This window comes from Thalassophryne amazonica, chromosome 6, assembly GCF_902500255.1.
Source record: "Thalassophryne amazonica chromosome 6, fThaAma1.1, whole genome shotgun sequence".
Classification (NCBI taxonomy): Eukaryota; Metazoa; Chordata; class Actinopteri; order Batrachoidiformes; family Batrachoididae; genus Thalassophryne; species Thalassophryne amazonica.
Window position 1 is genome coordinate 127,431,601 of NC_047108.1, and position 144,179 is coordinate 127,575,779.

General features: G+C 41.3%; 3 protein-coding genes across 11 annotated transcripts in view; all 3 read right to left on the reverse strand.

Moving 5' to 3' along the window:
- Positions 1 to 5,677: 5,677 nt before the first annotated feature.
- On the reverse strand, positions 5,678 to 7,173 carry irx7 (iroquois homeobox 7). The gene is made up of 2 exons (XM_034171645.1): positions 6,916 to 7,173; positions 5,678 to 6,678 (listed from the first exon to the last, which is right to left on the reverse strand). The coding sequence occupies exons 1-2, from the start codon at positions 7,126 to 7,128 to the stop codon at positions 5,932 to 5,934; spliced, it is 960 nt and encodes a 319-aa protein (XP_034027536.1). The 5' UTR covers positions 7,129 to 7,173; the 3' UTR covers positions 5,678 to 5,931.
- Positions 7,174 to 30,871: 23,698 nt separating this feature from the next.
- Positions 30,872 to 108,661, reverse strand: LOC117513085 (ankyrin repeat domain-containing protein SOWAHB). 4 transcript variants are annotated; one of them, XM_034173414.1, is made up of 13 exons: positions 108,417 to 108,661; positions 86,056 to 86,117; positions 79,145 to 79,345; positions 78,335 to 78,448; positions 69,517 to 69,573; positions 66,548 to 66,649; positions 66,435 to 66,446; positions 60,546 to 60,551; positions 57,554 to 57,640; positions 53,466 to 53,470; positions 47,035 to 47,108; positions 32,242 to 32,337; positions 30,872 to 31,438 (listed from the first exon to the last, which is right to left on the reverse strand). In XM_034173414.1, exons 1-13 carry the CDS (start codon positions 108,538 to 108,540, stop codon positions 31,266 to 31,268), a joined length of 1,113 nt encoding a protein of 370 aa, XP_034029305.1. In that variant the 5' UTR covers positions 108,541 to 108,661; the 3' UTR covers positions 30,872 to 31,265. The 4 variants fall into 4 exon arrangements, with proteins under 4 accessions (XP_034029305.1, XP_034029302.1, XP_034029303.1 ...); XM_034173411.1 differs by having other exon boundaries at positions 78,335 to 78,457; XM_034173412.1 differs by lacking the exon at positions 53,466 to 53,470 and adding an exon at positions 55,694 to 55,696 and having other exon boundaries at positions 47,035 to 47,107; positions 78,335 to 78,457.
- A 14,056-nt stretch (positions 108,662 to 122,717) lies between these two features.
- plekhg5b (pleckstrin homology domain containing, family G (with RhoGef domain) member 5b) overlaps positions 122,718 to 144,179 on the reverse strand; it is a 193,355-nt gene continuing 171,893 nt past the window's right edge. For 5 of the 6 annotated variants that reach the window (XM_034173416.1, XM_034173415.1, XM_034173419.1 and 2 more), the window contains 11 exons: positions 142,489 to 142,584; positions 142,071 to 142,271; positions 139,245 to 139,355; positions 139,012 to 139,161; positions 138,790 to 138,927; positions 138,580 to 138,699; positions 138,369 to 138,501; positions 136,224 to 136,339; positions 131,251 to 131,408; positions 124,361 to 125,404; positions 122,718 to 124,266 (listed from right to left, as the gene is read on the reverse strand). In XM_034173416.1, the coding sequence (XP_034029307.1) occupies positions 124,257 to 124,266; positions 124,361 to 125,404; positions 131,251 to 131,408; positions 136,224 to 136,339; positions 138,369 to 138,501; positions 138,580 to 138,699; positions 138,790 to 138,927; positions 139,012 to 139,161; positions 139,245 to 139,355; positions 142,071 to 142,271; positions 142,489 to 142,584 (2,277 nt within the window). In that variant the 3' untranslated portion in view covers positions 122,718 to 124,256. Of the gene's footprint in view, positions 124,267 to 124,356; positions 125,405 to 131,250; positions 131,409 to 136,223; positions 136,340 to 138,368; positions 138,502 to 138,579; positions 138,700 to 138,789; positions 138,928 to 139,011; positions 139,162 to 139,244; positions 139,356 to 142,070; positions 142,272 to 142,488; positions 142,585 to 144,179 lie in introns of those variants that run through there. The other variant, XM_034173417.1, reaches the window with a different exon arrangement.

Genomic DNA, 144,179 nt, shown 5'->3' on the forward strand with positions numbered 1-144,179 from the left:
TTACGAGAATAAAGTCTAATATTATGAGAATAAAGTCGTAATATTATGAGAATAATGTCAAATTTTATGAGAACAAAGACATAATTTTACGAGAACAAAGTCATAATATTATGAGAATAAAGTTCTAATATTATGAGAATAAATGTGTAATTTTACAAGAATAAAGTCTAATATTACGAGAATAAAGTCATAATATTATGAGAATAATGTCAAATTTTACGAGAACAAAGTCATAATATTACGAGAATAAAGTTGTAATATTATGAGAATAAATGTGTAATTTTACAAGAATAAAGTCTAATATGAGAATAAAGTCGTAATATTATGAGAATAAACGTGTAATTTTACGAGAATAAAGATGTAATTTTATGAGAAAAAAGCTCTGCGTCTCAAAATGAGATTTGCGGAGCGCTTTGTTAAGTTGTACTTCAGTACAAGTTTTACAAATAAGGAAATACTACATCTTTTGGCCCATCTGCACTACTTTATCATTAGTATTAGAACTTTGAGAAGAATATGCAAGAAAATGTGCAAAAGTTTTTTCTCATAAAATTGACATTATCGTCATAATATTATGACTTTATTCTCGTACTATTATGACTTTATTTTTGTAATATTGTGAGTTTTTTTTTCTCATAAAAGTACGACTTTATTCTGATAATATTATGGCTTTATTTTCATAATATTATCACTTTATTCTCATAATATTGTAAGTTTTTTCTTTATTCTCAAAATCTAAAACAAAAAACCAGTGTGGCCCTAATGCACCGTCGTAATGTTTTTTATTTTAGTCTTGACAGGAAACTTTTTTCTTCTTCATTTTTGCACAGTCATGTAAATTACAACATATATGTTACTGGCATTAGCCTCTCCTCCGGTGTGAGTTTTTCTGTGATGTCTAAATTGGGATAGACTCCAGAAAAAATTTGCACAACCAAAACTGCTATTTCTGGAATTGCGCGGCGCACTTCCGTTATTGTAGCAAGGCTCTAAGCCTGGTGCCTCAGCTGCCCGCCACCCTTCATTGTTAATGGAGCAATGATTCTGTTTCTGGACCACTTCCGAAAGTCTTCTGCAGCAGCAGAATCCCAACATAGTGTCCAGTTCTGAAATATTTCTGATTTGCATCCTGCACAGAACATGAGCACAGTCGCCACCCTACAGCACGTTTACATGGACAAAGTTGAACAAATCTAAGCTTTTGGATTTGACGCACCTCCTACCCACACACCGGTTCTGTGAACGTCTCATACAGCAAGTAGTAGATCACCTATGGACTTCTGTGGTATACATGATAGACGTCCAAAACCAGATGTTCTGGGTGTATGTTTTGCTTGTGGAGGAGATTCCATCTGCACATATACAGAATTCTAGCATCAAACCATCTGCATTTTTAAATGTTAAAAGATGAAAGATGATGTTGCACAGTGTGAGCCCTTTAAAAGACTCCTTTAAATTGCATGTTGACACACTTTCTACATACAGATATTAGTAGGTACTTTAACAACTAATGCAAGAAACAATTCCAATGTTTTTGTTCCCACACGTACTCCCGGACGGGTTAGAAGAAGATAGCAGGCCACACATGCACAGTTTAAAGGACAAGTTCTCCTTTTTACAACCTGAGACGTCTTAAAACCTTGTTGGCAATCAAGCCTCTGAGCACTCATCTGAGAAGAAACGCCTTTTCCTAGACGCGCCCCCAGTGTGTGAGACATCGGACACACAGACGTGACACAGATGCTTTTTACACTGTGACCATCAGGGGGCACTGCAGAAACATCGTACCTGGTGATGGAGTTTTGTTTCAACTGGAAAAATAATTTTTCTCCCTCAAAAACTCGGTTGCAGTGACGGCGTTCAAAGTGTCAGCCGGTCAGCGGGCAGCCGGCTTCACAGTCAACAAATGCCTTTGGATCCAGGCCCTTTTTTTAGTCAACAGCCTCTTTCCTCACAAAATGATACTTGGGTATCAATCTTCAGATGAGCTATTAGCATGTTCTTACATTTTTATGAACACTTGCAGCTTATATTTCTGCTGATACTATATTTCTGTCAGGGCTATTGCATAACCAAATATTAGCCAAATGTGTTTTCTCTCATTTGGCTAATATTAAACAAATGTGACCTGCACCTGCGTTTTGAGTGTACGGTGGATTTATTTCACTCCCACGGCAGCTTCCCCATTGTCTCTAACTAATATTTAAAAGAGCATTTCTAGCAAACAATGACTTTGCCATGGTTGAGTGGAACACTCAGAGGCATGATTGCTAACGGTTGTTTAAAAAGTGAACTTATCCTTTGAGGAAGTGTTATTCTTTCCCCCTTCGGTTGTAATTAAAGTACATTTTGTGTTTCTAACTATGGGCTATGTATTGCATATCCAGCATCAACTGAACAGTGAATAAACTCCGCCAATGAAGTTGGAGGAGGTTATGTTTTCACCCGTTTGTCTGTTTGCTTGTGAACAGCCTGGAGTCCTCAATTTTTCATATATCATTATGAAATTTTTACTGAAGATTCATATCCTGATAGGCAAGAACTGATTCGATTTTCAAGGTCAAACAGCAAAGTCAGGAAAAATCTTGGAAAATTGGAAAAAAAAATCCCTATAGTTAACATTGAAGGGATTTTCAACAATCCAAAAAATGGCCAAAAGATCACGTTTCTTTCATATTTGAGAGCGTTATGTAGGATGGTATCCTTTATCGACTGACAAACTTTGATCCAGATCTGATCCAGATTACAGATTTTGTGGCCATTTAAATTTAACATTGAAAACCTCATTTAATGTATATTTTACATTATATCTTAATCAAACGTGCCCCCGTCACTCTGATATGTGAAAGTGAGGTGCGGACCAAAGAGGTTATATATGACTACTAGAGTCCACACTCCCAGTGCTGCCCACTAAACACCAACGTCCCTTCATGGGCAGTGACATGACGCCTCCGAACCACGCGAATATTGACCAAGTTCCCAGATGTTAATGCATTTTCAATGGGGATTCACAACTGAACACACTCAGAAAAACACTCACAAAATATGTGTTAAAATGCCTTTCTGACCTGGATATCGAGCCAGTAAAATTATTTAACATTAAATCATGTCAGGAAAGTATTAAACTTACTCCTCCGACACACATATTCCCAAATATTAGTGTTCAAAGTTACACAGATCTGATCTGTTAAGCTGCTGAGCTGAGAAGTCCAGCTGCTGCAGCTGCTGTGTTCAGCTCAGCTCCAAAAACCATCACAATACATTTGTGTGTGTGTGTGTGTATATATAGTCAGTGGTGTGTGTGTGCACATCTCTGTGTGATGCTTTCAGAGCAGCAGCTCGTTAGTTTAAGGTGCAAAAAAAAAAAAAAAAATCCTCTGTCTTGTCGAACAATTTTAATCACTAACGACAAGTATTTTAACTAGACATCAGTCTAGCAGGGGAAAATATCAACTAGACATAAGTGAAGAGTTAATGGTCCATTTCCACGGACGACACAGACACGGGCAGGAAACATACAGCTGTTTATTCACCAAATGTCACGAACAAAGTGACAAGAAGAACCAAAACCACTAACTTATGGAAGCAAATATTGTCTCCCTTGTTCCTCCGTTTGTGGCTTTGCCAACATGCGCAGCTTTCTGGAATATTTCACCTGTTTCTTGACGAGACTAATTGAGCGTCAGTGGGCACTGCCTCCTGATTTGCCCGGATTTAAATGGCGACCACACCTCCTTGCCGGGACACGGTTCAGTGTGAGTGCGACCTCTAGTTCTCATTTATAACCTCTTTGGTGCAGACTGGCCCTCACTATCACCTGACAAAGTTTGATCCAGATCTGATCCAGATTGTTCATTTGAATTTAATATTGAAAAGCCCATTTGATGTACATTATATCTCAATTAAAAGTGCCTCAATGAACAGACTGAGTTTGATCCATATTACAGATTTAGCAGATATTTGATTTTAACATCTTCAGACGCTTCCTCAAATTAAAGGTTGCTGATTTTAACTTTGAAAAGCCCTTTTGATCTATATTTTTTAGTATATTTTAGCTTATGAAAAGCCACTTCGAACAGAACTTTGACCTTGAAAGTTTTTTATAAGGTAAAAATTTGTGGAATTGGAAACTCGTGTTGGTGGAGGTTTGTGCTGTATGAGCGCGATGCTCTAGTTTATTTTGTGCGTCACTTATTTTTCTAAATACACAAAGATGTGCAGAAACCTGCTTCCTTCTCCACACCTGAATGGTCTGAAACGTCAGCAGGAGCTCCATACTTACTGATCCACTTCTGTCAGTTTTTGTGGTTGCTGCATTTATAAGTTGTGGGGTTTAGGTGTAATGTGTAACGAATAATTTATTTGAATATTTGTCTATATGTGAAAAAGATGACAAAGTGTAAATACTGCAATTGTACATAGAAACTGTGGCAAGTCATAAAGTGTTATTAAAATGTTTGCCTTAAAAACAATACTTGACCAGTGCAGTAACTCGTACTTTCCTCAAAGGGGTGCTAGAGATTAAAGGATAAATCTTCCATCTGCTTCCTTCATGGTCACTGTGTCCCACTGTGTATGATGTCATAAAGGTGAAAATCAAAAGGACATGGGAGTCATTTTTATCAGTAATTCTAAACAATCTGCACTTTGATGATGTGCTGCAATGCTGTGATAGGAACATAAAATTTGTGTTCTACTACATCATTAAGCGCCTTGGGGCAACTGTTTGTTGTGATTTGGCGCTATATAAATAAAATTGATTTGATCTCCAGGGGATTTTGTGTTTGTTTGTTTTAATTCAACAGGACTTTTTTCCATTAACTTAAATTAGGGACTGAAAGTCCCCTTTAATCAACTTCATTGCGCCTGCAGCGTTTTGTTTCCTGTTGCCTAATTTAAAATGTTTAAATTGGGACACAGTAAATAGAGTTTAACAATAAAATCAAAGAATCACCTGAAATCAGTTGGAGGGAACCAAACAAATCTTCTTAATAAACTGATTTTTAGTTCTGTCTGACTCCATGTGAACACATGTTGGAATTAATCAAAAACCTGTTTGTGATCATTTGTGTTTACTTGCAGTAACTATGCTACAAAAAGAATCTTGTATAATTTAGCACTAGTTTGAAACACAAACTAAAAATAATACTGGTGTGAACAGAACAATTAGAAAAGTGCTGAATTTTAATATATTTATAAATTCTGAATTATTCTTGTCAAATGTTTCATAAATATGTGTGCAAAATTTCACACTGTTCATATCATTCAATTTTTTTAATTCAGGCTTCTTTATATTTTTAATTAAAGATGCTTATTCATGAAAAATGAATACACATCTCTACAACTTGAATTTAATGAATTTTTTTTTTATCCAGAAAAAATGGAGTGCAGAAGTTTACACACAATGTAATACAACTCATCATTTTTACAGCAGTTAACTTTAAATAAATGGTGGTGGTGGGGGGGGGGGGTTAGTGATACAATCAATAAATGGAAATGGAACTGTACATTTGTTTTAATGTCAGAATTCAGGAGAGCATTTTTAAATATTTTTGTATAAAGAAGCCTGTATTTTTCTAATTGGATTTAAAGTATTAAAAAAAATCATACAGCTGCACAGGGACACCCAAACCTGTGCATACACCTGAACAGAGGTCAAAGGTCTAAAAAAAAAAAGTTTAAGATGAATTACTGCATTTTTTTAAAACAGTAGAAGCTGACGTTTATTTAAGCAAAAATATTTCTTCGTGATGACACAAAGTAATGATCATTTCCATAAAGTGGAAAAATACATTTATGTACAAAAACAGAACACGTGGTTGGTCTTTGGTCTGAGATCAGATCCTCACTTCAGGAGTCAGTGAGGCATCACAGTTTAAAGTGCAAAAACATGCGCAAAGTGTCAGTAACTTGCATCTAAACGCGCGCTTATTAGAGCGCGTGGTGCGTGCGTGTTCCGCAGGCCCGGACGAACAGGGTGTTTTTTGAAGCCCAGTCGTTCCACAGAGTTCCTGCTCCGTCAGGGAGGTAAAAACTGTCCGCGGATTTCCTCGCCGGCCCTGAAGTAGCCGTCTCTGCTAAAGACCAGATTTTGGGTTTCTGACCAGACGCACCTTCTTTACTCTCCACAGCTGGTCGCGTGCACTCACGCTCAGTCTTGTCATCTTTCTTTCTGAATTCGATCTCCCCGCCTTCGTGCGCGCCGCTTTGCTGCGTCTCCAAACGCGCGTCGGCAGGTGCCGAGCCTTCCACACGCGCGCCCTCGGCCTCGGCACGAGCCCCCTCCTCCTCCGTCAAATGGCATTTCTGCGTGGAGCTCTCCTCTTCGTCACTCTCCTGCTCCTCGTCCTCCTCGTCCGATTTGCCTCTGGTCGCCCAGCTGACCCGGTTCTCCTTCTTCAGGCGCCGCCTGGCGTTAGCGAACCAGGTGGAGACCTGCGTCAGGCTCATTTTGGTGATGATGGCCAGCATGATCTTCTCGCCTTTGGTCGGGTAAGGATTCTTCAGGTGCTCGTTCAGCCAGGCTTTCAGCGCTCCGGTGCTCTCTCGGGTGGCGACTTTGGCGACCCTGCCGGGCTCCTCGGCTGCCCCCGGGCGGAAAGGCGGATAGAAGTGCCCCCCACGAGCCAGCAGCGCGTGTTGGAAGGGAGAAGCAGTCTTCAAATCGAAACCGTTATTCTGGAGAGAGAGCGAGGAACAGAGAAGAAACGTCAGACCGCGCCAAGGAATCCAGTTTGTGCGTAATTACGCACGGAGATTGCTACTCGTCACCCGAAGCGCGCTCGTTTTGGAGAAGAACCAAGACGCCTGAACACATACTGCTCAGGAATCAGACCTTTTCATGCATGTGACGTCATAAAGCCAAATTTCACACACATTCTGAAATCATTTCATTGTAAAGTTGCGTGAACTCACCATGACGTGCCTGTGGTGCGGGTAGGGGATAAAGTTGTACCCCTGTAGTCCTGAGTAAGCGATAGGAATCCCAGCTGCCATTGCGGCCAGATGCTGAGCCTGTTGCTGCTGCACACCCGGTGGGCACGCGAGCACCGGGACGTGGTATCCCACCGGAACGCCGACGGTTCTTTCCAAAAAGAAGTTTCCAAATCCAGATTGTGACGCAGGCATGTTTCCCGTGTGTCCGGACTGAGTCACAGTCTCACCTCCCGGATCTGCTTATATAAACCAGGGAGACCGTACACGCGTGGGCGGGAGATAGCATAAAGGAGGAGGTGCCAAAGGTGTTGATTGACAGATCTGTTCAAAAGCTCTGCAGCTGTCACGAGGAGGGGGGAGAGATCCCAAATCAAATCAAATCAATTTTATTTATATAGCGACAAATCACAACAAACAGTTGCCCCACCTTGTTGTTAGGCAAATCCCACCTAACAACCTGTGATTTCTGCACAGCGCAAAAAGGTTGATGTTAAAGTTTTATTCAGAAATAAATCTACATTTTTTAATCATGTGCTAAAAAAATTGTACCGTTATTTAACAACTTGTTAAAGCTGACAGTTTGTGCAATTTTGTGAGGGAAAATCAAACACTTTACGTCGTCATGTTTCGTATGTTTGAGTGGGATTTTATGGGGGTTGGAGTGGGCCGCAATTTGATGATTTTTATTTTTGTTATTTACTGATCTCTCCCCGCAGGAACTCTCACACAATTTGCCTTTTTTTAACACCTGCAGCGTCTGGAGTTAATCTGATTAGAAAAATGATCTGAATTGGCAGCATCCTGTCAGTGTGCTGTGACTCCTGACACCTTCTCACCTCTGAGGGCAACCACCTCAAACTCCTTAATAAACAAAGAAAAGATACATTTTATTTATCTCTGAGGAACCTCTTGTTAAAAGAAAAAGATCCACTCCCTTCTACGCGCCCTCAGTTGTTATTGTTATGATATATATATATATATATATATATATATATATATATATATATATATATATATATATATATATATATATCTCATAACGGGTCTGAGACTCATTTTTTTTAAATGTAACATTCTGTCGTCTTTTATTTATTTATTTATTGGGGGGGGGGGGGCTTTTTTGACTCAGCCACAAACAAGCTGGTTATCTCATTTCTTCTCATTATTATTGTTAATGGATTAATTTATTTATTAATGTATTTATTTTGACAGAACCACTGGTCCAATAACTTATTCATTAATAACTTATTTATGATTACTGGATTGCTTCCCTCCCTTTCTGCGTGGGGTTTGCCTGTTGAACCCGGGGTTTGCTTTGGCTCCTTCCGGGTGCTCCGCTTAAACAGAGGCCTTCTACACGAAGGGCCTGAGCCAGCTTTACTTCCTAAGGAGGCTCAGATCCTTTAATGTGTATAACAGAATGCCCCAGATGTTCTATCATTTTGTTGTTGCAAGCGTCATCTACTTTGCTGTGGTCTGCTGAGGTGCAGGCATCAAAGCAAAGGACACCAACAGACTGAATAATCTGGTCAAAAAGGCAGGGGTCTGTTGGTGGCTCCAAGCTTGCCACCCTGGAGAAGGTGGTTGAGGACAGAATGCTGGCAAAACTGCTCGCAATTAAGGACATTGTCTCCCACCCATTCATGAGACACTGGACAATCTTAAAAGCAGCTTCAGCAACAAACTCATAGAACCACGCTGCCTAAATGAACAGTACTGGAGGTGGTTCCTGCCTGGTGCCATCAGACTCTTTAATATATCTGCCCCTGTTAGACCTGTGGTCACTGAAATGGACTAAAAAGCTCATACCATCTGTTGGACTCCACATAACTATACCCCTGAATACATGCCTTATAACACGGCTGCTGCTTAACTGACACACACACTCTTCCACAGTGACATCAGATCCACTGCACTTTCTGTGTGTTTCTACCTCAGTTTTTCTTATTGTTTTATTTTTTGAGGTATCTGGCTGCTGTGACAACTGAAATTTCCCTTCTGGAACGAACCACCCAATTAATCAATCAATCTATCAATCAATCAATTTATCTGTCTTCCTCCTATATCCAAAGAGGTGAATTGGAAACTTTGAACTGATCGTAGGAGTGTGTGTGTGTGAGTATGAATGTGTTTGTTTGTCTGCCTGGGACAGGCTGCAATCCTGTACCTCACCTCACACCCTATGAGACAGTTTAAAGTCTGCAATCCACCTAACCTGCATGTCTTTGGTCTCTGGATGTGGGAGGAACCCGGAGTACCCGGAGGGAGCCCACGCAAACACAGGGAGAACACGCAAACGTCACACAGAAAGGCCACGGGGGGAATCAAACCTATGACCTTCTTGCTGTGAGGCAACAGCGCTAACCACTAATCCACTGTGTTGCCCCAACCTGCTCCTCTCATTTATTATTATTATTATAATTATTTATTTATTCACACTGTGACACAAACAAGCTACTCCTCATTTATTATTATTATTATTATTATTATTTATTTATTTATTCACACTGTGACACAAACAAGCTACTCCTCATTTATTATTATTATTATTATTTATTCACACTGTGACACAAACAAGCTACTCCTCATTTATTATTATTATTATTATTTATTCACACTGTGACACAAACAAGCTACTCCTCATTTATTATTATTATTATTATTATTTATTTATTTATTCACACTGTGACACAAACAAGCTACTCCTCATTTATTATTATTATTATTATTATTATTATTATTATTTATTCACACTGTGACACAAACAAGCTACTCCTCATTTATTATTATTATTATTATTATTATTATTATTATTATTTATTCACACTGTGACACAAACAAGCTACTCCTCATTTATTATTATTATTATTATTTATTCACACTGTGACACAAACAAGCTACTCCTCATTTATTATTATTATTATTATTATTATTATTATTTATTTATTTATTTATTCACACTGTGACACAAACAAGCTACTCCTCATTTATTATTATTATTATTATTATTATTATTTATTTATTTATTCACACTGTGACAAACAAGCTGCTCCTCTCATTTATTATTATTATTATTTATTTATTCACACTGTGACAAACAAGCTGCTCCTCATTTATTATTATTATTATTTATTTATTCACACTGTGACAAACAAGCTGCTCCTCTCATTTATTATTCTTATTATTTATTTATTCACACTGTGACAAACAAGCTGCTCCTCATTTATTATTATTATTATTTATTTATTCACACTGTGACAAACAAGCTGCTCCTCTCATTTATTATTATTATTATTTATTTATTCACACTGTGACAAACAAGCTGCTCCTCTCATTTATTATTATTATTATTTATTTATTCACACTGTGACAAACAAGCTGCTCCTCATTTATTATTATTATTATTTATTTATTCACACTGTGACAAACAAGCTGCTCCTCTCATTTATTATTATTATTATTTATTTACACTGTGACAAACAAGCTGCTCCTCTCATTTATTATTATTATTATTTATTTACACTGTGACAAACAAGCTGCTCCTCTCATTTATTATTATTATTATTTATTTACACTGTGACAAACAAGCTGCTCCTCTCATTTATTATTATTATTATTTATTTATTCACACTGTGACAAACAAGCTGCTCCTCATTTATTATTATTCTTTATTTATTTATTTACACTGTGACAAACAAGCTGCTCCTCTCATTTATTATTATTATTATTTATTTATTTATTTATTCACACTGTGACAAACAAGCTGCTCCTCATTTATTATTATTATTATTTATTTATTCACACTGTGACAAACAAGCTGCTCCTCATTTATTATTATTATTATTTATTTATTCACACTGTGACAAACAAGCTGCTCCTCTCATTTATTATTATTATTATTTATTTACACTGTGACAAACAAGCTGCTCCTCTCATTTATTATTATTATTATTTATTTATTCACACTGTGACAAACAAGCTGCTCCTCATTTATTATTATTCTTTATTTATTTATTTACACTGTGACAAACAAGCTGCTCCTCTCATTTATTATTATTATTATTATTTATTTATTTATTTATTCACACTGTGACAAACAAGCTGCTCCTCATTTATTATTATTATTATTTATTCACACTGTGACAAACAAGCTGCTCATTTATTATTATTATTATTTATTTATTCACACTGTGACAAACAAGCTGCTCCTCATTTATTATTATTATTATTTATTTATTCACACTGTGACAAACAAGCTGCTCCTCTCATTTATTATTATTATTATTTATTTATTCACACTGTGACAAACAAGCTGCTCCTCATTTATTATTATTCTTTATTTATTTATTCACACTGTGACAAACAAGCTGCTCCTCTCATTTATTATTATTATTTATTTATTCACACTGTGACAAACAAGCTGCTCCTCTCATTTATTATTATTATTTATTTATTCACACTGTGACAAACAAGCTGCTCCTCTCATTTATTATTATTATTATTTATTTATTCACACTGTGACAAACAAGCTGCTCCTCATTTATTATTATTCTTTATTTATTTACACTGTGACAAACAAGCTGCTCCTCATTTATTATTATTATTTATTTATTTATTTATTCACACTGACACAAACAAGCTGCTCCTCTCATTTATTATTATTTATTTATTCACACTGTGACAAACAAGCTGCTCCTCATTTATTATTATTCTTTATTTATTTATTCACACTGTGACAAACAAGCTGCTCCTCATTTATTATTATTATTATTTATTTACACTGTGACAAACAAGCTGCTCCTCATTTATTATTATTATTTATTTATTCACACTGTGACAAACAAGCTGCTCCTCATTTATTATTATTATTATTTATTCACACTGTGACAAACAAGCTGCTCCTCTCATTTATTATTATTATTTATTTATTCACACTGTGACAAACAAGCTGCTCCTCATTTATTATTATTATTTATTTATTTATTTATTCACACTGTGACAAACAAGCTGCTCCTCTCATTTATTATTATTATTATTTATTTATTCACACTGTGACAAACAAGCTGCTCCTCTCATTTATTATTATTATTATTTATTTATTCACACTGTGACAAACAAGCTGCTCCTCATTTATTATTATTCTTTATTTATTTATTCACACTGTGACAAACAAGCTGCTCCTCATTTATTATTATTATTATTTATTTACACTGTGACAAACAAGCTGCTCCTCATTTATTATTATTATTTATTTATTCACACTGTGACAAACAAGCTGCTCCTCTCATTTATTATTATTATTATTTATTTATTCACACTGTGACAAACAAGCTGCTCCTCTCATTTATTATTATTATTATTTATTTATTCACACTGTGACAAACAAGCTGCTCCTCTCATTTATTATTATTATTATTTATTTATTCACACTGTGACAAACAAGCTGCTCCTCATTTATTATTATTCTTTATTTATTTATTCACACTGTGACAAACAAGCTGCTCCTCATTTATTATTATTATTATTTATTTACACTGTGACAAACAAGCTGCTCCTCATTTATTATTATTATTTATTTATTCACACTGTGACAAACAAGCTGCTCCTCATTTATTATTATTATTATTTATTCACACTGTGACAAACAAGCTGCTCCTCTCATTTATTATTATTTATTTATTCACACTGTGACAAACAAGCTGCTCCTCATTTATTATTATTATTTATTTATTTATTTATTCACACTGTGACAAACAAGCTGCTCCTCTCATTTATTATTATTATTATTTATTTATTCACACTGTGACAAACAAGCTGCTCCTCATTTATTATTATTATTTATTTATTTATTTATTCACACTGTGACAAACAAGCTGCTCCTCTCATTTATTATTATTATTATTTATTTATTCACACTGTGACAAACAAGCTGCTCCTCATTTATTATTATTTATTTATTCACACTGTGACAAACAAGCTGCTCCTCATTTATTATTATTATTATTTATTTATTTATTTATTCACACTGTGACAAACAAGCTGCTCCTCTCACTTATTATTATTAGTATTATAATAATTATAATTATTTATTTATTCACACTGTGACAAACAAGCTCCTCTCTTTATTTATTTCTGTATTTATTTATTTATTATTCATTTTCACTAAACTACAAAGAAACTGGCCCTGTCATTTATTTTTGTATTTTTTCTGAATATTTATTTTGACAGAACCACTAACAAAGTGGGTTAGTTTTGTTTAAAGTGCCTCATTAAACCAGGTTAAGTGACTCAGCAGGTGCTGACTAATGTATATGATAATTGTCAGATAACAGATGCTAATTAATGTGTGTGTGTGTGTGTGTGTGTGTGTGTGTGTGTGTGTGTGTGTGTGTGTGTGTGTGTGTGTGTGTGTGTGTGTGTGTGTGTGTGTGTGTGTGTGTGTGTGTGTGTGTGTGTGTGAAGGGAGAAGCTCCACTCATTCAGCAACAAACACGGGCTTCAAAAGCAGCTCAGTTCATGTTCAAAGTATCACACTTTTTTATACTTTATATCATTTTTTATATATATTTTAAATATTGAGTACTTGTAGTTTTAACTGTATATATACATGGAATACACAACACATTTTAGCATCACTGTGTTTTAATGTAAATAAGTAAAGTGGGAATACATTTGTTTTCTATTAAAAATTTGATTCAAATTGTGCACCCAAGAGGAGAAATCCAACAAAATCACTTGGTAGTGATAAATAAATAACAAATGGATTTGAAACTGCCTGTAAACCGATCAACCTGATTGACTTGGGGAATAAATTCACTGATACAGATTTTAATCTATACATATTGTTTTTAAATGTGCTGTACTCTTCTTGGTCAAATACTTTTCATTATGTATGAAAACAAGAATTTTCTTACATTTGTCCATTACACAGCAGACATTTGGACGGAATCAGAATATGTGCATTATAAAAAAAAGTAGTCAATTGTCAAGACAATCTACACAGAATAAAGAAATTTATATTTTATAATAAATAAAAATATGATATGACAACAAAGAAGCACATTTTACTGTCAGCTTTGCGCTGTGTGATCACTGACAGATAATTTGAGGCCAACTGTCAGACAAAAAATGATCGAACTGCAGCTACATTATGCAGTAGTTTTTTTTAATCATTGTTTCACACTATAACTAAAACTAATGTTAACATACATATGAATAAATAATGGGACTCAAACTGGTGGAGTAAGGGCCAGATAAGGTCCAGGAGAACGTTGTTTATATCCTTCAACAGGTGTTGTGCTTGGTGCAGCCAATCAGAGAGCAGCTTCAATACAGTAAACAGAAAATACAGTGTGGAAAAAGCAAGAATAAAACAAAATGTATAAAGGAAATCAAGCTGTTTTCAACTTTGTACATCATATTCCAACTTGTCAACCACACACTGGTTTCACAGCTGACTGCGGCTTGAAAGTGCCACAGTTTAAAAACCACACAAAAGCTTCCTGTATGAATGAGCTCGATAACCAAACCTGAACTTTACGCAAGCTTTTTTTTTATATTTTCATTTGTATAACGCCAAATCACAACACAGTTGCCTCAAGGCGCGTCACACAAGTAAACACAGCTTGAAACGTCAAACCTGTACCTCATGTCCGAACACCGTTATCTAAAAAAAATAACAATAATAATAATAATTCAAGGAGGAAATCCACCTAACACATTTTGAGAGACATATTATATTATAACCTCACATCAGTCTGGGTTTTGTGTTGAAACCTGGAGTGATGTGCTACAAAATAACGTTGCAAAGTTTTTATAGATATATGGTTAATTTGAACTCATTCCCAGCATTTTTTTTTTATTATTATAGCCCCCGTATTTGTGAAATAAATACTCTAGACTTGCAACATGGCAAATTAACAAGCGAGAGTCACTGAATTTGGTGGCCCTGCACACCAGTGGCAGCACAGGGTGATGTCATTGTACACGCATCTGTTTGTGTACAAAAACTTCAAAGGAGCAAATCAAAGGTATAATGTTAATCAAAAATATAGTCAAAAAAGTCACATTTTCCAGGTGTCTCCACAAGCAGCAGGGTTACAGTCAATATGTTTATCAATCAAGAATTATTCAAAATTATGTAAGTGGGTTTGATTTTAGAAACATGCATTTCTGATACATTTTTCTAAAGCTGTGGTGTATTTGATAGAAAACACTATCCTGCAGAGTTTTTTTTTTTTTTTTTTGCCAACTGTGCAAAATTTCAAATATTACATAACTGCATAAATGACTAACTTTGGATACACCTGCATAGATCAGTGGCAGTGTTGTATAAAGTACTGGAAAATCACACTGAAGTAAAAGTACAGATACCCATTAAAAAAATGACTTTGGTAGAAGTTCAAGTCACTGACTGAAATGCTACTCAAGTAAAAGTCTTAAAGTATCTAGTATTTATTGTACTTAAGTATGACAAGTAATGTACAACTAAATGTACTCAAGTATTGAAAGCAAAAGTACAAGTAAATGTTAATAATCAAAAACGGACTGATATATATATATATATATATATATATATATATATATATATATATATATATATATATATATATATATATATATATATATATATATATATATATATAAAAGTTTATCTAGTCTTGTAAATGACTGGTAGTATTAGTTAAAATACTGAAAATTGTGCACATAACACAAAAACACTTCAGAAACAAGGTTTCAAAACCTAAACCAGAGTAGGCTACTCACTAGGTGTTCACAGGAAACAGTTATTTATTTCTATATGTATTTATTTATTTTCATTGTTACATGGTTTTAGCTTTTCTGTTGTGTTTTGTTTCATTAGGTTCTTTTTGTCTCTTTCTCTAAAATTGTATTGTAACATTATTAGTCTATTATTATTGACTATTATTGTCTATTATGTAGACTATTATTGTTGTTGCTATTATTAATATATGAATTAAAAAACATTGACTCTTTTACAACAACGAATGCTGAGCCATTAATTATACAGAAAAAAAAATCAACATAAACGTGCTGATGCGAACAGCTTAATGCTAACTTTAACATTGAAAATGCCATAGACATGCTAATGCGTTAGCATCGGTCCCGTTTTTAAGTTATAAAATACATCTATCAATTGTTTCAGAAGACCATAACAGGTCGGTTTAACATAAAAAATATTAAATATTAGTCACAGACATATGCTGTTCAGGGTTTTAGCGGGAAAAAAATTAGGATAAAGTGAAATAAAATCCACAAATTGTAGATCGAAGCACTGCTTCGACCTGCGAATCACTGCTTCGATTGGTTCAAGGTTCAAAGCAAAGCCGCGCTGCAGAAAAGTTGATTACAGACTGCAGGTCTGTAATCAATGTAGAGAAATGATCTTTTTCCTGACAAACAATTGCGCAACTGCAAAAAAAGCCTACCGGACATGCCTCATGACAAATCCGCCTGACTTCGTTGCAGTCACTAGTAATCAGTGGTGTCTCTGGGTGAAAACACAACTTTTTTCGTGTGTGTGTGTTTGTGTGTTTTGTTTTGGGGTTTTTTGTAACGAGTAACGGCATGGCAAATAGAAAATGTATCGCAGCAGAAGTATGTAATTAAGGTCGGAAATGTAGTGAAGTAAAAGTGAAAGTAAGCTGAATTAAAAAAACTCAAGTAAAGTACAAAGTCTCCCAAAACGTACTTAAGTACAGTAGTGAAGTATTTTTACTTTGTTACTATACAACAATGATCAGTGGGTATTGTTCATTAAAGGGTAAGGGGACCAAACCCCTTTTACTTCTATATGTGTGTGTGTGTGTGTGTGTGTGTGGGCACATGCACCGACAAGTCCTTGAGCAAATGCCAAATATGTTTCTGGTGTCCAGGTCGGCTCCAGGAATTGAACTGAGGATGAGAATCACTTTGAGCAAAAAAGCCTCTGCACAAATGGAAACGGTGCACAAGTGTAGTCGTTTTTAAAGGTGCAGTTATGTGAACATTCCTTTTGCAACAAGGTTATGTTGATTAGGAGTGAATGGCCCAAACTGGTGGGAGGGCACAAGACACATGCACAAAAAAAGGGAAGGAGGAACTTATGTGGGTGAGGTCTAAAAAGCCTAAAGCAAATTTGTACAAAAGCAACAAAGGGTTGACCGTGCAAAGAGTCTCCAAACACAAACAGCTCAGAGCCGCAGCTTTTGTCCCCCTTCGCTTCCTCTTTTGGCAGCTCTGCAGGACCAGGTGTTGGTCCTGCTCTGACAGATCGAGTTTGTCACGTTTGCTCTTAGGATGTTGCTCGTTTACAGGACAGAAAAGTGACCAAATGGAAGCTGATTGTTCTCAGTGACAGATGAGATGTGATACAAGATAGCGGAGAGGATTAGAGAAGAAAACAAAAAACAGCGCTAATCTTCTGAAACATGCCTGCTGTTATTCCCAAATGTAGTGCACGTCCCAAACAGAAAGTCTGAATCCAGTTTGGAATTAAAAGGAGAGAGGAGCAGCTTGGTGGGTTTTACCTACCTGTGAGCCGACACAGGTACAGGAACTAAACATTCCTTAAGAGCCGAACCACAACTAAATCTTGTAATGAAAAATACAGTTGTTAAACAAGTGGAAGAAGTCAAACTCCTTGGAGTCTGTACTGACAGCCAGCTGTCCTGGGACAAACAAATAAACAATGTAGTCTCTAAAATGGGACGGACTTTGGCAGTGATAAGATGTTCAAGATATTTAACTAAACCAGTGATACCATATGTCATTCAAAGTTTGGTGTTGTCTCAGTTGGATTATTGTGCAGTTGTCTGGTCAAATACTTCAGTAAATAATGTAAAAAAAATTACAGCTTGTGCAAAATTGTATGTGTGTTATTGTATGGCTTTGCCTTACAATATAAAGCGCCTTGGGGCAACTGTTTGTTGTGATTTGGTGCTATATAAATAAAATTGATTTGATTTGAAAATAAAGCTGCATGTGTGGTGTTAAAATGTGACTTTAGGACGAGTGTGGATACAATGCATAAGCGCCTCTCTTGGCTTTTGGTGAGGGACAGGTGGCTATATGCAAAAGCAAACTTTTTAAGAAATATTATTATAACTCAGATACCGTCTGTCCTTTACCAACAACTGCCTTTTAGCAAGGATACTCATTTTTATCCAACCAGGCATGCCAAAGGACTGTGTTTCATTTTGCCTAAATGTAGAACAAACCAGAGTCAATGGACAGTGATGTTTCGAGCCATGAGAGAATGGAATCATTTACCACAAAAGTTAAGGGAATTGAGCAGTGGACTGGGTTTTAAAAAGGAACTTAAAAAGTATTATCTGAGGCAAATGGCTGAAGTATTGTGATGTATTATGAATTGATTATGAATGAGTTTATTCTGAATGTATTATGAATTTTCATTATGATTTACAGGAGCAGGGGTGGTGGCCAAGTGGTTAATGTGCTTGGTTTCAGTTCAGAAGGTTCTGGGTTCAAATCCCACCCCTGCCACATTTCTCCATGTAATGTGGAGTTGCATCAGGAAGGGCATCCGGCGTAAAACTTGTGCCAATTCAACATGCAGATCCACCTTGGATTTGCTGTGGCGACCCCGAGTGCAAACAAGGGAGCAGCCGAAGGGACTTACTTACTATTATGATTTACAGGCCTTAATGGAAATCTATTATGTTATTAAATTATTATGTTGAATGGACCCCAGGAAGAGTAGCTGATGCAGTTATACTGCAGATGCTAATGGGGATCCAAATAAATAAACAAATAAACAGGTCAGTGTGAAGAAGATGACAAAAGCCTAAAAGGAATCCACAGTCCTCCACACCTATTCCTTGTTAGTTTATTGTTCCTGCACTAGAAAGGAAACTATTTTTATTCTGAGGATCATGTTTGGAAATTATTATTATTATTATAATAATAAGAGTACTAGCGGGGACTAGAAGGAGAGAGCATATCTCACCCATATTGGCCTCTCTTCATTGGCTTCCTGTTAATTCTAGAATAGAATTTTAAATTCTTCTTCTTACTTATAAGGTTTTGAATAATCAGGTCCCATCTTATCTTAGGGACCTCGTAGTACCATATCACCCCAATAGAGCGCTTCGCTCTCAGTCTGCAGGCTTACTTGTAGTTCCTAGGGTTTGTAAGAGTAGAATGGGAGGCAGAGCCTTCAGCTTTCAGGCTCCTCTCCTGTGGAACAAGCTCCCAATTCAGATCAGGGAGACAGACACCCTCTCTACTTTTAAGATTAGGCTTAAAACTTTCCTTTTTGCTAAAGCTTATAGTTAGGGCTGGATCAGGTGACCCTGAACCATCCCTTAGTTATGCTGCTATAGACTTAGACTGCTGGGGGGTTCCCATGATGCACTGAGTGTTTCTTTCTCTTTTTGCTCTGTATGCACCACTCTGCATTTAATCATTAGTGATCGATCTCTGCTCCCCTCCACAGCATGTCTTTTTCCTGGTTCTCTCCCTCAGCCCCAACCAGTCCCAGCAGAAGACTGCCCCTCCCTGAGCCTGGTTCTGCTGGAGGTTTCTTCCTGTTAAAAGGGAGTTTTTCCTTCCCACTGTTGCCAAGTGCTTGCTCACAGGGGGTCGTTTTGACCGTTGGGGTTTTTACATAATTATTGTATGGCCTTGCCTTACAATATAAAGCGCCTTGGGGCAACTGTTTGTTGTGATTTGGCGCTATATATAAAAAAAAAAATTGAACTGAATTGAATTATTTTTACAGATGGTGTAAATTTAATGATTAATTAATAATTGCAGGTTTCGTATTCGGTGACAGCATTTACTGTAAACAGAACGGCTGATCAAGATCCAAACGGGAACAGTTTACAGTGAAAAGGCCATTTTTCCTCCCTAATAGGATTTTCCTGGGGCGCTAACACAAATGGGGAAGCATGAATGTTATCAAGCTCTCCCACCTCTTCACTATCTCACCCCCTCTTCCCAGAACCCCCTCCGCTCTTTGTCCTTTGTCATTACTCTTATCAGGACCACTCTATCATTCTTTCTAAATAGTAGTGGCGCTGAAACCGCTTGCAAATGTATGTCTTTGTTGAGGGCCGGGCAGTGACCCGCCTCTCAGCACCCTCCTGGGTGCAGCGTGATTGACGGCCCTCCGCTGTGTGAGTGACAGGCGGCATTGGTTCGGGTGTGACAGCTGGTCCTGCTGCTGCTGGTGTCTTCCTGTGCGGGCCTCAGTGGGCGCTGGACCCATGGGATTCCTCAGCTGTGGTCGCAGACCGGTTTGAGCACGGGCCACGTAATACCCCCAGCGCACGTTTGGCAGCAGATCTGCTAATTTACTTGCTGCACCGTTTCTTCACCAGCTCACACATTTTCTCTGAATCCGCACTGAGACTGAGCATGTTTGTGCCGGATGCCCTTCCTGATGAGACCCCATTTGTACTTAAAGAAACACACACAGCCGGAGTCTTCCCAAGCAGTCTCCCAGCCAAATACTAACCAGGACCTGCTCTGTTTCTGACAGCTGACAGGATCAGGTGAGCAAAGAGCAGATTGGCTGCAGGCTCTCTGTACGTATGTAGCATAGAAATACCAATATTAAAACATACGACCATCAGCCACTGGAGAGCTTCCCACATGGGGCTCTGTAGACTGGAGAGTAGTAGCACTCCTGTGTCTGAAGAGACTTTAGCTACTTGCTTTAACATAAACAAGAGTAGTGTGTGCCAATCAAAAAGCTTTCCTACTGTTAGACAATAGAAAAAGCCTCAAACCATTATTAGATCACTAATTACAAAGTTGAGAGGAACTCCAACAGAAATGCCACGTATCAAGACACTGATTAAAGACCCCCTAATATGTAGCAGCACACTGACAGCTGAGCAGATAGAGGTGGGTCAAAGTCACCATCAAGTCACTCTCAAGTCATGAATAAGCAAGTCCCAAGTCAAGTCTAAAGTCATAATGACCACCAATTGTTTGCAAGCTGACTTGAGTCTTGACTTGGGACGTGCAGATTGATGACTTGAGAATGACCTGACAGTGACTTCATCACACCTCTGGCAGATAGTAAGTGTGAACCATATATCTTTAGATAGGGTGGTGTACCCAGGTTTGAGTCCTGTCCTGGGTGATATTTGTAAATCTCTCACCATCTCCTCGTTTCTCCCTCTTTCACAATTCTGTAACATGAAACCTCAGCAATAATTATCTGTATATGGTAGATAAGGACAGATATATCACAATATGACCCATTTAAAACTGTTTTTGTAAAAGATACAACATTGCACCTGGTACCCAAAGCTAAAAATACCACATTGCCTGGCAAAAAAAAAGAAGAAATGATCAATGAAGTAATCAACATCAAAAATATAAGATACATAGAATTTACTCAATTGAAACCGTGATTACATCTGTTACTTATGGCAGGCTGTGTGTGTGTGTGTGTTAATTTCGTGACCCCAACACATCGCAAAAAGCAAAAATATTGAGTTTTCTTGAGATTTCTCTCATCGCTTCTGTAGCTTATCTAGAATGACGCAATCAGTGTGTGACGTCTTTCCCAAGTTTCGTAAATGTGTCAAGTGACCCACAATAACTTTTGTTTTGCTTGCAGATTTTTAAAAAATTCACGAATTCTTTTAGTCATGCATGCAATTTGTTTTAATCAGTAGCAGACACATAAGAATGACATCGGTTTGAGAGTTTGCCATATGAAAGTGGTGCACAAGGCAGAACAGATCGGACAGTAAACAGGTGAGTTATTTATCATGAAATCAGAGTTATTGACATTTATGGAGGGCTGGGCCTTCCAATTAACTTTTCTGGAGTTCTGATTAACTTTTCAGGCGTTCTTACGAACTTGTCGGCAGAATTTTGCATGGAACACTCCAAGGCTCAAACTTGGTGGGAATATTACTTGGATAAATAACGAGAGGTGAATAGATTTTAAAGTACTTCGGTTAAAGGTTAAAAGTCAAGGAATACATAAATAGGAAAAACCCCTTTTTTGTATATCTCACCAACCAATAAGCCCAAACAGATGATTAATGGCACATATTGACCAGCAAAATATTTGTGATTAATTGGTATGAATGACTTTATAATGAAGTCAGACAGAAGTCACATGATGAAGTTACACATCATCAAAAAAAAAAAAAACCCCACCATTACAGACACACTGTATGTATATTTGTACATTTATATTGTGGTGTGTAGAGCGTGCACGGTACGCATCGGCTCTCTCATAAATAGGAATTGGCAACATTAATGAAATAGCCATCCAGGCCTAAGTTCATTACATTTTTACGTAGAAACTTACAGTTGGACAAACTGGACTTCATACATCTATTATTTTCTCTGTATGGACTCACAGAGAGAAGCTAATGAGGTTATTGGGCATCTGTGACGTGACATCTACATTTTGGCCCATTTGTGAAACAATGGTAACAAGGAAGCCGGGGCACTGGGCTCTGCGTTTCCAACTCTAAATAACAAAGCCCAGCGGCCGCCGGCGGGAGGCTGTGCTCTCATGGAAATGAGCAACCGCACCAACAATGTTGCCCCTAATCTCTTCAGAGAGAGGAATCAGTTACACAGCAGTATGCGGCCCTCAGTGCTTTTCATTAGAGGCAGCGTGCTATTGAATCAGCGCCCGCACCCGCCCCGGCTCACACGGACCTGATGTGTAGCCACAGGCTCGGCTCATACATGCAGCTGATACAAGGGGGCTCCCCTCAACAGAGGCGCTGAAGTAAGTGGGGCAGAGGGTGGGACGAGGGGGTGCGAGGCCTCAAAGCACGGGATTAGAGTTAATGTGCCCTCCCCGGGTCCTAATCTCTTCAGAGGGGGACTTTGTTTGAGGGGCTTGAGGGCAGTAAGATAAGTATCTATTACAGAATCTCCCTCTTATCCCTCAAACATCCCCGCTTAAAAAAAAAAAGAAAAAGAAAAAAAACAAAATGAAGCACAAAAACACTTGCCTCTTTTCCCTTCCGTCTTCTGATATCCAAGAAGCAAAAAGCAAGTGTCCTTTTTGGATAAGCAGGATTTAAGGTCTAAAGCCGTGTGGAGAGTTATAGCGGTGCCCATATTTACTCCATCTGCAGCCAACAGGCAGGTAGTTAAAACAGGATCAAAGCAGATTTAATATTGGTCCAAAGAAAAAAAAGAAATTGTTGCATTTTTTTTCTTCCTGTGCTTTAAATAACAAACTCTGTGCTTGTTTCTCAGCCAAACCTGTGAGGCGACAAAAACTTCAAACTGAGCCTGCAGGAAATACAGACCAAATATACAATAAAGTACTTTTTAATATCAACATATCATCATTATCATCAGGTACATACAGTGCAAATGATGGAGGTGGATGCAAAACATGTCACGCATTTAAACAAAAGAAATAAGAAGAAACCAAGTGAGAAAAGTTAATCTGTGCTCCAATCTGCAGGCACAACAGTCAGGAAAAGTGATGCGTCGACATATAAAACATGACCAAAAAGAAAAAAAAAAGCAAAATCCAACCAAGTCCATTTTCAAGTCAAAATATCTGATTACTCTGAATATAATATAAAATAATTTAAGTAAAAATTTAGTAAAATTTAAGTACGTGTTTTTCCAATAAGTATACATTAAAAATCTTGCAAAGTAAAAGCATTAAACAACTTATTTTGTTGAGTCATATCTGAGATGGAACAAACTTTTCCATTTTTTTCACCAACATATCCTAATACTCACAAAGCAAAGCTCACAATGAGTTTCAAGAAATCTTAAATGAATTTTCACCTGTTCCCCTGGAAGATATATTTTTGTAATATATCAAAATTGTTTCAACCAAAAACACTTAAGTTTTAAAAAAAAACCCTGCAAAAGGAACAATAAAACTTAAGTTTTTTCAAAGTTCTTGAAATAAGGTCTTGAAATGATTGGTTTAAATTTTTACATGTATCAAGAAGTCTTACATCTTTTCCAAATAACAGCAACTTAAAACTCTTACAGTGAGTCATAAATACTTGTTTTATGTTCGATACGACTCAAAAAAATGTTCCCAAGACTCTTTCACTTAAGATTTTTAAGATGTATTTATCTAAAAAATTCTTTTATTTTACTGAATTTTTATTTGTCAAGTGATTTTGCTTCATTTTAAGTGTAGAATAGACATTTTGATGAAAGATTTGGCAAATATATTTGGTAAAATTTTGCAATTTTTCAGTGTAAACATAATAATAACAATCAAGATAAAGAGCAATTACAACCAGAAACAAATTAAAATGTACAAAGTAACATGTAGGGCCCCATCTTACTCCTAGCGCAAAACAGCGCACAGTGACGCATCATTGCTAGTTTCGACCAACACTGTTATTTTTAATTGTGTTGTTTGGAAACTCTGTACAATATAAACCTGTTTATTTCAACTACCATATTTTCCATAGTATAAGTTGCACTTGTTAAAAAAATGCCTCTTGAAGATGAAAAATCCATACATGTTGCACCGTTGTATAAGTCGCACCTTATTTCTGTTTTATCAGCTGTTTAATTTGGGATTTTTGTGCATTATTGTAGTGCACTTATTATTGCCATTTATTCTTTTTTATTAGACTTTATTTTGTTTACTGCTTTGATTTCTGGGAAATTCCGATATAGTCATTATGTTTCTTGTTAAAGATAAAAGGTAAAGATCAATTTTATTTATCCTGAAGGAAATTATTTTGCCAGAGTACAGAAACAGTAAACAATGGTTAGTCAAATACACAATTACAGAAAGTGTTAGTATTATTCTTTTTTTTTTTTACAATAACTGCAACAAATTTATGCAAAATGACTGGAAGATATATTGCACAATGAATGTGTGATTTTTCAGTATATGTTGCACCAGAGTACAAGTTGTAAGAGCTCCCAAACTAGTAAAAAAAAAACAACAAAAAAAAAAATTTTTTTTTTTTTTTTTTGCAGGAAATATGGTTCTCAAGAAGGAAAAAGTTGTATCTTGTTAGGATCTGTCACTTACAGTGGGGCAAATAAGTATTTAGTCACTGATTGTGCAAGTTCTCCTACTTAGACAGATCAATCAATCAATCAATCAAATTTTTTATATAGCGCCAAATCACAACAAACAGTTGCCCCAAGGCGCTTTATATTGTAAGGCAAGGCCATACAATAATTATGTAAAACCCCAACGATCAAAACGACCCCCTGTGAGCAAGCACTTGGCTACAGTGGGAAGGAAAAACTCCCTTTTAACAGGAAGAAACCTCCAGCAGAACCAGGCTCAGGGAGGGGCAGTCTTCTGCTGGGACTGGTTGGGGCTGAGGGAGAGAACCAGGAAAAAGACATGCTGTGGAGGGGAGCAGAGATCGATCACTAATGATTAAATGCAGAGTGGTGCATACAGAGCAAAAAGAGAAAGAAACAGTGCATCATGGGAACCCCCCCACAGTCTACGTCTATAGCAGCATAACTAAGGGATGGTTCAGGGTCACCTGATCCAGCCCTAACTATAAGCTTTAGCAAAAAGGAAAGTTTTAAGCCTAATCTTAAAAGTAGAGAGGGTGTCTGTCTCCCTGATCTGAGTTGGGAGCTGGTTCCACAGGAGAGGAGCCTGAAAGCTGAAGGCTCTGCCTCCCATTCTACTCTTACAAACCCTAGGAACTACAAGTAAGCCTGCAGTCTGAGAGCGAAGCGCTCTATTGGGGTGATATGGTACTACGAGGTCCCTAAGATAAGATGGGACCTGATTATTCAAAACCTTATAAGTAAGAAGAAGAATTTTAAATTCTATTCTAGAATTAACAGGAAGCCAATGAAGAGAGGCCAATATGGGTGAGATATGCTCTCTCCTTCTAGTCCCCGTCAGTACTCTAGCTGCAGCATTTTGAATTAACTGAAGGCTTTTTAGGGAACTTTTAGGACAACCTGATAATAATGAATTACAATAGTCCAGCCTAGAGGAAATAAATGCATGAATTAGTTTTTCAGCATCACTCTGAGACAAGACCTTTCTGATTTTAGAGATATTGCGTAAATGCAAAAAAGCAGTCCTACATATTTGTTTAATATGCGCTTTGAATGACATATCCTGATCAAAAATGACTCCAAGATTTCTCACAGTATTACTAGAGGTCAGGGTAATGACAGTTCAACTCAATACTTTGTAACATAATCTTTGTTGGCAATGACAGAGGTCAAACATTTCCTGTAAGTCTTCATCAGGTTTGCACACACTGTAGCTGGTATTTTGGTCCATTCCTCCATGCAGATCTCCTCTAGAGCAGCGATGTTTTGGGGCTGTCGTTGGGCAACACAGACTTTCAACTCCGTCCACAAATTTTCTATGGGGTTGAGATCTGGAGACTGGCTAGGCCACTCCAGGACCTTGAATTGCTTTTTACAGAGCCACTCCTTCATTGCCCGAGTGGTGTGTTTGGGATCATTGTCATGCTGGAAGACCCAGCCATGTTGCATCTCCAATACTCTCACTGATGGAAGAAGGTTTTGTCTTAAAATCTCACGATACATGGCCACGTTCATTCTTGCCTTAACACAGATCAGTCGTCCTGTCCACTTTGCAGAAAAACAGTCCCAAAGCATGATGTTTCCATCCCCATGCTTCACAGTAGATATGGTGTTCTTGGGATGCAACTCAGCATTCTTCTTCCTCCAAACACGATGAGTTGAGTTTCTAACAAAATGTTCTATTTTGGTTTCATCTGACCACATGATCCCAATCCTCTTCTGGATCATCCATATGCTCTCTGGCAAACTTCAGACGGGCCTGGACATGTACTGGCTTAAGCAGGGGGACACGCCTGGCACTGCAGGATTTGAGTCCCTCTCTGCGTAGTGTGTAGCTTTTGTTACTTTGGTCCCAGCTCTCTGCAGGTCATTCATCAGGTCCCTCCGTGTAGTTCTGGGATTTTTGTTCACCGTTCTCATGATCATTTTGACCCCACGGGATGAGATCTTGCGTGGAGCCCCAGATCGAGGGAGATTATCAATGGTCTTGTATGTCTTCCATTTTCTTACAATTGCTCCCACAGTTGATTTATTCACACCAACCTGCTTGACTATTGTAGACTCACTCTTCCCAGCCTGGTGCACATCTACAATGTTCTTCCTGGTGTCCTTTGACAGCTCTTTGGTCTTGGCCATGGCTGAGTTTGGAGTCTGACTGTTTGAGGCTGTGGACAGGTGTCTTTTATACAGATAATGAGTTCCAACAGGTGCCAGTAATACAGGTAACAGGTGGAGGACAGAAGAGCTTCTTAAAGAAGTTACAGTTCTGTGAGAGAAATCTTGCCTGTTTGTTATTGACCAAATACTTATTTTCCACCATAATTTACAAATAAATTCTTTAAAAATCCTACAATGTGATTTCCTGGATTTTTTTTTTCTCATTTTGCCTCTCATAGTTGAAGTGTACCTATGATGAAAATTACAGACCTCTCTCATTTTTCTAAGTAGGAGAACTTGCACAATCAGGAGCTGACTAAATACTTTTTGGGCCCACTGTACTTTGCATGTTTGAAGGCAATTTTTACACGGCTTCTGAATCAGGGGTCATAGTATTTGGGTTTTTTAAGCTGTTTCCAGGCAGTTTCTGTGTCTCATTATTTTAATTATTTTGTGTTTTTATTTGTCTTCTGTCATGTCTCTGTCACTGTGTGTTGCCCAGTGTTCCCCAAGAAATTTTTTTTTGTGGGGACAATAAAGTATATTTGATTGATTGATTACAGCTGGGCCTACATGGTTTCAACAGCAAATACACTTGCACTCATCTGTGTGCCCGTGGGCGTGTCCTTCTTAAGGACATGTGCCGTATGGACCAATAAAAACCTGGTCCATTACCTGCACATTACATAGGCCAGGTCGATGCATAGACACTCTGTGTGTCCACACAGAGGTGCACATTAGTGCTCAATCTACAATTAAACTGAATAGAAAATTAAATAGGAAAATACAAAATTTTTAATAACTCTGATTTGCACTATATTTTTTTACACCAGTTTTCGTCCATGCAGTTTTGGAGGAGGGGGCGCACCAAGATGGAGCTAGCCACGGGACGGATGCTGTTTGAACCTCATGGGATATCGAACAGATGGATGGATGGAGATGGAGAAGAAGGAGGTGTTGCAAGAACAAGGCGCACAAGGGTTGTCTGCTTGACGCTTTGCAGGAAGATTTGTTTCCTCGCCAGAAAACCTCTCACATCCGAGTCTGCCATCTAAAGAGCAAAGCATTAGGCTCAGATGCAGCCACCCCGTAAAGGTTAAAGAGAATAAGGGATGACAATCAAAACACACCCATGATTCATTCAAACCCCTTTTCACCCTGTGCCTTTCTTTATGCTCAAATTATTGACCCTTTAAAAATTAAAATGCCCCAAATTCACCTGCACTATGCACTTCAGACTGTACTCTGTAGATGATCAAGATAGGGCCATTAAAGTGTATATCATGTACAATACAATATCGATTTTCTGCTTTTCAAGCTGTCAGGGGATCCTACTGTACTTCACTAGAAAAAAAAAGCAAAAATTGCTTGAAACAGAAAATCAAAAATTCTCTTTTTTGAATTTAAATTTTGTCACACGGTATATGTCAAAGTTACGTTATCTCGCAGTTACTAAATTGCAAGCAGGGGCTGTAAAAATTCAATAACTCTTCAGTTCTTCATGGATTCTTTCTGCATCATAAAATAAACGATGCATAAAATATCACATCTGGTTTGGTTATTTTTTTAAATAGCTAAAAGTAATTATTCATTAAAGTTCAGTATTCATAAAAATATACTTTAGAACAGGAGGGAGAACAGAAGTGATAAAATGTGGAGATATTTGTCTGTACGTCAGAATTTATTGTCACCCAAACAGCTCTCTGGTCTGCCAGGTCATAACAAACACCCTTCACTCACATATTTTACTAATATTGTTCAGTCCAGAAACTGGTGCCTTGACACAAAATGATCCATGTTACACACTGAAGAAAACATCTGCAACAAGCAGCAGTGAAATCGGTGGCCAACAGACCGAGACTTTAGCAAAGAAAAAAAGACGTCAACTTCAAAACCACAGGTGTGGAGAGAGAGAGAGAGAGAGAGAGAGAGAGAGAGAGAGAGAGAGAGAGAGAGAGAGAGAGAGAGAGAGAGAGAGATGAGGATGATGATGATGATGAAGAAGTGTTTGCTTCAGCTACATTCATACAGAATTCTTTCTGCAGGGTTGTGTAGATTTGTGTTATTTGATTTTTACAACTTATTGGCTGTGAAACAATCACAAAATAACCACACCTGCTCCTCATCCACCATCAGACCTACCCTCACTAACTATGAGATACTGCAAAAGCAAAACAAAGTTGGTTTGTGATTCGATTTGATTCACCAGATGTGAAATGGTTTGTCCTCATTGTAGGCACTTTTAATCTGATGATCATAGTGTTTATTAGTTTTGAGTTATGTTAAAGTGAAGTGGATGAACTCGTTTATCAGTGTATTCACAGGGTACATACAAGTCCAGGCTTTTCCTACATTTAGGAATGTCAGAAAACACTAAACAGTTTTCTAATTCATCTTTGGATTTCAAACTCAAATGCCTTCAGTGTAAGGCAAAAACAGAAGAACCCGGCCTGGTTGTTCCAGTACTTTTGGAGTGGACCGTATCTGTCTTTAAAACTACAGTGTGTAGGATATTTGGGGGGGTATTGGTAGAAATTACTCGCAGCAAGACTTGATGTGTTTTCATAAATTCAGAATGAGTCCTTCATGCCTACATGGAAGTGGGCCCCCTCATGGAGGTCACCATGTTGCACCACCATGTTGATACAGCAACCCAAAAGGGACAGACAGTACGTACTCCACCTTTCCTCTTTTGCAGTGAAGACTGAAGAAAAAAGAAGTTGCTCCACTATACACTGTTTACCGGTTGCCGGTGTCGCCGACCGAACGGTCCCCCCTAAAGATCTGACCCCCCTGCCTTCACTGTGCATGCGTCATCGGCTGCGGTTCACCGATTATCACCTCGTTTCTGTTTCAAACTGCCTCCAGTCATCATCTGTCTCAGCCACAGATATCTGAAGCTTTTCCACAACAATCATTTCCACATAAATTCAGCATTCACTGTTTCGCAGTTGTGAATCTCACGCCGTCTCGCTGTCCGTTACTCACACGAGAGGTCGGTTTCAGCAGAGTTCTGGTGTCAGGAGCTGAGCACTCACAGTGTAAACAAACCTCGTGAAGTGTGGACAACAAGACAACATCGGGCACAGCAGAAGTCCATCACAGGTGCTGCGCCTCCTCGAGATAACCCTCTCAACTTGGGAGAATGTGTCATCATCATAATTGGCAGTGAACTCGCTGAATCAACGTCATCCACATCCTCACTTTGCCATTGTTTACATGCACTGTGAGCGCAACTCTGCTGGGGCAGCAGTGCATTCTGGGAAGCGCAGGGGGGCCACCAGGGGGACTATGGGAAACGTTAAATTATTTCATAATTAAGACGGGGGAGTGATCAGAGGGTCACAATAGGATGTCCGAGTCTGACTCTCTCAGTCTGACGCGCTACACCCAAAGCTATCAAAGGGAATAATGTGATTAATAACCATCAGATGACAAAGTAAAACCTCTCAAATCATTCTAAAGTCAGTTTGAAGCAGAAATGAGGTGATAATCAGTGAATCACTGCTGACGCTCCAAAATGACGTAGGCGCAGCAGCACGTCAGACTCAGACTTGCTAACAAGTGCAGGCTAACGAGTTGGAGATCCTTTATTTAGTAACATGCAGGATCACACATGCTGCTTATGAAAACAGAAGGTGAGTTAGCATGAAGAATCCCTGTCACCAAAGAAACTTAAACAAAGGTAACAAAAATTGTGACTGGCGCTGGCAATCTGCAACCTCACCACTAGGTGACACCAAATCCTACACACTGTAGATTTATAGAAGGAAAACAAGCAACAGTTTTATGTTTTTTAAAACAACCAGCATAATCATGAACATGTAACAAACTCTGCAGCCCTTCTGCTTGTAAGCCTGAAAGGAAATATGGTCAGTCTGGACATTTTGTCCAGTTATTGGCCTGAGCTTGAACCTATAAGGCATAAATACTGCAGAATATAAATACTGCAGAAACATTCACTTCACTTAAAGTCTGTAAGAAATACTTCAATGGCAGGCATAAATACTTATCAAACCTAAGCACAAAATTAACACGCCTTTGTGTCATTGTGAGCACATATAAATACACACAATAATACTTCAACGTCACATACACAATGGTTTACTTTGAAAATAAACGTGTAAATATGTGTGGAAAAATTAGACAAAGTTTTACTGCACGTGTCCCTGTTGGGCGTCTCCTCAGCGGGAGAACTTTCTGGGTCTGAACGCAGGGAGGAGCAGCTGATTGGAGGCGGTCCTGTCCTCCTCGATAGGCGCCAGCTCCTCCGCTGAGCCCCACTTCTTCTTCGATTGGAACAACGACGCCAGCTTCCTGTTGCGGTGCCGCTCTCTGGCCTGGCTGACCTGAAACTCTGGAATTGTGCCAAAAAACAGTCAACTAATTTGTACCACAAACAATATGTTCTGCATTTTTTTCTACACTGTGGTGACAGTAGAAAGTTAAAGGGCTGATTATGAAGCTCATGCAAACAAACAGGATTGTCTTGTTTGTCACGATGGCCAGGAGGCGTAAAAACAATCCTCACACACTGGATGATGGTGACATCATGAGTGACAAATGACATAAACATCAGTTATCAACTACAAACTGAACATTTTGCACAGTTAGACTCTCGTATTTATCGCTGGCTGAATAGTCAACAGCTCAGTTGGTATCAGAGCTGCAACTATTATCCTCATTTTTGTTTAATGTGGTGAGTATTTTCTCTCTTATTTGGTGCATAAAATGTCAGAAAACTCTGAAAAATGTTGATCAAGATGACGTTCTTTTGTCCACAACCCAAAGACGTCCAGTTTATTGTCAGAGAGGAGGAAAGAAAGTAGTCATGAAATGACAGAAATATTTATGTTCAAAGAATTTTGACCTTTTCTGTAAAAAAAAAAGTCAAAACAATTAATTGATTATAAAAATAGATGGTAATTACTATAGCAGCTGATTAGTCATTAATTAATCGATTGATTAATCACTGTAGCTCCTGTTGGTCTATTGTAACTCGTCATGCTCACAGTGTGTGTGTGTGTGTGTGTGTGTGTGTGTGTGTGTGTGTGTGTGTGTGTGTGTGTGTGTGTGTGTGTGTGTGTGTGTGTGTTAACTTGCTGTCATTAATAAAATAGTGCATACTGTTATTTCTAAAATGATGTCTGAGGCACTCACGTAGCTCAGAGCTCTCGTCTGGACCCCGTGGTTCTTTGGTGGTCAGGTAGTGGCAGGCAAGATGTCCACTGTAGTCCCGTAAGTTTTCTTTAGCCCCTGTAAAAAAATAAAAAAAATATGCGACAGCTGAAAGTAGCTGTGGAAGTAAGACAACAGGTAACTGGTTTCACTAGCAAGCCTTGAATATTTAACCCATAATCCAAACGCTAATAAAAACACACACAATCACAATAGGAGTTTTAAACCTTGTGTGACCCCAAACTGGTTCGAATCAAGTATGAAATCATCATCACATTTTAAATCAAAACTTTAATTTAAATATTTATCCTCATCGAGGATGCAAATTCCCCCAAACCTGAGTCATGAGTTAACTACAACACGTCTTAAAAGATAATCAAAAATTACACAAACACACACACACATATATATATATATATATATATATATATATATATATATATATATATATATATATATATATATATATATATATATATATATATATATATATATATATATATATATACGTATATATATACACGAGGTCTGTGAGAAAAGTATCCGACCTTATTATTTTTTTCAAAAACCATATGGATTTGAATCACGTGTGATTACATCAGCCAAGCTTGAACCCTCGTGGGCATGCAAGAGTTTGTCACTTTGTGTGTTTTTAGGAATCCGCTAGCTTAGCGCAGCTACTAGCTCTTAGCCGATTTAGCATGGTGGCTTCTCCCGTCTCTCCTGCACTTTGCTGCTCTGCGTGTGAAATATTTAGTTATTCCTCGGCCTCCTTTAGCAGTAATGGTACTTGTAATAAGTGTAGCTTATTCGTAGCTTTGGAGGCCAGGCTGGGCGAATTGGAGACTCGGCTCCGCACCGTGGAAAATCCTACAGCTAGCCAGGCCCCTGTAGTCGGTGCGGACCAAGGTAGCTTAGCCGCCGTTAGTTACCTTCAAGCAGATCCCGAGCAGCCAGGAAAGCAGGCCGGCTGGGGGACTGTGAGGAGGAAGCGTAGTTCTAAACAGAAGCCCCGTGTACACCGCCAACCCGTTCACATCTCTAACCATTTTTCCCCACTCGGCGACACACCCGCCAAGGAACAAACTCTGGTTATTGACGACTCTGTTTTGAGAAATGTGAAGTTAGCGACACCAGCAACCATAGTCAATTGTCTTCCGGGGGCCAGAGCAGGCGACATTGAAGGAAATTTGAAACTGCTGGCTAAGGCTAAGTGTAAATTTGGTAAGATTGTAATTCACGTCGGCAGTAATGACACCCGGTTACGCCAATCAGAGGTCACTAAAATTAACATTGAATCGGTGTGTAACTTTGCAAAAACAATGTCGGACTCTGTAGTTTTCTCTGGGCCCCTCCCCAATCGGACCGGGAGTGACATGTTTAGCCGCATGTTCTCCTTGAATTGCTGGCTGTCTGAGTGGTGTCCAAAAAATGAGGTGGGCTTCATAGATAATTGGCAAAGCTTCTGGGGAAAACCTGGTCTTGTTAGGAGAGACGGCATCCATCCCACTTTGGATGGAGCAGCTCTCATTTCGAGAAATCTGGCCAATTTTCTTAAATCCTCCAAACCGTGACTATCCAGGGTTGGGACCAGGAAGCAGAGTTGTAGTCTTACACACCTCTCTGCAGCTTCTCTCCCCCTGCCATCCCCTCATTACCCCATCCCCGTAGAGACGGTGCCTGCTCCCAGACTACCAATAACCAGCAAAAATCTATTTAAGCATAAAAATTCAAAAAGAAAAAATAATATAGCACCTTCTACTGCACCACAGACTAAAACAGTTAAATGTGGTCTATTAAACATTAGGTCTCTCTCTTCTAAGTCCCTGTTGGTAAATGATATAATAATTGATCAACATATTGATTTATTCTGCCTTACAGAAACCTGGTTACAGCAGGATGAATATGTTAGTTTAAATGAGTCAACACCCCCGAGTCACACTAACTGTCAGAACGCTCGTAGCACGGGCCGGGGCGGAGGATTAGCAGCAATCTTCCATTCCAGCTTATTAATTAATCAAAAACCCAGACAGAGCTTTAATTCATTTGAAAGCTTGACTCTTAGTCTTGTCCATCCAAATTGGAAGTCCCAAAAACCAGTTTTATTTGTTATTATCTATCGTCCACCTGGTCGTTACTGTGAGTTTCTCTGTGAATTTTCAGACCTTTTGTCTGACTTAGTGCTTAGCTCAGATAAGATCATTATAGTGGGCGATTTTAACATCCACACAGATGCTGAGAATGACAGCCTCAACACTGCATTTAATCTATTATTAGACTCTATTGGCTTTGCTCAAAAAGTAAATGAGTCCACCCACCACTTTAATCATATCTTAGATCTTGTTCTGACTTATGGTATGGAAATAGAAGACTTAACAGTATTCCCTGAAAACTCCCTTCTGTCTGATCATTTCTTAATAACATTTACATTTACTCTGATGGACTACCCAGCAGTGGGGAATAAGTTTCATTACACTAGAAGTCTTTCAGAAAGCGCTGTAACTAGGTTTAAGGATATGATTCCTTCTTTATATTCTCTAATGCCATATACCAACACAGTGCAGAGTAGCTACCTAAACTCTGTAAGTGAGATAGAGTATCTCGTCAATAGTTTTACATCCTCATTGAAGACAACTTTGGATGCTGTAGCTCCTCTAAAAAAGAGAGCTTTAAATCAGAAGTGCCTGACTCCGTGGTATAACTCACAAACTCGTAGCTTAAAGCAGATAACCCGTAAGTTGGAGAGGAAATGACGTCTCACTAATTTAGAAGATCTTCACTTAGCCTGGAAAAAGAGTCTGTTGCTCTATAAAAAAGCCCTCCGTAAAGCTAGGACATCTTTCTACTCATCACTAATTGAAGAAAATAAGAACAACCCCAGGTTTCTTTTCAGCACTGTAGCCAGGCTGACAAAGAGTCAGAGCTCTATTGAGCTGAGTATTCCATTAACTTTAACTAGTAATGACTTCATGACTTTCTTTGCTAACAAAATTTTAACTATTAGAGAAAAAATTACTCATAACCATCCCAAAGATGTATCGTTATCTTTGGCTGCTTTCAGTGATGCCGGTATTTGGTTAGACTCTTTCTCTCCGATTGTTCTGTCTGAGTTATTTTCATTAGTTACTTCATCCAAACCATCAACATGTTTATTAGACCCCATTCCTACCAGGCTGCTCAAGGAAGCCCTACCATTATTTAATGCTTCGATCTTAAATATGATCAATCTATCTTTGTTAGTTGGCTATGTACCACAGGCTTTTAAGGTGGCAGTAATTAAACCATTACTTAAAAAGCCATCACTTGACCCAGCTATCTTAGCTAATTATAGGCCAATCTCCAACCTTCCTTTTCTCTCAAAAATTCTTGAAAGGGTAGTTGTAAAACAGCTAACTGATCATCTGCAGAGGAATGGTCTATTTGAAGAGTTTCAGTCAGGTTTTAGAATTCATCATAGTACAGAAACAGCATTAGTGAAGGTTACAAATGATCTTCTTATGGCCTCGGACAGTGGACTCATCTCTGTGCTTGTTCTGTTAGACCTCAGTGCTGCTTTTGATACTGTTGACCATAAAATGTTATTACAGAGATTAGAGCATGCCATAGGTATTAAAGGCACTGCGCTGCGGTGGTTTGAATCATATTTGTCTAATAGATTACAATTTGTTCATGTAAATGGGGAATCTTCTTCACAGACTAAAGTTAATTATGGAGTTCCACAAGGTTCTGTGCTAGGACCAATTTTATTCACTTTATACATGCTTCCCTTAGGCAGTATTATTAGACGGTATTGCTTAAATTTTCATTGTTACGCAGATGATACCCAGCTTTATCTATCCATGAAGCCAGAGGACACACACCAATTAGCTAAACTGCAGGATTGTCTTACAGACATAAAGACATGGATGATCTCTAATTTCCTGCTTTTAAACTCAGATAAAACTGAAGTTATTGTACTTGGCCCCACAAATCTTAGAAACATGGTGTCTAACCAGATCCTTACTGTGGATGGCATTACCCTGACCTCTAGTAATACTGTGAGAAATCTTGGAGTCATTTTTGATCAGGATATGTCATTCAAAGCGCATATTAATCAAATATGTAGGACTGCTTTTTTGCATTTACGCAATATCTCTAAAATCAGAAAGGTCTTGCCTCAGAGTGATGCTGAAAAACTAATTCATGCATTTATTTTCTCTAGGCTGGACTATTGTAATTCATTATTATCAGGTTGTCCTAAAAGTTCCCTACAAAGCCTTCAGTTAATTCAAAATGCTGCAGCTAGAGTACTGACGGGGACTAGAAGGAGAGAGCATATCTCACCCATATTGGCCTCTCTTCATTGGCTTCCTGTTAATTCTAGAATAGAATTTAAAATTCTTCTTCTTACTTATAAGGTTTTGAATAATCAGGTCCCATCTTATCTTAGGGACCTCGTAGTACCATATCACCCCAATAGAGCGCTTCGCTCTCAGACTGCAGGCTTACTTGTAGTTCCTAGGGTTTGTAAGAGTAGAATGGGAGGCAGAGCCTTCAGCTTTCAGGCTCCTCTCCTGTGGAACCAGCTCCCAATTCAGATCAGGGAGACAGACACCCTCTCTACTTTTAAGATTAGGCTTAAAACTTTCCTTTTTGCTAAAGCTTATAGTTAGGGCTGGATCAGGTGACCCTGAACCATCCCTTAGTTATGCTGCTATAGACGTAGACTGCTGGGGGGTTCCCATGATGCACTGAGTGTTTCTTTCTCTTTTTGCTCTGTATGCACCACTCTGCATTTAATCATTAGTGATCGATCTCTGCTCCCCTCCACAGCATGTCTTTTTCCTGGTTCTCTCCCTCAGCCCCAACCAGTCCCAGCAGAAGACTGCCCCTCCCTGAGCCTGGTTCTGCTGGAGGTTTCTTCCTGTTAAAAGGGAGTTTTTCCTTCCCACTGTAGCCAAGTGCTTGCTCACAGGGGGTCGTTTTGACCGTTGGGGTTTTACATAATTATTGTATGGCCTTGCCTTACAATATAAAGCGCCTTGGGGCAACTGTTTGTTGTGATTTGGCGCTATATAAAAAAATTGATTGATTGATTGAAAAATCTATTTAAGCATAAAAATTCAAAAAGAAAAAATAATATAGCACCTTCAACTGCACCACAGACTAAAACAGTTAAATGTGGTCTATTAAACATTAGGTCTCTCTCTTCTAAGTCCCTGTTAGTAAATGATATAATAAATGATCAACATATTGATTTATTCTGCCTTACAGAAACCTGGTTACAGCAGGATGAATATGTTAGTTTAAATGAGTCAACACCCCCGAGTCACACTAACTGTCAGAATGCTCGTAGCACGGGCCGAGGCGGAGGATTAGCAGCAATCTTCCACTTAGTCTTGTCCATCCAAACTGGAAGTCCCAAAAACCAGTTTTATTTGTTATCACTGTGGTATTGTATCACTTCCTGTTCCGGAGCACAGCGGTGTTTTTCTGTATCTGTTAGCTGTTTAATCTGCGCAGTTAGATTGATCTAGTTATCTAGATTACGATTTGTTTCCCAGTGTAATCTTTACGTGCCTTAACTAAAGCACTCATTCTGCTGAATCACCTCTAAATTATTTACACATTATTCACTTTGCGTGTTTTTAGGAATCTGCTAGGTTAGCGCAGCTACTAGCTCTTAGCCGTTTTAGCATGGCGGCTTCTCCTGTCTCTCCCGCACTTTTCTGCTCTGGGTGTGAAATGTTTAGTTATTCCTCGGCCTCCTTTAGCAGTAATGGTACTTGTAATAAGTGTAGCTTATTCGTAGCTTTGGAGGCCAGGCTGGGCGAATTGGAGACTCGGCTCCGCACCGTGGAAAATTCTACAGCTAGCCAGGCCCCTGTAGTCGGTGCGGACCAAGGTAGCTTAGCCGCCGTTAGTTCCCCCCTGGCAGATCCCGAGCAGCCGGGAAAGCAGGCTGACTGGGTGACTGTGAGGAGGAAGCGTAGCCCTAAACAGAAGCCCCGTGTACACCGCCAACCCGTTCACATCTCTAACCGTTTTTCCCCACTCGACGACACACCCGCCGAGGATCAAACTCTGGTTATTGGCGACTCTGTTTTGAGAAATGTGAAGTTAGCGACACCAGCAACCATAGTCAATTGTCTTCCGGGGGCCAGAGCAGGCGACATTGAAGGAAATTTGAAACTGCTGGTTAAGGCTAAGCGTAAATTTGGTAAGATTGTAATTCACGTCGGCAGTAATGACACCCGGTTACGCCAATCGGAGGTCACTAAAATTAACATTAAATCGGTGTGTAACTTTGCAAAAACAATGTCGGACTCTGTTGTTTTCTCTGGGCCCCTCCCCAATCGGACCGGGAGTGACATGTTTAGCCGCATGTTCTCCTTGAATTGCTGGCTGTCTGAGTGGTGTCCAAAAAATGAGGTGGGCTTCATAGATAATTGGCAAAGCTTCTGGGGAAAACCTGGTCTTGTTAGGAGAGACGGCATCCATCCCACTTTGGATGGAGCAGCTCTCATTTCTAGAAATCTGGCTAATTTTCTTAAATCCTCCAAACCGTGACTATCCAGGGTTGGGACCAGGAAGCAGAGTTGTAGTCTTACACACCTCTCTGCAGCTTCTCTCCCCCTGCCATCCCCTCATTACCCCATCCCCGTAGAGACGGTGCCTGCTCCCAGACTACCAATAACCAGCAAAAATCTATTTAAGCATAAAAATTCAAAAAGAAAAAATAATATAGCACCTTCTACTGCACCACAGACTAAAACAGTTAAATGTGGTCTATTAAACATTAGGTCTCTCTCTTCTAAGTCCCTGTTGGTAAATGATATAATAATTGATCAACATATTGATTTATTCTGCCTTACAGAAACCTGGTTACAGCAGGATGAATATGTTAGTTTAAATGAGTCAACACCCCCGAGTCACACTAACTGTCAGAACGCTCGTAGCACGGGCCGGGGCGGTGGATTAGCAGCAATCTTCCATTCCAGCTTATTAATTAATCAAAAACCCAGACAGAGCTTTAATTCATTTGAAAGCTTGTCTCTTAGTCTTGTCCATCCAAATTGGAAGTCCCAAAAACCAGTTTTATTTGTTATTATCTATCGTCCACCTGGTCGTTACTGTGAGTTTCTCTGTGAATTTTCAGACCTTTTGTCTGACTTAGTGCTTAGCTCAGATAAGATAATTATAGTGGGCGATTTTAACATCCACACAGATGCTGAGAATGACAGCCTCAACACTGCATTTAATCTATTATTAGACTCTATTGGCTTTGCTCAAAAAGTAAATGAGTCCACCCACCACTTTAATCATATCTTAGATCTTGTTCTGACTTATGGTACGGAAATAGAAGACTTAACAGTATTCCCTGAAAACTCCCTTCTGTCTGATCATTTTTTAATAACATTTACATTTACTCTGATGGACTACCCAGCAGTAGGGAATAAGTTTCATTACACTAGAAGTCTTTCAGAAAGCGCTGTAACTAGGTTTAAGGATATGATTCCTTCTTTATGTTCTCTAATGCCATATAACAACACAGTGCAGAGTAGCTACCTAAACTCTGTAAGGGAGATAGAGTATCTCGTCAATAGTTTTACATCCTCATTGAAGACAACTTTGGATGCTGTAGCTCCTCTGAAAAAGAGAGCTTTAAATCAGAAGTGTCTGACTCCATGGTATAACTCTCAAACTCGTAGCTTAAAGCAGATAACCCGTAAGTTGGAGAGGAAATGGCGTCTCACTAATTTAGAAGATCTTCACTTAGCCTGGAAAAAGAGTCTGTTGCTCTATAAAAAAGCCCTCCGTAAAGCTAGGACATCTTTCTACTCATCACTAATTGAAGAAAATAAGAACAACCCCAGGTTTCTTTTCAGCACTGTAGCCAGGCTGACAAAGAGTCAGAGCTCTATTGAGCTGAGTATTCCATTATCTTTAACTAGTAATGAGTTCATGACTTTCTTTGCTAACAAAATTTTAACTATTAGAGAAAAAATTACTCATAACCATCCCAAAGACGTATCGTTATCTTTGGCTGCTTTCAGTGATGCCGGTATTTGGTTAGACTCTTTCTCTCCGATTGTTCTGTCTGAGTTATTTTCATTAGTTACTTCATCCAAACCATCAACATGTTTATTAGACCCCATTCCTACCAGGCTGCTCAAGGAAGCCCTACCATTATTTAATGCTTCGATCTTAAATATGATCAATCTATCTTTGTTAGTTGGCTATGTACCACAGGCTTTTAAGGTGGCAGTAATTAAACCATTACTTAAAAAGCCATCACTTGACCCAGCTATCTTAGCTAATTATAGGCCAATCTCCAACCTTCCTTTTCTCTCAAAAATTCTTGAAAGGGTAGTTGTAAAACAGCTAACTGATCATCTGCAGAGGAATGGTCTATTTGAAGAGTTTCAGTCAGGTTTTAGAATTCATCATAGTACAGAAACAGCATTAGTGAAGGTTACAAATGATCTTCTTATGGCCTCGGACAGTGGACTCATCTCTGTGCTTGTTCTGTTAGACCTCAGTGCTGCTTTTGATACTGTTGACCATAAAATTTTATTACAGAGATTAGAGCATGCCATAGGTATTAAAGGCACTGCGCTGCGGTGGTTTGAATCATATTTGTCTAATAGATTACAATTTGTTCATGTAAATGGGGAATCTTCTTCACAGACTAAAGTTAATTATGGAGTTCCACAAGGTTCTGTGCTAGGACCAATTTTATTCACTTTATATATGCTTCCCTTAGGCAGTATTATTAGACGTTATTGCTTAAATTTTCATTGTTACGCAGATGATACCCAGCTTTATCTATCCATGAAGCCAGAGGATACACACCAATTAGCTAAACTGCAGGATTGTCTTACAGACATAAAGACATGGATGACCTCTAATTTCCTGCTTTTAAACTCAGATAAAACTGAAGTTATTGTTCTTGGCCCCACAAATCTTAGAAACATGGTGTCTAACCCGATCCTTACTCTGGATGGCATTACCCTGACCTCTAGTAATACTGTGAGAAATCTTGGAGTCATTTTTGATCAGGATATGTCATTCAAAGCGCATATTAAACAAATATGTAGGACTGCTTTTTTGCATTTACGCAATATCTCTAAAATCAGAAAGGTCTTGTCTCAGAGTGATGCTGAAAAACTAATTCATGCATTTATTTCCTCTAGGCTGGACTATTGTAATTCATTATTATCAGGTTGTCCTAAAAGTTCCCTAAAAAGCCTTCAGTTAATTCAAAATGCTGCAGCTAGAGTGCTGACGGGGACTAGAAGGAGAGAGCATATCTCACCCATATTGGCCTCTCTTCATTGGCTTCCTGTTAATTCTAGAATAGAATTTAAAATTCTTCTTCTTACTTATAAGGTTTTGAATAATCAGGTCCCATCTTATCTTAGGGACCTCGTAGTACCATATCACCCCAATAGAGCGCTTCGCTCTCAGACTGCAGGCTTACTTGTAGTTCCTAGGGTTTGTAAGAGTAGAATGGGAAGCAGAGCCTTCAGCTTTCAGGCTCCTCTCCTGTGGAACCAGCTCCCAATTCAGATCAGGGAGACAGACACCCTCTCTACTTTTAAGATTAGGCTTAAAACTTTCCTTTTTGCTAAAGCTTATAGTTAGGGCTGGATCAGGTGACCCTGAACCATCCCTTAGTTATGCTGCTATAGACGTAGACTGCTGGGGGGTTCCCATGATGCACTGTTTCTTTCTCTTTTTGCTCTGTATGCACCACTCTGCATTTAATCATTAGTGATCGATCTCTGCTCCCCTCCACAGCATGTCTTTTTCCTGGTTCTCTCCCTCAGCCCCAACCAGTCCCAGCAGAAGACTGCCCCTCCCTGAGCCTGGTTCTGCTGGAGGTTTCTTCCTGTTAAAAGGGAGTTTTTCCTTCCCACTGTAGCCAAGTGCTTGCTCACAGGGGGTCGTTTTGACCGTTGGGGTTTTACATCATTATTGTATGGCCTTGCCTTACAATATAAAGCGCCTTGGGGCAACTGTTTGTTGTGATTTGGCGCTATATAAAAAAAAAAAAAAAAAAAAAAAAAAAATCTATCGTCCACCTGGTCGTTACTGTGAGTTTCTCTGTGAATTTTCAGACCTTTTGTCTGACTTAGTGCTTAGCTCAGATAAGATAATTATAGTGGGCGATTTTAACATCCACACAGATGCTGAGAATGACAGCCTCAACACTGCATTTAATCTATTATTAAACTCAATTGGCTTTACTCAAAATGTAAATGAGTCCACCCACCACTTTAATCATATCTTAGATCTTGTTCTGACTTATGGTATGGAAATTGAAGACTTAACAGTATTCCCTGAAAACTCCCTTCTGTCTGATCATTTCTTAATAACATTTACATTTACTCTGATGGACTACCCAGCAGTGGGGAATAAGTTTCATTACACTAGAAGTCTTTCTGTAACTGTAACTAGGTTTAAGGATATGATTCCTTCTTTATGTTCTCTAATGCCATATACCAACACAGTGCAGAGTAGCTACCTAAACTCTGTAAGTGAGATAGAGTATCTCGTCAATAGTTTTACATCCTCATTGAAGACAACTTTGGATGCTGTAGCTCCTCTGAAAAAGAGAGCTTTAAATCAGAAGTGCCTGACTCCGTGGTATAACTCACAAACTCGCAGCTTAAAGCAGATAACCCGTAAGTTGGAGAGGAAATGGCGTCTCACTAATTTAGAAGATCTTCACTTAGCCTGGAAAAAGAGTCTGTTGCTCTATAAAAAAAGCCCTCCGTAAAGCTAGAACATCTTACTACTCATCACTAATTGAAGAAAATAAGAACAACCCCAGGTTTCTTTTCAGCACTGTAGCCAGGCTGACAAAGAGTCAGAGCTCTATTGAGCTGAGTATTCCATTAACTTTAACTAGTAATGACTTCATGACTTTCTTTGCTAACAAAATTTTGACTATTAGAGAAAAAATTACTCATAACCATCCCAAAGATGTATCGTTATCTTTGGCTGCTTTCAGTGATGCTGGTATTTGGTTAGACTCTTTCTCTCCGATTGTTCTGTCTGAGTTATTTTCATTAGTTACTTCATCCAAACCATCAACATGTCTATTAGACCCCATTCCTACCAGGCTGCTAAAGGAAGCCCTACCATTATTTAATGCTTCGATCTTAAATATGATCAATCTATCTTTATTAGTTGGCTATGTACCACAGGGTTTTAAGGTGGCAGTAATTAAACCATTACTTAAAAAGCCATCACTTGACCCAGCTATCTTAGCTAATTATAGGCCAATCTCCAACCTTCCTTTTCTCTCAAAAATTCTTGAAAGGGTAGTTGTAAAACAGCTAAGTGATCATCTGCAGAGGAATGGTCTATTTGAAGAGTTTCAGTCAGGTTTTAGAATTCATCATAGTACAGAAACAGCATTAGTGAAGGTTACAAATGATCTTCTTATGGCCTCAGACAGTGGACTCATCTCTGTGCTTGTTCTGTTAGACCTCAGTGCTGCTTTTGATACTGTTGACCATAAAATTTTATTACAGAGATTAGAGCATGCCATAGGTATTAAAGGCACTGCGCTGCGGTGGTTTGAATTATATTTATCTAATAGATTACAATTTGTTCATGTAAATGGGGAATCTTCTTCACAGACTAAGGTTAATTATGGAGTTCTGCAAGGTTCTGTGCTAGGACCAATTTTATTCACTTTATACATGCTTCCCTTAGGCAGTATTATTAGACGGTATTGCTTAAATTTTCATTGTTACGCAGATGATACCCAGCTTTATCTATCCATGAAGCCAGAGGACACACACCAATTAGCTAAACTGCAGGATTGTCTTACAGACATAAAGACATGGATGACCTCTAATTTCCTGCTTTTAAACTCAGATAAAACTGAAGTTATTGTACTTGGCCCCACAAATCTTAGAAACATGATGTCTAACCAGATCCTTACTCTGGATGGCATTACCCTGACCTCTAGTAATACTGTGAGAAATCTTGGAGTCATTTTTGATCAGGATATGTCATTCAATGCACATACAACCCCTGGCAATAATTATGGAATCAACCGGCCACAGACATGACACAAAACTAAAGTCATTTCAAATGGCAACTTTCTGGCTTTAAGAAACATTATAAGAAATCAGGAAAAAAAAATTGTGGCAGTCAGTAACGGTTACTTTTTTAGACCAAGCAGAGGGAAAAAAATATGGACTCACTCAATTCTGAGGAATAAATTACGGAATCACCCTGTAAATTTTCATCCCCAAAACTAACACCTCCATCAAATCAGATCTGCTCGTTAGTCTGCATCTAAAAAGGAGTGATCACACCTTGGAGAGCTGTTGCACCAAGTGGACTGACATGAATCATGGCTCCAACACGAGAGATGTCAATTGAAACAAAGGAGAGGATTATCAAACTCTTAAAAGAGGGTAAATCATCACGCAATGTTGCAAAAGATGTTGGTTGTTCACAGTCAGCTGTGTCTAAACTCTGGACCAAATACAAACAACTGGGGAGATGGCTGTCATTACATCATCAATAAATGCACAAGTTTACGTTGATATTTTGGACATTTTTCTTATCCCATCAATTGAAAGGATGTTTGGGGATGATGAACTCATTTTTCAAGATGATAATGCATCTTGCCATAGAGCAAAAACTGTGAAAACATTCCTTGCAAAAAGACACATAGAGTCAATGTCATGGCCTGCAAATAGTCCGGATCTTAATCCAATTGAAAATCTTTGGTGGAAGTTGAAGAAAATGGTCCATGACAAGGCTCAAACCTGCAAAGCTGATCTGGCAACAGCAATCAGAGAAAGTTGGAGCCAGATTGATGAAGAGTACTGTTTGTCACTCATTAAGTCCATGCCTCAGAGACTGCAAGCTGTTAGAAAAGCCAGAGGTGGTGCAACAAAATACTAGTGATGTGTTGGAGCATTCTTTTGTTTTTCATGATTCCATCATTTTTTCCTCAGAATTGAATGAGTCCATATTTTTTTCCCTCTGCTTGGTCTAAGTAACCGTTACTGACTGCCACAATTATTTTTTCCTGATTTCTTATAGTGTTTCTTAAAGCCAGAAAGTTGCCATTTGAAATGACTTTAGTTTTGTGTCATGTCTGTGATCTGCTTTTTTTCTACAAAATTAAGTGCTATGTGAGTAAAAAGATTAATCCAGGTTTTGAGTATATTTCTTATTGTTACATGGGAAACAAGGTACCAGTAGATTCAGTAGATTCTCACAAATCCAACAAGACCAAGCATTCATGATATACACACTCTTAAGGCTATGAAATTGGGCTATTAGTAAAAAAAAAAGTAGAAAAAGGGGGTGTTCACAATAATAGTAGCATCTGCTGTTGATGCTACAAACTCAAAACTATTATGTTCAAACTGCTTTTTTTTTAACAATCCTGTGAATCACTAAACTAGTATTTAGTTGTATAACCACAGTTTTTCATGATTTCTTCACATCTGCGAGGCATTAATTTTGTTGGTTTGGAACCAAGATTTTGCTTGTTTACTAGTGTGCTTGGGGTCATTGTCTTGTTGAAACACCCATTTCAAGGGCATGTCCTCTTCAACATAAGGCAACATGACCTCTTCAAGTATTTTGACATATCCAAACTGATCCATGATACCTGGTATGTGATATATAGGCCCAACACCATAGTAGGAGAAACATGCCCATATCATGACGCTTGCACTACCATGCTTCACTGTCTTCACTGTGAACTGTGGCTTGAATTCAGAGTTTGGGGGCATCTCACAAACTGTCTGCGGCCCTTGGACCCAAAAAGAACAGTTTACTCTCATCAGTCCACAAAATATTCCTCCATTTCTCTTTAGGCCAGTTGATGTGTTCTTTGGCAAATTGTAACCTCTTCTGCACATGTCTTTTATTTAACAGAGGGACTTTGCAGGGATTCTTGCAAATAAATTAGCTTCACACAGGCGTCTTCTAACTGTCACAGCACTTACAGGTAACTCCAGACTGTCTTTGATCATCCTGGAGCTGATCAATGGGTGAGCCTTTGCCATTCTGGTTATTCTTCTATCCATTTTGATGGTCGTTTTCCAATTCTTCCATGCGTCTCTGGTTTTGTTGTCCATTTTAAAGCATTGGAGATCATTGTAGATGAACAGCCTATAATTTTTTGCACCTGTGTATAAGTTTTCCCCTCTCCAATCAACTTTTTAATCAAACTACGCTGTTCTTCTGAACAATGTCTTGAATGTCCCATTTTCCTCAGGCTTTCAAAGAGAAAAGCACGTTCAACAGGTGCTGGCTTCATCCTTAAGTCGGGGACACCTGATTCACACCTGTTTGTTTCACAAAACTGACAAACTCACTGACTGAATGCCACACTACTATTATTGTGAACACCCCCTTTTCTACTTTTTTTTTTTACTAATAGCCCAATTTCATAGCCTTAAGAGTGTGCATATCATGAATGCTTGGTCTTGTTGGATTTGTGAGAATCTACTGAATCTACTGGTACCTTGTTTCCCATGTAACAATAAGAAATATACTCAAAACCTGGATTAATCTGTTTAGTCACATAGCACTACTATTATTCTGAACACTATTGTATACACACACACACACACACACACACACACACACACACACACACACACACACACACACACACACACACACACACACACACACACACACAATTTATTTATTTATTTTTAAGTAAGACAGTTACAGACAGCCTGCTGCAAAACTATAATGTGTATTTATCATCACTTTTTGTGCGGTTCCATTTTTTACCGTATGTTCCTGTGAGGAGGTCAAGAATGTGCAGGTGACCGTGTAGAGCAGCGATATGTAAAGGTGTGTATCCCTGCGGAACAAAAACAGCATTAAAAAAATAAAAGTTTTATATGAAGGCAATTCACATATTTGTGTGTGTGAGATATTCAAAAACACTTAAGTGTTCTTTTTTACTTCCTTTTGTTGACACATTTGCAATTAAAACCATTTTCAGTGGATTTGTTGTAATTTTATATCAGTTTGTGTCCAATTACATTCTAATATTTATTTTTGTTAATGTACTATATATTTTAGCTTTTTTGTATTTACTTTTAAAAGTAAAGCATTCACATATAAACTGTGCTATACAAATTAATTTTATGTTATCAAGTGAGACCTGTTGAACTTCACAAACTGATGAATAAGACCTGCTCATTAGTATTTAACAGCTTGTTTTTAATTTTAATAACTGAACTGATATCTAAGCAGCTGTATTCATTTAGATGGTTTTACATTTTCTAATTTAATATTGTGCACCAGCTAATCTGTATGTTACAGTACCCCAATGTTCAAAAAAAAGTTGCGTTCTGTTTACTTTTCATAGATTTCAGTGATTAATTTTAACAGATCTGAACTGTGTAAATTAAAGAAACTTTAAAAAAAACAAGCTCATTCACTTATTTCAATCATTTAACTTTAACCACACCTGCTCCTAATTTCCATCATGCATGTGAAAATAAGACTATTTACCTCAACAAGCCCAGACATGTCCAGACAGCAGACAGACATATGGTATACTAAATAAAAAAGCTTTGGTGCATCAAAGTTTACAAAATTTTAATTAGTTTATCCACATTATCTGCTTCTTTCAGTTTGAAATTTATCATATTAAAATCTTGAAGGGATGGACTTATATACAGTGGTTTGCAAAAGTATTCAACCCCTTGGTATTTCACGCATTTTAATTTGTTTATGGCATTTCAAATACAAAAAATAAATCAGGCTTCTCAATATGAACATTTTTAAAATGATCTTCCTTAGATTCAAACTGAAAGTAAATCTCTTCAAAATCAAATCAAATCAATTTTATTTATATAGCGCCAAATCACAACAAACAGTTGCCCCAAGGCGCTTTATATTGTAAGGCAAAAGCCATACAATAATTACGGAAAAACCCCAACGGTCAAAACGACCCCCTATGAGCAAGCACTTGGCAACAGTGGGAAGGAAAAACTCCCTTTTAACAGGAAGAAACCTCCAGCAGAACCAGGCTCAGGGAGGGGCAGTCTTCTGCTGGGACTGGTTGGGGCTGAGGGAGAGAACCAGGAAAAAGACATGCTGTGGAGGGGAGCAGAGATCAATCACTAATGATTAAATGCAGAGTGGTGCATACAGAGCAAAAAGAGAAAGAAACACTCAGTGCATCATGGGAACCCCCCAGCAGTCTAAGTCTATAGCAGCATAACTAAGGGATGGTTCAGGGTCACCTGATCCAGCCCTAACTATAAGCTTTAGCAAAAAGGAAAGTTTTAAGCCTAATCTTAAAAGTAGAGAGGGTGTCTGTCTCCCTGATCCGAATTGGGAGCTGGTTCCACAGGAGAGGAGCCTGAAAGCTGAAGGCTCTGCCTCCCATTCTACTCTTACAAACCCTAGGAACTACAAGTAAGCCTGCAGTCTGAGAGCGAAGCGCTCTATTGGGGTGATATGGTACTATGAGGTCCCTAAGATAAGATGGGACCTGATTATTCAAAACCTTATAAGTAAGAAGAAGAATTTTAAATTCTATTCTAGAATTAACAGGAAGCCAATGAAGAGAGGCCAATATGGGTGAGATATGCTCTCTCCTTCTAGTCCCCGTCAGTACTCTAGCTGCAGCATTTTGAATTAACTGAAGGCTTTCAGGGAACCTTTAGGACAACCTGATAATAATGAATTACAATAGTCCAGCCTAGAGGAAATAAATGCATGAATTAGTTTTTCAGCATCACTCTGAGACAAGACCTTTCTAATTTTAGAGATATTGCGTAAATGCAAAAAAGCAGTCCTACATATTTGTTTAATATGCGCATTGAATGACATATCCTGATCAAAAATGACTCCAAGATTTCTCACAGTATTACTAGAGGTCAGGGTAATGCCATCCAGAGTAAGGATCTGGTTAGACACCATGTTTCTAAGATTTGTGGGGCCAAGTATTATTAGACGGTATTGCTTAAATTTTCATTGTTACGCAGATGATACCCAGCTTTATCTATCCATGAAGCCAGAGGATACGCACCAATTAGCTAAACTGCAGGATTGTCTTACAGACATAAAGACATGGATGACCTCTAATTTCCTGCTTTTAAACTCAGATAAAACTGAAGTTATTGTACTTGGCCCCACAAATCTTAGAAGCATGGTGTCTAACCAGATCGTTACTCTGGATGGCATTTCCCTGATCTCTAGTAATACTGTGAGAAATCTTGGGAGTTATTTTTGATCAGGATATGTCATTCAAAGCGCATATTAAACAAATATGTAGGACTGCTTTTTGCATTTACGCAATATCTCTAAAATCAGAAAGGTCTTGTCTCAGAGTGATGCTGAAAAACTAATTCATGCATTTATTTCCTCTAGGCTGGACTATTGTAATTCATTATTATCAGGTTGTCCTAAAAGTTCCCTAAAAAGCCTTCAGTTGGTTCAGAATGCTGCAGCTAGAGTACTGACGGGGACTAGCAGGAGAGAGCATATCTCACCCGTGTTGGCCTCCCTTCATTGGCTTCCTGTTAATGCTAGAATAGAATTTAAAATTCTTCTTCTTACTTATTAGGTTTTGAATAATCAGGTCCCATCTTATCTTAGGGACCTCGTAGTACCATATTACCCCATTAGAGCGCTTCGCTCTCAGACTGCGGGCTTACTTGTAGTTCCTAGGGTTTGTAAGAGTAGAATGGGAGGCAGAGCCTTCAGCTTTCAGGCTCCTCTCCTGTGGAACCAGCTCCCAATTCAGATCAGGGAGACAGATACCCTCTCTACTTTTAAGATTAGGCTTAAAACTTTCCTTTTCGCTAAGGCTTATAGTTAGGGCTGGATCGGGTGACCCTGGACCATCCCTTGGTTATGTTGCTTTAGACGTAGACTGTGTTTCATAATTATTGTATGGCCTTGCCTTGCAATGTGGAGCGCCTTGGGGCAACTGTTTGTTGTGATTTGGCGCTATACAAGAAAAAAAAGTTGAAAGTTGAAGTTGAAGTACAATAACTTCAGTTTTATCTGAGTTTAAAAGCAGGAAATTAGAGGTCATCCATGTCTTTATGTCTGTAAGACAATCCTGCAGTTTAGCTAATTGGTGTGTGTCCTCTGGCATCATGGATAGATAAAGCTGGGTATCATCTGCGTAACAATGAAAATTTAAGCAATGCTGTCTAATAATACTGCCTAAGGGAAGCATGTATAAAGTGAATAAAATTGTCCTAACACAGAACCTTGTGGAACTCCATAATTAACCTTAGTCTGTGAAGAAGATTCCCCATTTACATGAACAAATTGTAATCTATTAGATAAATATGATTCAAACCACCGCAGTGCAGTGCCTTTAATACCTATGGCATGCTCTAATCTCTGTAATAAAATTTTATGGTCAACAGTATCAAAAGCAGCACTGAGGTCTAACAGAACAAGCACAGAGATGAGTCCACTGTCTGAGGCCATAAGAAGATCATTTGTAACCTTCACTAATGCTGTTTCTGTACTATGATGAATTCTAAAACCTGACTGAAACTCTTCAAATAGACCATTCCTCTGCAGATGATCAGTTAGCTGTTTTACAACTACCCTTTCAATTATTTTTGAGAGAAAAGGAAGGTTGGAGATTGGCCTATAATTAGCTAAGATAGCTGGGTCAAGTGATGGCTTTTTAAGTAATGGTTTAATTACTGCCACCTTAAAAGCCTGTGGTACATAGCCAACTAATAAAGATAGATTGATCATATTTAAGATCGAAGCATTAAATAATGGTAGGGCTTCCGTGAGCAGCCTGGTAGGAATGGAGTCTAATAGACATGTTGATGGTTTGGAGGAAGTAACTAATGAAAATAACTCAGACAGAACAATCGGAGAGAAAAAGTCTAACCAAATACCGGCATCACTGAAAGCAGCCAAAGAGAACGATACATCTTTGGGATGGTTATGAGTAATTTTTCTCTAATAGTTAAAATTTTATTAGCAAAGAAAGTCATGAAGTCATTACTAGTTAAAGTTAAAGGAATACTCGGCTCAATAGAGCTCTGACTCAGTGCTGAAAAGAAACCTGGGGCTGTTCTTATTTTCTTCAATTAGTGATGAGTAGTAAGATGTCCTAGCTTTATGGAGGGCTTTTTTATAGAGCAACAGACTCTTTTTCCAGGCTAAGTGAAGATCTTCTAAATTAGTGAGACGCCATTTCCTCTCCAACGTACGGGTTATCTGCTTTAAGCTGCGAGTTTGTGAGTTATACCACGGAGTCAGGCACTTCTGATTTAAGGCTCTCTTTTTCAGAGGAGCTACAGCATCCAAAGTTGTCCTCAATGAGGATATAAAACTATTGACGAGATACTCTATCTCACTTACACAGTTTAGGTAGCTACTCTGCACTGTGTTGGTATATGGCATTAGAGAACATAAAGAAAGAATCATATCCTTAAACCTAGTTACAGCGCTTTCTGAAAGACTTCTAGTGTAATGAAACTTATTCCCCACTGCTGGGTAGTCCATCAGAGTAAATGTAAATGTTATTAAGAAATGATCAACAGAAGGGAGTTTTCAGGGAATACTGTTAAGTCTTCAATTTCCATACCATAAGTCAGAACAAGATCTAAGATATGATTAAAGTGGTGGGTGGACTCATTTACATTTTGAGCAAAGCCAATTGAGTCTAATAATAGATTAAATGCAGTGTTGAGGCTGTCATTCTCAGCATCTGTGTGGATGTTAAAATCGCCCACTATAATTATCTTATCTGAGCTAAGCACTAAGTCAGACAAAAGGTCTGAAAATTCACAGAGAAACTCACAGTAATGACCAGCTGGACGATAGATAACAACAAATAAAACTGGTTTTTGGGACTTCCAATTTGGATGGACAAGACTAAGAGTCAAGCTTTCAAATGAATTAAAGCTCTGTCTGGGTTTTTGATTAATTAATAAGCTGGAGTGAAGATTGCTGCTAATCCTCCGCCTCGGCCCGTGCTACGAGCATTCTGACAGTTAGTGTGACTCGGGGGTGTTGACTCATTTAAACTAACATATTCATCCTGCTGTAACCAGGTTTCTGTAAGGCAGAATAAATCAATATGTTGATCAATTATTATATCATTTACTAACAGGGACTTTTTAACTTTTAACATTTAACTGTTTTAGTCTGTGGTGCAGTTGAAGATGCTATATTATTTTTTCTTTTTGAATTTTTATGCTTAAATAGATTTTTACTGGTTATTGGTGGTCTGGGAGCAGGCACCGTCTCTACGGGGATGGGGTAATGAGGGGATGGCAGGGGGAGAGAAGCTGCAGAGAGGTGTGTAAGACTACAACTCTGCTTCCTGGTCCCAACCCTGGATAGTCACAGTTTGGAGGATTTAAGAAAATTGGCCAGATTTCTAGAAATGAGAGCTGCTCCATCCAAAGTGGGATGGATGCCGTCTCTCCTAACAAGACCAGATTTTCCCCAGAAGCTTTGCCAATTATCTATGAAGCCCACCTCATTTTTTGGACACCACTCAGACAGCCAGCAATTCAAGGAGAACATGCGGCTAAACATGTCACTCCCGGTCCGATTGGGGAGGGGCCCAGAGAAAACTAGAGAGTCCGACATTGTTTTTGCAAAGTTACACACCGATTCAATGTTAATTTTAGTGATCTCCAATTGGTGTAACCGGGTGCCATTACTGCCGACGTGAATTACAATCTTACCAAATTTACGCTTAGCCTTAGCCAGCAGTTTCAAATTTCCTTCAATGTCGCCTGCTCTGGCCCCCGGAAGACAATTGACAATGGTTGCTGGTGTCGCTAACGTCACATTTCTCAAAACAGAGTCGCTAATAACCAGAGTTTGATCCTCGGCGGGTGTGTCGCTGAGTGGGGAAAAATGGTTAGAAATGTGAACGTGTTGGTGGTGTACAGGGGGCTTCTGTTTAGGACTACGCTTCCTCCTCACAGTCACCCAGTCGGCCTGCTTTCCCGGCTGCTTGGGATCTGCTGGAAGGGAACTAACGGCAGCTAAGCTACCTTGGTCTGCACCAACTACAGGGGCCTGGCTAGCTGTAGGATTTTCTAAGGTGCGGAGCCGAGTCTCCAATTCGCCCAGCCTGGCCTCCAAAGCTACGAATAAGCTACAGTTATTACAAGTACCATTACTGCTAAAGGAGGCCGAGGAATAACTAAACATTTCACACCCAGAGCAGAAAAGTGCGGGAGAGACAGGAGAAGCCACCATGCTAAACCGGCTAAGAGCTAGTAGCTGCGCTAAGCTAGCGGATTCCTAAAAACACGCAAAGTGAATAATGTGTAAATAATTTCGAGGTGATTCAGCAGAGGGAGTGCTTTAGTTAAGGCACGTGAAGATTACACTATGAAACAAATCATTATCTAGGTAACTAGATCAATCTAACTGCGCAGATTAAACAGCTAACAGATACAGAAAAACACCGCTGTGCTCCGGAACAGGAAGTGATACAATACCGCAGTGAGAGCCAACCACCAGTAGAGGCAAGCAAGAGCCTTGTTATAAATTAATTAAAAATATAAAAGCCAAGATGATGGGCTGCATAAGTAATGGGTCCCTTTGGTATAATACCTGTAAATAATCAGTTTTATTGCAAGTTTTCTTCAGACAAGTCAGGGGATGGATACATGAACATTTCCAAGTCACTGAATATGTCTTGAACTTAATTTGCATCAGGTATAATGGTATAGAGGATGGTTTTATTAAAAAGTAGACCTAAAAGTTCAGCTACAATTTGCCAGAAGGTACATCTGAGATGCAAGCCTAGATTTAATGTTTTGGTGAAAGAAAACCCTCCTCTGTGCCACTTCATCATGAAGCTGTATAACTGAGGATGTAAAATGTAAAACATGCACTGTGCACAATCTCTCTAATCACAGCCACAGAAGCCTCTAACTTCTTCTGGGTTGTCTGGGTGTCTTGGTGGCTTTCCTCACTCTTCTCCTTCTTGCACAGTCACTTAGTTTTTGAGAACTGTCTGCTCCACACAGATTTACCACAGAGTGATATACTGTTTGTATTTCTTCATAACTGATGTTCAAGACATATTCAGTGACTTGGAAATGTTCATGTATCCATCCCTTGACTTGTCTGAAGAAAACTGGCAATTAAATTGATTATTTACAGGTATTATACCAAAGGGGCTGATTATTTATGCAACCCATCATCTTGGCTTTTATATTTTTAATTAATTATATCAAGTTGTAGACATTTACTTTCATGTTGAGTCTAAGGAAGATAATTTTAGAAATTTTCATATTGAGAAGCCTGATTTACTTTTTGTATTTGAAATGCCATAAACAAATTAAAATGTGTGAAATACCAAGGGGTTGAATACTTTTTCAAACCACTGTATCTATGCACTCACGACATTTTAGAAAATATACCTAAACTTTTGGCAAATCCAAGAAACATGAAGAGTCCTAACACTTCTGCCTTTTTTTTAAATGTGCGCAGGGTTCAAGGGACTAATGAAGTGGACATGTTTAGTACCTACCCCCTAGAATTTCTCAGGCACAAACACAGCCAATGACAACAACATGGAGGAAAAAAACAGACACACAAATTAGCAAAGGTTATGGAAACACAAGATAATGGTAAAAACATAATTGGGTGGTAATTCTCTGAAAATTGCACAGTTGTAGAATTGTGCACGCCGGCACACAGACATACTGTTTTGGGAAACAATTATCGTGACATAACATGATTTATTAGCAGAGCACTGGTGCAGCTCTGCAACACGTGCTGCTGTAATACATTTGCACATCTGGATGTTCACAGAGATTATTTAGAAATGTTATGTCACTGAGGGGCACAACACAAGAACCAGCCTCGGATCAGCAGCCAAGAGGCCGTTCCCATTACACTCAATCAATCAATCAATCAATCAATCAATCAATTTTTATATAGCGCCAAATCACAACAAACAGTTGCCCCAAGGCGCTTTATATTGTAAGGCAAAAGCCATACAATAATTATGTAAAACCCCAACGGTCAAAACGACCCCCTGTGAGCAAGCACTTGGCTACAGTGGGAAGGAAAAACTCCCTTTTAACAGGAAGAAACCTCCAGCAGAACCAGGCTCAGGGAGGGGCAGTCTTCTGCTGGGACTGGTTGGGGCTGAGGGAGAGAACCAGAAAAAGACATGCTGTGGAGGGGAGCAGAGATCGATCACTAATGATTAAATGCAGAGTGGTGCATACAGAGCAAAAAGAGAAAGAAACAGTGCATCATGGGAACCCCCCAGCAGTCTACGTCTATAGCAGCATAACTAAGGGATGGTTCAGGGTCACCTGATCCAGCCCTAACTATAAGCTTTAGCAAAAAGGAAAGTTTTAAGCCTAATCTTAAAAGTAGAGAACTACTCACAGAAAATATATGACTTACTTTCCAATCACTTGCTGATTGAATGTTTGATAATGCACCGCTTACTCACATGCTGCAAGAAAATACACAAATCACACAAATCATACTGCAACAATTAATAGACACCAGATTAAACTTGTCTTCAGCTGTAATCAGACAATTCTACCATACTTAGAATTTATCTGTTCACTACCCTGTTATTCAGTCTGTTTTGTGTTTGTTTTTAAAATTGTATTTCTGTTAAAAAAAAAAAATCCTTAAAGGATTTGCTGTTAAGATTTTAGATTTTGTGTTGTTCAGATGTTTTCTTTCACTTTTTTTCAAAGCAGCAACAGTCTTCATCATTTACGTACAATAAGAGCTTCACATTTTTTGGGGGGGGGGGGGGGGGGGGGGGGGGGGGGGGTTTGTATTGTGAATGCTGAAGGGTCTTGTAAAATCACCTTTTATGTTCTTGTAAAATGACTTTTTATGTGGTGTAACAGACAGTTCAACATCACATTTATGATCAGTGTTCTGTCTGACTGATGAGACTTTGTCGATGAAAAACTGAAGAAACTGCTCACAGGTGGTGGTTGTAGTGTCCATCGAAACAGAAGTACATGGGTTTACAACTGAGTTTATAGCCTGAAAAAACACTCTGGGACGTTGACAACTGCTGGAAATAATACGAGACAGATATTGAGCTTTTGCCTCTGTCATAGCCTTCTGGTAGTCAGACTGTCCCTCAGAATACCCAGAGACACCTGTAGTTTGTCCTTTTTTCACCTTCATTCTGCCTTCCTGCAGTGTTGCCTGAGGGCACGGGGTCAAGACATTTAACCAGGGGTCAGATCTTGATTTAATGGATTTGCAGCGAAAAAGGGGAAACAGAGTCTAGAATTGCTGAGCATGTGGAGTGGATGTTCTCTGGGAGTAATGGAGACACCAGTCCATACATGCCACAAAACTGAGAGTCCATGAAGGCAGCAACAAATTCCCTCACCGCCAAGGAGGTGAACAAGCGGCGGTGAGAGACGTGGACAAATGGCTTACAAGCAGATGGAGGAGCAGTAAATTCGAAGATAACAAGGAATCGATGTGAAGCAGTGATGTCTGATGAGCCCATGAGAAATAACCAGGTCCAAAGTGTGTCCAAGATTACGTGTTGGTCCATCCACTGATTGCGTTAGTCCAAAAGAGTTCAACAGGCTTTTAAAATCATCAGCCAGCTGATTAGATGGACAACAAAGGAACAACAGCAAACATGGAGGAGTCCACAACCTTTAGTAGCCACCTGTTAGCTGCTTCTGCTAGCAGGTGGCTGGTGTTTAAAATATCTTAAACTGATGACTTATTAAACAACAACAAAAATACACCCCATTATAGTTGTCAGGAAATGGGAGACCTAAATCATTTTTGCACCAGCCTGTAAATATTTATTTCTGTTGTAAAGTTGACATTTTAACATGGGCTTCAATGGAGAGTGAATCATTTTTGGAACCAGACTCAAGTGGCCAATCAAGGAACTGCAATTGACAGTGGCTTAATTTTTCAGCGCTGGAGTTTGTGGCTTCGTCAGAAGATAATACAAAAGACAAAACTACTTTGTCTATTTTAGATCAATTAAAAATAAAGTGCCTCCACATGGTAGGTAGTGTTCAACAGAGAACAACAGGAACAAGGTCAGGAATAAAACCAGCTACTGTACAATGTGGTCCAGGAAAACACCCTCACAGAAATAATATTATTTCTATTCCAGTCTTTTTGCTTGTCTTTGCTCTTCCACTTTATGCAGATCAGTACAAAACTCGAAAGGTTTCTATTCCGAGACAGACTGTTTGATGAAAATCATTACTGTTGCATTGTGACCTGCTAATTATTCAAAGGTGAACTTGTACTGTCCTTGACAAAGGTACTAATAATCACCTAAAATGGCAAATACACTCACTGATTTGATGTTGACGTCGGTACCAGCATTCGCCACCAGAGTGGCCATGTCCACGTTGCCGTGTTTGGCTGCCCAGTGCAGAGCCGTCTGTGTGCATAAAAACATATCTTCATCAGAACGTACGCTTCTTCGCTGCTGTTTACATTTTGCACCACTGTCAGCCATGTAATTGCTGTTGCATCATTACAACTTGTTTAATCTGAGCAGGGCAGGTTCTTATTGGCTGTCGGAGAGCAGAGGAACAGCTGCACAAAGAGGGGAGCAGAGAGATGGAGTGATGGTTTCCTGCCATCTAAGGGAGCCTAATTACAGAACAACACAGCACTGTGCCCACAGCGGGGGGGCGGGCTGCCTGTCACTGGGGGGTGGGGGGGGAAGATTGATGATGTTAGCGTGACCCCCACCCAGACATAACCCCGCACTACTGTCAGTACAAGTCACGGCTGCAACACAACGCTTATGGAAAAACACTTCATTGTGTGCAAAAGGCGTGAACATAGACAATCGACACCTGAAGATAGCCACGCCCACAGCACACCAGCCACGCCCACTTGTCTATTTAGAAGCACTCCTGTGATCTTCTGTTCCAGGGTGTTTCCACAGACTTTAAGCTGAGTAATTATGGGCTATCAACAGGTCAATTCAATCAATTTTTTTTTTTTATATAGCGCCAAATCACAACAAACAGTTGCCCCAAGGCGCTTTATATTGTAAGGCAAGGCCATACAATAATGATGTAAAACCCCAACGGTCAAAACGACCCCCTGTGAGCAAGCACTTGGCTACAGTGGGAAGGAAAAACTCCCTTTTAACAGGAAGAAACCTCCAGCAGAACCAGGCTCAGGGAGGGGCAGTCTTCTGTTGGGACTGGTTGGGGCTGAGGGAGAGAACCAGGAAAAAGACATGCTGTGGAGGGGAGCAGAGATCGATCACTAATGATTAAATGCAGAGTGGTGCATACAGAGCAAAAAGAGAAAGAAACACTCAGTGCATCATGGAAACCCCCAGCAGTCTACGTCTATAGCAGCATAACTAAGGGATGGTTCAGGGTCACCTGATCCAGCCCTAACTATAAGCTTTAGCAAAAAGGAAAGTTTTAAGCCTAATCTTAAAAGTAGAGAGGGTGTCTGTCTCCCTGATCTGAATTGTGAGCTGGTTCCACAGGAGAGGAGCCTGAAAGCTGAAGGCTCTGCCTCCCATTCTACTCTTACAAACCCTAGGAACTACAAGTAAGCCTGCAGTCTGAGAGCGAAGCGCTCTATTGGGGTGATATGGTACTACGAGGTCCCTAAGATAAGATGGGACCTGATTATTCAAAACCTTATAAGTAAGAAGAAGAATTTTAAATTCTATTCTAGAATTAACAGGAAGCCAATGAAGAGAGGCCAATATGGGTGAGATATGCTCTCTCCTTCTAGTCCCCGTCAGCACTCTAGCTGCAGGTGACAGCAAAGTCGACGTAATCACATTCATTCCTTCTGAGTGTCGCCTTTAACACAACAAATCAAACAGGAACCATTTTACAATTACTGACTGGAAGAAAACCTCATCAACTCAGTTTTGTACTTTTGTTTTAATTCTACTGCTGCTTGAAAAAAGTTCTTCTTTTCTTCAGTTTAATGTCTTTTCTGAGCCACTAAATAAGAGAATAAAAGAAATGAGTACTTGTATTCGATCTTGACAAGTTGCAAAAGCAGAACGTTTCATCTGCCACTGTATTTTCCATAGTATAATTCACATTTATATTTAAAAGTGACGTATAGGTATACAAATATACTGCATTATCATCTATGGCCACAAGATGACACAGCAGTCAGGTGTGACAACTGAACGCTGCTCTTGTACACTGAGCAGGATGTCTAGGCTAAGGTAAGGCTTAAGTTTATTTCCATTTTTAGATGAAAGGTTGCACATGCTTAGCTCCACCCTGAAACTATCCATGCATCTGGGTGCCTCTAATTTTCATCTGTTCAGTGCCGACAAGAAGCAGTTTCCAATGCATTCTTTTTTGCCTTGTACAATAATAATAATTAGCCTGTTAGCTTCTGCTTGCTAATGTAACAATGCTATAAATAAAAAATGTGTTGTTAAATTACTTTTGCTTCTTGAAGCATGAAGCGGTGGCACCACATTTCTATTATCTGCTGTGCAGCACTTTGTTAAACACTGCTGTTTTTTTAAAAAGTGCTCAGTGATTAACGCGGGATTGGACATTTCAAAAATAAATTTATAAACAAATGTGGTATACAGATGTGTTTTTCCTCTTCATGATTTTACTGACAAATACGACAAATACTCTGATGTGGCTGGTACTGTATAAGGGTGATTCTTTAACTACGGGCACTATTGGCCTTGTAAATGTAATTTCCACCACACCATTGCCTTACAATATAAAGCGCCTTGGGGCAACTGTTTGTTGTGATTTGGTGCTATATACATGTGCTCTGATGTCACTGTTTATCTCCATAGAAACTACCCAAACAATCTTTCATACAAACTGTTTAAAGGGACATTAGTGTTGTGGTGGAAATTACGGCAATAGTGTGGGACAACTACATTTTGTTTAAAAAAATCACAACAGTTGTATGACATTGAATACCCCAATTATGTTTTGATTATTTTACTGATATTTTATTCAGAGATATTTTAAAACATTAGAAAAAACATTTCTTTACCATTCATTTTTATCATTGAAGATCAAAAGTCTGTGTGTGGGACAAGCACAAAACGGCAATATTTGCATATAATGATGATGAAAAAAGGTGAAAAAGTCATCATAGACTACTAGAACAAATTTCTTAACACACTTTCATTGTAAAGATAACTATAAAAGTGTGAAATTTCCCCTTTTTTTCTGTTTTTCATACAATATGATCCAAGGACATAATAAGTGCCCGTAGTCTAAGAATCACACATAATCTGGAAAATAGAGTACTGGTGCTGGTTAAAAAAAATGTCAATTTTCCAAAACCTTATACCAGTGACCTCAAACAAACCCTTTGTCTGTCACATCCCTAAAAGTGATTGGACAAGTTCTTGATTTGATATGAATTTTCACTGATGAATTCTGAAAGTTTCTGTCATTCTATAGAGTATACACATCCTGATTAAAAAAGGCAAAATCACCTTTATGTTCGACGTCAGGCCTTGATGTTTGACCTCAATAAAATGGACTACATTTATATGTATATAACGCTTTTCCATTTGCATCAGACGCTCAAAGCGCTTAATAAACTCACTGCAACCCTGCTCATAAACAGGAATGTTTCTCCTTGCATGCACTGAACTGAATGAGGCAGATGTAGGCAGTGTTGCCACAGTTACTTTGAAAAAGTAATCCAATTACTGATTACTCCTTGAAAAAGTAACTTAGTTACTTTACTCAATTGTAAAAGTAACTAAGTTAGATTACTAGTTATTTTTTTAGTTACTTTCCCCAGCTGCCGACAACAACACTCTGCCACCTCAACATGACAATCATACCTGTTTTGCCAAAACTCACTTTATAGTCACCCTTTCTTGACTTCAGTGGAAATAAATACTTGTTTTATAAAAAGTAAAATAAAAACCTCTTTCTTGACCTCATATTTAACTGATGACAGCACTGTAACAGTAAAACTTGCAATTTCTAATCTACATTGTTTCTAAATGTAACTATTAAATTCTAACATTTAAATTCTCTCTAAACATTTTACTTGTCGAAATTATTATAAGTAGTATTAGTAGTTGTAGTAAAAAAAAGGCTTCAAAACTGGACCTTTAATCTAGGGGTGTTGTGGGGGGGGGGGGGGGGGGGGGGTGGGGGGGGGGGGGGGGTGCACATCCTTGCCCCAAGCCTCCATTCCATCTGGATTCGCCCCTGCTTTGGTGTTTGAGCACAAAGAATGGATAACATTTATTTATGCAGAAAACATGACCAGATTTACAGGTAAGAAAGTTTTATTGTGTTTTCACATCATGTGGTCCTCAGAAAGAGAGTTTAGGTGCATTTGAGTGGAAAATAGTCTTAGTTGTTGACGCGTCACAGAGGATCAGCTGTTTTAATGAGCAGATACGGAGCGGCTCAGCTCAGAATTCTAAATAAAGGAGAAAAAAGCATAAAAATGTCTTTGTAAAGCTCAGTGCAGGTGTGCTGTTGTCACCGCGCTTTAAGAGGTGAGGACGAGTCGTAACTGCCGCAGAAAACCGCAGATGAAAAGCTCACAGCTCGCTTAATGTGGCCAGTTCAGTCGAACCCCGACCCCCTGCCCACGGACCAAGTTTAATGCTGCAATCGACCCACAATGCAAAAATAATAGTAACACACAGTGACATGGAGAAGTAACTTTAATCTGATTACTCATTTGGAAAGATTAACGCATTAGATTACTTGTTACTAAAAAAGTGGTTCGATTAGAGTAACATGTTACCGGCATCACTGGATGTAGGTACTAGTCTGGTTGTGATAGATGGTGTCTGTCTGTAGTATCAGTAGACAGACTGGGGAAAAGACTGTCTGACAGGCAGCATGGTGGGCTTCCCAGTGGGCAAAAGTGATGGATGAGGCTGAACAGGATGCAGCGTCTTCCCTTTCTGCACCTCTTGTTTAGTTCCTGTCCACTGGGGTGATGTCCCACCCTGCCAAAACCCATCCACCCCACACTCCATCCAAACTGATTAATCAGGGACAGCTCTGGCCCTGTCACATGCTCCTCAACGAGGGAAATGCCAGAAAAAAGAGCCAAGATGCAGCTCAACAGGAGGGACACTGCAGAGGTCCGTATGTCTGACACATTCCTGGATTTCAAAGAGTGATGGGCTGAAAATGTACTTACAAACTGTATGGCAGAGGACGTCCATCACAGCAGCAACAGAGGTGCACAACAGACGTGCATGAAAAAAAGAGAGGATAAGACGTTAGATGGGAGTTTCCACAAACACTGTGAAGAAACATAAGCAGGATGTATGATTAGACCAGACCAACAATGGCATCGATTCAGCCAAAGCGTTCTCATCCGAGGGCGTCTGTATGTGACATTCATACACAGGAGGTACTGCACACATCAATATGAGAATAAGACATCTGCAGGCATAAGCCTATCTTTTTCTTTTTGTTACTTCAGGATTATGGTTATGGACATCTTTAGTGACCAATCATGACACTTTAACCTTTAAATTAACAGAAGACGCATGTGACCATTGCAAGATCAAGAAGGCATCCAGAGGACAGCAGCAGCACCTTCACAGGAAATTTTGCTGAGTAAAAATTTACTCTGCTGGGATAACATTTGACCCCAGTCTAAATCGAGTTAAATATACTCTGCCACGGGGCTAAATCAACTCAACAAGTGTAAAATCAACTCTTATTGGAGTAAAACCACCTGCCTTGAGCAGACGGTGTCGCTGACCAAACAGTCCGCCCTAAAACTCGGTCCACCCTGCCTTCACTGTGAATGCGTCAATCAGCCGCGGTTCACTGATTATCACCTCGTTTCTGCTTCAAACTGCCTCCAGTCATCATCTGTCTCAGCGACAGATATCTGAAGCTTTTCTACAACAATCACTTCCACATAAATTCAGCATTATTTCATCAGAAAAGACAGATGAAGCGATCACAGTGCCACAGGTACACGGCTGCTAGCTGTTGCATTCACTGACCGTCCGTCATTTCAAAGTGTCACGGAATATCGCCTTGTTTCTGCTTAAAACTGACTTTAGAATGATTTAAGAGGTATCACTTCGTCATCTGATGTTTAATAATACCATTAATCCATTTGATCACTTTGGGTGAAGAGAGTCTGTCCACAGAGCGGCTGTGCTCCGAACTCACGCATGCGCAGTGTTGGGGGGGTTAGAGGGACTGTTCAGTCAGTGACACCGGTAGAGCTGATTTCACTCTACAATTGAGTGTTTTTTTTACTCTGTTTAGACTGGGATCAAATGTTATCCCAGCCGAGTAAATTTTATTCAGCAAAATTTACTGTGTTCCCACCATTAGTGAGCAGCTGTGTCAATTTAGCATGATAATAAATAAGAAAAGTGTTGTATACTAACATTATTAGTTTAATATTAACATAATGAGCAAATCCAAGACTGCTGGAGCAACCAAAGGCCAGTGAGATGGCAGTGAAACAGATGAGGGCAGGGAAACCTTTAGACTGAAGGGTCGGGACTCAGGACAGACGTCCAGCAAAAAGTCATCATGATATGGCTAAAGTTTACTACCCCGAGTCAATGGAAAGACTCTGGGTGCTAAAAAATATCTTCACTTTTAAGCAAGTTCAACTTTAAAGCAACAAACCAATCATCTACCAGTATTTATTCAACAGAGAAGACATTAATAATACAGAATCAATACTTTAATTTTGACAAATGTTATGTTGAAGATGGTACTTGGTGCAAATATATCTTTTGAGTAAACTCAAATGTGACAGCGCTTGATTTCATGATTCTCCTGAGTGACTTTTGGGGATTGTAGCAAAGGTATCTGTGTACAATCCCTCTTGAAAAGCATCTGCATCGGCTGAAGAGGGGAAAGGCTGAGAGATGTAAGAAACATCAAAGATGCCTTAGTGGGACTTAGCACCTTCCCAGGAACCCAACCATCATTGTTCTACAATTAATCCCAGGCTGCTCTATTACTTTCAGATTATCTTTAAGTGGGTAAAGTCTTTGTGCAGTATTAAGACTCTCCTTAATCCCCCCCATCTCCCTACACTTCAATGACGACCGTGCTATCTTGTCCGGGTGGGGACGGCAAAGGCTTAGGGCTCCTCTTAGAAGGTGGTCCAACATGGCCACAGGACAGTGTGAGAACTGTGACATAGGGGAGGGACAACAAACATGAGCACAAATCTCTTAAGCGCACAGGGAGACAAATAAAAGGATTTGGGTTGTCAAGGGGGCACAGGAGCTAAAAGGCTATCTTTCATAATCCTTTTGATAGTGGACCTTTGAAATGCGTGATCTGGATGTTTTAACACAGGGTTCTCAGAATACTATTAAGGGGAAAATCTCAGCAGAATGAGCTTGTGAAAGTTATACAAGCAAACTGCAGGTCAAAGCGTGAGGAGATTTGCATCATATTCTGCAATACACAGTCACGGTGCTGCACAACGGTACGGTCTCTTTCTGTGCAGGGACATTACAGTAACTGTCACATGCAAGACAAAAAGAAAGTCACACCCTTTCAATGTTTGAGCTAATTGTTACTAGGGGCGGAAGGGCATACTAACTCCACAATACTATTTATATCACAGTACACTTTTCACGATACATATCACGATACATAATTACGTTGCTGCTCACGTTAATTATGTAGAATGTAATCAGGGGTGAATGTTGAAAGAAACAAAATGTATCAACTGTAATGCTTCATGTTAATTGTTTCCCGTTCTGCATTTTATGAATCATTTATGATTTTTCCGCAAGAGGTCATGATTTTTTCCATGCAGCTGTTGATTTGTCATGATGTCACGGTACTCATTTCAAGAAATGATACAATATGATACGATTATCAAAATATGCGATGTATCAAGATACACTTATTTAGGTAGATAAATCTGTCTGTGTGAGTTTCTCCAGGCTGCACTGGAGTTCTGTCAGGAAGGGCATCCGGCATGAAACTTGTGCCAAATACCAATGCGGATCTGGCTGTATCCGCTGTGGCGACCCCAAACAAAAAAATGGGAGCAGCCAAATGGGCAACAGCAACATGGTCTGAATTTTGAGCAACTTTTTCAAAATATTTCAAGTAAAGGTTGAGCATGACCTTTAGTAGAAAATGTTGAATTTTGGGGTGGATCTGGAAATGCTAACTCAGCCAGTAAACAAATAAAGAATTTTAGTGTAGGTTAGAGGAAAAGGCATTTTAATAGTTGCCACATTTTTATTTAACTAATTATCAACTGTTACTAAATGGTAAATGATTCCATTTATATAGTACTTGATATGAAAGCAGTGTGCGCCTCACTACAAGCCCACCTCTCTGTCCTTGGTTAATATTAGAGAAAGTAGTAAGCAACCTGATCCCAAACAAGATGAAGTAAAATTTCATCTAGGTTGTTTTTTACTTTATGTCAAAATGTCTGAAAAAAAATCTCAACCTTGAATGTTATTTTCTTTCTTATGAGGTTTACTGAGGCAGACCCAGATGGCATCTATGCCAGAATGAAATGCCAAAAATGAAAAGAAAATAGATCGGCATTCAGATAAAAAAAAACAAAAAAACAAGTCCACTGCTTTAACGATGGCGCAGATGATTGAACATGATGTTCTGATACTAAAAGTGCTCACGCATGTCAAAGTGTCCTTATGAAAAACAAACCCTTTGGCTCAATCCCAATACTCTCCCTTTGCCCTTTCCCTTCATTTTGCACATTCATCTTCAAAGTACTGAGGTCCTGATCCCAATAAGGAACACTGACCTCCCTGTTGGAGCTTCAGGTTTCATTTTCACCAAAACATAAATTCTCAAATGAATAAACAGTCGAGACATTGCCGCATATTTTATCAGCTTTTCTCGACATCTAGTGGGCAATGTGACCATTTCAGGGCTTCTGGTCCACTTCCTACTTGAAACCCCAAATTTCCACATGACCCTGACTAATCCGTGTTTATTTCTGCATGCTATAATTTAGGACTGAGCACCCTTGGTTTGAAGCTGGAAACGCTTTTCATGTATGAAGTGACGTGACTATATGTTGTGCTAATAAACTTACCCCCTGACAATGACGACCGCAGTCATAGTGCAAAGACACAGCGTGGGGGGGTGGGGGAGAGTCAGACAAGGACACATGAAATACACCACACTGATCAGAAAATTAAAAAAATAAAGCATCTTGCATAAAGAGTTACATTACAGTGAAAGAAAAATGAATTAAACACTATATAAAATACTCACTGATGTGAAGTCCTGGTGGGATCACAAATGAAGAAAAACCATAAATCAAAATATCAGTATCAAGGTCAACTCTTACCTTCAAAATATGTCAGTTATGTGACATTTAGAAGTACCTTCTTGTTTGCCAGCGTGGGGTCCTGTCTGAGCAGCTGAGAGAGGTCATGGACACGGGCACCTGCAGCCGAGTAGATCCACTCCTTCTCTATGGGGTCCAACTACCACAGGTAGAAGAAGAAGGTCATACAACACACACACACACAAATCTTGTTTTCTGTTTGCCACTGACATGAGGGGGCGCTATGGAGCTACTCAACAGTATGTCACTGCCTGGATTTTATGACATGGAACGAGATCTGAGAGGGTCTCTGCTGTGGGACAATGTAGATTTACAGTTTGTGCTTATCATCTATCTTGACACAAACAACATATCTGAGTCTAATAGAAACCATGATATTGGAGTTTCCATTTTGGCTTCTTTTTTTTTTTTTTGACTGTTGCCACCTGCTTGTGTTGAAGAATATTGCAATGTACATGCACCTAAGCCTGTCATTTCAGGGCCCTATCTTGACACTCTAAAGTGAACAATCTAACCCGCACAGTGCAACTGTATTTGGGGCGTGTCTAACTCCACTTTGCGATTTACATGGTTCCTAATTTGAGTGCAAACTAAGGCACAGGATGCAAACGTTTAGTCTCCTTTTAAGCAGTGTGTGCTGGAAACGGGTCCATTGCTAGTTAGATGGCGTACTCAAGTGAGAGGTTTTCTGCTGAGGAAACAAATCTGTGTGCAAAGCATCAACGCTTGTCAGTGGATCATTTATGATAAGCCATAAAAACTTCCTGAAGTGAAGCAATTGCATGCCTTATTCCTGCAACACCTTCTCCATCCACAACTCCATTCACCCAATCACATCCACATCCCTTAAGGGGCAGAGAAGACGGGTCAGACCACTGACTGGTCCCAGCTTTGTGCTCTCTGCCAGTGAACACAGACAGGGAGAAAAAAAAACCATAACAATATGGGACAAACCAGGTTTATTCAAGTTTTTGTGTATTTCAATTTTTACTTTTATTCTGAACTTAATTTTTGTTGTCAATTTAGTTTTGTTGTAGCTTGATGTGATAATGAGCATCGCAGTGCTTACAAACAGAGTGCACGCATGCTATAAACCTGCCTGTGTAAAGTGCATCTGAATATTGCACCACATAAAATAGCAGAATTTTCATTCTGCTGCATCACAATATGAAACAAGGTACCAAAGTATGAACACAACCCATTTAAAGACCAACATACCAATGGGAGAAAAGATGAGCACAAGCAAATTTGCCATTTAAAAAATGTGGGCACAGGGCATGGAAATGACAGTAGGCGGGTTTCCATTACCCTCCAATCTCTCCTATTCAACAGAAGCAAACTGAAAATACACTGAATGGAAACACGTGTAGTTAAAAAAAAAGAAAAAAAAACAACAAATTTTCAAGTATCACAAATAAATAAATAAATAAAAGGATTATGCACCCTACCTTAAAAAAAATTCTTTACTTTGCCTTGTTGTGTGACTTTACAGTTTTTCTTTCATTCTGACAAACTGCATTAACACAATGAACCTAAATTCACACAAAAACATAAAACCCGAATAGAAAGGTTTGTTTTTTAACTGTGAAAACCATAAACATGTTTAACAAACCATTTTTATAACTTAGAATACAAATATAAATTGTAGATTTCAAAAACATATATACAAATGTAGCAAACAACAAAGTTATATACAACTATTTACATTAAAATACGTAAGTGGCGTTTTTTGTACAACTATTTTACAAAACAATAAGATGCCATATAACTTATTTGGGCCACTCAGAAAAACAATTCCTGTCCAAAACAAGACAGAGGGACACAACATACCAAGATATGAGACTTTAGTCTGCCTTTGATGGCGTTTTGACCAGAATGTCATCAGCAACCACCAGCCCACGTGGGGTTAGTGGTTTTCATTGGGTTAGGTTGTGTATTTTTCCACCAATGATAAAAGGGAAGTCATGTTTTTTTCTCTGCCTTTCCTGCAGGGAGATGGAGCTGGCTCAACCAGGAAATGAGGGTCCAGTTTGGTGCATGTTTCAGCAAATACGCCATAATATTCAGGAAAAAGCAGCATGTATATTATTATTCATGATTCAAGTTATACTGGGCCTATCAACAGAATTTAAAAACTGCACTTTCAACACACATTCAAACAGAGAGTCAGACTGCTGTAGACTGGATGTTACATCCCTTTAATTCAGTCATGTGACTTTGACATGGAGACACGTCAGATACCGTCACTCTGACTATTGGAATTATAGTTCCTGTCATAGCCTTGCTGGAATGAGTTATCGTGAGAGGACAAAACTCAGCAATCCATTTCCCTACAGTGTCATGCCAACATTCTAAAAATATTGCTTAACTTTTGTGAAAATCTGTAATGAAAACCCAGCTTATGTTTGGTAGAAAACTAGCCGAAACACTTGTGCTGTGCGCTGCTTTATGCTGGGTATAAGATAGGGCCCTTTATGTTGACGTTTCAGTGCCACCTAGTGGAGCTCCAAGTAATAATATCATATAACTTTACCTTAACTACAATATGCCAAACCCTTATTGCCCAAACCACAAGCTCAGATTAAATCTAACCATTAAAGAGTAATGTGGTGGGGACCAGCTTCGTGTCCCTGAATGGGAGGTGCGTCCCTACATCTTGACTGTGCAAACAGACTTTTGTCTCCACTGTGTGATACAAATACACACACATATATACACACACACACATCCTACTGTCCACATCCTGTTGATAACACTGAAGCTGCAGACCGTTAAACGATTTCTGACTGACTCACAACCAACTGACACATTTTGGGAGACACCCATGATCACACAGCAGTGAGTCCAACCATTTTCTTTTTTTTATTATATTGACGTCTGTTACTGATCATCCTGACAGCACCTGCAGAGGTTTATAACAATCATCAGACAAAAGAAACCTTAAAAAGTTTCCTCTCACACCTGGTCTTTTAAGATTCTTGACATGACATGAAAACAAAGACTTACAGCCACAGCGGTGGATCCCATACTGCCCGAACCCTCCTCGTCTTGTTCTGACTCAGACTGAAAGACACACAGTTTAAAAGGACAAAAGAGTGACAGGAGTGAACTGTGGCGTATCAGTCATAATGCTTACACAGCACATCACAGGAAACACAAAGCAGACTCACACACAAGGCATCACACCACCCTGATGTTTTCCAGCTGATGGCCAAAGGGTGTCAGACACGGCGAGCCAGAGGCGACACTTTCACACGTGAAAGGTAACGAATGACAATCCAATTAACAATCAATCAAAAAATAAAGAAATTTTTGTTAGTCTGCTAAAACTATGGAGTCCTGTAGAAGCCAATGCCACATATCTCTAATTAACTCGTGGTAATAAACTAATCAACTATCAAAAATCTAGCCCCGGAAACATCTGGTAATTTCACACTCTCCTCCCTCAGTCGTTTAGTTGACATTAGTTTCACTTATGGTGCATCCGGAAAGTATTCACAGCACTTCAGTTTTTCCACATGTTGTTATAGCCTTATTTCAAAATGTAGCAGGGTGGTGGCCAAGTTGTTAGTTTCACTGCAGAAGTTTCCCGGTTCAAACCCCACCCCTGCCAGTTTCTCCATGTAATGTGGAGTAACGTCAGGAAGGGCACCTGGCGTAAAACGTGGACCAATTCAACATGCAAATCTACATCAGATCTGCTGAGGTGACCTCGAGTGAAAACAAGGGAGCCGAAGGGTCTTACAGCCTTACAGCCTTATAAACGGATGAAATTAATTTTTCCCTCAAAATTCTACACACAATACCCCATAATGACAATGCAAAATCTTTTTCTTTTTTTTTTTGCAAATTTATTAAAAATAAAAAACTAAGAAATCACATGTACATAAGTATTCACAATCTTTGGCATGAAGTTCAAAATTGAGCTCAGGTGCCTCCTGTTTCCACTAATCATCCTTGAGATGTTTCTACAGCTTAGTTGGAGTCCACCTGGGTTTCATTCAGTTGATTGGACATGATTTGTAAAGACACACACCTGTCTACATATAAGGTCCCACAGTTGACAGTCAGAGCACAAACCAAGCATGAAGTCAAAGGAATTGTCTGTAGACCTCTCAGACAGGATTGACACAAATCTGGGGAAGGGTACAGAAACATTTCTGCTGCTTTGAAGGTTCCAATGAGCACAGTGGGTTCCATCATCTGTAAATGGAAAAAGTTCACATCCACCAGGACTCTTCCTAGAGCTCTTAGAGCTCCTAGAGCTAGGTCACCCATCTAAACTGAGCAATCAGAGGAGAAGGACCTTAGTCAGGGAGGTGACCAAGAACACAATGGTCACTCTGTCAGAGAACCTGCTCCAGAGCGCTCCTGACCTCAGACTGGGGCGACGGTTCATCTTTCAGCAGGACAATGACCCTAAACACACAGCCAAGATATCAAAGGAGTGGCTTCAGGACAACTCTGTGAATGTCCTTGAGTGGTCCAGCCAGAGCCCAGACCTGAATCAGACTGAACATCTCTGGAGAGATCTGAAAATGTCTGTGCACCGACGCTCCCCATCCAACCTGATGGAGCTTGAGAGGTGCTGCAAAGAGGAATGGACCAAACTGCCCAAAGATAGGTGCACCAAGCTTGTGGCATCATATTCAAGAAGACTATCAACATAGTATTGAGCAAAGGGTGTGAATACTTATGAACACATGATTGCATAGATTTTATTTTTAATAAAATTTAATAAAAAAATCATACTGTCATTATGGGGTGTTGTGAGTAGAATTTTGAGGGAAAAATTAATTTACTCCATTTTGGAATAAGGCTGTAACATAACAAAATGTAGAAAAAGTCTATGCCTGACCTAACGTTCTGGCGTGTTTACAAAAACACCGGCAGCATGGTGTCACAGCAGTTTTCCATGACGCTGGATTTTTTTTTCAAGACTGCAGCCAAAAGATGTCACTGTGTATCTTTACTCTGGCTGTCCCCATGTGCTTTACAGCATCCCTCGTGCAAGTTGGGGAAGTTTCCACGTGATTTACGATGGATGGGTCGCTTTATTGTGGCCAGCTGAAGGCACACCTGTGCAATAATCATACTGTCTAATCAGCATCTTGATGTGCCTGTGAGGCAGGATGGATTATCTCGGCAAAAGGAGAAGTGCTCACTCACACAGATTTAGACAGATTTGTGAACAATATTATAGTAAAATAGGTCTTTTGTGTGTGTAGAAAATCTTTGAGTTCAGCTCATACAAAATGGGAGCAGAAATAAAAGTGCTGTGTTCATATTTTTGTTCAGTGTACATTTATTAAGATGGAAATCCAATCAAAGGAGTAAATTTTTGAGTGTATGATGAATCCCCTATTTAAAGTCTAATAAATAAAATGACAGTGGTGCCAAGAAAAATTATTTTTCTGACTTCAATCTTATAAATTTGAACAGCCGTATCCAGCTTTAAGTGGTTTTAACCACTTGGGGCAACATAAGGCTGTTCAGTTCAGTTTAATGCTTCTATTAAGGTTTCTACTGTATTTAAACAACATGATATTTTATTTAGCTCTTTTATTTCGTAAATTCCATGTGGTTTTTACATCAAGTTACATTCATACAGAAATAATAATAAAAAAAAACTACACGGGCACCCGTGAAACCATTTAGTTTGAAAAACCTAAGGTAAGCGGAGAAGAAGGTTTGGACTGTGTGGAAAAGGTTCAAACAAAATATCACAACACAGACGCTGGAAAAGATGAAGAAAAAGGAACAACCCAGTGTTTCATCTCACTGTTTGCACCCGTGCAGCCATGTACAAAAATGTCACTTTGGTTGATTTATGTGCAAGGGACGACTATTATTCTTTCTTGCCTCTTTTGAAGAGAACTTGAGTGCAAATTGATCTCAGATTATACAGACATGTTTAAGACCCTTCACACTTTGATGTCTCCGTCACAAAGTGCCACACGTCAGCGTGCTGAACATGAAAAGTGGACGGATTGTATTTATCCAGCCAATTCCACTCTGACACGGGCCCATTTTTGGCACTCTTGTGAACGCCATAATAACAGACAGACAAAAACTGTGTTGTGCCTGAAGTAGAGAAAAATGTTGGTTTACAACAACTGCAACAAAAAAAAATACCATCACAGCACTTTAAATTTTAAATGCTGCAATGCCGACTGCAGGGCGTCACTGACCTTTAGTAATCATCTGTTAAAGATGTTCATGCTAGTTATCAACCAGCCTCCATCCACGAGCCAAGCATGCTTATTAATCATTTATTAATAGTGTTGAGGGTCTTTATAAATGAATGAATGAATGAATGGAAATCATGATCTTAGTTAACGTAAGCATCAAGAAATGATTACTAAACATGTTTAATTCCTAATTCACTGTTAATGGATAACTAACATGGACACATTAATAAACAATTACAAAACACATTAGTTAACTCTTAATTAATGGACAATGCATAAATTCTTACCTTAATTAACATGAGCGCTCTTAAGGAATGATTAGTAAACAATCTCTTAATTCATTATTAGTCATCGCTGTTCTAGTTCCATCTGCTGTGAATAACAACCGACTGAACTCTATACCAGTGTTGTTCTCTGCTCAGGGATCTTTAGTTTAACCAGATCAGTCTCAATACTAATGTACCTTTATTGGCAAGAGTTGCCATGAAGTTAAACTTGTTCAAATCTGGTGACATTTGATGCACTAAACCAATCCAAAAAACAACTTTTTGTTTTGGTCACTTAATATCCCACAATATACCCCAATATATTATAATATAATATACCCCAAATATTGGGGTGGCACAGTGGATTAGTGGTCAGCACTGTTCACAGCAAGAAGGTTAGGGGATCACTTCCCACCTGGTTCTTGCTGTGTGGAGTTTGGAAGTTCTCCCCGTGTTCACATGGGTTTCCTCAAGGTGCTTCGGCTTCCTCCCACTTCCAAAGACATGCGGATTAGATTAACTGGATGATTTAAAGTGGCCATAGATGTGTGTGAGGGTGTGGCTGGGTTTGTTTGTCTATATGTGGCCCTGTGACAGACTGGCATCCTGTCCCAGGTGTACCCCACCTCACACCCTATGTCTGCTGGGATAGGCTCCAGCCTCCTGGGGACCCTTAATTGGAGTAAGCGGATAAAGAAAATGGATGGATGGATGGATGGATGGACAGACAGATATATATTGGGGGTAATAGCAACCTTACATGTGTCACTGAGCCAAAACTCTTAACGAGGTATTGACTATGTCCAAATTCAGGGGATTCACCCTTCTAAAGCTGCATTTGTTGACCACCTATGTAATAAGTTCAGATGTGGTGGGAAAAAGGGTGTTTCGTTTCAAAGTCTTTCCCCAGACTACTAAGGATCAGAGGTGGAAAACTCTGGCTTCAGAAAGTAAAAGCCCTGCTATGTGTTTCTTCTACCTGTGCACCTCAAACAGGTGATCTCAATAATGAGCTCATCCACCTGCCTGAAGAGCTGAACTAATTACAATCAGCTGCTTTATTAGGAAGATGGAACAAATACCTGGTTGGACTTTTACTTTCTGAAGCAGGAGTTTTATACCTCTGATAAGGATACAATCACTGTGCAATTTTTTTCCAAGATAAAATGAAACAAAAGGAACAATTTCAGGCTCCATATGTACTGTTTATAAGTAAAGTATAAGTAAGTAAGTGGAGAAAAATGAAAGAAAGAAAAGAAAAACAATCCATCCCATTGTCAAGTGTGTGAAAGGCAGCAAAAGAAAAAAATTCTATGCTCCATATGAGGATTCTTTCTTTGACTGAAACACCAGACATAGTTTTGTATCAAACAGTAATAGTTTGTAGTGTAATATAATGGAGGCAGTTTGTCATTTATGAAGGACTTTAAGTCACTGACTCAGCCAGATTAATACCTGATGGCCAAATATGGCCATCAGGTATTGCGAACACTTTGCATCCATCTGCCTGCCCGTCTGCCTGCCCGTCTGTCTGCCCGCCTGTCTGTCCGTCTGCCTGCCTGTCCACCCACACACCCGCCCGCCTGTCTGTTTTTCTGTCCGTCCGTCCCCCTGCCTGTCCGTCCGTCTGCCCGTCCATCCGTCTGTCCGTCCGTCTGTCTGTGCTCAGCATAAGTCCAGTCCTGTTACTGCCAGAGTCTTCAAATTCACAGGGACCATTCTTCAGACACAGTTCAAAAATGGCTAACCTTGACTTATTTAGTGGTCAAAAGGTCACATTCTCTTTTGTATGCTCTTATGGCTGAGGGTATTTTAGCATTGTGTTATATTTTTATTTATTTAGCCCTATGACTTTGAGTAGCAGTGATGGGCTCTTTGTCCTTTAGTACAAATGCAAGTGAACTGATCCAATCACAAGTCAGTCCTAATTTAGCAACATCATAATATAAGACACAACCTTTTTCGAGAATAACAGCAGAAAGACTGTAAAATGTAATACAACTCTACACTGAAGCAACATTTTCTAAAATGTAACATAACCCTGGGTGTTCTGAATATAATTTGTTAAACATATTTACATTAATTGTGGCTGTTTCTTTTTTTTTTAAAGGCAACATATTTCATCTACCTGTGCAGGTCTCCCTTTTTAATTTTAATCTCTTGAATGTAGACAAATGATTATTGCCTTTCACATGAGTTCAATCATGTTGCTTCTTAATACAAATGCAGATTCTCCCTCCTCTGCTCCTACCTGACCCCCTCCCTCACAAATTCAACATACTGCAGGGTATAAATCCAGTTAATTTGCTTAGCACCCCCTGGTGGTGTAAGGAGGAATGACTGCAAACGTCAACCCAAATGTATTGACAGTGACAACTCACCCACCCACAATGATTAATAATTAAGTGTTAATGTATCATGGAGTTCTGTTATGCTCTCTCCTTCTAGTCCCTGTCAGTACTCTAGCTGCAGCATTTTGAATTAACTGAAGGCTTTTTAGGGAACTTTTAGGACAACCTGATAATAATGAATTACAATAGTCCAGCCTAGAGGAAATAAATGCATGAATTAGTTTTTCAGCATCACTCTGAGACAAGACCTTTCTAATTTTAGAGATATTGCGTAAATGCAAAAAAGCAGTCCTACATATTTGTTTAATATGCGCTTTGAATGACATATCCTGATCAAAAATGACTCCAAGATTTCTCACAGTATTACTAGAGGTCAGGGTAATGCCATCCAGAGTAAGGATCTGGTTAGACACCATGTTTCTAAGATTTGTGGGGCCAAGTACAATAACTTCAGTTTTATCTGAGTTTAAAAGCAGGAAATTAGAGGTCATCCATGTCTTTATGTCTGTAAGACAATCCTGCAGTTTAGCTAATGGTGTGGTCCTCTGGCTTCATGGATAGATAAAGCTGGGTATCATCTGCGTAACAATGAAAATTTACGCAATGCTTTCTAATAATACTGCCTAAGGGAAGCATGTATAAAGTGAATAAAATTGGTCCTAGCACAGAACCTTGTGGAACTCCATAATTAACCTTAGTCTGTGAAGAAGATTCCCCATTTACATGAACAAATTGTAATCTATTAGATAAATATGATTCAAACCACCGCAGCGCAGTGCCTTTAATACCTATGGCATGCTCTAATCTCTGTAATAAAATTTTATGGTCAACAGTATCAAAAGCAGCACTGAGGTCCAACAAAACAAGCACAGAGATAAATCCACTGTCCGAAGCCATAAGAAGATCATTTGTAACCTTCACTAATGCTGTTTCTGTACTATGATGAATTCTAAAACCTGACTGAAACTCTTCAAATAGACCATTCCTCTGCAGATGATCAGTTAGCTGTTTTACAACTACCCTTTCAAGAATTTTTGAGAGAAAAGGAAGGTTGGAGATTGGCCTATAATTAGCTAAGATAGCTGGGTCAAGTGATGGCTTTTTAAGTAATGGTTTAATTACTGCCACCTTAAAAGCCTGTGGTACATAGCCAACTAACAAAGATAGATTGATCATATTTAAGATCGAAGCATTAAATAATGGTAGGGCTTCCTTGAGCAGCCTGGTAGGAATGGGGTCTAATAAACATGTTGATGGTTTGGATGAAGTAACTAATGAAAATAACTCAAATAACTAACTCCACTTGGTGCAACAGCTCTCCAAGGTGTGATCACTCCTTTTTAGATGCAGACTAACGAGCAGATCTGATATGATGCAGGTGTTAGTTTTGGGGATGAAAATTTACAGGGTGATTCCATAATTTTTTTCCTCAGAATTGAGTGATTCCATATTTTTTTTCCTCTGCTTGGTCTAAAAAGTAACCGTTACTGACTGCCACAATCTTTTTTCCTTGATTCTTATAGTGTTTCTTAAAGCCAGAAATTGCCATTTGAAATGACTTTAGTTTTGTGTCATGTCTGTGATCTGCTTTTTTTCTACAAAATTAAACAACTGAATGAACATCCTCCGAGGCTTGTAGATTAAATGCAGTGTTGAGGCTGTCATTCTCAGCATCTGTGTGGATGTTAAAATCGCCCACTATAATTATCTTATCTGAGCTAAGCACTAAGTCAGACAAAAGGTCTGAAAATTCACAGAGAAACTCACAGTAACGACCAGGTGGACGATAGATATAACAAATAAAAACTGGTTTTTGGGACTTCCAATTTGGATGGACAAGACTAAGAGTCAGCTTTCAAATGAATTAAAGCTCTGTCTGGGTTTTGATTAATTAATAAGCTGGAATGGAAGATTGCTGCTAATCCTCCTCCTCGGCCCGTGCTACGAGCATTCTGACAGTTAGTGTGACTCGGGTGTGTTGACGTCATTTATACTAACATAGTCATCCTGCTGTAACCAGGTTTCTGTTAGGCAGAATAAATCAATACGTTGATCAATTATGATATCATTTACCAACAGGGACTTAGAAGAGAGAGACCTAATGTTTAATACACCACATTTAACTGTTTAGTCTGTGGTGCAGTTGAGGGTGCTAATTATTTTTTCTTTTTGAAATTTTTATGCTTAAATAGATTTTTGCTGGTTATTGGTGGTCTGGGAGCAGGCACCCGTCTCTACGGGGATGGGGTAATGAGGGGATGGCAGGGGGAGAGAAGCTGCAGAGAGGTGTGTAAGACTACAACTCTGCTTCCTGGTCCCAACCCTGGATTGTCACGTTTGGAGGATTTAAGAAAATTGGCCAGATTTCTAGAAATGAGAGCTGCTCCATCCAAAGTGGGATGGATGACCGTCTCTCCTAACAAGACACAGGTTTTCCCCCAGAAGCTTTGCCAATTATCTATGAAGCCCACCTCATTTTTGGACACCACTCAGACAGCCAGCAATTCAAGGAGAACATGCGGCTAAACATGTCACTCCCCGGTCTGATTGGGGAGATTATATACCCACTTACTGAAATTAAGGGTCAAAGGTGAATGGAATCACATCATCCTTACAAATATGTAAATAGACACCAAATAAGGGAATACTTTTAAGAGAATACCTATGGTGTAAGTATCAAGAGTGCACCATGCATGTGTTATTGTGTACTTAATTAAATAGCTTCAGCCCAATGAATATGCAAATATATGCAGGGCACAACCCTAAAATGTAGTAACAACCCCGCTCCCCCACCAAGGAATAAATATCTACAGCAGAAGTATCAAGTGCCTTTTAAGCAAGTGCATTTTAAGGAGCTATCCTGTAACAATCAAACTGCTTTATTCTCATTACCATATATGCATATGCATCCAAAAATTCTAAATCATCTTATCAAGTCCTCACTGGTATAAGTGTGAAGTGTTCTGCACTTGCCAAATATAACGAGCGCCTGCCTGTCAATCAGTGGAGTTATCACCTTTGACCCTGAGACTTTGTCCTGCTCATCTTCCTCGTTACTTTGCCCTGATGCGTCCTGGATTGGGTTCATAGGAGGCTCCAGAAGACTGGGATGGATGAAGTCGGCTCCTGTCTGCAGGGCCTACAACACACACACACACACACACACACACACCACACACACACACACACACAACACACACACACACCACACACACAACACACACACACACACACACACAGTCAACAACACGGCGTGATCTCATAGCATCTCATCGGATGCTCCGCATGCCAAATGTTCAGACGTATCAACTTTAATCTGAGGCTAATAGGCAGCATTAACACTTTGCTGACTTTGTTCCTCCTTTCACCATGTGAGTGTGGACAAACATCTGCTTCACTGCTTATTCAAGCAACTCAATGAGCAGCAACACAAACCACACAATTTCGTCAAAATATAAGATTAAATACTCGAGTTATTGAAATATGATGAAAGCGTCAGAATCCACTCTTACAGAAATACATAAACATGATGGCTTTTCTTGTCACAGCCGCACGCTTCAGTCTGTGGTTCTAAAAGAGCAGCTCCACATTGTTCCAAACCACAGATCCATTATTAAACGCTGACACGCGCTCCGACTGGAAAAGCAGAGGACACGAACAAGCAGCGGCCTTGTTTCCCAATAAAAGCATCACTGACTTAAAGACTGAACACTTTGTGCTCACAAAAGATCAAGCAAGCTGCATTTAGTCACTGGTTTTAGTCTCCTGACTGACTCACGGCAGCATGTCCAAAGGTTTATTTATAGAATATTGATCAGATGTTCACCTCCTGTGGGTGGCTGATTGATTCTGTTGCAGCACGGTCAGACACCACCTGATCAGATCCGTCCTGAAGTTCTGAGCCCTCCCACTGTAAACTGGCTGGGGGTAAAGGACTCTGACCTCCACCCGCCGTCCCATGATGCTCGGCATCTCTGTCATGCAACAACTGCCTGTATTTCTTCTTCAGGAAAAGATACTTTTCACCCTGAAACAGACAAACATCACAACAGCAGAAAAAAAATCCATGACCAACTCTGAAAAACTGTGCAAAGGACTTCGTTCCAAATCAGTCAGCTCGAGGCCAGAAAGTGATCAGATAGTAAGTGTACAGAAAGGTAGATTCCTTCATTTCAAATATACTGAAGTATAGAGCTGAAACAACTAATTGAGTTAATCGATTAAAATCGATTATTAAAATAGTTGTCAACTAATTTATTCATTGATTATTTGCTAAATAACTTTGTTTTACCGCAAATGTTTTGTTTCTTCCATATAATCAACCGAGCTTTGCTTTGAATCTTGAAGCAGTGCTTCCAGCTGCTGCTTCGTTGGTTTCATTTGTTTTATTTCGCTTTATCTTAATTTTTCTCCACTAAAACCCTAAAGAGCATATGTCTGTGAGGAATATTCACCTTTTTATGTTAAACTGACCTGTTATGGTCTTCTGAAACAGTTGATAGATGTCTTTTATGCTAACGCCGATGCTAACGCATTAGCATGTCTATGGCGTTTTCAATGTTAAATTTAGCATTAAGCTGCTGGCATTTCAGCATGTTTCTGCATTTGTTTTCTGTATAATAATTAATGGCTCAGCGTTTGTCGTCGTAAAATAGTCAAATGTATTACAAATTATACTTTTTAAATTTATTTTTATTTATATATTAACAATAATAGCAAGAATAATAATAGTAATAATAACTAATAATGCTACAATACAATTTTAGAGAAAGAGACGTGAGTCACATGTGTCATTGTCAAATGACCACATAGACCAATTGCACATATAATGAGTCAGGCTACAGTTTTTGATTTAGGTTTTATGGTTAACTGGTTATGCTAATTGCTCATTTGCAGCAACAAAAATACCTATTTTTTCACCATATATTTTACAATATTTATATGTTTCAATGTTGTTTTATCGCAACTCAGCACTTTGATAAAGCAATGCCATTTGAAATAATTATTTTTGTTCTTTATTATAAACTGTTTTATTCTTTATTATTTTATATACAGCCAAGGGACATTTGACAATTTGTTGATTTTCAAGTATTTTAAGTTTCAAATAATGTTCTGTTGTTAAATTAAAGTGATGGAAGGAGGAGAAAATTGTTTCCCTGGTACATATTTTTAAAAATTCCCTGCTAATCCAATTAATCGGACTAATTCAATCAATCAATCATCAATCAATTTTTTCTTATATAGCGCCAAATCACAACAAACAGTTGCCCCAAGGCGCTGTATATTGTAAGGCAAGGCCTACAATATTATGAAAACCCCAACGGTCAAAACGAACCCCTCTGAGCAAGCACTTGGCCACAGTGGGAAGGAAAAACTCCCTTTTAACAGGAGAAACCTCCAGCAGAACCAGGCTCAGGGAGGGGCAGTCTTCTGCTGGGAACTGGTTGGGGGCTGAGGGAAAAAAACAGGAAAAAGACATGCTGTGAAGGGGGGCAGAGATCGATCACTAATGATTAAATGCAGAGTGATGCATACGGAGCAAAAAGAGAAAGAAACAGTGCATCATGGGAACTCCCCCACAGTCTACGTCTAAAGCAGCATAACCAAGGGATGGTCCAGGGTCACCTGATCCAGCCCTAACTATAAGCCTTAGCGAAAAGGAAAGTTTTAAGCCTAATTTTAAAAGTAGAGAGGGTGTCTGTCTCCCTGATCTGAATTGGGAGCTGGTTCCACAGGAGAGGAGCCTGAAAGCTGAAGGCTCTGCCTCCCATTCTACTCTTACAAACCCTAGGAACTACAAGTAAGCCCGCAGTCTGAGAGCGAAGTGCTCTAATGGGGTAATATGGTACTATGAGGTCCCTAAGATAAGATGGGACCTGATTATTCAAAACCTTATAAGTAAGAAGAAGAATTTTAAATTCTATTCTAGAATTAACAGGAAGCCAATGAAGGGAGGCCAACACGGGTGAGATATGCTCTCTCCTGCTAGTCCCCGTCAGTACTCTAGCTGCAGCATTCTGAACCAACTGAAGGCTTTTTAGGGAACTTTTAGGACAACCTGATAATAATGAATTACAATAGTCCAGCCTAGAGGAAATAAATGCATGAATTAGTTTTTCAGCATCACTCTGAGACAAGACCTTTCTGATTTTAGAGATATTGCGTAAATGCAAAAAGGCAGTCCTACATATTTGTTTAATATGCGCTTTGAATGACATATCCTGATCAAAAATGACTCCAAGATTTCTCACAGTATTACTAGAGATCAGGGAAATGCCATCCAGAGTAATGATCTGGTTAGACACCATGCTTCTAAGATTTGTGGGGCCAAGTACAATAACTTCAGTTTTATCTGAGTTTAAAAGCAGGAAATTAGAGGTCATCCATGTCTTTATGTCTGTAAGACAATCCTGCAGTTTAGCTAATTGGTGTGTATCCTCTGGCTTCATGGATAGATAAAGCTGGGTATCATCTGCGTAACAATGAAAATTTAAGCAATACCGTCTAATAATACTGCCTAAGGGAAGCATGTATAAAGTGAATAAAATTGGTCCTAGCACAGAACCTTGTGGAACTCCATAATTAACTTTAGTCTGTGAAGAAGATTCCCCATTTACATGAACAAACTGTAATCTATTAGACAAATATGATTCAAACCACCGCAGCGCAGTGCCTTTAATACCTATGACATGCTCTAATCTCTGTAATAAAATTTTATGGTCAACAGTATCAAAAGCAGCACTGAGGTCCAACAAAACAAGCACAGAGATAAATCCACTGTCCGAAGCCATAAGAAGATCATTTGTAACCTTCACTAATGCTGTTTCTGTACTATGATGAATTCTAAAACCTGACTGAAACTCTTCAAATAGACCATTCCTCTGCAGGTGATCAGTTAGCTGTTTTACAACTACCCTCTCAAGAATCTTTGAGAGAAAAGGAAGGTTGGAGATTGGCCTATAATTAGCTAAGATAGCTGGGTCAAGTGATGGCTTTTTAAGTAATGGTTTAATTACTGCCACCTTAAAGGCCTGTGGTACATAGCCAACTAACAAAGATAGATTGATCATATTTAAGATTGAAGCATTGAATAATGGTAGGACTTCCTTGAGCAGCCTGGCAGGAATGGGGTCTAATAAACATGTTGATGGTTTGGATGAAGTAACTAATGAAAATAACTCAGACAGAACAATTGGAGAGAAAGAGTCTAACCAAATACCGGCATCACTGAAAGCAGCCAAAGATAACGATACATCTTTGGGATGGTTATGAGTAATTTTTTCTCTAATAGTCAAAATTTTGTTAGCAAAGAAAGTCATGAAGTCATTACTAGTTAAAGTTAATGGAATACTCAGCTCAATAGAGCTCTGACTCTTTGTCAGCCTGGCTACAGTGCTGAAAAGAAACCTGGGGTTGTTCTTATTTTCTTCAATTAGTGATGAGTAGAAAGATGTCCTAGCTTTACGGAGGGCTTTTTTATAGAGCAACAAACTCTTTTTCCAGGCTAAGTGAAGATCTTCTAAATTAGTGAGACGCCATTTCCTCTCCAACTTACGGGTTATCTGCTTTAAGCTACGACTTTGTGAGTTATACCACGGAGTCAGACACTTCTGATTTAAAGCTCTCTTTTTCAGAGGAGCTACAGCATCCAAGGTTGTCTTCAATGAGGATGTAAAACTATTGACGAGATACTCTATCTCACTCACAGAGTTTAGGTAGCTACTCTGCTCTGTGTTGGTATATGGCATTAGAGAACATAAAGAAGGAATCATATCCTTAAACCTAGTTACAGCGCTTTCTGAAAGACTTCTAGTGTAATGAAACTTATTCCCCACTGCAGGGTAGTCCATCAGGGTAAATGTAAATGTTATTAAAAATGATCAGACAGAAGGGAGTTTTCAGGGAATACTGTTAAGTCTTCTATTTCCATACCATAAGTCAGAACAAGATCTAAGATATGATTAAAGTGGTGGGTGTTGAGGCTGTCATTCTCAGCATCTGTGTGGATGTTAAAATCGCCCACTATAATTATCTTATCTGAGCTAAGCACTAAGTCAGACAAAAGGTCTGAAAATTCACAGAGAAACTCACAGTAACGACCAGGTGGACGATAGATAATAACAAATAAATCTGGTTTTTGAGACTTCCAATTTGGATGGACAAGACTAAGAGACAAGCTTTCAAATGAATTAAAGCTCTGTCTAGGTTTTGGATTAATTAATAAGCTGGAATGGAAGATTGCTGCTAATCCTCCGCCCCGGCCCGTGCTACGAGCATGCTGACAGTTAGTGTGACTCGGGGGTGTTGACTCATTTAAACTAACATATTCATCCTGCTGTAACCAGGTTTCTGTTAGGCAGAATAAATCAATATGTTGATCAATTATTATATCATTTACCAACAGGGACTTAGAAGAGAGAGACCTAATGTTTAATAGACCACATTTAACTGTTTTAGTCTGTGGTGCAGTTGAAGGTGCTATATTATTTTTTCTTTTTGAATTTTTATGCTTAAATAGATTTTTGCTGGTTATTGGTGGTCTGGGAGCAGGCACCGTCTCCACGGGGACGGGGCAACGAGGGGACGGCAGGGGGAGAGAAGCTGCAGAGAGGTGTATAAGACCACAGCTCTGCCTCCTGGTCCCAACGCTGGACAGTCACAGTTTGGAGGATCCAAGAAAATTGGCCAGATTTCTAGAAATGAGAGCTGCTCCCTCTAAAGTGGGATGGATGCCGTCTCTCCTAACAAGACCAGGTTTTCCCCAGAAGCTTTGCCAATTATCTATGAAGCCCACCTCATTTTTTGGACACCACTCAGACAGCCAGCAATTCAAGGAGAACATGCGGCTAAACATGTCACTCCCGGTCTGATTGGGGAGGGGCCCAGAGAAAACTACAGAGTCCGACATTGTTTTTGCAAAGTTACACACCGATTTAATGTTAATTTTAGTGACCTCCGATTGGCGTAACCGAGTGTCATTACTGCCGACGTGAATTACAATCTTACCAAATTTACGCTTAGCCTTAGCCAGCAGTTTCAAATTTCCTTCGATGTCGCCTGCTCTGGCCCCCGGAAGACAATTGACTATGGTTGCTGGTGTCGCTAACTTCACATTTCTCAAAACAGAGTCGCCAATAACCAGAGTTTGATCCTCGGCGAGTGTATCGTCGAGTGGGGAAAAACGGTTAGAGATGTGAACGGGTTGACGGTGTACACGGGGCTTCTGTTTAGGGCTACGCTTCCTCCTCACAGTCACCCAGTCAGCCTGCTTTCCCGACTGCTCGGGATCTGCCAGGGGGGAACTAACGGCGGCTAAGCTACCTTGGTCCGCACCGACTACAGGGGCCTGGCTAGCTGTAGAATTTTCCACGGTGCGGAGCCGAGTCTCCAATTCGCCCAGCCTGGCCTCCAAAGCTACGAATAAGCTGCACTTATTACAAGTACCGTTACTGCTAAAGGAGGCCGAGGAATAACTAAACATTTCACACCCAGAGCAGAAAAGTACGGGAGAGACAGGAGAAGCCGCCATGCTAAATCGGCTAAGAGCTAGTAGCTACGCAACCTAGCGGATTCCTAAAAACACACAAAGTGAATAATGTGTAAATAATTTAGAGGTGATTCAGCAGAAGGAGTGCCTTAATCAAGGCACCAAACAGGCCATGAAGCAGCACAGGTAACGCACGACAACAGCGAACGCACTACAACGGTGCTAAAATAAAATAAAAATCGACTAAACACGCTGTGGAGCAGCACAGATAACGCACGACAACAGTGCTAAAAAAAAAAAAAATAAAAAATAAAAACGAAAGCGTTAGCAAGCTAGTTAGCTTGCCAACGCTGATGAAAGTTAGCTGATAAAAGTGCTCCGTCGCGATGTTTCGACCGTTAGAGGTCTTCCTAAGTAAAAAGGTAAAAAAGTAAAAAAGTCTTGAAAAAGATTGTTAGTTCAAAGTCCAAAGCAGCAGGTAGCAGTCTCTGTGTAAACAGTCCCAACAGAGAGCCAAAATTCTGATGCAATCTCACTCCAAAGACAGGAAGTGACTATGACTATCCAATGATCAGTCAGGGTGAAGTTACTGGCATAATTATGTCGAAACCCCATCAGATTCATCGATGATCCAAATAATCGCTTGTTGCAGCCCTACTGAAGTAATCATTGAAAGGTGGACTTGTTACAGAGTTATTGCAGAACCATTTATACAAGTTTTTAATCTATGTGTGTTGCAGCTCCTATTTTAATAACTGTCATGATCCATATGAGAGAAGCCAGAAGAAATTTCCACAATTTGCAAAGCAGGTGTGAGAATAAAACTAACTCAACCACTACTGCAATAAATGTGAGGGCCCAGTCACACGGCAACAGGTGAACAAAGGAAAAAAAAAAACGTCACAAATCGTCAAGAAAAGGTGGACAAACAATCTTACACTTTCTCCATCACTGAAAAGTCTGTGAATCAGCAACGCAAAAAGGAACAAACTCTGGCTCAACTGATTTGCAATAACGTTCCTCTAAGAGTTAACAAACTGTTCAGTTCAAGTCTCTCCTGGGTGTTCGGGTACACACAGTTCTGCAGAAAACAACATAAACGGTTTGTACATCGTCATCCAGCTCAGCTGGAATGAGAACATTTCAGAGCAGTGACATAGTTCTGTGTTTGTGCCTCGGTGCAGAAATAAGAATCCACAGGAGCACAGCCTTTCCCACACAAGCTAAAAATATTTGAATAGTTTACTTACATTCTCTGACTTCACCACAGCAATACGATCGATGATGAGCTTGAATTCCTCTCTGTATTTGGCTGCAGGAAACAGAGAGAGAGAGAGAGAGAAAAAAACAGCATTTTGGCATCAAAAACTGAAACATATTCATCACATCTCTAATACTTTGAGAGAAGAAGGTGCCAATGAAAAGATGCACACAAATGGAACAGATTTTAGAATTTTTTTAAAGGGGTTTTGAAATATTTAAAGATTGCGATCATTCATTAGAATTTCAAAGATATTTGAGTTGATGAGTGCCAGTATTTCTAGTTTAAAGATGATATATTTTTTTGACATTATAATGGCAGATTCCCAGTATCCACACCCATATAGGATTTCTACCAAAAGGTGATTTGTGTTGGGAAAGTGTAGTGACACGGACCCACAACAGGGGGCGTAAATGAATGGACAATGAATGAGCCGAAAATAGAACACTTTACTGTTGTGAATGTGCACAACAAAATACAGACGATTACAGAATCTTATATGTAGTCAATCTACAAAAGTGACGTGTGGGCAGGCTCGAGGATAGAAGACGTCTGTCCAGAGAGGAGCCGGAACCCACACGATTTCCACCGCCACCGAACCCGGAGAATACTGGAGCCGCCAAGTTCCGAGTCTCCAGGTGGTCACCGTCTCCGGCTGTCGGATCTGGTACTGCTGGCAGGAAGCAGAAACAATCAAGGGTGGGTGTGAGCACACACCCAGCAAACAGTCAGCAAAACCAGCAGTTCTTCTCCAGGTGGGAAAAAACACCTCCACCTCAAACACGGTAACACAGTTGTACAGAGCCTGAGAGCTACTTATCCGTTTTGGCGTGAGGGGTGAAGAGCGTCACTCCTACACAGTCCACAAAACCCAGCACCCAGCTGAAAGCAGTCAACAGGATCTCCTGCAAAAACTCAGAGAAAAAGATCACGTGCGTACGGCACAGTCAAACGGCTGAGAGTTTACCTTCTTGGCTTGAAGATATCTCGGCAGGGAGGTGGAGTTGCTGCCCGGCTTTTATGGAGATGATGATGAGGTGGTGATGAGTGACAGCTGTCAGGTGGTGATGAGAGACAGCTGTCACTCCCGGCTGCTCACGTGAGGCGGCTGCGCCCTCTCATGCCTGAAGCCCGCACTTCAGGCAGGGCGCCCTCTGGTGGTGGGCCAGCAATACCTCCTCTTCAGCGGCCCACACAACAGGACCCCCCCTCAACGGGCGCCTCCTGGCGCCCGACCAGGCTTGTCGGGATAACGGGTGTAGAAGTTGGCCAGGAGGGCCGGATCCAGGATGAAGTTCCTCTTCACCCAGGAGCATTCCTCAGGTCCATACCCCTCCCAGTCCACCAAGTACTGGAACCCCCGGCCCATCCGACGGACATCCAGGAGGCGGCGGACCGTCCAAGCCGGCGGACCGTCCAAGCCGGCTCCCCGTCGATGATCCGGGCAGGAGGCGGCGCCAGTCCGGGAGCACAGAGGGGTGAGGTGTGGTGTGGTTTGAGTCTGGAGACATGGAATACCGGGTGGATCCGCAGTGAAGCTGGGAGCTGGAGCTTCACTGCGGCCGGACTGAGGACTTTGAGGATCCTGAAGGGGCCAATGTACCTGTCCTTCAGTTTCGGGGAGTCCACCTGAAGAGGGATGTCCTTTGTAGATAACCACACCTCCTGCCCGGGCTGGTATGCAGGGGCCTTAGCCCTCGTCCGGGCCTTCAACAGGGCAGAACGGGTGGTGCGCCACACCCGACGGCATATCCGCAGGTGGGACTGGACCGAGGGCACACCGACCTCTCCCTCCACCACGGGAAACAATGGGGGCTGGTACCCCAAACACAGCTCAAACGGGGAGAGGCCGGTGGCAGAAGACACCTGGCTGTTATGAGCGTACTCGATCCAGGCCAGATGGGTGATCCAGGCCGTCGAGTGCGCGGATGTCACACAGCGGAGGGTCTGTTCAAGTTTCTGGTTGGCCCGGTCTGCCTGTCCATTCGTCTGTGGGTGATACCCGGACGAGAGGCTCACGGTGGCCCCCAGTTCCCTGCAGAAACTCCTCCAGACCTGTGGACCACGATCCGAGACAATGTCAGTTGGTATCCCATGCAGACGGACGACGTGGTGGACCAGGAGGTCTGCGGTCTCCTGGGCCGTTGGGAGCTTCGGGAGGGCCACGAAGTGGGCCGCCTTGGAGAAGCGGTCCACTATCGTGAGGATGGTAGTCATGCCCTGGGACGGCGGGAGGCCCGTGACAAAATCCAGGCTGATGTGGGACCAGGGGCGATGAGGCACTGGAAGCGGTTGAAGGAGTCCTTGAGTCTTAGTGTAGTCCGCCTTGCCCCTGGCACAGGTGGTACAGGCCTGGATATATTCCCGGACGTCGGCTTCCATAGACGCCCACTAGAAGCGCTGCCGGACCACTGCCACGGTTCTTCGCACCCCTGGGTGGCAGGAGAGCTTAGAACCGTGACAGAAGTCCAAGACCGCAGCCCTGGCCTCTGGTGGGACGTACAAACAGTTCTTCGGACCAATTCCTGGGTCCGGGCTCCGTGCCAGTGCCTCCCGGACGGTCTTCTCCACGTCCCAGGTGAGGGTGGCCACGATAGTGGACTCAGGAATGATGGGCTCCGGTGGATCCGACAGCCCTGTTTTGACTTCGTCTTCGTGTACCCGGGACAAGGCATCCGATCTCTGGTTCTTGGTCCCGGGTAGGTGATCCGGAAGTCAAAACGTCCGAAGAACAGTGACCAGCGGGCATGAACTTACTCCAGGTTCCGATGGTCTGTGAAAACCGTGAATGGCTCTGAAGCTCCCTCCAACAGGTGTCTCCACTCCTCAAGAGCCTCTTTCACCGCAAGGAGTTCCCAATTGCCCACGTCATAGTTCCGTTCAGCCGGGGTCAACCTGCGAGAAAAGTAGGCACAAGGGTGAAGAACCTTATCAGACTCCCCGCTCTGGGACAGCACGGCTCCTATCCCTGAGTCAGAGGCATCCACTTCAACCACAAACTGGCGGCAAGGATCGGGCTGCACCAGAACTGGTGCAGTTGAAAACCGACGTTTCAACTCCCTAAATGCGGCTTCGCACCGATCCGATCAAGTGAAGGGGACTTTTGGGGAGGTCAGGGCTGTCAGGGGACTACTAACCTGACTGTAGCCCTTAATGAACCTCCTGTAGAAATCTGCAAAGCCGAGGAACTGTTGCAGTTTCCTACGGCTTGCGGGTTGGGGCCAATCTCTCACCGCCGCAACCTTGGCCGGATCAGGGGTGATGGAGTTGGAGGAGATGATGAACCCCAGGAAGGACAAAGAAGTGTGGTGGAACTCGCACTTCTCGCCCTTCACAAACAGCCGGTTCTCCAACAACCGCTGCAGGACCTGACGTACATGCTGGACATGGGTCTCAGGATCCGGGGAAAAGATGAGTATATCGTCCAGATATACGAAGACAAATCGGTGCAGGAAGTCCCGCAAAACGTCATTTACCAAAGCTTGGAACGTCGTGGGGGCGTTAGTGAGGCCGAACGGCATGACCAGGTACTCAAAGTGACCTAACGGGGTGTTAAATGCCATCTTCCACTTGTCTCCTTTCCGGATCCGAACCAGGTGATGCGCATTCCTAAGATCTAATTTGGTGAAAATTTGGGCTCCATGCAGGGGCGTGAACACTGAATCCAACAGGGGCAAAGGGTATCGGTTGCGAACCGTAATCTCGTTCAGCCATGCATGCGGCCTCTTCAGCGGCCCACACAACAATTTGTTCCAGTTACAGCTTACATTTCTGCACAACAGAATAAATTCCTAATAAATAAATCTGTTGAAAACTTTTGGAGATGCTCCACTAACAAACAACCACAGTGCCACCTGAAAAACCAAACCGAGTCACTTCAGACGAGGGCTGCAACTAACAATCATTGTAATCAATTAATCTATTATTTCTCTGATTAAGTGATAAATATGATTATTTTATTAGTATTTTGTATTTATTATTTTTTGATTAACTTACCAACAAATCATAACCATAAATTTGACCAATATCTTTCAATTTGCATTAAAATATTTTCTGATAATAATGAATTATGTCACACATTTTTGAAAAATCCAACATATGAAGGGTATAATGTGGCAAAAATTAAAAAAGGCAGTCACGGGGAAAAATATGGAAGAAAATCTAGCACATAGTTTTGCCTCTTCCGGAGACACAAAAAGACAAAAAAATTGCAATTGCAAGTAGCAATTACTGTCAACTGCTGTATTTTCCAGAGGATAAGTCGCACCTGTTAAAAAATGCCTCTTGAAGAGGAAGATTCCATATAGGTCGCACTGGATTATAAGCTGCACCATAAGTTGCAGGACCTCCCAAACCAGTTAAAAAAAAAAGACTTATACTGCAGAAAATACGATAAAATCTGGTGATTATAGTTGTTTGGTCCCTCAGATGTCAGGAAAAGGTAAAAAAAAAATGTGGATCAGTGTTTCCCAAAGCCCAAGATGATGTTCTCAAATAAATGTCTTCTCCACAACCCACCAATATTCAGTTAACTGTCAAAAAGGAGGAAAGAAACTAGTGAGTAATCTGGAAAATATTCACCTTTAAGAAGTTTAAATCAGAGAATCTGGACATTAAAAAAGACTTAAAATGACAACTTAATTATCAAAACAGTTAGCGATTCTTTTACCAATCGATTAATTGATTAATTGTTGCAGCTCAGCTTCAGTTGGGGTAAATGTTTAGTAGTGTGGCTGTCGGACAAACTCAAAGAAAACCAGCACACGTTCAGACTTTGACAGAATGTGAGAGTCAGAGCTGACGTGGTGTTTTTTCATCAAGCAGTCGGGAGGCTTCAGCAAACACACCAAGTGGAAATGAACAGCATCAGACGGAGGTATTCCATTTGTGCCGGGCTGTGCACGGGTATGCAGCTCAGGACAATTAAACGTTTCCTTTTCCGGACAAAGGCGGAACGTGAGACACCTGCATATCTCACATTCACAACAACAGGAAAGCCAAAGGAAACAACCACTTATATCTGTCTCAACAAGAGAATTCCTTGTACACCTCCTGAGTTACGTCGTACTTTACCTTATACGAGGGTAGGCTGAAAAGTTCTAAGGCTCACCAAGAAGGAGAAATGCCATTTCAATAAAACTTGGCATGCATTAAGTTCAAGTCTTCTGATGACTAACTGTGTTATTTTCTTCCAGGTTGTGAGGTAGTTTGTGGTTCATAGCCAAGTTTGAAAGTTTGTGGTAGAGGGAAATGGCAAAAATGGACAAAATCTGGCATTGCGGTGTGATTAAGTACCTGCAGAAGAAGGGGTTAAAGCCCAAGGACATTCATGTGGATATGGTTGCTACATTAGGGGATGAAGCTCCCTCCATATCTACAGTGCAGAAGTGGGCAGCTGAATTTAAGAGGGGCAGAGAGAGCCTTGAAGATGACCCAAGGTCTGGGCAGCCTGCAACAGCCACAACCCAGAAAAACATTGACCTTGTTCGTGAAATGGTGATGGATGACAGACAATCGACAATTAATCAGCTAGCAGATGCTGTGGGAATATCCTGTGAGAGAATTGAACACATTCTGCATGAAGAACTTGGAATGTCAAAGGTGTCAGCTCGGTGGGTGCCACGTCTTCTGACGCCTGATCAGAAACGCACCAGGCTAGTCATGTCGAAGGCAAACTTGGCGCAATTTGAAGAGGCTCCAGCCAATTACATGGAACGTTTTCTTACCCAGGATGAGTGTTGGGTTCACCACTTTGAACCAGAGACAAAAAAACAATCAATGCAGTGGAAACACCCAAGGTCACCACCTCCAAAGAAGGCCAAGGTTGTTTTGTCTGCGGGGAAGGTCATGATTTCAGTTTTCTGGGATGCCAAGGGCATTGTGTTCGTGGACTATCTTGAAAGGGACAAACCATAAATGGACAGTACTGTTCTAACCTACTGAGACAGTTACGCGAGGCTATCAAAAAGAAGTGACCAGGAAAGCTGACGAAAGGGGTGCTGTTCCATCAAGACAATGCCCCAGCTCACAAGTCAACAGTGGCCATGGCTACTATCCACGAGTGTGGATTCGAACTGGTAAATCACCCACCATACTCCCCTGACTTGGCACCCTCGGACTTTTATCTGTTCCCAAACCTGAAAAAAAAAACTTGACTGGGAAGCACTATCAGAGCAATGATGAGGTGATGGCTGCCGTTGAGGACTATTTTGACTCTCAAGATGAAAGCTTCTATGCCAAGGGAATCGAAGCACTCAAGCACCGTTGGAAGAAGTGTGTGGAGTTACAGGGAGACTATGTAGAAAAATAACCCTGAATTTGTTCAATTGGACAACTGCATCACAGTCAGCCTTAGAACTTTCCAGCCTACCCTCGTAGTGTACTATTGTTACTTATTAACCAGATGAGATGACAAACAAACAGTTCACACATAATCCTAAGCAGGAATGCACACGCACGTACACGTGCACTCTCCCACTTCCCACCATGACCCAGTTTTGCAATCTGATTAAAAAAAAGTATCCTATCAAAGGTGGACAGCCATTGACGCGTATGGACATAATTATGATTAAAACACGATTAAAACAATTAATGCAGCGATTAAAACACGTGTCAGATGGCAGCAGACCAAAGCAGCTCTGTAAACCTCTGTCGACATCAGTGCTGACATCTGCACGCTACTAAAGCAACACAAGGTCACTTTGGATAATCATTTGGAGAGGTTAAAACATGTTTGGATTTCTGCTGGTGCCAAAGGTAAAGGTGGTGCTGAAAGCACCAGATACATGACATGAGCTCATCTTGTTTCTATTTTTAACGAGTAAAACTAACACCAAACCACCACCATGACTGCCTTTTCTGGGCTCTGCGGCGCTTGAGAAGCTATGTGAAGAATCAGAGGGTCTGGGTTTGCAATTGTCCTGGATCAAGACTAAGATCCAGGCTTTTGATGACTTCATGGACTCGGCCATCAGACATGTATCTGTACGCACAGCAAATGACTGAACCTGCAGAGTGATGAGCTTAACTCAGCAGGGGAGACTCATATATCTGAGTCCTCAAGAGAGACACCCAGGGACATCTTCTGGAGTTATCATGTCTTTGGAGAGAGGTGTTTGGTGATCTTTGCAGGAGAACAAAAGTCCAGGGGTCCTGGTCCTTCCTGTCTTACTGTGTGGTTGCGATGGATGGATGGATGTCTTTGTAGTGGGGCAGCATAGTAACGAACAAAAAAAAATCATACATTTTGTGACCAAATTTGACAGCTGTAGCCAAAGACATTTAAAATAAAACTGGATTGAGCCATTGCGAATTTTCAATATATCACCCATGTCAATAATTTGCAACACTTTTTTGTTACCAAAATTATAACAACTTTACATTTTGACCCCAGTACAAACTGAAATGGATCTTTGACATCCTTTTAGGTGTTTTACCCCATAACTCCATAACATTCACTCAGATAGTCCAAACTATACCTTGTTGGAATATTTGTGATCAGACAAATAATGTGGTATATTTTTCAATCTCCCCGTGACCTGATCCCAGATGAGCGGTTAAACATGCATGTATATATTTTTTCCATATGATTGAAGCATTTTTTCAGTTTTTTTTAATAAAATGGCTGGCACAGGTAACAACTATAAGACAACTATGCAAATATATTTTATTTGGAATACCTTTGGCTATATGTGTACCAAAGTCTATGCTTTTATCACAAAATGCACAATTGTGGAAATTTTAGCAAAGCTGCAACACTATTGGTACTACAGTGCATCTGGAAAATATTCACGGCGCTTCATTTATTCTACATTTTGTTATGTTACAGACTTATTTCAAAATGGAGTGAAATCATTTTTCCCTGAAAATTTTACTCACAACACCCCATAATGACAACATGAAAAGTTTTTTTTTTTTTTTGCGAATTTATTAAAAATACAACCCTAGGCAAACACTATGGAATCACCGGCCTCGGAGGATGTTCATTCTGTTGTTTAATTTTGTAGAAAAAAAGCAGATCACAGACATGACACAAAACTAAAGTCATTTCAAATGGCAACTTTCTGGCTTTAAGAAACACTATAAGAAATCAGGAAAAAAATTGTGGCAGTCAGTAATGGGATTACTAAAGGAAATGGGATTTACATACAGAAAAGCTAAAGGAAAGCCATCATTAACACCTAAACAGAAAAAAACAAGGTTACAATGGGCTAAGGAAAAGCAATCGTGGACTGTGGATGACTGGATGAAAGTCATATTCAGTGATGAATCTCGAATCTGCATTGGGCAAGGTGATGATGCTGGAACTTTTGTTTGGTGCCGTTCCAATGAGATTTATAAAGATGACTGCCTGAAGAGAACATGTAAATTTCCACAGTCATTGATGATATGGGGCTGCATGTCAGGTAAAGGCACTGGGGAGATGGCTGTCATTACATCATCAATAAATGCACAAGTTTATGTTGATATTTTGGACAATTGAAAGGATGTTTGGGGATGATGAAATCATTTTTCAAGATGATAATGCATCTTGCCATAGAGCAAAAACTGTGAAAACATTCCTTGCAAAAAGACACATAGGGTCAATGTCATGGCCTGCAAATAGTCCGGATCTTAATCCAATTGAAAATCTTTGGTGGAAGTTGAAGAAAATGGTCCATGACAAGGCTCCAACCTGCAAAGCTGATCTGGCAACAGCAATCAGAGATAGTTGGAGCCAGATTGATGAAGAGTACTGTTTGTCACTCATTAAGTCCATGCCTCAGAGACTGCAAGCTGTTAGAAAAGCCAGAGGTGGTGCAACAAAATACTAGTGATGTGTTGGAGCGTTCTTTTGTTTTTCATGATTCCATCATTTTTTCCTCAGAATTGAGTGATTCCATATTTTTTTCCCTCTGTTTGGTCTAAAAAAGTAACAGTTACTGTCTGCCACTATTTTTTTTTTCCTGATTTCTTATAGTGTTTCTTAAAGCCAGAAAGTTGCCATTTGAAATGACTTTAGAGGCCGGTGATTCCATCATTTTTGCCAGGGGTTGTAAAAAACTAATAAATCACATGTACGTACATATTCACACCCTTTCCCCAATACTATGTTGATAGTCTTCTTGAATATGATGCCACAAGCTTGGTGCACCTGTCTTTGGCCAGTTTTGCATATTCCTCTTTGCAGCACCTCTCAAGCGCCATCAGGTTGGATGTGGAGCATCGGTGCACAGCCATTTTCAGATCTCAAGGACATTCACAGAGTTGTCTTGAAGCCACTCCTTGAGGGAATGTATGATGGTGTGAAATAAGGTGGGGACCTTGTGCGCCCAGTGGCCTCTACAGTAACTATGAAGGCCAAATAGATCCTTGAACACAAGAAGGCTAACGGGGCTTTGGTGGAACAAAAAGTCCCCAACAGCAGATCAGGCAGAGGAAGCGACGGCTTGTACCTAAACAGCTGTGAAGGCAGATGAAGGCTGCAGCAGATCCACAGACCTCAATCTCAGCCATTGGACCAGGCTAAGGATCTGTCAAGGACAGTGTGTTTGTCGATGTGCAACAGCATTCCCACGCTAAACAAACCCACACACAGGCATCTCTAGATCGACCATGGATGTAGATATTCTATCCTGTCTGAGAACCAATCCAGAGACAATCCTTCTCGCCACCAAGAGATTGCCACGATGGAGTATAACCCCTGCAATCTCATTACAACATACTGCAGTCCATCTGAGTGAATCAGGACGTGTCTCATTAGTGCGATTTGTTGATATGGACGGTTCACTGCATGCAGACTCAGAACCCGTGACTCGTGGATATGCTGAGCAAATCAGGCAAACTTCCGATAACTTCTGCTTGGTGCATTATTTTTGCTTGAATACTCTAGGGAGCAACAAAAATAAGTTGGAGTAAATGCTGTGTTCAGAACCCTTGAAAGTTCGGAGTGTCCAACCTCTAGCTCAGGGAAAAAATGTCTTGAACGCTACGTTGGGCTGGAATTTTTGCTCAGAAACAAACAGGGAAACGGAAAAAGCTGTCACAGTCATGACTACCCCCTTTTGCGACCGCTGAGACAACAATGTAACTCATGTTGAAAACGTGTCTTTAAATTCATTTTTAACAAGACGTTACTGTTATACGAGGTCTGTTAGAAAAGTAACGGACCTTTTTATTTTTTGCAATAACCTTATGGATTTGAATCATATGCGCTTGCATCAGCCAAGCTTGAACCTTCGTGCGCATGTGTGAGTTTTTTCACGCCTGTCAGTTGTGTCATTCGCCTGTGAGCACGCCTTGTGGGAGGAGTGGTCCAGCCCCCTCGGCAGATTTTCATTGTCAGGAAAATCAATCAATCAATTTTTTTATATAGCGCCAAATCACAACAAACAGTTGCCCCAAGGCGCTTTATATTGTAAGGCAAGGCCATACAATAATTATGTAAAACCCCAACGGTCAAAACGACCCCCTGTGAGCAAGCACTTGGCTACAGTGGGAAGGAAAAACTCCCTTTTAACAGGAAGAAACCTCCAGCAGAACCAGGCTCAGGGAGGGGCAGTCTTCTGCTGGGACTGGTTGGGTCTGAGGGAGAGAACCAGGAAAAAGACATGCTGTGGAGGGGAGCAGAGATCGATCACTAATGATTAAATGCAGAGTGGTGCATACAGAGCAAAAAGAGAAAGAAACAGTGCATCATGGGAACCCCCCAGCAGTCTACGTCTATAGCAGCATAACTAAGGGATGGTTCAGGGTCACCTGATCCAGCCCTAACTATAAGCTTTAGCAAAAAGGAAAGTTTTAAGCCTAATCTTAAAAGCAGAGAGGGTGTCTGTCTCCCTGATCCGAATTGGGAGCTGGTTCCACAGGAGAGGAGCCTGAAAGCTGAAGGCTCTGCCTCCCATTCTACTCTTACAAACCCTAGGAACTACAAGTAAGCCTGCAGTCTGAGAGCGAAGCGCTCTATTGGGGTGATATGGTACTACGAGGTCCCTAAGATAAGATGGGACCTGATTATTCAAAACCTTATAAGTAAGAAGAAGAATTTTAAATTCTATTCTAGAATTAACAGGAAGCCAATGAAGAGAGGCCAATATGGGTGAGATATGCTCTCTCCTTCTAGTCCCCGTCAGTACTCTAGCTGCAGCATTTTGAATTAACTGAAGGCTTTTTAGGGAACTTTTAGGACAACCTGATAATAATGAATTACAATAGTCCAGCCTAGAGGAAATAAATGCATGAATTAGTTTTTCAGCATCACTCTGAGACAAGACCTTTCTGATTTTAGAGATATTGCGTAAATGCAAAAAAGCAGTCCTACATATTTGATTAATATGCGCTTTGAATGACATATCCTGATCAAAAATGACTCCAAGATTTCTCACAGTATTACTAGAGGTCAGGGTAATGCCATCCAGAGTAAGGATCTGGTTAGACACCATGTTTCTAAGATTTGTGGGGCCAAGTACAATAACTTCAGTTTTATCTGAGTTTAAAAGCAGGAAATTAGAGGTCATCCATGTCTTTATGTCTGTAAGACAATCCTGCAGTTTAGCTAATTGGTGTGTGTCCTCTGGCTTCATGGATAGATAAAGCTGGGTATCATCTGCGTAACAATGAAAATGTAAGCAATACCGTCTAATAATACTGCCTAAGGGAAGCATGTATAAAGTGAATAAAATTGGTCCTAGCACAGAACCTTGTGGAACTCCATAATTAACTTTAGTCTGTGAAGAAGATTCCCCATTTACATGAACAAATTGTAATCTATTAGACAAATATGATTCAAACCACTGCAGCGCAGTGCCTTTAATACCTACGGCATGCTCTAATCTCTGTAATAAAATTTTATGGTCAACAGTATCAAAAGCAGCACTGAGGTCTAACAGAACAAGCACAGAGATGAGTCCACTGTCCGAGGCCATAAGAAGATCATTTGTAACCTTCACTAATGCTGTTTCTGTACTATGATGAATTCTAAAACCTGACTGAAACTCTTCAAATAGACCATTCCTCTGCAGATGATCAGTTAGCTGTTTTACAACTACCCTTTCAAGAATTTTTGAGAGAAAAGGAAGGTTGGAGATTGGCCTATAATTAGCTAAGATAGCTGGGTCAAGTGATGGCTTTTTAAGTAATGGTTTAATTACTGCCACCTTAAAAGCCTGTGGTACATAGCCAACTAACAAAGATAGATTGATCATATTTAAGATCGAAGCATTAAATAATGGTAGGGATTCCTTGAGCAGCCTGGTAGGAATGGGGTCTAATAGACATGTTGATGGTTTGGATGAAGTAACTAATGAAAATAACTCAGACAGAACAATCGGAGAGAAAGAGTCTAACCAAATACCGGCATCACTGAAGCAGCCAAAGATAACGATACGTCTTTGGGATGGTTATGAGTAATTTTTTCTCTAATAGGTTAAAATTTTGTTAGCAAAGAAAGTCATGAAGTCATTACTAGTTAAAGTTAATGGAATACTCAGCTCAATAGAGCTCTGACTCTTTGTCAGCCTGGCTACAGTGCTGAAAAGAAACCTGGGGTTGCTCTTATTTTCTTCAATTAGTGATGAGTAGAAAGATGTCCTAGCTTTACGGAGGGCTTTTTTATAGAGCAACAGACTCTTTTTCCAGGCTAAGTGAAGATCTTCTAAATTAGTGAGACGCCATTTCCTCTCCAACTTACGGGTTATCTGCTTTAAGCTACGAGTTTGTGAGTTATACCACGGAGTCAGACACTTCTGATTTAAAGCTCTCTTTTTCAGAGGAGCTACAGCATCCAAAGTTGTCTTCAATGAGGATGTAAAACTATTGACGAGATACTCTATCTCACTTACAGAGTTTAGGTAGCTACTCTGCACTGTGTTGGTATATGGCATTAGAGAACATAAAGAAGGAATCATATCCTTAAACCTAGTTACAGCGCTTTCTGAAAGACTTCTAGTGTAATGAAACTTATTCCCCACTGCTAGGTAGTCCATCAGAGGTAAATGTAAATGTTATTAGAAATGATCAGCCAGAAGGGAGTTTTCAGGGAATACTGTTAAGTCTTCTATTTCCATACCATAAGTCAGAACAAGATCTAAGATATGATTAAAGTGGTGGTGGACTCATTTACTTTTTGAGCAAAGCCAATAGAGTCTAATAATAGATTAAATGCAGTGTTGAGGCTGTCATTCTCAGCATCTGTGTGGATGTTAAAATCGCCCACTATAATTATCTTATCTGAGCTAAGCACTAAGTCAGACAAAAGGTCTGAAAATTCACAGAGAAACTCACAGTAACGACCAGGTGGACGATATATAATAACAATAAAACTGGTTTTTGGGACTTCCAATTTGGAGGGACAAGACTAAGAGTCAAGCTTTCAAATGAATTAAAGCTCTGTCTGGGTTTGGATTAATTAATAAGCTGGAATGGAAGATTGCTGCTAATCCTCCGCCCCGGCCCGTGCTACGAGCATTCTGACAGTTAGTGTGACTCGGGGGTGTTGACTCATTTAAACTAACATATTTCATCCTGCTGTAACCAGGTTTCTGTAAGGCAGAATAAATCAATATGTTGATCAATTATTATATCATTTACCAACAGGGACTTAGAAGAGAGAGACCTAATGTTTATAGACCACATTTAACTGTTTTAGTCTGTGGTGCAGTTGAAGGTGCTATATTATTTTTTCTTTTTGAATTTTTATGCTTAAATAGATTTTGCTGGTTATTGGTGGTCTGGGAGCAGGCACCGTCTCTACGGGGATGGGGTAATGAGGGGATGGCAGGGGGAGAGAAGCTGCAGAGAGGTGTGTAAGACTACAACTCTGCTTCCTGGTCCCACCCTGGATAGTCACGGTTTGGAGGATTTAAGAAAATTGGCCAGATTTCTAGAAATGAGAGCTGCTCCATCCAAAGTGGGATGGATGCCGTCTCTCCTAACAAGACCAGGTTTTCCCCAGAAGCTTTGCCAATTATCTATGAAGCCCACCTCATTTTTTGGACACCACTCAGACAGCCAGCAATTCAAGGAGAACATGCGGCTAAACATGTCACTCCCGGTCTGATTGGGGAGGGGCCCAGAGAAAACTACAGAGTCTGACATTGTTTTTGCAAAGTTACACACCGATTTAATGTTAATTTTAGTGACCTCCGATTGGCGTAACCGAGTGTCATTACTGCCGACGTGAATTACAATCTTACCAAATTTACGCTTAGCCTTAGCCAGCAGTTTCAAATTTCCTTCAATGTCGCCTGCTCTGGCCCCCGGAAGACAATTGACTATGGTTGCTGGTGTCGCTAACTTCACATTTCTCAAAACAGAGTCGCCAATAACCAGAGTTTGATCCTCGGCGGGTGTGTCGTCGAGTGGGGAAAAACGGTTAGAAATGTGAATGGGTTGCCGGTGTACACGGGGCTTCTGTTTAGGACTACGCTTCCTCCTCACAGTCACCCAGTCGGCCTGCTTTCCCGGCTGCTCGGGATCTGCCAGAGGGGAACTAACGGCGGCTAAGCTACCTTGGTCCGCACCGACTACAGGGGCCTGGCTAGCTGTAGAATTTTCCACGGTGCGGAGCCGAGTCTCCAATTCGCCCAGCCTGGCCTCCAAAGCTACGAATAAGCTACACTTATTACAAGTACCATTACTGCTAAAGGAGGCAGAGGAATAACTAAACATTTCACACCCAGAGCAGAAAAGTGCGGGAGAGACAGGAGAAGCCGCCATGCTAAATCGGCTAAGAGCTAGTAGCTACGCTAAGCTAGCGGATTCCTAAAAACAAGCAAAGTGAATAATGTGTAAATAATTTAGAGGTGATTCAGCAGAATGAGTGCTTTAGTTAAGGCACGTAAAGATTACACTGGGAAACAAATCGTAATCTAGATAACTAGATCAATCTAACTGCGCAGATTAAACAGCTAACAGATACAGAAAAACACCGCTGTGCTCCGGAACAGGAAGTGATACAATACCGCAGTGAGAGCCAACCACCAGTAGAGAGCGACTGCCGCTTTGCTAAATCAAAGTTTTTCAGAAACTGTGAGAGACAGCCAGGTGGAAACTTTTCGGAAAATTCAGATGGCTTTCGATGAAGATCTTATGGGCATCACACAGATTAAGGAGCATTACAACCGGATTAAAAACAGCCCACAATGGCGATGGCGCGCCGGCTCCGAGCGGCGATCGACAGGCTGCAATGACCAGATCATTTCCAAACTGAATGCTGTGTTGATCCGGGATGTCGTCTGACTACCAGAGAAATGGCAAAAGAGGTACACATAGCACTTTTCCTGCACATTCCAGTGTTAAAGGAGATTTTCTAATGAAAGACGTGTGGCGGAATTCGCGCGTCAGGACGGAGCCACTCATGGCGTGGAACAGAAGCACCTCCGTGTTGGAAGTCTCACGGGACATGCCCAGCTCTTCCACCATTTGGAATATTCAGACGGCTTTGGGTGGCTTTTCAGTCGACTGAGTATCCGAGAAATTGTCGAAGAGCTGAGCATGTCACAACATGTCCTGTGAGACCAACACGGAGGTGCTTTCGTTCCGCGCCATTAGCGGCTCTGTGGCGAATTCCTCTGCTTCTGTTTTCATGACAAAATCTCCTTTAACAGTGGAATGTGCAGGAAAAGTGTTATGTCCACCTCTCTTGCCATTTCCTTGCTAGTCAGACGACGTCCCAGATCAACACAGCATTTCACTTTGGAAATGATCTGGTCGTTTCAGCCTGTCGATGGCCGCTCGGAGCGCAGCACGCCATCTGCCATTGTGCGCCGTCTTTAATCTGGTTGTAAATGCTCCTTAATCTGTGTGATGCCCATAAAATCTTCACCGAAAGCCATCTGAATTTTCCAAATGGTGTCCACCTGGCTGTCTCTCACAGTTTCTGGAAAAATTTAATGCACCGCTGCTCCAGCTGTTCAGACATTTCCCTCACAATGAAAATCCGACGAGGGGGGAGGACCAGTGCTCACTCAAAGCCTGCTCATAGGCGAATGACTCAACCGACAGGCGTGAAAAAACTCACGAATGCGCACGAAGGTTCAAGCTTGTCTGATGCAAGCGCACATGATTCAAATCCATAAGGTTATTGCAAAAAATAAAAAGGTCCGTTACTTTTCTAACAGACCTCGTATGTAACATATTCACATTCTACATACAGTTACTTATGTTACCAGCATCACACATCAGCACAAATGGCTTTGACAATTTCATTTAGCCCAAAAGATGTTAGCCTAGCTCTACCGCCGTATAGGCACAGTAGTTGACGACTCAAATTACCGAGGTAATTTCATGAACGCACGTTTACTGGGAGTAGGGTTTTTTTTTAGGCAGCAGCTGTCCGTACGTAGCCATATTCGTACAATGAAATTCTATTCATACGTAGCATCTCTCTCATTGGTCGATATAGGTCACGTGATCACGAGGCTATATACTTATACCAGTATTTTCTGTTGCTACATAAATTCCTAAACTACATTAACCACAATCAACAATCCTAACCCTAACCATAACAATAACTTCGAACTATAACCCTAACCATTAACAAGGCTACGTACGAACAGAAATTGGAATTATTAATACGGCTACGCACAAATAGCCACTTACTTTTTTTTTTTTTAAGTCAGGTCTTTCTGAAGGGCCATACTAAAATACAAAATGTATAAAGCCTGATAATTATGAAATAGTGATAAAAAGCAACGAAATGGAGCAGACTGACCCAGTGGTTGAAGTTTCATCTTTTGAACACCAGATGGCGCACCTGCCCCGGGTATCTCACAAAAAACAAACAGCAAACAATTAAATATAAGTATTTATTTGGAGTCAGTCTGCTCCATTTCGTTTCATTTTACCCCATTTCGTAGTTATCAGTCCCCAGTTTGCTCCATTTCGTATATTTTAGTACAGCCCCTTTCTGATCGTTCAAGGGTTCTGAATGCAGCTAAAGACCACGGAACCAAAACAGAACTCTTCCAATAATTTTGCATGAATGCACTGTTCCATAGCAACATGCTGCATTATGGGTAACGACTAGAGGTGGGTGATACTGGGAATTTTGTAAATACAGGCCCAGTATCGCCGATATCGATACCAATACCAGTACTTTTTCACATTTAAGCTTCATAGATGCAAAGAATCCAAAAGACCTACGATAGAATTTCGCCAAACATTGTACGTGACAACAAAATACTTCATTATCACAATCAACATTTAAAAAAAAAAAAATCACAACTTAAAACAAAATCTCCTGAGGTAGAGACATTTGGCCTCTACTGGTGGTTGGCTCTCACTGCGGTATTGTATCACTTCCTGTTCCGGAGCACAGCGGTGTTTTTCTGTATCTGTTAGCTGTTTAATCTGCGCAGTTAGATTGATCTAGTTATCTAGATTACGATTTGTTTCCCAGTGTAATCTTTACGTGCCTTAACTAAAGCACTCCTTCTGCTGAATCACCTCTAAATTATTTACACATTATTCACTTTGCGTGTTTTTAAGAATCCGCTAGCTTAGCGTAGCTACTAGCTCTTAGCCGATTTAGCATGGCGGCTTCTCCTGTCTCTCCTGCACTTTTCTGCTCTGGGTGTGAAATGTTTAGTTATTCCTCGGCCTCCTTTAGCAGTAACGGTACTTGTAATAAGTGTAGCTTATTCGTAGCTTTGGAGGCCAGGCTGGGCGAATTGGAGACTCGGCTCCGCACCGTGGAAAATTCTACAGTTAGCCAGGCCCCTGTAGTCGGTGCGGACCAAGGTAGCTTAGCCGCCGTTAGTTCCCCCCTGGCAGATCCCGAGCAGCCGGGAAAGCAGGCTGACTGGGTGACTGTGAGGAGGAAGCGTAGCCCTAAACAGAAGCCCCGTGTACACCGCCAACGACCGTTCACATCTCTAACCGTTTTCCCCCACTCGACGACACACCCGCCGAGTGATCAAACTCTGGTTATTGGCGACTCTGTTTTGAGAAATGTGAAGTTAGTGACACCAGCAACCATAGTCAATTGTCTTCCGGGGGCCAGAGCAGGCGACATTGAAGGAAATTTGAAACTGCTGGCTAAGGCTAAGCGTAAATTTGGTAAGATTGTAATTCACGTCGGCAGTAATGACACCCGGTTACGCCAATCGGAGGTCACTAAAATTAACATTGAATCGGTGTGTAACTTTGCAAAAACAATGTCGGACTCTGTAGTTTTCTCTGGGCCCCTCCCCAATCGGACCGGGAGTGACATGTTTAGCCGCATGTTCTCCTTGAATTGCTGGCTGTCTGAGTGGTGTCCAAAAAATGAGGTGGTCTTCATAGATAATTGGCAAAGCTTCTGGGGAAAACCTGGTCTTGTTAGGAGAGACGGCATCCATCCCACTTTGGATGGAGCAGCTCTCATTTCTAGAAATCTGGCCAATTTTCTTAAATCCTCCAAACCGTGACTATCCAGGGTTGGGACCAGGAAGCAGAGCTGTGGTCTTATACACCTCTCTGCAGCTTCTCTCCCCCTGCCATCCCCTCATTACCCCATCCCCGTAGAGACGGTGCCTGCTCCCAGACCACCAATAACCAGCAAAAATCTATTTAAGCATAAAAATTCAAAAGAAAAAATAATATAGCACCTTCAACTGCACCACAGACTAAACAGTTTAAATGTGGTCTATTAAACATTAGGTCTCTCTCTTCTAAGTCCCTGTTGGTAAATGATATAATAATGGATCAACATATTGATTATTCTGCCTTACAGAAACCTGGTTACAGCAGGATGAATATGTTAGTTTAAATGAGTCAACACCCCCGAGTCACACTAACTGCCAGAATGGTCGTAGCACGGGCCGAGGCGGAGGATTAGCAGCAATCTTCCACTCCAGCTTATTAATTAATCAAAAACCCAGACAGAGCTTTAATTCATTTGAAAGCTTGACTCTTAGTCTTGTCCATCCAAATTGGAAGTCCCAAAAACCAGTTTTATTTGTTATTATCTATCATCCACCTGGTCGTTACTGTGAGTTTCTCTGTGAATTTTCAGACCTTTTGTCTGACTTAGTGCTTAGCTCAGATAAGATAATTATAGTGGGCGATTTTAACATCCAAACAGATGCTGAGAATGACAGCCTCAACACTGCATTTAATCTATTATTAGACTCTATTGGCTTTGCTCAAAAAGTAAATGAGTCCACCCACCACTTTAATCATATCTTAGATCTTGTTCTGACTTATGGTATGGAAATAGAAGACTTAAAAGTATTCCCTGAAAACTCCCTTCTGTCTGATCATTTTTAATAACATTTACATTTACCCTGATGGACTACCCAGCAGTGGGGAATAAGTTTCATTACACTAGAAGTCTTTCAGAAAGCGCTGTAACTAGGTTTAAGGATATGATTCCTTCTGACATTCAATGACATCCTCATTGAAGACAACTTTGGATGCTGTAGCTCCTCTGAAAAAGAGAGCTTTAAATCAGAAGTGTCTGACTCCGTGGTATAACTCACAAACTCGTAGCTTAAAGCAGATAACCCGTAAGTTGGAGAGGAAATGGCGTCTCACTAATTAGAAGATCTTCACTTAGCCTGGAAAAAGAGTCTGTTGCTCTATAAAAAAGCCCTCCGTAAAGCTAGGACATCTTTCTACTCATCACTAATTGAAGAAAATAAGAACAACCCCAGGTTTCTTTTCAGCACTGTAGCCAGGCTGACAAAGAGTCAGAGCTCTATTGAGCTGAGTATTCCATTAACTTTAACTAGTAATGACTTCATGACTTCTTTGCTAACAAAATTTTAACTATTAGGAAAAAATTACTCATAACCATCCCAAAGACGTATCGTTATCTTTGGCTGCTTTCAGTGATGCCGGTATTTGGTTAGACTCTTTCTCTCCGATTGTTCTGTCTGAGTTATTCTCATTAGTTACTTCATCCAAACCATCAACATGTTTATTAGACCCCATTCCTACCAGGCTGCTCAAGGAAGCCCTACCATTATTTAATGCTTCGATCTTAAATATGATCAATCTATCTTTGTTAGTTGGCTATGTACCACAGGCTTTTAAGGTGGCAGTAATTAAACCATTACTTAAAAAGCCATCACTTGACCCAGCTATCTTAGCTAATTATAGGCCAATCTCCAACCTTCCTTTTCTCTCAAAAATTCTTGAAAGGGTAGTTGTAAAACAGCTAACTGATCATCTGCAGAGGAATGGTCTATTTGAAGAGTTTCAGTCTGGTTTTAGAATTCATCATAGTACAGAAACAGCATTAGTGAAGGTTACAAATGATCTTCTTATGGCCTCGGACAGTGGACTCATCTCTGTGCTTGTTCTGTTAGACCTCAGTGCTGCTTTTGATACTGTTGACCATAAAATTTTATTACAGAGATTAGAGCATGTCATAGGTATTAAAGGCACTGCGCTGCGGTGGTTTGAATCATATTTGTCTAATAGATTACAATTTGTTCATGTAAATGGGGAATCTTCTTCACAGACTAAAGTTAATTATGGAGTTCCACAAGGTTCTGTGCTAGGACCAATTTTATTCACTTTATATATGCTTCCCTTAGGCAGTATTATTAGACAGCATTGCTTAAATTTTCATTGTTACGCAGATGATACCCAGCTTTATCTATCCATGAAGCCAGAGGACACACACCAATTAGCTAAACTGCAGGATTGTCTTACAGACATAAAGACATGGATGACCTCTAATTCCTGCTTTTTAAACTCAGATAAACTGAAGTTATTGTACTTGGCCCCACAAATCTTAGAAACATGGTGTCTAACCAGATCCTTACTCTGGATGGCATTACCCTGACCTCTAGTAATACTGTGAGAAATCTTGGAGTCATTTTTGATCAGGATATGTCATTCAAAGCGCATATTAAACAAATATGTAGGACTGCTTTTTGCATTTACGCAATATCTCTAAAATCATAAAGGTCTTGTCTCAGAGTGATGCTGAAAAACTATTCATGCATTTATTTCCTCTAGGCTGGACTATTGTAATTCATTATTATCAGGTTGTCCTAAAAGTTCCCTAAAAAGCCTTCAGTTAATTCAAAATGCTGCAGCTAGAGTACTGACAGGGACTAGAGGAGAGAGCATATCTCACCCATATTGGCCTCTCTTCATTGGCTTCCTGTTAATTCTAGAATAGAATTTAAAATTCTTCTTCTTACTTATAAGGTTTTGAATAATCAGGTCCCATCTTATCTTAGGGACCCTCATAGTACCATATCACCCCAATAGAGCGCTTTGCTCTCAGACTGCGGCTTACTTGTAGTTCCTAGGGTTTTGTAAGAGTAGAATGGGAGGCAGAGCCTTCAGCTTTCAGGCTCCTCTCCTGTGGAACCAGCTCCCAATTCGGATCAGGGAGACAGACACCCTCTCTACTTTTAAGATTAGGCTTAAACTTTCCTTTTTGCTAAAGCTTATAGTTAGGGCTGGATCAGGTGACCCTGAACCATCCCTTAGTTATGCTGCTATAGACGTAGACTGCTGGGGGGTTCCCATGAGCACTGTTTCTTTCTCTTTTGCTCTGTATGCACCACTCTGCATTTAATCATTAGTGATCGATCTCTGCTCCCCTCCACAGCATGTCTTTTTCCTGGTTCTCTCCCTCAGCCCCAACCAGTCCCAGCAGAAGACTGCCCCTCCCTGAGCCTGGTTCTGCTGGAGGTTTCTTCCTGTTAAAAGGGAGTTTTTCCTTCCCACTGTAGCCAAGTGCTTGCTCACAGGGGGTCGTTTTGACCGTTGGGGTTTTACATCATTATTGTATGGCCTTGCCTTACAATATAAAGCGCCTTGGGGCAGCTGTTTGTTGTGATTTGGCGCTATATAAAAAAAAATTGATTGAATTGATTGATTGATAGAGGGCTGACAAACCACAATACAAGGGTGCGCTGCTCTGTGTTGTGTGACACAGCGCAGCGCTGCTCTTACAGAGAGTAGACTTTGATGAATCTGCGTGCGCAACAGTCAGTGCGTGCGGGAGAGAAAAAAACCTTGAGTATCGATCTTTTTACACAAGGATTGTTCAATATCAATACCAGCGTTGGTACCGATATTATCTATATTAGGATCGATCCGCCCACCTCTAGTAACGACCATAGACCAAATGAGCGGGTTCAGTTAGGGGCCAGGAAAAGTGTCAGGATCCCTGCTGCCATATAGGGATTTTAATGGATTCCAGATGTCTGCTTTCTAACAAAGAAAAGAGGTGGAAACCATCTTCTTTGGTTGGAATGTGTTTTGTAAATCCAAAAGCGACAAAAACATGGTCCATTGATACCTGTATCAATCTCACCCGCACTCCCCGACTCGGAACCGAACGACCACCACGTCTTCTCATTTTCGAGTTCGACTGAACATTTTCGTTTAGCTTCATGCACGAGACAATTTCTCAGTACTTACCACGTAATTCCAAGTCACTGTGGCCAATAAAAGGCTTAAAAGCCTTCAACAGATCTGCGTTTTTGACTTTGCCTCCGGTGGAGTAAAAATAATCCAGCAGCGATTCTTCACTGACGTCACTCATCGCAGCCGAACGCTTAAAAAGCTTTTAAAAGCACCAAAATGATTTTTCACATCGAATTTCCGAATTATTTTTTCAGTCATAACGCGGACCTCAGAGCTAATTTGTAGAAGTTCACTCCACCCAGACACGGGAGCTGCTGCAGCCTGTTTTAACCCTTTAAAGGCTCAACATCACTGATGAGTTTAACATGTTTTAATCGGGGAGACTGGGGTCCATTATTACGATCGCAAAATTATCCTGTCCTCGCAAGATGCCAGAGGTTAGCATCACGCTACAATACATGATGTCTATTACACACCAAATAGTTGATGTCTTTTTTGTTTTGTTTTGTTTTTTTGTTTTTTTGTTTTTGTTTTTTTGTGGTTAGGGTTAAAGTTAGGCTAAGAGGTAGGTTTAAGTTCCAGGCTGGAAAGTTTGTTAAATGCGCGGGGAAGATGTTTTGACTGACTTTATGATTGCATGGACAGACTGGAGTAAGCATATGGCTAATATTTTGTGTGGATCCTCCGACCGGAGTGACGACAATTCTTACATGTGTGTGGACTAACAGATGCACATCATAGTTATAAGAATTTAGAATGACATGAACATAGTAGAGAAGCTTAAATCTTCGACTGGACTGGGTTGCTTGAAGCCAGAGCAAGAATTTTAGCTGAGGAAGCTTCTGCGATTTGAAGCGAAACGTCCTCACGTCAAGCAACCCAGTCTAGTCGAAGATTTAAGCTTCTCTACTATGGAAACCACCTGGACAACTGAGCGCCTTCACAGAAACAATGACATGAACAGTTACAGAAAACTAATATTTTTGACATCAAATGATGCTGATGCAGATTTTTTTAATTTTTTTCTAGCTCTTATTTTGCACAGATGTGGATTTTTCAGTTGCCAAGAAGCATATATTTGTGCTGATGCAAACTGTGTGGGGAAAACTGCTTGGGGAAGAACTTTCCAGCCTGGATTAAGTTTAAGGTTAAAGGGAAAGCTTAATATTATTATTACTACATTTTGGGAATTATCTTGTCACTCAAGTCAAAAATTTAATTCATCAAATTTAATTGTTCATTTAATTCAATTGTCATCAAAAGACAAAACACCCACACATCACTTCCAAAGTGCAAACATAATGAAAGTGCAATCAAAATACAATATACCAACCATAGGCCCTCCAAAATAATAACAATCAAAACAAATAAATACATAATAATAACAATAATAATAACACACTCCCCACGACAATCATTTCAATCGGGTCTACATTTGTGACATGCTCGCAGTGAGGTAAAGGCAATTACATCCACCTGCGAGTTAGTAAGGGAAACAGTGGGGACTCCAGGAACTCCAAAAACAATGATCAGCGGACAAGCCTCCAGCCTGACACAAACACCATCATGGCCTAACCGGTTTAGGCTATGCCCCAATGAGCACCTCGTCTGCAATTAAGTTGTAATTGCTCAGCGGAGAGCAGTGCCACAAGAAGACTACTAGGCTAAGGTAAGCTTCTAACTGCATAAAAGGTTGTCATAAAACATTTCTTTCCATGTAGAGAAGTAAACATGTACAAATTTACCCCCTGCAGTCATAGTCTCCATGCTGCCAGACACGTCTAATGAAATTACAGTATAGTAGTATAGTAATATACTATATGACAAGGTAAAGCTGCCTTAGTAAGTTGTTGGGCCAACATGTACCACCAGAAGAGCTTCCATGTGTCTAGGCATAGAGATGTGTTGCCTGTGAAGGTCATAGCATATGATTTACAACATTTTCATATTCATCAAACCATTCATTGATCCCTTGTGACCTATGGACAGTAGCATTTCTTCACACATTCAGGTTTGTCCTTCAGTTTGTCACCATCTCCAGTTTTCTGAATTCAATCAGTGACATTTATAGATAGAGTTGGTGCTGTTACTGGTTATTGGATATAACATGGCTAGTAGTATAAATTACTGGTGTTTGCTGGGGAAAGACATAGGGGAAGAAAAGCAACCTTTCTCTGTTGGGAAGTGTCCCTATTGGCTTTCCAGTGCTAAATGTTGCAAAAACATGATTGGCTGGCCTCCATTTCTAGATACGGACCTTTAGATGTACTTGGTTGACACTCCAGACTTGGCTGATCATGTGCAACTCCAGTTGTTATACATTTATCATACTGTTACAACTTCTTGGTTATTGTATTCAGTGATGTGGCAACAATTTAGATGAGTGATGCACATCATGGACCAAAGTGAGGTGGTAGCAGGAGCAGGACTCACAGCTGGTTTTCCAATGTGGAACTTGGATCACATCAAATGTCACATATGTGGGCTGTGCACTTATGACAGCAATATGTGTATACGTTATGTCACGTCTGGGGCATGCGCTAGCACTGTGCGTCATTGTAGCCAACACACCACGGAAATGCCTTGGGTCCTAGATGGCAACCATGAAGAGAGACAACCAGTTCAGTACCACCTCTGAAAACTAACCATCTATTTGCAGCAGGCAGGTGAAACACAGGCGTCCCCTTGGCTGGTAAGAAAAAACTCCCTCTGAGGAAGAAACCTCAAGCAGACCAGACTCAAAGGGGTGACCCTCTGCTTGGGCCATGATACAGACACAAATTACAGAAACAATTCACAAAAAACACACGAAAAAATGAGTCTCTACAAGTTCAACACTGTGGACACACACAGATCCACTTCTGATCCTCATAACTGAGTACAGGAAGTCAATGAAAACCTGGATCTGGGACAACTGCAGCCAAGTACTTGAGGTAGACCTGGGACATACGTGTGTATGTGTACGTGTTTTAGCACAAGACAAAAGACACAGAGGCAGACAAATCCTGCTCACAGCTCACTGCTTTATGATTCATCAGAGAACACATTGTGAGATTAATTCTGTGATTGCACGGTAAATAGTAAAACCGCTGGCTTCCATATTAATCCTCCTGTCCTTCCCTTGTATTACTTCCCTATGAACAGGTTTCCATTTAATTTAGAAATGACTGATTTCTATTTCGTGTATTTGCTCAGTGCCACAAGAAGACAATATCGTAATTACAGTAAGCCTCTTATCAGCTGATACAATTGTTGAGGTGAGGAGTTTAAACGATTGTGTGAAAGTGGGACCTTATGCTCAGTTGATTTTAGAAAACAACACAACTGTATGCGGATCAAGAAATTTGATCCTCAAACATATGCCATGTCTTTATGGAATAAATTTATGACAGACAGCATCTGGCAGCACAGTTAGTACATTATCAAAACGGACACTTTTGATTTTAGCAACAAATGATTCCCAACATCCTGCGATAGACTGGTATCCCATCCACGCTGTACCCCGCCTCATGCCCTATGACTGCTGGGATAGGCTCCAGCCCCTCGTGAGCCTTAATTGGAGTTGGTGTGTATAGAAGATGGATGGATGGATGATTCCAACATACTGGACCATTTTACTTCTGCATTACACCAGCATTAATTGAAATATAGGTATTCAACCATTTCAAGGTCTATCAAAGAGAGGGGATACATCAGTTGTCTGCCTGGGTGTTACTATTCAGGACTTAAGGTGATCCCACAGTTTGGTGGATGCAGCCCTGGGCATGACGGGTGTTTGCAAATGGACCCCTTTGCAGAGAACTACAACAGAAGGCAAGTAAAAACAGGTTTATTGTCCACAAAAATGAACAGTTCTAACTAGCTGGCAACAGACTTGGTCTTTGAGAGATCAAGAGATCAATCCAAAAAGGCAGGATTCTCTGGAGAATAGGAGCCACCGACTGGAAAAGGCCCAGGAGACCCCACTTTTCACCTGGCTGAGACAGACAGAGTAGGAATGGGTTGATGGTCCGCCTGAGTGGTTGTTAATTGTGATCTAACATGGTTTTGTAGTGTGGTGGATGTGGTGACTTGCAGCACCAGTGCATGCTTCCAGACCTGACCTGAGGTGATCATCTGCGCACATGAAGGGGTGGAACATAATGCACTGGGTTTTTTTTTCTTAAGGTACTCTGGTCAATGTATTAGTTGGGTCACTATGTATGATTTTAAAAAGGTGGTGCACTTTATGCCGTTTTCCTCCTGCTCTCTTAGCTTCATCAGCAGCAGCATCAAAGGCATTGGACCCCTGGTGGTATAAATTACTTTTACATATCACAGATGCGTTTCTTCACAGATGCCTGTTTAAAACTGTTCTCACACATTGCAGCAAACGGCCAGATGTTCATCTGCACAGAGTGAAGGTCACAGCCACCAGTCTGAGGGGTACAGATCGGGGCAGATGTTCTGGGGGTGATCTAGTCCATATGGCTGCTGCTCATTCACAGGCCTTTTCACAGTACAGCTCTTGTAAACACACTGTTCATTTTTTCCCCCTCCTGTGCCTGTAAAACATGTCCTAAATCATCCTGTCACCTCGTCCACCTAAAGGGGATGATGTTGATGAATGGAAATGCGTAGTGGTTGTAGTGACCCATAAGCCCCGTCTGAGATTACAGGTGGGCAAACAGCCAAGCAGCCAAATGCAGGGCAGCAAGAACCAGCCTGGGCTTAAAGAGGGATTGTTTAAACAGACAATGGTGCCTACCTGGTTTTAATCCCGGCTGGAAAAGAGTACAGCGGATTGACAGAGTTTAATAAATGAAAGTGCTGCTATAATCAGGATTTGCTAAGGTGCCCCTTTGTGTTAATAGGACATTTTTACAGCATGCTTTCTGACATCTGCCACATTAAGATGTGTTAACGCTTCATCGATTAATGATGCACATACTTTGACCAAGCAATGCATCATGGACTATACACACAAGCCTTTTAAAATGCATAAAGTCTGCACAAATCAAGAGTCTCAGCAGCATTTTTAAGGGACCAAAAAAAGTGGATCAAGTTTAACTGGCTCCAGCCAATATACAGGTACTGCGAGTCCAGGGCAAAGACTGAGCAGAGTCTCTTACTTCTTCCAAATAAAGACTGGTGTTCCTCAGGGATGTGTTACGGCTCCTATAGTATTCAATGCTTGCATAAGACTGCGTTTTGGGTAGAGCTGTGGAGATGAGCTATGCTGCAAAGAAACGTTTACTGATGATGCTGTGATTTTTGCAGAATCAAACGGACGCCCTGATTGCAGCACTTGAGAAGTTGAGTGAGGAGTTGGAATGTGTTATGTGTGGGCCGCTGAAGAGGAGGTACTGCTGGCCCACCACCACCAGAGGGCGTCGCCACCTGGTGAGAGCAGCCAAGGTGACAGCTGTCACCCATTATGGGACACAGCTGTTTCAACTCAGCACCAGGGTATATCAGGAGGACGGCGTCTCCACCTCAGTGCCGAGATATCGTCTACGACTGAGGTAGTAATCTCCGCATGCACATTTAGTGTAAACTGACTAATCATTTGTAAAGCCTTTTCAGGAGTGTTGACTACTAGGAGCTTATTGCTTGGATAAGTACTCACCTTCCTGTTGTACATTGACAAGAGGTGGAGGCGGCTTCTCCCCTCTCCATTATCGGGTGCTCGCATCCCACCTGTGTGTGTGCTCTCTCCTGCCAGCAGTACCGGATCCGACGAGCGGAGGCAGTGGCCACCTGGGAATTCGGGACTTGGCGGTTCCAGCATCTCCAGGGTTCGGTGGCAGAGGAGATCTGGGTGGTTCCGGTTCTACTGAGACGGGCGTCTCCTACCTTCGAGCCTGCCCACACGACACCAGCGGATTCGGCCCCAAATTGTGATTGTTGTAATTATTGTGCTTGTTTCACAATAGTAAAACTTGTTATTTATCTTCCTCCATTGTCCGTTCATTGCGCCCCTGTTGTGGGTCCGTGTTCCTACACTTCCACAACAGGATATCTCGGCCCGCGTCATGGACTCCGAGGGGCGTCAACCGGCTGTTGAACGGCCAATGGAAGACCAAGGCGCGGCGGAGGCTTCGGGAGGGGTACTCGGTGAGTTGCAGCGGATCCTCACCGCTTTCACCTCTCGGATCGACTTGATGACCGAGCAGCACGTACTCCTGAACCGCAGGGTGGAGGCTCTCGCCGCACAAGTGGAAGCGCGCCCTTCGGGCGCCGCTGCGGCTCTCCCTCCTGAGGACCCTGCGCGCGAAAGTAACGTTCCTCTGGTCGTTCAACGGTCCCTTCCTCCGTCCCCAGAAGCATACATAAGCCCTCCAGAACCGTACGACGGCTGTGTGGAGACGTGCGCGGACTTCCTTATGCAATGTTCGCTCGTCTTCGCGCAGCGTCCCGTGATGTACGCAGCTGATGCTAGCAGGGTAGCTTATGTGATAAATCTGCTTCGCGGGGAGGCACGCGCTTGGGCTACAGCGCTCTGGGAGCAGAACTCACGGCTCCTTCAGTCATACGACGGGTTTGTACGGGAGCTCAGAACGGTGTTCGATCATCCCAACAGAGGAGAGTCCGCTTCAACCGCATTACTGTCCATACGACAGGGACGTCGGAGCGCAGCTGCCTATGCAGTCGCCTTCCGCATCGCGGCAGCGAGATCCGGCTGGAATAGCACTGCCCTCCGCGCTGCCTTTGTAAATGGATTGTCTCTGGTCCTAAAGGAGCACCTGGTGGCTAAAGACGAACCGCGGGATTTAGATGGGCTCATTGATCTGGTCATACGGCTTGACAACCGGTTAGAAGAACGTCGCCGGGAGCGAGGCGAAGGGCGTGGCCAGGCACGGGTCGTCCCTCTCCCTTCCGGGTCCGATCGAGCTCCGCCCTCCCCACGCTCCTCTGTTCCGGCGCTCCGTGCGCTTACGGCTCCCCCTGCTGACGAAGCTATGGACACGAGCAGGGCAACATTTAGGGCACCTGGAGCACAAAGGAGGCGGGCCCACGGAGCTTGTTATGTTTGTGGCTCAAGTGAGCATATGGCAAACGACTGCCCCGAGCGGTTAAACTCCAACGCCCGCCCCTAGAGACTGGGCCAGGGGTGGGCCAAAACATGCACGTGGGACACACCCACATTGCTACACGACTCCCAGTCACGATCCTGTATGAGGATTCTACCCTGAAGGCCCCAGCACTGGTGGACACGGGCTCTGAGGGGAATCTGCTTGACAGCAGATGGGCCAGGGAGATAGGGCTCCCTCTGGTGGCTCTTACCTCGCCTGTGCAGGTTCGGGCACTAGATGGCTCCCTACTCCCACCAATCACGCACAAGACACCTCCAGTAACTCTGGTGGTGTCAGGTAACCACCGGGAGGTGATCGAGTTCTTCGTGACTCAGGCCACCTCCCGTGTGGTTTTAGGGTTTCCATGGATGCTGAAGCACAATCCCCGGATTGATTGGCCGTCCGGGGTAGTGGTACAGTGGAGCGAAACCTGCCATCGGGAGTGTCTCGGTTCCTCGGTTCCTCCTGGCTCCCAAGCTAAGGAGGAGGTCCGAGTCCCGCCCAATCTGAAGGCGGTGCCAGCGGAGTACCATGACCTCGCTGACGTGTTCAGCAAGGATCTGGCCCTCACGCTACCTCCCCACCGCCCGTATGATTGTGCCATTGATTTGGTTCCAGGCAGTGAGTTTCCGTCCAGTAGGCTGTACAACCTCTCACGGCCGGAACGCGAATCCATGGAGACCTACATCCGGGACTCATTAGCTGCCGGGTTGATCCGGAATTCCACCTCACCGATGGGCGCAGGTTTCTTTTTTGTGGGTAAAAAGGATGGCGGGCTTCGTCCATGCATTGATTATAGGGGGTTGAACGAGATCACGGTTCGCAATCGATACCCGTTGCCCTTGTTAGATTCGGTGTTCACCCCCCTGCATGGAGCCAAGATGTTCACCAAGCTGGATCTTAGGAATGCGTATCATTTGGTTCGGATTCGGAAGGGAGACGAATGGAAGACGGCATTCAACACCCCCTTAGGTCATTTTGAGTACCTGGTCATGCCGTTCGGTCTCACTAATGCTCCCGCGACCTTCCAAGCGTTGGTAAACGATGTCTTGCGGGACTTCCTGCACCGGTTTGTCTTCGTATATCTAGACGATATACTCATCTTTTCCCCGGATCCTGAGACTCATGTCCGGCATGTCCGTCAGGTCCTGCAGCGGTTGTTGGAGAACCGTCTGTTTGTGAAGGGCGAGAAGTGTGAGTTCCACCGCACTTCTTTGTCCTTCCTGGGGTTTATCATCTCCTCTAACTCCGTCGCCCCGGATCCGGCCAAGGTTGCGGCGGTGAGAGATTGGCCCCAACCCACTAGCCGTAGGAAGCTGCAACAGTTCCTTGGCTTTGCGAATTTCTACAGGAGGTTCATTAAGGGCTACAGTCAGGTAGTTAGCCCCCTGACAGCCCTGACCTCTCCAAAAGTTCCCTTCACCTGGTCGGACCGGTGCGAGGCCGCGTTCAAGGAGTTGAAACGGCGCTTCTCGTCTGCACCAGTTCTGGTGCAGCCCGATCCTAGCCGCCAGTTAGTGGTTGAAGTGGATGCCTCGGACTCAGGGATAGGAGCGGTGCTCTCCCAGAGCGGGAAGACCGATAAGGTCCTTCACCCGTGTGCCTATTTTTCCCGCAGGTTGACCCCCGCTGAACGGAACTATGACGTCGGCAATCGGGAACTCCTTGCTGTGAAAGAGGCCCTCGAAGAGTGGAGACATCTGTTGGAGGGAACAGCCGTGCCATTCACGGTTTTCACTGACCATCGGAACCTGGAGTACATCAGGACCGCTAAGCGTCTGAACCCCAGGCAAGCCCGCTGGTCATTGTTCTTTGGCCGTTTTGACTTCCGGATTACCTACCGCCCCGGGACCAAGAACCAGCGATCGGATGCATTGTCCCGGGTGCACGAAGAGGAGGTCAGAACGGAACCGTCGGATCCCCCGGATCCCATCATCCCGGAGTCCGCTATCGTGGCCGCCCTCACCTGGGACGTGGAGAAGACCGTCCGGGAGGCCCTGACCCGTGTCCCGGACCCCGGAAACGGACCAAAGAACAAACTATACGTCCCACCAGAGGCCAGGGCCGCAGTCCTAGACTTCTGTCACGGTTCTAAGCTCTCCTGTCACCCAGGGGTGCGAAGGACCGTGGCAGTCGTCCGGCAACGCTTCTGGTGGGCATCCCTGGAGACCGACGTCCGGGACTACGTCCAGGCTTGTACCACCTGCGCCAGGGGCAAGGCCAATCACCAGAAGACCTCAGGGCAGCTACAGCCACTGCCCGTGCCTCATCGCCCCTGGTCCCACATCGGCCTGGACTTCGTCACGGGTCTCCCGCCGTCCCAGGGAAACACCGTCGTCTTCACGATAGTGGACCGGTTCTCCAAGGCGGCCCACTTCGTGGCCCTCCCGAAGCTTCCGACGGCCCAGGAGACAGCGGACCTCCTGGTCCACCACGTCGTCCGTCTGCATGGTATACCATCAGACATCGTCTCCGATCGCGGTCCCCAGTTCACCTCACATGTCTGGAGGAGCTTCTGCCGGGAACTGGGGGCCACGGTCAGCCTCTCGTCTGGGTATCATCCCCAGACCAACGGGCAAGCAGAGCGGGCGAACCAGGACTTGGAGCAGACTCTACGCTGTGTGACAGCCGCGCACCCGACGGCCTGGAGTACCCACCTGGCCTGGATCGAGTACGCTCACAACAGCCAAGTGTCATCTGCCACCGGCCTCTCCCCGTTTGAGGTGTGCTTGGGGTATCAGCCCCCCTTGTTTCCGGTGGTCGAGGGAGAGGTCGGTGTGCCCTCGGTCCAGGCCCACCTACGGAAGTGCCGTCGGGTGTGGCGTACCGCCCGCTCTGCCTTGTTGAAGGCCCGGACGAGGGCGAAGACACATGCAGACCGGCGGCGGGCCCCGGCTCCCGCATATCGTCCTGGGCAGGAGGTGTGGTTATCCACCAAGGACATTCCCCTTCAAGTGGACTCCCCCAAGCTCCAGGACCGATACATCGGCCCCTTCACGATCCTCAAGATCATCAATCCCGCCGCAGTGAGGCTTCGGTTGCCGGCCTCGCTGCGGATTCACCCAGTATTCCACGTCTCCTGGATAAAGCCCCATCACACCTCACCCCTCTGCACCCCGGGTCCGGCACCACCTCCTGCCCGGATCATCGACGGGGAACCGGCATGGACCGTGCGTCGGCTCCTCGATGTCCGTCGAATGGGCCGGGGTCTTCAGTACCTGGTGGACTGGGAGGGGTACGGCCCCGAGGAACGCTCCTGGGTGAAGAGGAGCTTCATCCTGGACCCGGCCCTCCTGGCCGACTTTTACCGTCGCCATCCGGGGAAGCCCGGTCGTGCGCCAGGAGGCGCCCGTTGAGGGGGGGGTCCTGTTATGTGTGGGCCGCTGAAGAGGAGGTACTGCTGGCCCACCACCACCAGAGGGCGTCGCCACCTGGTGAGAGCAGCCAAGGTGACAGCTGTCACCCATTATGGGACACAGCTGTTTCAACTCAGCACCAGGGTATATCAGGAGGACGGCGTCTCCACCTCAGTGCCGAGATATCGTCTACGACTGAGGTAGTAATCTCCGCATGCACATTTAGTGTAAACTGACTAATCATTTGTAAAGCCTTTTCAGGAGTGTTGACTACTAGGAGCTTATTGCTTGGATAAGTACTCACCTTCCTGTTGTACATTGACAAGAGGTGGAGGCGGCTTCTCCCCTCTCCATTATCGGGTGCTCGCATCCCACCTGTGTGTGTGCTCTCTCCTGCCAGCAGTACCGGATCCGACGAGCGGAGGCAGTGGCCACCTGGGAATTCGGGACTTGGCGGTTCCAGCATCTCCAGGGTTCGGTGGCAGAGGAGATCTGGGTGGTTCCGGTTCTACTGAGACGGGCGTCTCCTACCTTCGAGCCTGCCCACACGACACCAGCGGATTCGGCCCCAAATTGTGATTGTTGTAATTATTGTGCTTGTTTCACAATAGTAAAACTTGTTATTTATCTTCCTCCATTGTCCGTTCATTGCGCCCCTGTTGTGGGTCCGTGTTCCTACACTTCCACAACAGGAATGTCAAGGTTTGCAATTGCACTGGATCAAGATTCAGGCATCCACTGACTTCCTGGACTTTTTCAGTGTTGACATTTGTGCCTCTGCATCCTTTGATGTCAAGTAATGTCTGGGAAGACTTTATGGAGTCATGAGGTTGCTGGACAAAGGTGTTTTATGATGTTGACACCTTTGCAGGAGAAGGTAGGTCCAAGTCTTTAGAGTCCTGGTGCTTCCTGTACTAATGGTTGCGAAAGTTGGACTGTAACTAGTGACATTTAGAGCTCTTTGATATAAGATGTCGTTTCAGTATGACAAAGTGGTATATGTATATTTGTGGCTCTCAGTGGGATTTGAACACCAGACTCCTCACTCACAAGGCCAGCACTCTACCATGGTCTCTTCACCATTTTTAACCTTGTCCCAAGGTCACAGATGCATTCAGCATGAAGAACATTCACCTGTGACTGTTTGGTCAACTACCTCACCCTGCCAATAGCAACTTGTAACCAAGTGGTAGATCTTTGTGGCTTCTGGCTCACAAGGCCAACACTCCACGTCAGCCAAAGGGGAATCCCCCACTAGCCAAGCTAATAGAAACATATTTAAGCCTGGATTTCACCAAGCTACATCAGGATCCTTTGGCACAGCTGGAACAACGTTGTGTCAAATGAATGTCTACTTAGGGAGACTCGCATGAAGCAGAACACTTCCACTGTGAGGGAAAGTCAGTCTGCTGCAACATTTTGGCTGCGTGGCACCGTTTCCTGGGCACGATCGAGGCGCCTCAAGTGTCAGCAGCTGGAAAAGACCAAGGGCAAGTCCACGGTTCACCTGGCTGCTTTCGAGAGGTGGGGACGGAGCAGCCGAGTGCCCGCGTGGTTGCCATCCAGAGCCGAGCGCCGCTCATCAGTCGAAGCTAATAGAACATGGATGTGTAATATAATTACTTCCAGACTAAATGCAAAGCTGCATTTTAATAATTAAAGACCAGCGTATCAGTATGAGACATAATAAAATTTTAAAATCACAGGATTACAACAGTAAATCCTGATGGTCCAGATGTGAGTACGGGGGTGGTGGTGGGGTAGCTGCATTCTGACCCAGATTAAAATAAATCCCAGAGGCCTCTGCTGTCTCGTCCTGCGTGCTCTCAACATGCTGTAATCCAGAGATTAGCTGATATAATCACCTGTAAATACACCTTGGACACGGCATTAGTTTGGGCCTGCTCTCTCTGAGACATGATTGTTGAGCATGTTGTGGTGGTGGAGGTGAGTCACAGTTGAGCTGAACTTTCTGGGAACCAGAAGCAGACAGCTGGATCAGACAGACAGCTGGATCAGACAGACAGCTGGATCAGACAGACAGCTGGATCAGACAGACAGCTGGATCAGACAGACAGCTGGATCAGACAGACAGCTGGATCAGACAGACAGCTGGATCAGACAGACAGCTGGATCAGACAGACAGCTGGATGCAACGTGCAATCTCAGAGTTTTTCCAGTAAAGGTCTCTAAAAGTCGATATGAGTGCTCGAAAGCAGCACCATCAACCCAAATGATTATGGAATATTCATATCTAAGAGTCAGACTGCAATAAATTAGATACATACAATAAGATTTAAAGGGGTCATACTGTGAAAAATTAGTTTTTAAATTTATTTAGCACAGTTGGGGAGATAGAACCATCAAACCCCTACAAATTTCTTAAAGTCCATGTGGAAGCTGCTCTGTGCTAAAACAGACCTTGTGAGAGACAGTTCTGTGGGTGCATGAAGCAGCATGAAGGTCCAAAGATAGTGACAAATGATTTATTTTGGTGAGGAAAGGTTAAGTGAGATCGTCTTTGCAGATGGTGCTGTGAATCAACAGATACCAACAGCAGCACTTGAGAAGCTGCGTGTGGAATCTGAGTGTCTCAGTTTGCAGTTTTCCTGGATTAAGGCTAAAATCCAGGCTTTCCGTGACTTCTTGGACTCTGCTATCAGGACTGGATCTGTATGTGGTCAAAGTGTTGAACCTATAGGAACATTCACTTATCTTGGGAGTGATTCATGTTTGGATCTGTGGCCTTTGAGATTGAGAGGTGCCTGAGAAGAATGTGTGGAGTTATGAGGTCACTGAAGAGATGTCTTTGCAGGAGAATGAAGGTCCAAGTCTTTAGGCCCCCCGGTGCTACCTGTATGGATGCAAGACCTGGAGGCTAACCAGTAACCTAAGGAGAAACCTGGACATCTTTGGGAACAGGTCTCTTCAGAGTATCCCTGGGTACCACTGGAACAACGTGTCAAACAAACACTTATTTAGTTAGATTCAGATGAGAATTTGAAGTTGCATTGTGAGGAACCATCAGCTATGACATTTCGGCTATGTGGCTTGTTTCTCTGTGCATGATCCAGCACACACGTTTCTCAGTGCTGAGGACCCCAGTGGCTGGAGAAGGCAACGGGACAACCATGCTTCACCTGGCTGCAGCAGGTAGATAAATGGACTGCATTTATATAGCGCTTTTCCATCTGCATCAGACGCTCAAAGCAATTTACAATAATGCCTCACATTCACCCTGATGTCAGGGCGCTCACTACACACCGGAAGCAACTCGGGGATTAAGAACCTTGCCAAAGGCTGCTTAGTGATTTTCTGATCCTCTGGTCTCAAGCTGCACATAACCACTAGACCATCACCTCCCCAAAAAAGATGGTTATTTTCAAGAAGTGGGGATGGACCGGTTCTCTGTCTGGGTGATTGCCATCCAGGACTGAAGGTGGTTCTGGGTGCTCCCAGACCTGATGTGATTAATGCACCCTGTAAAGTGCAGTTTGTTGATGCAATAATGCAAAATCAGCAAATGCCATCATCTTGTAACTCACTAAATTATAACAGCATATAATAACAATTAACACGTCAAATTTGTTGCGATAGATAAAATTAAACAAAGCAAGTGGTTTGGGTGGATGATGGGAATTAGGAGCAGGTGTGGTTGAATTTATACTGTACGTGGCTTGAAATGAGCTTGTCAGGTTTTTTTTTCTCATTTTTAAAGCCTGAGTCTGATCCATCACTGCTTATGCAAAAAGGAGTATAAATGCTAAACACTGACATTTTCAAAGCCTCTTACTTCTCTGATTGAACGCGCACTGCTTCGCTAATCTGACCCAAACCACAATGACCACACATTACCAACCATAAAGATATCCAACTTCAGCCCTTTTTCTCAATATATTCCATCAACAATTATTAAAACATCAATAAAATGAGAGTTTACAGCATATTTTAGGATTTTTATTTTGTAAGACACTTTGAAGTAATTCCTGAAATGGAGAACACATGATTTTGGTTTGTAGCACATTAATGCCTGACGAGAAAAAATTAATACTACAACGCATACACACATGCACGTACGCGCGCACACGCACGCACGTACGCAAAAGTACAAATCAAAACCAAATAACAAACAATATCTTATATATATATATATATATATATAAAACCTAGCAGGCAGAATAAATATTACACATAAAACTAAAACTAAACAGTTAGCCTATTTGGTTTGGACATTGTTTGAAATAAGGTTATTGGACTTAAATTACTGATGTGAAAAGCTGAACGTTACATTTCTGTCCTGTGTGTTTTTCTTTTTAAAGCTCCTGGAAAGAGCAGTTTAACTAAATCCAGCTGTGCAGATTTACTCTTCGACAGAACATCAAACCAAAAACAATCAACAACCTCCTAATGGTTTCACTATCATTAACATATGTAAGAAATGAAATGTTTGTGAAATGATCTCCAACGTAGGTAGAACATTACTGAAATACAGACTTCCTCTCGTGACTATGGATGTATTTTGATGGTGATGTGTCTGATGCTCTCAGGCGACCGCGCAATCAAGCTGGAAAGTATCGCACCGGAAATTCATCAAAACAGCTTTTGTTACCTGTATTTATTCATTATTTAAGAAAAAAACCCCTTTTTTTTTTTTTGGTCAGTTTGTCAACCAAAAATATATGCTTTTTTTTTTTTTTTTACACACTTTTTGTTGGGAGTCTACTGGCTGTCTTTGGGCGTGTTAGCATATTCACAGGATTTGGGAGTCAGTTTTGGTTCAGTCAGGAATTGAGGATCACGGAATCCCTCATTCGCTCTCACACACATTCTCAGACACACACACAAACACACACAAACACAACAAAAATGAATTCAAATTCATCATGACTGCAAATGGAAATTCACTCCTTTAGTGATTCTTCTAGTTACAGAAAACTGTGCAATTTTTCTTGTTTTACTTTTCTTGAACAAACCAGGAGTAGTACAAATATTAGGACGTCTTCGGCGCACGCGTCTGAAGGACTTTCAAGGTTTGGCGCCCCTCTCGTTTGCCCACGTCAGAGAGGGCGCCTCATTTATCTGCCTCCCTTCAGCTTCACCGCCTTCTCCTGAGCAGAGAGGAACAAGGATGTATGACCTTTGCCCCAAGGCCTGGTCTCCAGCTGCACGCCGCCTCCCCCTGCAGGAGCGGCGCCTCAGTCAGCCTAAAGGTCCCAGCCCCGTATGCTAGGCCTGTTTGCAAAGTGCAAGCGATCAGTGTCTCCCTGCCTCTTCCCTTTACTCAAGAAATTCAGAAATGAATGTGACACCAAAGAAAACAAACAAAAAAAAAGGATCGTAGTTGTTCAAAGACAAAATTACAGTCACTGTCCAAAAAGCATGAGGAAGGGCGAGGGCAGTCAGAGCGAGTGCATTTTGTGTTCAACAAAGTCAGTCCACCCTCACAAAACAAGTGTTCGATGTCGCACCGCTCCTCGGAGCAGCTATACCTCTCTGGAAAGAAAGACAAAAATCAATCAGTACCTCCTGGAAATGCACAGGATCTACATGAAGATGACGAGTTAACGCTTGATGATCTACTACTTACGATGCAGTAAGCGTGGAGTTGAGGACCAACGTGGTGCGTATCCTGTACAGCTGAGCCAGCGTCAGCTTCTTGTGCTGTTGGGCAGGAGACTTCCTTTTTTTGGGTGACGTTTCCCCAGAATCACCAGTAGCTGCTGAGTCGTAGTTCCTGTCTGTGCAGCCAGATGGTGCTGTTTCTCCATCGGAGCTGTTGCTTTGGGAGTCATGACCGGATGCCTCCCTGTGCACGTTCCGGGCCTCTGCCCTCCTCAGAGTAGAGCAGAGTTTGTCAGAGAGCGTGTTTGTGTTCAGGCTATCATCAGAGTGATCGAGGCTGGTGGGAAACAGCTCCATGCAGCTCTGAGCCAGTTCTGACAGGCTCTTACTGTGCCCACGTACAGTGTTCTCCTTTTCCCGACACTCTGACTGCTCCTGTGCCTCAGAATTGAGCAGATGTTTGTGGATTAAGGGGTTTTTAAGGTGGAAGCGCTGTAGTAGGTTGTCCTCTGAGCGGGATAACAACAGAGCAGAAGGCCTCTGCAGAGCGTGGCAACGCGGCCATCGGCGCGGCTTAGTCGACTGGATTACTGACAACTGGGACCCAAGTGAGTTGGAATCATCTTCTTCTTCTTCTCCTCCTTCCTCCAGCTCTTCTATTTCTGCCTCTTCTAGCTCTGGCACCTGGCCCTCCCTCTCACCTTCTTCCTCCTCCGTATCCTCACCCTCACTTTGTTCCGGCTGTGGCTGAAGCTCTCTCTGAAGTGATTCAGGTGAAAGAGTACCGTAGGCGCTGTCCATGGACAGAGACCGACACTGGGGGTCCAGCTCCTCTGTGTCAGCTGCTGCCTCCTGAATGTCCTCGGGGTAAATACTGGAGTGGAATCTATGGGGGCCCACATACCCGGCCGGCTGGACCTCACAGGGTTGTAACATGGTGACCACATCAGAGTCTGATTCATTCTCAGCGGTTTCATCAAGGTCCGATGTTGGGTTTGCAGGTTCTTTGTGCTCCCCTGGTTCATCGATGTCCATCACTGACAGAGTCTCAGTAGAACCATCGGACTGACTGAAAGGAGAAGCTCAGTTAGAAACAGGTTAACACGACGTCACAGAACCGGGTTTATCTGTTACGGTGTTTGGAAATCTGACAAATGAAGCAAAGTCAATGCGTCATTACATGGTACATGCATTTGTTGAAGACCCAAAGTAAAAACAAGCAAGCAGAAGGTTTCTCTTAATGTGACGAGATGAAACAAAAAAATCTTGCTCGTCTTTTATCTTAAGTCCATGTCAGCAAAGATGCATTTACAGTTTATCCTAAAACAAGGGGTAGACACCCCCCCCCCCCCCCTCCGGCCGCAACACCAACAAATAAATAAATAATTGGCTTATGGATTCAGTATTAGTTCAAAAGTGTGAAGGTCTCAGCAAAATTCAAAAACAAACCCAAAAAACTCAAGCAGAAAGGTAAGATGGCATTCCTAACACCCCTGATCCACCAAAATCTGCAACCCAAAACCTACCTTTGAAATCAGAAAAAAAAAACAGGACATTATGGAAAATATAAAGAAATCAGACCAAAAAACAACAACAACAAAAAAAACAGTGATCCTTACATTACTTTGACTTCTATTTCACAGAAAGAGATTTCATTTTTTTGTGTGGTCCGCATCATTTCTTTTTTTAATATACATCCATTCCTGCATTTCCTGCACCCCACCCCAGCCCATATAACAAAAAAGTTCTCCTCAGATATGCATCAATGTCAGGAATGGCCCAGATCGTCCTAAAAAAAACAAACAAAAAAACAAAAACAAAACAGGAATTCTGGAAAATTTCTCATGCCTGGAGATGACTTTTTTGAGAGGAATGTCTGGAATTCCAGATGTGGAGATGACAGGAATTTATACCAGACATTACTGCACTGACATGGTGAGTTTGACAGGTAGTATGAAAGAAAACACTACGCACATGCAGTGATGTGTTACAATTAGCTTTAACATATGCTGTTCCCATGGTTACAGTGCATCTAGAAAGTATTCACAGCGCTTCACTTTTTCCATATTTTGTGATGTTACAGAGTTATGCTCAATATTTGGTTGATGCAGCTTTGGCAGCAATTACAGCCTCGAGTCTTCTTGAATATGATGCCACAAGCTTGGTGCACCTATCTTTTCTGATGTTCAGTCTGATTCAGGTCTGGGCTCTGGCTGGACCACTCAAGGACATTCACAGAGTTGTCCTGAAGCCACTCCTTTGATATCTTGGCTGTGTGTTTACGGTCATTGTCCTGCTGAAAGATGAACCGTCACCCCAGTCTGAGGTCAAGAGCGCTCTGGAGCAGGTTTTCATCCAGGATGTCTCTGTACATTGGTGCATTCATCTTTCCCTCAATCCTGACTAGTCCCCCAGTTCCTGCTGCTGAAAAACATCCCCACAGCATGATGCTGCCACCACATGCTTCAGGTATGGTGCCTGGTTTCCTCCAAATAAGACTGAGTTCAATCTTTGTCTCATCAGACCAGAGAATTTTGTTTCTCCTGGTTTGAGAGTCCTTCAGGTGCCTTTTGGCAAACTCCAGGTGGGCTGTCATGTGCCTTTTACTAAGGAATGGCTTCCGTCTGGACACTACCATACAGGCCTGATTGGTGGATTGCTGCAGAGATGATTGTTCTTCTGGAAGGTTCTCCTCTCTCCACAGAGGAATACTGGAGCTCTGACAGAGTGACCATCGGGTTCTTGGTCACCTCCCTGTCTAAGGTCCTTCTCCCTGATCACTCAGTTTAGACGGGCGGCCAGCTCTAGGAAGAGTCCTGGTGGATCCGAACTTCTTACATTTACGGATGATGGAGGCCACTGTGCTCATTGGGACCTTCACAGCAGCAGAAATGTTTCTGTGCCCTTCCCCAGATTTGTGCCTCCAGACAATCCTGTCTCAGAGGTCTACAGACAATTCCTTTGACTTCATGCTTGGTTTGTGCTCTGACTGTCAACTGTGGGATCTTATATGTAGACAGGTGTGTGTCTTTCCAAATCATGTCCAATCAACTGAATTTACCCCAGATGGACTCCAACTAAACTGTAGAAACATCTCAAGGATGAAAACAGGAGGCACTTGAGCTCAATTTTGAGCTTCATGCCAAAGCTTGTGAATACTTATGTACATGTGATTTCTTAGTTTTTATTTTTAATAAATTTGCAAAAATCAAAAAAAAAAAAAAAAAAAAAAAAAAGATTTTGCATTGCCATTGTGTGTAGACCTTTTTTTGGGGGGGGGGGGGGGGGGGGGGGGAATTTCCTCCATTTTGGAAAAAGGCTGTAACGTATCAAAATGTTGTGAAAACTTTCCAGATGCACTGTAAATCTATGTCTCTAGTGGGTGGTGTTAAGCAGTGGTGGGCACAGATAACCAAAAAATTAACTTTGATAACAGATAATCAGATAACTGAAAAGTTATCTTTGATAAAGATAAAACAATAAACCAGCCAAAAATATATCGGAAATTACAGATAACTGATAAATTCCACTATTGTCTCCGGTACACTTGCAACAACTAAACAAGCTGATTTTGAGTTTTAACACCACGATCGCTTCTGGAAGCATCAAAGGCGACAACAGACCCAAACAACGAGTCAGCACTTCTGTCTTTGAGCGTCCTGCCCCCTGCTGGAAGCTCCTGTTTACTACATGGCTTCCAGCACAAACGCAGCTGAGAGAAGCCACAAAGCTCAACTCTCCACTCAATCACAATGCTGCCGACAGGCCGAGGTCTTGGAAAATAAAGCCCCGCTGACTTATGGTTTGGTGTAAATAAAATTAATACTGCTAGAATAACTCCATTAATGTCAATTCTGTCATTTGTGCAAAGTTAAGATATAACATATATCTTTTAATGTTGAATAATGCACTAATTCTGAGGTTTTGTAACAAACACAGACAGAAGGCATTCTGGGTAAAATGTGCCTCCGCTAACACTGATTGGTTGACTCATTCATTCTATGTAAACCAACACGTTAATGTGAGGTGTGTCGTGTGTTGGTGTTTACAGATAAATGTGCTTTTGTAAAATATGCCATTTTTATTTGTTTAAAAAAAGGCATTTTCAAAAAAAAAAAAAAAAGCCAAGTTGTAATTAGATAACCGTCTGATATAACCGGTGTCAAAATAAATAGAACACTGTCATGATCTACTGGTGCCAGTGTGAGTTTTGGCCCTTTTTCATCTGATTTTTCATTCATGCGAGAATTTTTTGGGATCGCACCGAGTTCCAGGTTAATCTCGTGTTCCGCATCGTTTAGTATACATGGAGTAACAAGCTGCGTTTAACATCTCACGACCACCTCCTGATCGGCGATCATATGGTCAGATGAAAATCAAACCTGTTTGATATTCTGGTCGGCCGTCGTGAGGGTATCCCGCTGCTGAAGAGCTACAAGCGTCCAAACTCTCGCACTGTGCCTGTGCAAACACCACAGACCTGTCTTGTAATGTTTTGGGTTTTTTTTTAAACTTTGATGTCTCCCATTGAGAGTTTTTGTAAATTAAGTTTGAAAAAAATGCTTCTGTTTACATTTTGCTTCTGGAAACACGAGTCCGACGTGTGGTTTTTGAACGTACAATCTGTGTGAGAACATAAATCGTGCGCTCTGAACTTTTACACCGTGCGGTTCTGTGGTACAGTTTGAGCTGAAACCGAGTACAGAGATTGAAAATATCAGCCCAGCTTCAGCTATTGCCATGAACACTACTGGCCAGTAGATGGCAGTAGACCTTGAAAACTTGCCAAAACAAAATTCCAGATCATCTGTGTCTGCTACATTTAAGATGCGTGGAATTTAATTAACGCAAACACAATAACAACATCTATAAATCCAGAGAATATATTCACGAGAGTTTTAGGCACTAGAGTTTAATGCTGTTGTCCGTGGAGCCTGAACAGGGTGTCTCAAATGCATTTCTCATGTCATGAACGTACTGAGATTACCCTATCCTACCCATAATGCACCTGGACACAGCATGTCCACATTAACACCTTAAAAAGTAGCGCATTACTTTAAAACTAAATCATATATTTTATATTTTCACTTTATAAAACTTCAGACATGACGTTAATTTAAATAACTTGTCTGAAATCAGTTTGGTTAAAATTTGAACCATAAATTAAAAATGTATGTCTCTGGATGACTTGGGTGATATTGGCCGTGTAACAGTATGGGGTTAAAAGAAATGAAATTTTTTTTATTTGGTTGCCAGTTCTCCATTGTCTGCAGAGGACAGAGCGGTTTCTTCTAGAAGCAGCTCTCCTCTGTCTGCAGAGGGTACAACCCCTGGCAAAAATTATGGAATCACCGGCCTCGGAGGATGTTCATTCAGTTGTTTAATTTTGTAGAAAAAAAAAGCAGATCACAGACATGACACAAAACTAAAGTCATTTCAAATGGAAACTTTCTGGCTTTAAGAAACACTATAAGAAATCAAGAAAAAAATTGTGGCAGTCAGTAATGGTTACTTTTTTAGACCAAGCAGAGGGAAAAAAAATATGGAATCACTTAATTCTGAGGAAAAAATGATGGAATCATGAAAAACAAAAGAACACTCCAACACATCACTAGTATTTTGTTGCACCACCTCTGGCTTTTATAACAGCTTGCAGTCTCTGAGGCATGGACTTAATGAGTGACAAACAGTACTCTTCATCAATCTGGCTCCAACTTTCTCTGATTGCTGTTGCCAGATCAGCTTTGCAGGTTGGAGCCTTGTCATGGACCATTTTCTTCAACTTCCACCCTTCCACAGACGTTGACTCCAGTTTCCTCCCATTCGTTCCTCATTTGTTTTGTTGTGCATTTTCGATTTTTGAGACATATTGCTTTAAGTTTTCTGTCTTGACGCTTTGATGTCTTCCTTGGTCTACCAGTATGTTTGCCTTTAACAACCTTCCCATGTTGTTTGTATTTGGTCCAGAGTTTAGACACAGCTGACTGTGAACAACCAACATCTTCACCAACATTGCGTGATGATTTACCCTCTTTTAAGAGTTTGATAATCCTCTCCTTTGTTTCAATTGACATCTCTCATGTTGGAGCCATGATTCATGTCAGTCCACTCGGTGCAACAGCTCTCCAAGGTGTGATCACTCCTTTTTAGATGCAGACTAACGAGCAGATCTGATTTGATGCAGGTGTTAGTTTTGGGGATGAAAATTTACAGGGTGATTCCATAATTTATTCCTCAGAATTGAGTGAGTCCATATTTTTTTCCCTCTGCTTGGTCTAAAAAAGTAACCGTTACTGACTGCTACAATTTTTTTTTTGATTTCTTATAGTGTTTCTTAAAGCCAGAAAGTTGCCATTTGAAATGACTTTAGTTTTGTGTCATGTCTGTGATCTGCTTTTTTTCTACAAAATTAAACAACTGAATGAACATCCTCCGAGGCCGGCGATTCCATAATTATTGCCAGGGGTTGTAGAACTACACATCTACTACGAAACATTTAACAGGTAGGTGCTCAACTGATTTTAAATTTTATAAGTGTTTGTAGCTGTTCAGCTTTGTTTACCTCGTTAACGGTCTAAAAATTATCAGACAAAAATTTATCAGAAGATAATTAGTCCAATAATGGTTTTCAAAGTTATCTGAAAAGATAATCCGATAATGAAAACATTATCTTTGATAATTATCAGATTATCGGAACTGTGCCCACCACTGGTGTTAAGTGCGGTCTACCATAGACACACATGCTATTACTAACAGTCGGTGGTGTTTTTTTATATTGCCCAGTGATCCATGTCAGTGTAATAATGTCCGGTAAAAACTGTGATATGCTCCACATGTGTAATTCTGGTTATTCCTGGAAAACTTTCCTCTCTGTTAGTGTCTTCTTTTAGTGGGTGAATCACTCAGACTTGTCACCTTGTGTTCTGCTGGTCTTTGTGTCTGAGGCACGGGGAGCTGGTTGTGGAGTTACTGCTCTCGTCATCCTCCTCCTCTTCTTCCTCCGGCTCCACACCCCTCTTTAGACTGTTCTGCTGGCGGAGGACCTCCTCATTGCGAAGCCTCTGCAGCTGGTTCTGCAAAATTCAATCAATCAATTTTCAATCAATTTTATTTATATAGCGCCAAATCACAACAAACAGTTGCCCCAAGGCGCTTTATATTGTAAGGCAAGGCCATACAATAATTACATAAAAACCCCAACGGTCAAAACGACCCCCTGTGAGCAAGCACTTGGCGACAGTGGTTAGGAAAAACTCCCTTTTAACAGGAAGAAACCTCCAGCAGAACCAGGCTCAGGGAGGGGCAGTCTCCTGCTGGGACTGGTTGGGGCTGAGGGAGAGAATCAGGAAAAAGACATGCTGTGGAGGGGAGCAGAGATCAATCACTAATGATTAAATGCAGAGTTGTGCATACAGAGCAAAAAGAGAAAGAAACACTCAGTGCATCATGGGAACCCCCCAGCAGTCTAAGTCTATAGCAGCATAACTAAGGGATGGTTCAGGGTCACCTGATCCAGCCCTAACTATAAGCTTTAGCAAAAAGGAAAGTTTTAAGCATAATCTTAAAAGTAGAGAGGGTGTCTGTCTCCCTGATCTGAATTGGGAGCTGGTTCCACAGGAGAGGAGCCTGAAAGCTGAAGGCTCTGCCTCCCATTCTACTCTTACAAACCCTAGGAACTACAAGTAAGCCTGCAGTCTGAGAGCGAAGCGCTCTATTGGGGTGTATGGTACTATGAGGTCCCTAAGATAGATGGGACCTGATTATTCAAACCTTATAAGTAAGAAGAAGAATTTTAAATTATATTCTAGAATTAACAGGAAGCCAATGAAGAGAGGCCAATATGGGTGAGATATGCTCTCTCCTTCTAGTCCCCGTCAGTACTCTAGCTGCAGCATTTTGAATTAACTGAAGGCTTTTCAGGGAACTTTTAGGACAACCTGATAATAATGAATTACAACAGTCCAGCCTAGAGGAAATGAATGCATGAATTAGTTTTTCAGCATCACTCTGAGACAAGACCTTTCTAATTTTAGAGATATTGCACAAATGCAAAAAAGCAGTCCTACATATTTGTTTAATATGCGCATTGAATGACATATCCTGATCAAAAATGACTCCAAGATTTCTCACAGTATTACTGGAGGTCAGGGTAATGCCATCCAGAGTAAGGATCTGGTTAGACACCATGTTTCTAAGATTTGTGGGGCCAAGTACAATAACTTCAGTTTTATCTGAGTTTAAAAGCAGGAAATTAGAGGTCATCCATGTCTTTATGTCTGTAAGACAATCCTGCAGTTTAGTTAATTGGTGTGTGTCCTCTGGCTTCATGGATAGATAAGCTGGGTATCATCTGCGTAACAATGAAAATTTAAGCAATGCCGTCTAATAATACTGCCTAAGGGAAGCATGTATAAAGTGAATAAAATTGGTCCTAGCACAGAACCTTGTGGAACTCCATAATTAACCTTAGTCTGTGAAGAAGATTCTCCATTTACATGAACAAATTGTAATCTATTAGATAAATATGAATGAAACCACCGCAGCGCAGTGCCTTTAATACCTATGGCATGCTCTAATCTCTGTAATAAAATTTTATGGTCAACAGTATCAAAAGCAGCACTGAGGTCTAACAGAACAAGCACAGAGATGAGTCCATTGTCTGAGGCCATAAGAAGATCATTTGTAACCTTCACTAATGCTGTTTCTGTACTATGATGATTTCTAAAACCTGACTGAAACTCTTCAAATAGACCATTCATCTGCAGATGATCAGTTAGCTGTTTTACAACTACCCTTTCAAGAATTTTTGAGAGAAAAGGAAGGTTGGAGATTGGCCTATAATTAGCTAAGATAGCTGGGTCAATTGATGGCTTTTTAAGTAATGGTTTAATTACTGCCACCTTAAAAGCCTGTGGTACATAGCCAACTAATAAAGATAGATTGATCATATTTAGATCGAAGCATTAAATAATGGTAGGGCTTCCTTGAGCAGTCTGGTAGGAATGGAGTCTAATAGACATGTTGATGGTTTGGATGAAGTAACTAATGAAAATAACTCAGACAGAACAATCGGAGAGAAAGAGTCTAACCAAATACCGGCATCACTGAAAGCAGCCAAAGATAACGATACGTCTTTGGGATGGTGATGAGTAATTTGTCTCTAATAGTTAAAATTTTATTAGCAAAGAAAGTTATGAAGTCATTACTAGTTAAAGTTAAAGGAATACTCGGCTCAATAGAGCTCTGACTCTTTGTCAGCCTGGCTACAGTGCTGAAAAGAAACCTGGGGTTGTTCTTATTTTCTTCAATTAGTGATGAGTAGTAAGATGTCCTAGCTTTACGGAGGGCTTTTTTATAGAGCAACAGACTGTTTTTCCAGGCTAAGTGAAGATCTTCTAACGCCATTTCCTCTCCAACTTACGGGTTATCTGCTTTAAGCTGTGAGTTTGTGAGTTATACCACGGAGTCAGGCACTTCTGATTTAAAGCTCTCTTTTTCAGAGGAGCTACAGCATCCAAAGTTGTCTTCAATGAGGATGTAAAACTATTGACGAGATACTCTATCTCACTTACAGAGTTTAGGTAGCTACTCTGCACTGTGTTGGTATATGGCATTAGAGAACATAAAGAAGGAATCATATCCTTAAACCTAGTTACAGCGCTTTCTGAAAGACTTCTAGTGTAATGAAACTTATTCCCCACTGCTGGGTAGTCCATCAGAGTAAATGTAAATGTTATAAAGAAATGATCAGACAGAAGGGAGTTTTCAGGGAATACTGTTAAGTCTTCAATTTCCATACCATAAGTCAGAACAAGATCTAAGATATGATTAAAGTGGTGGGTGGACTCATTTACATTTTGAGCAAAGCCAATTGAGTCTAATAATAGATTAAATGCAGTGTTGAGGCTGTCATTCTCAGCATCTGTGTGGATGTTAAAATTGCCCACTATAATTATCTTATCTGAGCTAAGCACTAAGTCAGACAAAAGGTCTGAAAATTCACAGAGAAACTCACAGTAACGACCAGGTGGACGATAGATAATAACCAATAAAACTGGTTTTTGGGACTTCCAATTTGGATGGACAAGACTAAGAGTCAAGCTTTCAAATGAATTAAAGCTCTGTCTGGGTTTTTGATTAATTAATAAGCTGGAGTGGAAGATTGCTGCTAATCCTCCGCCTCGGCCCGTGCTACGACCATTCTGGCAGTTAGTGTGACTCGGGGGTGTTGACTCATTTAAACTAACATATTCATCCTGCTGTAACCAGGTTTCTGTAAGGCAGAATAAATCAATATGTTGATCAATTATTATATCATTTACTAACAGGGACTTAGAAGAGAAAGACCTAATGTTTAATAGACCACATTTAACTGTTTTAGTCTGTGGTGCAGTTGAAGGTGCTATATTATTTTTTCTTTTGAATTTTTATGCTTAATAGATTTTTACTGGTTGTTGGTGGTCTGGGAGCAGGCACCCGTCTCTACGGGGATGGGGTAATGAGGGGATGGCAGGGGGAGAGAAGCTGCAGAGAGGTGTGTAAGACTACAACTCTGCTTCCTGGTCCCAACCCTGGATAGTCATGGTTTGGAGGATTTAAGAAAATTGGCCAGATTTCTAGAAATGAGAGCTGCTCCATCCAAAGTGGGATGGATGCCGTCTCTCCTAACAAGACCAGGTTTTCCCCAGAAGCTTTGCCAATTATCTATGAAGCCCACCTCATTTTCTGGACACCACTCAGACAGCCAGCAATTCAAGGAGACCATGTGGCTAAACATGTCACTCCCGGTCCGATTGGGGAGGGGCCCAGAGAAAACTACAGAGTCCGACATTGTTTTTTGCAAAGTTACACACCGATTCAATGTTAATTTTAGTGACCTCCGATTGGCGTAACCGGGTGTCATTACTGCCGACGTGAATTACAATCTTACCAAATTTACGCTTAGCCTTAGCCAGCAGTTTCAAATTTCCTTCAATGTCGCCTGCTCTGGCCCCCAGAAGACAATTGACTATGGTTGCTGGTGTCGCTAACTTCACATTTCTCAAAACAGAGTCGTCAATAACCACAGTTTGATCCTCGGCGGGTGTGTCGTCGAGTGGGGAAAAACGGTTAGAGATGTGAACGGGTTGGTGGTGTACAGGGGGCTTCTGTTTAGGACTACGCTTCCTCCTCACAGTCACCCAGTCGGCCTGCTTTCCCGGCTGCTTGGGATCTGCCAGAGGGAAACTAACGGCGGCTAAGCTACCTTGGTCCGCACCAACTACAGGGGCCTGGCTAGCTGTAGAATTTTCCAAGGTGCGGAGCTGAGTCTCCAATTCGCCCAGCCTGGCCTCCAAAGTTACGAATAAGCTACACCTATTACAAGTACCACTACTGCTAAAGGAGGCAGAGGAATAACTAAACATTTCACACCCAGAGCAGAAAAGTGCGGGAGAGACAGGAGAAGCCGCCATGCTAAACCGGCTAAGAGCTAGTAGCTGCGCTAAGCTAGCGGATTCCTAAAAACACACAAAGTGAATAATGTGTAAATAATTTAGAGGTGATTCAGCAGAGGGAGTGCTTTAGTTAAGGCACGCAAAGATTACACTGTGAAACAAATCATTATCTAGGTAACTAGATCAATCTAATTGCACAGATTAAACAGCTAACAGATACAGAAAAACACCGCTGTGCTCTGGAACAGGAAGTGATACAATACTGCAGTGAGAGCCAACCACCAGTAGAGGCAAGCAATGAGGTCAAACTATGAGGTCAAAATTAAGATGCAAACCCCCATTTGAACTTCAGATAAAAACAACAGCCTCTTACATTATTATTAAAAGAACTCTGCTGTTTTCAAATCTCATTTCCCATCTGCCTACAGAAGTAACAAGACACAAAGATCCAACCTGTACATTGCAGATTGCATCAATCCAGCTTCGTCCCTGGGTGGCGCTGTTGGCTTGGAAAGTATAGGCTGCAACTGCACTCTTGAACTCATTGAGGTAGATGAGAATGAAAGATCCTGCAGACAAAGAGCACAAAAAAACTCAGCACAACTTGGGAAAACACAAAACTGTTGACAGTCATCATGCTGTAAGTAAAATACACACTTCAGCTCAGTAACACATTAAAGCTGTTAGTGAGCGAGTTTACGTTTGTGCAGCGACAGTCAAATAAATCATGGCTGCTAATCATGCTGCTTGAGTGTCATAAATAACAGGAGTAAAGTCACTTTTGGCACAAACTGCTGATCAGGTGGGCATCGATTGATAAGACAATGTGCCGCTGGATCTGGACATGAAGGTGGTAGTGGTTTAGTAGATGAAGCTGGTTAAGAGTAGAACTCTAAATTACTCAAAACTGTTTTCCTACACCTTAAAATTATGCAGCTATTGACACATTCTTGAATTCTGTGATTACTTAAAACAACAAACATTTCTTGCAATATTACATTTTTACAGGGACTATTAAGTTCTATATCGACCCTGAAGTCCATTGGTGCTTGTCTCTGAATCAGCTGCATGTGTGGTGTGGGCCGCCAGAAGAGGAGGTACTGCTGGCCCACCACCAGAGGGCGCCCTGCCTGAAGTGCGGGCTTCAGGCAGGAGAGGGCGCTGCCACCACGGACACAGCCGGGGGTGACAGCTGTCACTCATTATCTCATGACAGCTGTCACCCATCTACACTTCATCTTACTGCTCCATAAAACCCGGACGTCATCTCCACCTCATTGCCGAGATATCATCTACCTGTGAAGGTAATATTCTCTGCTGTACTGAAAACTGTGTCATAGTCTGAACTCTTTTTGCAGCCGCTTTCCTGTTGTGAGCCTTATCTGCTGGATTGGCGTTTGGTGTGAACAGCGACGGCTTCGCTTCACACCCCAACCAGATAAGTGGTTAACAGGAGCTGCATGAGTGTGTGATTAGAGGTGGAGGTGACTTTCCACCTTCTGACTGTTTTTGTTACTGGGTGTGCACACACCCACATCTCACTGTTTGTGCTCCTCGCCAGCAGTACCAGATCCAACAGTTGGGGACGGTGATCACCTGGGAATTCGGGACTTGGCGGCTCCAGTATTCACCAGGTTCTGTGGTGGTGGAAATCGTGTGGTTCCGGCTCTTCTCAGGACAGATGTCTTCTATCCTCGAGCCTGCCCACACGTCACCTTTGTGTATTGACTGCTATCAGATTCTGAGATTGTCTGTATATTCGTTGTGCACATTCACAACATTAAATTGTTACCTTTTGGCTCATCTAATTGACCGTTCATTTGCGCCCCCTGTTGTGGTCCGTGTCACTACACTTTCCCCAACAGCATGAAGATGATGAGTGCCTACGTCTCTCCTGAAAGTGACACCTGTCTGATGCAGGTTACTTCGCTAGCCAAAACTGGTACCCATTTGCACCTGGGTGGAATGGGACAATGCATGTGATGTGTGTTGACCAATGACACAGACAGGCAGCCTGACTGCAAATCGAACCCAGATCTACATATGCTCAACTCCTTATCCCACTGACCTACCTAGTAGGTTGCTAGCATTTTTTTGTTGTTGTTATTGTGTACATATAGCTGCCATGTTCAGTGTTACTAATTACTTCCGAAGCTGTTTTTTTTAAAGGTTTTGTAAAAAAAAAAAAAAGGAAAAAAGTCTCAACAATGTCAATTTTTTTTATTATTTCATGGAACTTTTGTCACCATTTTGAATTTGGGCCGAATGACTGCGATATGGCAGATATCCCGCAACATCTCAAGTGTCATATCTACAGTAAAAATATGGATATGATACGGTTAATCACCATACAGTTGTAGTGGGTTAGTAGTATTACGATACCTCATTCATACATTTTTAATACTACTGGAATTCGTCGTGGCCACTCAGTGTTGATGCCCCACCATGTCAAAATGTCTCGTACCATTAGCTAAAACCACACAGGATAAGAGCATCTTTTCTGTAGCAAACTACTTTTGAAAACACAGAACCCGACTAAATCCAATAAACAATCAATGAAAATGATCAGGTGTGTTGCTCTTCTAGTTTTCTACTCACCAGGGTCTTTGAGCTCTTTGCAAACAACGTTGTGAATGAGAAGGGGCTGGCGGATGATTTTGACCTTCTCTACTCTTTTTACTGGTTTGGTAATTAACAGCAGATCAGTGAAGAGGAAACAGTAGATGTCCACCTATAGAAGATATAAAGTGATTTCAGTGCTTTCGTGTTCCACCAATCGGTATGATTTAATCGTCTTTGTCATTCTTACTCGACTGTCTTTGCCTTCTTTCATTCTTAGCGCTCCTTCGAGGTGCAGCTGTCGAGTCTCCTCGGGAGGAATGCCCCTCATGGGAGCCATGAGGTCAAAGCGGTTGTATTCCTTGAGGATCTAAAAGGGAAAAAGCATGAAACGATGAGGATCCTCTTGAAGACTCTGGGGCAGCGGTGGAGGCTCAGAACGGAACCAAGTCACCCTCACCTTTTCCACTTCTTCACTGCTGCCCTCTACAGCCTCATAGGTGTCAATGCGTGCAGAAATGGTTGCCAGTTTCTGTTGTTCCTGCCGCTGACGCATCTGAGAGTCCACGCTGTTGATGAAGTCCTCCACAGTGGAAACCTTCAGGACACACAATCCAGTCAGACGGGGAGACAAGCCGCTTAAATGGTAAACAAATTTGTGCCTGTTTTGGTGCGTCCATACCATGTTGCCAACGATGTCTCGTGCTGACGGCTCGTCTGTCTTCTTGAGAACACTCTTCAGGAGGAGGGGATATTTGGTCAGTCTCTGGTGAGGCTTCGCCAACATGTCAGCCAGCTTCAGACGGTTGCACTGCTTATGGGTCTCTCCCCACTGATTTATGGAAAATAAGGTAAGTCAAACTCTCAATCCAACTAAGATCAGCAAGGCGAACCAGACTGGAGGTGACAACTGACCGTGACATAAATGCGGAAGAGTTCGTTGTCCCTGAGAAGTGTGCGCATGTACTCCATACAGCCCTCCTCCTCCATGCAGTAACGGATGTAAGGCTGAAACCTGGAGCCAAACTGAACACATGGACATGAAGACACAATCATCATCATCGTCATCTGCACGAATGCCGACTGTAACTGAGAAATTTGACCGTTTTACGCTGTTTGCTCCTTTAAACGGGGCACCTGTGTGCATAATGTGGATTTTATGGCTCTGTTGTTAACCTATGAAACTGTAAATGGCTGCGTGGCATCTGATCAGGCTGAGCTGGTGCAACCTTACGTACGATCTCAGTAGGACGGTCTGTTGTGTGTTCCTCACGTTATGAAGAAAAGGGCAGACAGGAGAGCTTTTGCACATTGTGCATTATTCAGCTCACATTAGGCAGTTAAGTTCTTTGAGTACTTTCAAAAGTCCAGACACAAAACATGCTTATTTTCTACTGTTTGCAAGTATACGCCCTCATTAACTGTAAACAGTAGAAATTAATGAGGGGGAATACTTGTAAAATGTTTAAATTCATGCTTTTTGAATCAGTACTGAATTTTTTGGCTCTATCTATTCTGGTTATTTTATGTGTCCTTTGTTGTGTTGTGGTTTTTCTTACCCATGTGACCACAGGATCCTTAGCTCTAAAATCCCCTTTAGACCAGGAAATACATATATTTGTGTGTGTGTCTCTCTCTCTCTCATATATATATATATATATATATATATATATATATATATATATATATAGACTAAACTGTACATCTGGGCGTCACACAGATTAAGGAGCATTACAACCAGATTAAAGACGGCCCACAGTGGTGGAGGGTGCACCGCGCTCCAAGCGGCCATCGACAGGCTGAAACGACCAGATCATTTCCAAAGTGAAAGCTTTGTTGATCCGGGATGTCGTCTGAAATTGCAGAAGAGGTGTACATCAGCACTTTTGCGTCACATTCCACTGTTACAGGAGATTTTGTAATGAAAACCGTGCGGAGGAATTCGCGTGTCGGGACGGAGCCGCAATGGCGCACAACAAAAAGGACGTCCGTGTTGGAAGTCTCACAGGACAAGTTGTGACATGCCCAGCTGTTACACAATTTCTCGGATACTCACTCGGCTGAAAAGCCACCGGAAGCCATCTGAATCTTCCGAATGGTTTCCACCTGGCTGTCTCTCACAGTTTCTGGAAAAATTTGATTCAGCGCTGCTCCAGTCACTCAGCCATTTCCCTGACAATGAAAATCTGACGAGGGGGGTGGACCAGTGCTCACTCAAAGCCTGCCCACAGGCGAATGACGCAACCGACAGGCGTGAAAAAAACTCACGCATGCGCACGAAGGTTCAAGCTTGGCTGATGCAAGCGAACATGATTCAAATCCATATAGTTTTTAAAAAAAATAAAAGGTCAGATAGTTTTCTAACAGACCTCGTACAATTGGAATAAAGATACTGTGCACAAGCAATAGCATTTCAAGAGCCATACAAATCGACACCTTCAGCTTCAAACAGACAGAAAAGTGAAATTGAAATGCAGTGCATTTACCACACACAAAAAATGCATCAAAAGATAAAAGGCAAAATGAATCTCACAATGTTAGAAAAAGATTTTGAATCAATCACATTTGATCAACTCCGTCTCTACAACATTTTGTCACAGCCTGTCCTAAACATCATGAGTTATCATCACATGCAGATGTCATTTGTCACAATGACAACACAATGTCATCCGTGAGAGGTAATTATCTGATAAGCTATTGTTTAAAAAAAAAAAAAAAAATACCCTATGTCCATATCCACTACTATGAAAAGATGAACAGTAAAGGCAGAAACTATAGAACTAATGTGTGGATTACTGAAAAACGTCTCAGATTTGGCCGGGACACAGCAGAGAAAATTCTCTCTCTGTGAAGGAAACACGCCATTTGCACATTTATCTAACATGTTTGATAAATTCACATCTTGCTTATATGAAAGCACAGACTCTGTCTGACAAAGCTGACAAGGTGTTATCTCTGGAACTGGCATGTCAGAGTGGAAGACGGAACGATCAACAGCGGGCAGACGTGATTTTCCACCGACGGAAAGAGCAGCTCCGACAACACGGCTGGAAAATCCTGTGGCACAAACAGTCAACGAGTCTCCAGATTTTCAACCCGCTGACGTGACTGGAATCCTGCAGGCTGCTGGCTGTTTGTGGCACACGGTTGCTCATCCCTGTCCTAAAAAGAATTTCACTTTCACAGCAATCTTCAAATTTTAGAGACACTGAAACTAAAATCAGCTGCTTATGGTTTCTTGACTGCACCTGAAGTTAATACATGTACTAAGAGATAACTGTGTACGTGTGTGTGTGTGTGTGTGTGTATGTCCCTCTCACGTCCAAACGACACCTAAGAATTGGGTCAAATTTGGCACACATAGGCTTTGACATACAGGGAGTGACACAGGCTATTGAGTACTTTCGTACTACGTAGTAGTAGTAGTAGTTGTTCAGGGGATAGACCCTTTAGTGCTGCATCATCATCACAAATATGGTAAAAGTTTGGTACTGTACTTCCTACTCTATTGAACCTTTTACCTCCTCATTTGTGCAAGTAACAGCAGCAGTAGCATAGTAGTAGTGACATCAGCTGTCTCTTCGTGAGGCAGCTTAAGTTGCGCCGTAACAGCTCTCTGGGATTCAGGATAGGTGTTAGGATATAGCTTTGTTGGTGAATATGAAGTTTTCATTTCAGTTTCTGAATCAAACCCACCCTGTGGCAGGTAAATGGCTCGTTTACATTAAAGGTATAACTGACCGTCCTGAAGCCGTCATGGAGGTCAGTGGGGTCGAGCAGAGCCCGGGCTTGCCTGGCCTTCTCCAGAACTGGCAACATAACCTGGTTCCATAGCTCCGCGTGGAGGCGGACAATTTCTTGGATGTTGCTGAACAGCTTGGTGGGCTCCACCTCCATCAACACTCCGCTCTCCTGAAGGTTTAGCAGCCCGCACAGGAACAGCTGGACAGGGCCATCAAATAAACTAATATTAATAACAATAATAAAAAAATCAATTCCAAGAGGGGGATCTCTGCAGACTTTCCATCTATAAAACAATAACACACTTTACAGAGATGTTATTACAGTTAATCTCTCAGAACAGACAGAATTACCGTTTATCAGCACATGATTGTGAAACGTCTGTGAGGAAAAGTACCACAGTTGCCTTTGCACTTACGTCAGTGATGACTCGGAGCTTCTTAATGTGTGTGGCCTCAGTGTGCAGCAGCTCCCATATCGCCTCCTGCTGGTGGAACTGTCGTCTTGTCAAGGCCTGCACACAGATAAAGGTCATGTTCAGAGCTGCACAAACAAATACAACAGGGTGAAAACTACAACATTTTTAGGTTATGACAGTAATGAAGACATTTATTCAACCGCGTCTCATGTAAGTTACAGCCTCTAAAACATCTACAAAAGTTTTGACTAAAACCCAAAGAGGACACATGTCTTAATGTTGTTTAAAAGTCACATTATCTCCTTACTTTCTTGCCAATATTGGGAAATATTGATCACCTGAGATGATCTAACACAATTCCCATAAACTTTCCCCAATTGTCCTCATCAGTCACATACACATTAACAGGCAGAGGTCCGTTACACCACGTAGTGGCTGATATCGATTACACGTGTGTGTTGGTCATTTGATGACTTTGATACAGTAGTGTTCAGAATAATAGTAGTACTATGTGACTAAAAAGATTAATCCAGGTTTTGAGTATATTTCTTATTGTTACATGGGAAACAAGGTACCAGTAGATTCACTAGATTCTCACAAATCCAACAAGACCAAGCATTCATGATATGCACACTCTTAAGGCTATGAAATTGAGCTATTAGTAAAAAAAAAAAAAAGTAGAAAAGGGGGTGTTCACAATAATAGTAGTGTGGCATTCAGTCAGTGAGTTCGTCAATTTTGTGGAACAAACAGGTGTGAATCAGGTGTCCCCAAAGGATGAAGCCAGCACCTGTTGAACATGCTTTTCTCTTTGAAAGCCTGAGGAAAATGGGACGTTCAAGACACTGTTCAGAAGAACAGTGTAGTTTAATTAAAAAGTTGATTGGAGAGGGGAAAACTTATATGCAGGTGCAAAAAATTATAGGCTGTTCATCTACAATGATCTCCAATGCTTTAAAATGGACAAAAAAAACCAGAGACATGTGGAAGAAAACAGAAAACAACCATCAAAATGGATAGAAGAATAACCAGAATGGCAAAGGCTCACCGATCAGCTCCAGGATGATCAAAGACAGTCTGGAGTTACCTGTAAGTGCTGTGACAGTTAGAAGACACCTGTGTGAAGCTAATTTATTTGCAAGAATCCTCCGCAAAGTCCCTCTGTTAAATAAAAGACGTGCAGAAGAGGTTACAATTTGCCAAAGAACACATCAACTGGCCTAAAGAGAAATGGAGGAATATTTTGTGGACTGATGAGAGTAAAATTGTTCTTTTTGGGTCCAAGGGCCGCAGACAGTTTGTGAGACGACCCCCAAACTCTGAATTAAAGCCACAGTTCACAGTGAAGACAGTGAAGCATGGTGGTGCAAGCATCATGATATGGGCATGTTTCTCCTACTATGGTGTTGGGCCTATATATCACATACCAGGTATCATGGATCAGTTTGGATATGTCAAAATACTTGAAGAGGTCATGTTGCCTTATGTTGAAGAGGACATGCCCTTGAAATGGGTGTTTCAACAAGACAATGACCCCAAGCACACTAGTAAACCAGCAAAATCTTGGTTCCAAACCAACAAAAATTAATGCCTCGCAGTCGCAGATGTGAAGAAATCTTGAAAAACTGTGGTTATACAACTAAATACTAGTTTAGTGATTCACAGGATTGCTAAAAAAGCAGTTTGAACAT

Excerpts from the sequence above, each read along its gene's own strand:
- irx7 (XM_034171645.1), bottom strand. The coding sequence starts at position 7,128 with ATGCCTGCGTCACAATCTGGATTTGGAAACTTCTTTTTGGAAAGAACC. Across the intron at positions 6,679-6,915 it reads CGCACCACAGGCACGTCATG|AATAACGGTTTCGATTTGAA; the intron begins GTGAGTTCACGC and ends CTCTCTCTCCAG.
- LOC117513085 (XM_034173411.1), bottom strand. The coding sequence starts at position 108,540 with ATGAGTGACGTCAGTGAAGAATCGCTGCTGGATTATTTTTACTCCACC. Across the intron at positions 78,458-79,144 it reads CAATCAGCCACCCACAGGAG|GCCCTGCAGACAGGAGCCGA; the intron begins GTGAACATCTGA and ends TGTGTGTTGTAG. Across the intron at positions 69,574-78,334 it reads ACAAAGTCTCAGGGTCAAAG|TCTGAGTCAGAACAAGACGA; the intron begins GTGATAACTCCA and ends TGTGTCTTTCAG.